General features: G+C 48.5%; 5 protein-coding genes and 1 long non-coding RNA gene across 9 annotated transcripts; 3 read left to right on the top strand and 3 right to left on the bottom strand.

Annotated features, from left to right (window-relative positions):
- Positions 1–9,271: 9,271 nt before the first annotated feature.
- On the top strand, positions 9,272–31,518 carry DPP7 (dipeptidyl peptidase 7). Its single transcript, XM_030506739.1, has 13 exons — positions 9,272–9,409; positions 9,601–9,714; positions 12,647–12,786; positions 13,508–13,671; positions 15,689–15,824; positions 18,690–18,771; positions 20,310–20,476; positions 21,557–21,617; positions 28,817–28,935; positions 29,025–29,181; positions 29,500–29,564; positions 29,932–30,002; positions 30,552–31,518. Exons 1-13 carry the CDS (start codon positions 9,349–9,351, stop codon positions 30,736–30,738), a joined length of 1,524 nt encoding a protein of 507 aa, XP_030362599.1. The 5' UTR covers positions 9,272–9,348; the 3' UTR covers positions 30,739–31,518.
- LOC115616923 (kelch-like protein 9) lies at positions 21,835–28,498 on the bottom strand. Its single transcript, XM_030506738.1, has 4 exons — positions 26,763–28,498; positions 25,213–25,465; positions 23,927–24,087; positions 21,835–22,818 (listed from the first exon to the last, which is right to left on the bottom strand). The coding sequence occupies exons 1-4, from the start codon at positions 27,852–27,854 to the stop codon at positions 22,423–22,425; spliced, it is 1,902 nt and encodes a 633-aa protein (XP_030362598.1). The 5' UTR covers positions 27,855–28,498; the 3' UTR covers positions 21,835–22,422.
- Positions 31,519–33,419: 1,901 nt separating the features above from the next.
- MAN1B1 (mannosidase alpha class 1B member 1) lies at positions 33,420–53,811 on the bottom strand. 4 transcript variants are annotated; one of them, XM_030506733.1, is made up of 13 exons: positions 53,576–53,811; positions 51,432–51,540; positions 50,319–50,455; positions 49,146–49,306; positions 47,085–47,194; positions 45,643–45,828; positions 43,298–43,446; positions 42,484–42,672; positions 41,219–41,409; positions 39,704–39,824; positions 37,048–37,245; positions 36,547–36,678; positions 33,420–35,647 (listed from the first exon to the last, which is right to left on the bottom strand). In XM_030506733.1, exons 1-13 carry the CDS (start codon positions 53,714–53,716, stop codon positions 35,444–35,446), a joined length of 2,028 nt encoding a protein of 675 aa, XP_030362593.1. In that variant the 5' UTR covers positions 53,717–53,811; the 3' UTR covers positions 33,420–35,443. The 4 variants fall into 4 exon arrangements, with proteins under 4 accessions (XP_030362593.1, XP_030362595.1, XP_030362596.1 ...); XM_030506735.1 differs by having other exon boundaries at positions 53,510–53,594; XM_030506736.1 differs by lacking the exon at positions 53,576–53,811 and adding an exon at positions 52,510–53,235.
- A 520-nt stretch (positions 53,812–54,331) lies between these two features.
- Positions 54,332–73,381, top strand: LOC115617100. Its single transcript, XR_003994495.1, has 3 exons — positions 54,332–54,343; positions 67,551–67,563; positions 73,324–73,381. It is a non-coding gene; the product is annotated as an uncharacterized LOC115617100 (long non-coding RNA).
- UAP1L1 (UDP-N-acetylglucosamine pyrophosphorylase 1 like 1) lies at positions 56,327–77,198 on the bottom strand. The gene is made up of 9 exons (XM_030507211.1): positions 76,861–77,198; positions 67,247–67,451; positions 65,525–65,700; positions 64,137–64,309; positions 63,155–63,348; positions 62,227–62,367; positions 60,539–60,724; positions 59,730–59,796; positions 56,327–58,727 (listed from the first exon to the last, which is right to left on the bottom strand). Exons 1-9 carry the CDS (start codon positions 77,135–77,137, stop codon positions 58,623–58,625), a joined length of 1,524 nt encoding a protein of 507 aa, XP_030363071.1. The 5' UTR covers positions 77,138–77,198; the 3' UTR covers positions 56,327–58,622.
- Positions 77,199–82,763: 5,565 nt separating this feature from the next.
- SAPCD2 (suppressor APC domain containing 2) lies at positions 82,764–95,275 on the top strand. Its single transcript, XM_030506918.1, has 6 exons — positions 82,764–83,184; positions 88,103–88,236; positions 91,987–92,133; positions 92,282–92,383; positions 92,931–93,044; positions 93,421–95,275. The coding sequence occupies exons 1-6, from the start codon at positions 82,779–82,781 to the stop codon at positions 93,547–93,549; spliced, it is 1,032 nt and encodes a 343-aa protein (XP_030362778.1). The 5' UTR covers positions 82,764–82,778; the 3' UTR covers positions 93,550–95,275.
- Positions 95,276–100,954: the final 5,679 nt, after the last annotated feature.

Below are 100,954 nucleotides of genomic sequence, written 5' to 3'. Positions count from 1 at the left end.
CTTTCTGGGCTGCAAGCGCACACTGCTGGCTCATGTTAAGCTTCTCGTCAACCAACACCCCCAAGTCCTTTTCAGCTAGAGATCAACCTCTAGCTGCTACAGATCACAGATTTGCCCGCATCTCCCCAAGGCCCCAGATGTGATGTCTTGAAGACCCTGGTACTTCTACATGACAACCACCAACAAGGGAAGCAACAGAAATCCTGTCTCTCCAGGATGTCCAGGGGTCATGTTCACCATGTGAAGGGACAGATCAGAACACAAGATGCAGTTTCAAAGACACCTTCTAGTACAGAAAGAGCATTTAGACAATACTAGCTGTTAAGGCTCTTAATAGCTTCTAGATACCCAACTTTAAGAATATTTGCTGCCCATTTACCACTGTGTTGTAAACACGGTTGCTAAGATGCAGCTGTACAATGAGAAACCATCTTCAGAAGTGTCCTTCACTGCAGCACAGGGTCTGAGAGCAGCTGCCGGGCAGTGACTATGTTGAGATTCTGGGCAGCAGCAACCTGCAGTGCTGCCCAGCCCTCATGTACTCACAAGTCTGGCTACAGCTTTGGGCTACAAACTCGTCCTTCGAACTGGTGGTCATTTCAGGCACATTTTCCTTTCGACCAACACCACAAATGCAGTGGGAACAAGTAGATCTGCACATGTGGCATATGGAGCTCGTCAGCAGACTGGCACCCCAAGGCTGTTGGTCAGGCTGTGCTCCAGGTCCCCATGGCTTTCTATGGCTCCATTTCATAGAACCACAGAATCAACAATAGTTGACTCTATCATTCTATTCGATGATTCAACCAGGTTGGAAAAGACCTTTTAAGCTCATGAAGTCCAACTGTTCCCAGCACTGCCAAGGCCACCACTAACCCATGGCACTGAGGGCCTTGTCTACATGGTGTGTGAACACTTCCAGGGACGGTGACTCCATCTCTGCCCTGGGCAGCCTGTTTCAGTGCCTGACCACCCTTTTGGGGAAGACATTGTTCCTAATCTCCAGCCTAAACCTCCCCTGGTGCAGCTTGAGGCTGTTTCCTCTTGTCCTATTGCTGGTTCCTTGGGAGAAGATATCAGCCACCTCCTGGCTCCATCCTCCTTTCAGGTAGTTGTAGAGAGCAATAAGGTCCCTCCTGAGCTTTCTCTTCACAGAATCACAGAATGGTTGGGGTTGGAAGGGACCTCTGCAACCTCTAGTCCACTCCCCTGCTATTTCATAAATGGACTTGTCTGGCTGACCACAGGGCGAAGCTCTCATGACCAGAAGCTCACATTAGGATGTGGATGTATCCCCAGTTAAATCGGTGGTCAGTCCCAGGCACATCTCTCCCCACTGCAGTGCAGTCTCTGCTTCAGGTATGGCTGGCCTGGCTTGCTGCCCAGTGAGCTATCCCGCTTTCCCTGCCCTCCCTCCTGCCTGTTCCTTCTACAATGTCCACCAAGAGCAACACATTCAGTGCTAAGGTAAGAAGAGAACCCCAGCTCCTTTCTCCTCCTTTGCTTTTCTCAGCACATAGGCACTTCTTCACAGGCTGCCCACCCATGTGATGACCCAGCCATCCTGGTGCCCAGCTACCCTCCACAGAGCACTCTGGAATGTCATCCTGCCTCACCCGCAAGCACAGACCATTTTCCCTGCAACAAGCAGCACGCAGAGCAGCCCCAGCTACCGCTCTCTGCTCCTACAGCTAGCAGGGTAGCTGCGAGCTATGGAGCGATCATCAGCAGGTGTCAAAGCAGAGAGGTTCTGTCCCTGCATTCAGGCCCAATCCAACACAGAAGCAACACCAGCAATACAAACTGGATGGCTCAGGGGCCACAGTGTCCACACCATTAAGGCAAACACCGGAGAGGCAACCCACCTGGAACAGCATTTTCATGCGAACACAGTGCCAGGAACAAACTTCAGTGTTGATGGAGAAGCACCTACATCACTCTAAAGAAAACCACAAAAAGACCCAGGTGTAAATGCCACTTATGTTTTCCCTTGCAAGAATTTCCTTCTCTTCTTCAGGTGCTTTTCTCTTCTTGCGAGACCTTATATGATGCCATCATCCCTCCCAGCCTCCTTGGTGCACCCAGCTCCCCCCAGGCCATCATGCCCATGGCCCCCAGACGGGAGCTCCAGCATGTCTGCGGGAGCACTATCAGGCAGCAACTCTGCTCTGATGGAGGCTTGCAACACCTTCCTCCATCCCTACTTTCAATAACTTCAGGATTATCACGGGCTGTGAGAGGTTCTCAAGAATGTTCTTTCCTATTTGCTTGCTGTCACTGAAGTAATTAAACAAAGGTCAAATGGTGTCCCTGGAGGAGCTGAGCAGCCAGCTGAACCTGTCATCTGAAGCCCAGCTGAGGATGCGAAGTGGTTCTGGGCATTTCTAAGCAGCCAGCAGCCATACTGCCCCATCTGGAACTTGTAGGGTGACGGCTGTCTGTCCCAAACACTGGATATCTCTGCAGGTAGAAAGATCACCAACAGAACCACAGGTATGACAGCCACAGCCCGGATTTGGTCTCAAAGCATCAGCCTGAAGAGGAACCTCTGGCAGGTGCAGAAGAGCCAAGCAGAAATGCAGAAATGCAAAGCAGCCATATGCAGCATATGGAAAATCCTTTTGCTGAGAAGGGATGGGAGCCAAGATGCATTTCAGTGAATACCCTGATCTTGAGAGAGCCACTCTGCCCCCGGGTAAAGGACCCCTGGGACCCCCAGCTTGGCCTGCAGACAAAAGCAACAAAGAGAGGAACAGAATCTGCCTTTTTCGAACACAAACTCATGGAAACGCCACGTCCTCCATAGCACAGCCTGACATCACTCTCTAGGTCATTCAATGCAGTGCAAGATATTTGTTCCCTTTGTGGTCCTTGGGAGATATCATCAAGAAAAGACTTGTGCAATCACACTGCCTCCTGTTTGTCCTGCCTTGGACAATTTTGGGACTTACTTGTCATTTCTGCCACATTTGACAGAAGGGCCAAAACTTCAGAAGTGCCTGGTTTTGTGAAAACAGGCAGCACATGGGGAAGTGAAATCCTGTTTGTACTCCCAGTGCAGGTGGTGCTGCAGCAGACATGAGAGACATGAGAGAATCCACATGCAGCAGACATGAGAGAATCCACACCCCAGAGCAACTACCTCAAGATCCAGCAGTGAGAGAGGCTCTGGTAGGAGCTTGCACCTTCCTAGGCACCAGGAACAGCATAGCAGCATACCCAACTGGAAGAAACCCCTGAAGAGAGTCCTAATCACACACGGACTGCCCAAATCTGCCAAAATACCATGGCCAGCATTGAACAACCAGAATATTGACTCTGGCTTGTTTTGGTCCTCTAAACAAGCCTGAGGTTGCTGCTGAGCCCCATCCCACACCAACACCTACCCCCACCAGACTGCTGCACAGATGTGCTGGCCATGCATACCCATTAGCAGCTGCCTCCAGGACCCTGTCTGTGAACATCCTGGAGGACTGATAACATCCCTGGTGCTAGCCTGAGCAGGGCAGATGTGTGGTCCCTTGGCATGCTCCCAAGCTGTGGGATCTGCTGCACCCCATACAGAAACAGGAGATACCTGGACTTAGGGAGAAGCAGCATGTACAAGGAGACCCCCAGCCTCACCCCTCCTGCCTGCAGGCAAGTTTCCATTTTCCGGCTTACAAAAATCACTCTTAGCTTTTGGCATCCCTGAACTTTACTTAGGAATGGAGTCCTGCAAAACACAACAGCCCAGTGGCACTGAATCTGTCACACACGGCCCAACCATGCCCCACTTCCAAGTGAATTTGACGGTATCACTTGCAGAGGACAAGCGGTGGTGTTCTTTCATCTGTCACAGGAACTGCTCAACTTAAGAGAAGCTAATGGTGAAAGTGCAGCTTCTGGGGGCAGAGCTCCCTCACCAGCACTCTCACTGACCCTCCACAGGCTGCACAGCAGCCAGGTGGTCCCTCTAGTTTGTGCCCACTCTTGCCTGCAGCATGGAGCTGCAGGTCCCAGCAGCAGCCTGCCACCACGTGCTACCGGCAGATTTGGTGTACCCCAGAGCACCCATCATGGCATCTCCTAAGGCTCTGGTGGCCAGACCATGGCTGGCCATCCCCGCACAGTGCTGGTGCAGGCAGCAGAGGTGGCCAACAACGTTCTGCAAGGCCCAGCCCCTGCTCTCCTGCAGCAGCTCATGCCAGTGCAGCAGCGCAGCCGCATCACTCCTCAGCTAACCACCTCATGAAGGTCACAGTGCCAGTAAACCGGACCTCCTGAAGAAGCTTATCAGGAGGCCAGTGCCATAACACCACTTTGCACAGTGCATGCATGTTCTGCTTTGGCAAGCCTGCACAGGGATTGATGTTAGCACTTGGTCACCCGGCAGCCACAAAGCACATGATGCCTCCTGCATCCAAGGCTCAGCGCTGCACCACTCCCAGCTCGCCGCACTCCTCAGGGACATGGATTCTTTGTACGTCCAATGCCACCATGCTGAGCTCTGGCTCAGAGCAGCAGCCAGCACAGCTCTGGGAACATCCATCCACCCAGTGTTTTACTTTCCTCTGACAACCAATAGGCCAAAAAAGATTAGCATAACCCACCCTCTGCAGGGAGGCCTTCTCCCAGGCAGACACTGCAGCCTTCCACATCGCATCCTACGTGAGCCCCGCAACAGTTTTCCTGGGCTGGACTGTTTCTGCAACCCAGAGGAAATCCAGCTGCCACTCAAAGGCATGGTTGCATCTTAACCCTGCTTCAGCTGCCCCTGCCCTCCCCCTGTGCTGTCACAGCAAGCAGCCGAGGAGCACAGGGAAGGGAAGCGTGTCAGCTCTGCCAGGAACCATGGCAGCAGGCAGAGGAGTCACAGAGGCTGCGTCTCATGTGGCCACCCCTCAGGACTTACGCAGGTGAACACTGGCAGACCCTGGTCCCAGTCATGGCTCACCAGGGACCCAAGTTTCCACCCACAAAGCCCCCAAGCTGAGCAGCAATGAAGGCCTGCTGAGGACACCTGTGAGCATGTCATAGGTATTGCTTGATCTCAAAGGTGTTCTAGAAATGTTTGTAAATGAAGACCAAGAACCCCAGGCTGGTTTGTGTTGGCAGGGAGCTTAAAGCTCATCCAGTTCCAGCCCCCTGCCACGGGCAGGGACACCTTCCACTAGAGCAGGTTGCTCCAAACCCCTGTGTCCAACCTGGCCTTGAACACTGCCAGGGATGGGGCAGCCACAGCTTCTCTGGGCAACCTGTGTGAGGGCCTCACCACTTTCACAGGGAAGAACTTCTGCCTAAGAGCTCATCTCAACCTCCCCTCTGGCAGGTTAAAGCCATTCTCCCTTGTCCTGTCCCTACAGGCCCTTGTCCAAAGCCCCTCCCCAGGTTTCTTGTTGGCTTCCTTTGGAGGGGGGAGGGCTAGATGCTTAGATCCTACTTCTTCCAAAGAGAGAAACTGAAGTTACACAATTACTATGCGCAAGGCTGTTTATAACTGATTGTATGCTTAACCCCTCTTCCTATTTTCAATACATTTGAATGCCCCATTTCCATCCTGACAGCTAGGACAAAGGAACCGTTACACCAGATGTACTTTAGCTGACGCAGACAACAAAAAATTATCTATGGAAAGGCAGCACAGTGCCACAGTTTATTAGGCAAGACATGCTGCCCTGTTCAGACAGGACAAGTGCCTGATCTCTCCACTTTCACAGAACAGGAACTTAGAAGCAGTTAACCTGGGCAGACATCAGAAAGATTTACATCATTTTAAATGTATGGACGTATTACATATGCCACCGTCTAGAAATACAGGACTGCACTGTTTGGGTCCAGAGGCCACTCCAAGCACCCCCTGCTCTTTTACCCCACCAAGGCCAAGGATCTGACCAAGGGAGATTGGAAGGAGCTTGTCCAGCTGGAGCTGCCCAGGGCTGACAGTCTTAAAGTACCACCAGAGGAGGACTTGCCTTCTCAGTTAGTATCTTTGGAGGAGTTTAGTATTATTGATAGAGGAGGAACATTTCTTTCTCTTTTCAGATCTTAGAAAGCCTTTGGCTCTTTGCCCCATTAAAGTATTTTCATTTCTGAAGATACTAAGAGCCTTTTTAAAGGCATTATATTATTAGGATTGGTTTACACAAAAGGCTTTGGTGAAGAACATTTTCCTCACCCCAGGCTGAATGTCTTTGCCCATGTCATCTCAAGGATTTCCCTAACCTCTTCATAAAGCTTGGCAATGAGTACAAATCCTTCCTTCTTCCCTTAAAGCCATGGATTGCACACCTCAGAGGCGTTTCTTGTAGCCTAACTCTGCAAAGCTTTTTGGGACAGAATTTAGACAAACAGTAGTCTAAAAATAAGATCTTAATCCTGCTGCATGTAGCACAGCCTTCACCCTGAGCCCAAGTAGGATCCACTCCAAGGACCAGTTCCAGCCTTTTCTCTCCACTGAAAAAGCAAATACTTGCCTGCTAATGTGTTTAATTTCTTTGTACCAGTTCTCATTTTAAACTAAGAGGTCTGAAGACCCAGTTAAGTAGGCACGACCTCTGTACCTCCTCAGGTGGGAACCTGAGAACAAACTCAGCCCTAGGGAAGCCCTGGCCAGAGCTCACTCATGGTTGGAGCCTGGTGCTGTTCTTTCATCAGGCCGAGACAGACTAGATCTGACTTCCACCTGCTTTTATCTTGCGACCACCTGAACCAGATTGATCTCTCATGTGGCTGTGGCCACTATGTGGTTGCAGATGGTAATAGTAGATATGAAAATGCTGCTTCTGCAGCTTCCCAGCCATGATGACATCTTTTAGATCTTCTTCCTACTACAACTCCTTTGGTCTTCAGTAAGCTAAAACCCTTCTTTCATAAATTTCTATGACATTCACAGACATCTCGTAAAGTGCCTGCAACATTTTGAATAAGCTGACAATATACTGACCATTTGGAGTAAAAAAAGGCCTTTTTTTTTTGCATGCTTATACAGCCTTGGCATAATAAGGTCAAGTTAGATCATAGGGAATGCTGAGTTTACTTAAAGCCATAGCAGCAGGTCTAGTCCCACCCAGTTTGTAATGCGACTTTTTCCATTGCCCTTTTCCTTCAGGGTGGCCTGCCCTTTGGGGTATCTGCTGAGGCCTCCCTCTGGAAGCAAAAACTTACAGAAATTACCCATTAAATGATTTCATGCTGCTCCCAACTTGCTCTCAAGAGCAGCGTAAGCTCCCTCTCTCTCCAGTATGCCCAACCACAGGGCCACTAGTGTATCACCACCATAGAAACATGCTCTACTTTTGTCACACACTTACATCCTCCTACTAAGAGTGAGGGGCATTTTCCTTTCCTCTGCTGCTACCTCATCCCCCACTCCTCACTGGAGATGTGGACACAAGCCAACAAACCCCACCATGGATCCTCACCCTGATTTCCTCCTGTGCTATATTCCCACTTCCCTCATCTCCACTGAGTACTGAGCCAAGCTGTCATGGCCTCTGCACACTGGCTGGGCTTTCACTCTTCCCAGCTCTTCCTTCTCATGTAAACACATAATGGAGACCACCAGAGATGCCACCATTTGTCCTTGCAATGAGAAGCACTGATTCAACACCAGGAGGCAAATGCTGCAGACATTCAAAGAGCCCAAGGGAGCAGTGAGACCAAGGTGGAGACACCCCATCTCCTGTCCAGCAGCTCCCCCCAGATTTGCTGGGATGGTGCAGTAGCATAGCACCAGCACTGAGCCTTGCTGGCTCCCACCCTCCTCATTGTCCTGAGAACAGGCTCCATTGCCTGGCGTGCAATGTCTGATTCACACTCAGAGCCAAGGTGTTTGTTTATTCCAAGTTTGCACAAAAAGTAGTACTAGTAGGTATCCAGTACTAGCTGGCACCCATGCCATACAGAACTGATGTATTTATACAAGTCAGTTCAGGTTAGTAACTCCCCAAAACCTTCCCACCATTTAATGACTGGTCAGTTAATTTATGTAAAATCACATTGTCACCAGAAGTCAGGAGAATAAGACTCCTTAAAACCAATGTAGCATTAAGAAGCAGGCATTATTACGGCACTGGATGCATGAGGGAATTGCTCCACCAAACCTGCATGCCGATTCCTACAGGTTTCTTGCTTATAAGCATTTGTCTCATACATATACATTATAATTACCAGGAATCTTATACATATTATAATTTCTTCCCAGAACTAACTGACATAGGTTACTACCCACTTAAGCATGCGTGGTAACTTTCTCTGGTGGTCCTGGGGGTCGTTACTTCATCTCTCTTCCTCAGGTTATTCACACACAGGAAGACGCGTCACTTCATCTTTTTCTCCACACCACAGTGCCAGATGTCCTTCTTGATTGCCTGTGCTAGCCCTGTTATCTGTGAACCACATGTATACATTGTAACATGTTTCCATGGTATGAGCGGGCTACTTTTAGCTGAGTTTGCAAGCCTCAAGGCACTTAAACAATTGAGCACTGTAGGAGCGTTTTTACAGGTATCAACATCACTGATTCCTTACTCCGCATGCTCAGGGAATGGTCTTTTGACCTGTAGGTGTGATTTTTAGTATTATAATGAGTATGGTTCATCTAAAGGACACCCTGATCATGTTGTGCTGACATATCGAAGTCCTATCTTGATGATGTCCATGTGTTTTCAGGATGTACTAGTCTCCAAGGACAATTTTTCCCAATTAAGACATTCATTAGCCCTGTTTCTTAATCTGCCTACGCAAGGCCAAAACCTTCTCCCACGCTATCAATTCTCTTAATTAGTCAGTGTTCTCAGGTCATCAGATCAGGACCTTTCAGGAGGCCTTATACTCTGGAAAAGGAGGCTTTTCTATAGCAGCACAAGTCCCAATTTTTCAACCATATGTCTACACAAGGTCCATTTTTTTTAACTATATGCCTACAACATCCTTGTCCCTCCCTGCAAGCTGGGTTCCCGACACCGAGCCCAGAGCCATGAGGGTCAGTCAGCACAGCAGCACACCGCTGCCTGCCACAGCCGGCACACCAGAGAACTGTGATAAAGCACTGCCTGGCCCCGCAGAGGGGGCACAAAGGCCCCTCACTGCCCTGCCCTGCCCTGCATTAGCATTCCCGGCCCCATGCTGAGGGTCCTGCCCCGCTCCCTACACCCAACCCGGGGCCCAGGAGGCGTCGCCCGGCCCGAACCCTCCAGCAGCACTGCCGTGCAGCACAGCCTCAGGCAACACGGCACTACCCCGCAAGGCACGGCCACGTGATGGGCCGGTGGGTCACCACGTGATGCCGAAAGAGCTGGGATCATGTGACCGGCTGCCAGGGTCGCCACGTGGGAGAGTTGCTGGGGGTGAGAGCGGGTGGTTGCCATGGAAATGCTGCTGCCTCTCCTGCTCCTCCTGCGTCCGCCGCCGGCCGCTGCCGCTCCCGGTAGGTGACCGGGCCGAGCCCCGCGGCCTCGAAGCAGTCTCCCTGGGCGGGACACCCCCGCCGGCCTGCGGAGAGCTGGAGCTGGGCCCCCGTTACCGGGGCTGGACTGGGCTGGGCAGTACAGCCTGTACGGTACCGGGCGGTGGCGCCGGTTGCCGGTTTCTCCGGCTCTGACGGTTCACCCCCTCCAGCTGCCCGGGCAGCGGGGCCCGGCCTGGAGGAGCGGCTCTTCCAGCAGGTGCGGGACCACTTCAGTTTCGAGAGCTGTGGCAACGAGACCTTTCCGCAGCGGTACCTGGTCACAGGTGGGTCCCGGGGGGGTGCTGTGGCCGAGCTGCTCCCAGCCCCTGCATGGCCCTGCATGGCCTTGCAATAGCTCAGGGCTGAATTTCTGTCTGCTTAAGCTCTAACCGCAGTTGCCCTGAGGCAGAGAGTCCTTGAGTTCAGTGCTCACAGAGCTGTGCTGAGCAGTCGGGAGTCAGTTTGAGCCCTTTCTGAGCCAGTCATTCCTCCAACCCACGCAGTTATCCATATCCTCCTCTCCTTCCCTTCAATTTGTCGTTATGGCCATGGGCTGTGGAGTGCAGGTTTGAGGTTGACCTCTCTGGAGCAAGAGCAGACCAGAAGCAGCTTTAGGCTTGTGCCAGGGCTGGCTCTGTGCATGTAAATCTTCAGCTGGTCACAGCATCTCTTGCAAGTGCAACTAAGTGCTCTGAATGAGGCCTACAAGAAAACTGGACAGGGGCTTTGGACAAGGGCCTGTAAGGACAGGACAAGAGGGAATGGCTTTAAACTGACAAAGAACTAGATGAGCTTTAAGATCCCTTCCAACCCTATGAGGGTGCTGAGGCGCTGGCACAGGGTGCCCAGAGAAGCTGTGGCTGCCCCATCCCTGGCAGTGTTCAAGGCCAGGTTGGACACAGGGGCTTGGAGCAACCTGCTCTAGTGGAAGGTGTCCCTGGCCGTGGCAGGGGGTTGGAACTGGATGAGCTTTAAGGTCCCTTCAACCCAAACCAGTCTGGGATTCTGTGGATGCAGCAGGAAAAAGAAATAGTGACTGAAACATTGCCTTGTTCTTACGAATGAAGATGACTCTGGGTCAGTGTTTTGCATTATTTAAAACCCTGCAACTTTATATAGCTTAAGCCATGCTGAACAGTGATGGCTTCCAGCAAGGAGCTGGCAGTGTCTTCCTTTCTAGCCAAATGCTGAGTTATCTTCTGTGCAACAGGCAGTAAGAGAGAGGAGGATTTTCTAAACAGCATGTAACTAAAAAGGCAGCAATTTCAATAACCAGTGTCATGTGTTTATCAATCCTGCCTGCTTGGAGGAATCAAGGAGAGATTTGCAGTGAGCAAAGGTGGAGCTGCGAATAGCATCAGCCCAGAGTGCTGCCCAGCTCGGTGCCTGCCTGCTGCTGCTTCACAAACTGCCCATGTCTGGGGCTTTGTATGCAGCATCTCACCTTCGTTACAGGATCTGTTACTCTGCAGCTTGCTCAGCACCTGCACCCAATCATGTGTTTCACCAAGTGTGAATTCATGGATTAGTTCGGTCCAAATATATGGGAATTGCCAGTGAATTTTGATAGCACACCCAAGGCTCAAATTTTACGAAGTGGCCCCTTTTGGACAGAACTTTGGGATCACCTGGTTTAAAACATTGCTTAACCTCTAGTTCTTTTGTTTTGGAAGTGTTACATTTTATATGCGTGTCCTGGGCAGAGCTGAATAATATTTGTGAGAAACAAAACATTAACATTGCAGTTCTGCTGGTTTACAAATAGTTTCTTACGCAAAATGCCTGTGAGGAGTTCCATTCCCCTCTACTGCTGCTTCTGCAATAGAAGACTTTGCAGATTATCAGTGAGAACTTGGGAGACTGGTATTTCACAACCAGGCATATGACACTCTTGAGGTTAGCTGGCAGATTCCCAGGATTTCAGTCTAAAACCAGACACCTTTTAAGCAACCCATCTGGTTTGGTTTTGGCTCCTGTGAATGGTTGTTTACTCCAGGAGCCAGGAAGCATATCAGAAGAAAAGCCAGAGTAAAGATAGCACTTTGTTCTCCTACCTGATACCCAAAGCAAATGCAACACAGAGAGACAATCAGCCTCTTTGTTAACAAAGAGCAGCAGTTTCCCTAATGAAAGGTTTCACACCCATTTCCAAGCCAAATCCTGCTTTGGCAAGTCTGTGTTGAGAATGCCAAGAATTAAATTCAGGGCTCCTGTGACATGCTGCAGTGGCATCTGTAGGACAACCACTGTTGGAAGATCCCTTTGATGATGAGGCTATGTGTTGAAATCAACACTTAATTGACAATCTGAGGTGTGTTGTTGAAGAAAGCTGTCTATTATCCCTCTTAATTCTTATGCAATTTAAGACTAAACTAAAATAAAATGCTTTCAAGCATTAAAGCAACTGTTAGATAAGCAAGTATTGGCATTATGGACCAGCTTGTCATCCCAGTCTCGATTTGCCTTCAGTTATAAACAAATTGGAGAATGAAGCACATCATCTTAACATAGCATTATAAATATATGTATATGATATGTCATATGAGAGAGAGATATATATGTCTGATACATATACGAAGATAGGCTAAGAGCACTGAGAAGAGAAGCCTCCAGGGAGACCTTAGAGCAGCTTCCAGTACCTGAAGGGGCCCACAAGAAACCTGGAGAGGGTCTTTGGATAAGGGCCTGTAGGGACAGGACAGGGGGGAATGGCTTTAAACTGACAGAGAAGTAGATGAGCTTTAAGGTCCCTTCCAAACCAAACCATTCTAAGTTATATGATTTACAGCTTGGCTCTACATTATATGTCACAGCAGAAAGATTTTCTAACGTCCATTTTGTGGGAAAAGTGATCCATGCAAGTGTTTTGGGATGAGTTGGGCTGAGGAGGGTATATAAATGTGAAATCATTCTTGAGGGTGGGGAGAGGCAGCTGTTTCTAAATGCCTTGCAGAACTTGAGTTTTTTAGGGATTTTCAGGCAGGATCATAGAAGTGGCAGTTCCAGCCCACATGATGATCTCATGGAAGCTCTTATTTACCCCTGCTCAAATGAGAGATTTCTATAGCCTGGGCTGTTAAGCTCTTGACCAAACTCACCAAAAGTAGAGTCATTTCATGCTCATGATGTTTGTTTGGGTTTATGGGGGTTTTTTTGTTTGGTTCATTTTTTGTGGTTTTTGTTTGTTAGTTTATTTGCATCTGTCAATTTTCTCAGCAAAGTTCTGGAAGAAAGGATTTGGACCCATCTTCTTCTATACTGGTAATGAAGGTGACATCTGGACTTTTGCTCAGAACTCTGACTTCATATTTGAATTAGCAGAGGAACAGCAAGCACTTGTGATTTTTGCTGAGCATGTGAGTATTTTAGTCATTATGACTACAAAAGAGTCTTGTTCTGTTCAGTATTGCCAAATTCTGTTCCGTATTACCAAATTCAGCTTTCTGCTGGTCTGGAAATAAAACCATCTCTTGCCATGAAGCTGAGGTGTACCTGCTGTAAGCTTTCTGCTTGTGGTAGCAGCTCTTCTTTACTTAACTATGGCTTCAGAATGTTTTTTACTGTGCCTACCAGCAATCCAGGATACAGAATTACTGTTTCAGTAAAGCCTGTGCTGCATGGTATTTGCCTTAGACTGGTGCTTTTGTAAGTAGTTTCCATGGGTCTTGAACTCCACACTTGTTTAGAAAGTTATTTTGTTTAGATAATATTTAATCTCCACACCATTTCCCACACAATTCTATTAAATCTACTATTCCGCAACTTATGCATAAAGACATTACGCTGTTCCCTTTTCTAGTTGGGGATTTCAGGAGAGAGACACGTGCTGAGGGCCCACTTGACACTCAGTGAAGTAGCTTGTCATGGACTGTCCACCCTCTACAGGATACGTCCTGAAGGTCTCTGTTTATCAGATGTAGGAGAAAAGGCAGTTCCTGAATTACCAACAAGTTAAAGGACACCACATGCTCTACTGTTGCTTGCTGTTAGTGCACACTTATCCCAGCTCTACAGTGCAAACAGGGAAGACCCAGACTTTCACACCAGCATTTCTGCAGCATATCTCTTTCCTTTCAGAGGTACTATGGGAAGTCTCTCCCATTTGGACTCGAGTCAACACAGCTGAAGAAGACTGGTCTGCTTACCATAGAACAAGCCCTCGCTGACTATGCAGTGCTAATTACTGAGATTAAGCAGCAGTATGGTGCTGCAGGCTGCCCTGTCATTGCTTTTGGAGGCAGGTAAAGGTTGTGTGTGCTCCTTCCCTTTTCAGCATCCTTTCTCAGCCACTGTTCTCATAGATCTGTTTGGCTCTCGGGCAAGTTCTAAAGGTAGAGCTTTAAGCTATCTGATAGAGAGCAGTTGTGCCTGTGCCTGAGCTCCTAAGATCTCATCACCAGGTCCCAGTCAGTTCTTCCGTCAAGAGTTAGTCTGTTTGTGATTGCTTTGGAGAAGCACCACTGACCAGGTGTTTCTAGGTAGCTTCAATGTGTGAGACAGCCAGAACTGCAGAAAATGGGAAATTCCTCCTGTAGGATCATAACATTTTACGCTGGAAATACAGAAAACTAATAATTCGGAAAATATTCTTTTTGGGAGCCACCCAGCTTTTTATTAAACACAGCCTCTTTAACAACATCCAGCTGTTTTCACTGTAGGCTCCTTTACAGTTCTGTTCTGCAATCTGCTGCTTGGTTGCTCCTTGCTTCCTAGCAGAAGTTCATTCCCAAAGCTCTGTTGCAGCTGTATTGATGCGAAGTCTTTTTCTCTTGAATGGCTCCCCATGCTTGTAGTAGAGATGCTTCCCTTTAGAAGGATTCCACCAAGTACAGGGCTTCTAATTCAGTTGCAGTGAGGTAAAAAGATCTGACAGTTACCATTACGCTTCCAACTCACGTGGTGGTGACTGGGCTGTTGATCTCAGGGGTGTTTATACTGTGACTATCAGGACAGTAGCTGGTGTAAAAAGGTCCAGGAGCCATCCTGGGGTGGAGAAGTGGGAGAGGAATTCAGCAAGACCTGCTAGGTGGGCTGCAATGTTAGACTACAGCTCCGTGTGTGTGAATCAGAGTTCAATCTGATTTGCAGTAGCCCAAAGAGCACTAAGCCTATGTGACAAAGGCCTACAGAGGGTGGAAGCAAGGACAGATAGCCTGGGAACAATATAGAGAAGTAGAGGAGCCAGGGATCAGGTTAAGAAAGTTAAAGCCCTGAAAGAACTAAATCTGCCCAAGGACATGAAGAGCAACAAGAAAAACTTCTACAGGTACATTGGGGATAAAAGGAAGACAAAGGAAAATGTGGGTCCTGTCTGGAAGGAAACTGGAGACCTGGTCACCCAGGACATGGAGAAGGCTGAGGTACATAGTGACTTTTTTTTGCCACAGTCTTCACCAGCAACAGCTCCAGCCACTCTGCCCAAGCCACAGAAGGCTCAAGGCTCACTTCCAACCCAACCACGCTATGATTCTACGAAAAATACTGAAATACAGCAGTGTTGGAGCAGCACAGCATGTTACATGGGAGAAAATAAAATAACTCTTCTGTTGCTTATAACTTTTCCAAACTTTAACCTGAAATTACTTGTGGCAGGTTTCAGCTATGCCTGTTTCCAAGAAATGCATATTGCTTTACATGTGGGTGATCTAGGAATGGTGTTTACTGCAACCACTTGAGGTGGTGAGGAGGAAGAGTTGAACACCTGTAAGCTTGTCTCCCCTTCCCTATATCTGTGCTGATCATCTATGCAGCTGTTATTTGGGGTGCCCAGAGGGAACACTCTCTACTTCCCAGCAGTAGAGAAGGCTGCATTTTCTGTAGGGTCCAGGGACACCCTTTGCTAAGACCCTGGCTAATTGCTGGGAGCCTGGCTAGTCTTTATAATCCTGTATGCAGAATATGTCTCCTTCCCCCACTGAACAGTGACAGCTTCACTTGACCACCCCTAATTTAGCAATGAAGCTGTCAGGACACATGCAGTATGGTGCAGATTTCAGTATGGAGGCAGGATTTATGTATGGCTGCAGAAGCTAACTGAGCTGCTACATTCCGACCTAGCTGGGGTGAGCTGGTGGGGAAAGGCCAGTAAGAACACAGGGTGTGCTGCTTATTTTAGATGAGGATGGCAACTACTAGATAGCCACAAGCTTCTTGTTTCCTTGTGTTAGGTGAGCCTGTGAATGCTGGCTTGAACTGTTGAGTTACTATGTTCTAAGCTGCCTATTAAAGGAAATGACTCTTTTGTCTCTCCTGTGGCAGCTATGGAGGAATGCTCAGCGCTTACATGAGGATGAAATACCCAAACATTGTGGCCGGAGCATTAGCTGCTAGTGCTCCTCTGCTGTCTGTGGCTGGGCTTGGAGACCCCACCCAGTTCTTCAGAGATGTAACAGCAGTAAGTAGCATCTCTTTTTAGGGGCATTATTTTCTTCTTTTAGGGCAGCTGGATTTTTTTCCTTTTCCATGTGTTTAAACAGACATCTGTCCTCACAGCATCAGTGCTGGGCAGGGAATGCAATTAAATGGGAACCCACAAGGAACAGCAGCAGCTGCAGATGTGATGGCTGAGCACTGCCTTAGCTGTTGGCATCTCAGGGCCCAAAAGTGCTGTTGTGGGCAGCACAATTTGGTTTAAGCACTTTTAGTATCTCTAAGGATTCACTTTCCCATTTCTAGTAACTTGACCATATTACAGCCTGAAAGTTTTCCTTTGTGCCTGGCTTAAATCCCTTTGGATAATCTATTCTTTAAATCCTCTCCCAAATGTTGTATTTTGCATTGATATCAATGATTCACAGCAGTTACTTAATCCCAAGATGGTTGCATTTCAATGAAGTTCTTGGAAATCTTCATTTCACTAACTAAAAATATTCAAGGTGTCCCGGGCATACTTAAAAGCAAAATTTAAATGTGGCTTTCACATTTTGAGAACATAGGACCCATAGAAAGGTGGTATTGCTTAGAACTGACTTACATTTAGTTTATAAGGAAAGACATGTCCTACCTGGCAGTACTGAAGTCTTGTATGTTTTCTGTTTTGCCTCTTTTCAACATGAATTTCTACATCTGGGTGACACATGGAGTTGCATGAACTACCTATGTGTGAAACTTGTGGTCTTTTTGCTCTTATTTACAGATATGAAAACCATATTTCAATGCAGAGACTTACAGGATAGATAGCATTACCACTAAGTGTAAAGAAAAGACTCTAACTGTTGAGTCAATAAAAGAATATTGTCTTTAAATTATACATTTTAAAACAAAAAATGTAATATCACTTAGTCATCTAACAGGCCCTGCAGTGGGAATTCTTCCCTGGTTGAAGCTAATTCCTTCTCAGAAGCTCTATTCAGCTGATATGTGTCTTACTTCAGTTGTGAATATGCTGTGAGTCATTACAGACCCTTGAAATGAGGGCTTTGACCTTTCCATGCCAAAAATTTTCCCATTATTTTTAAAATCTATTCTCTCTGAAGCAGTAAGCTGACCTCTGGGCTGCAATCCTAAGCAAGCATGTTTTGTTGCTTTCAAAGTAATTCCTTCCATCATCAGTGTGTTTGCATAAAACCAATTTGTGCATCTGGAATCTGAATTCAATTGCTGCACTTCGTGAGTGAACAGCCCTGAGAGCTGTTAATAGTAATGAAGGCACAAACCTTCCATGAATCACTGCAGGAGCGTTCTCTTCCTGTGAGTCAGTCTCAAATCAGGCTTCTCTGTGACTTTTGCTGAGCTTTCCCAGCTCACTTCATAAGCCTCTAGCTCACAGGGAAAGTGAGCAAAGGGCAAAAAGTTGATTTTAAGTGAAGGCATTTGCATAAGTTCTATATGCCAAATGCCCTGCCTACAGCCAGGCAGAACCCCCTGTGTGAATGTTACATACAGCCATATGCATGCTTCCGATAGGGATACTGCTGCAGGGGCTGTTCAGGCCATTAACTTAAATCAGTTTAGACATCTGAATTAGGTGATTCAAAAGAATAAAGCTAGCAGCCTGGAGGGGGGAACAGCTTTCCTTGGAATGGCTGTAATGCCTCCTGCCCCTGCTTCTTCGAGGTCTCAGCTGAACTATTCCTGAGTCCTAAGGGTCTGCAGGAGAGAACTGGAATGGGTGATAGTTCCCAGCATGCTGGGCAGCGTGCTGCTGCACTCCAGCATGGCTAGTGGGGAGCTCAGCGTCATGGCAGCCAGAGCAGACCTGCTCCTCTGTCCCAGGCTGATCCATCCCCACACTCCAATTAGACCCATTAGTAGATGAAGATCAATAAGCACACCCAGGAGAAGATTTGGAACTCCTAAAGGGTTGCCCAGGTAAACTGTGGAAAACCCCATGATGATTTATCTAGGTGTAACTATCAGACAAAGGCAGTTAGGAATGAAAGAAAGGTCCCAAATCTATTTTTAGTTGAGGCTGGGTCTTTGTAACAAAAATGATTTGAGTGATTTGAGGTAATTTAACCTTTGCTCTACCATGGTAAAGGGATCGTAAAAAAGCCCTAATAATTCTTACTATTACAAAGCACTGGCTGCCAGCAGATCTCAAACTGCCTTACAAGCTGACAGAAGAGAAACAGTTTGAGTTGCTAGAGCCTTCAGTGACAGAAACAACTTGTTACACCAGTGTAACGAGCCACACTCTTCAAACATACTTTAAAGTGCTTTTTCAAGATCAGTGATGTTTTTTCCAAGAAAAAGGATGTGGAATTCTTGGTCATCTGGCAGGTCACTGGTGGGTTTAAGAAGCAAAGCAGGTCTTGGTTCCCAAACCAGTGCGCTGCCCTCCATGCGTAACTGTCTTCTCCATGGCTCCTTCTTACAAAGTACAGTGTTGTGAGTTTGAAAACAAAACAAGACCACAAATAAAACCCCAAAAACTTCTGGGCCTAGCAGCCTGGCATCTTCTTCCCATGTCCTGGCCAAGGTAAGTGTCTCTTCTCGCTGCTTCATGTCCAGTTTAATGGCTCCACTAAGTGCAAAGTGTTTGCCTAAGAGCTTACCCCAGCAAGACCTGGTGAAACAGTTGCTGCTTGGTCTGAGCTATGCAGACTGGCAGACTGTTGGCTTCTGCTGGGATGTGCTGATTGTCTGGAGGACAAGGCAGAAGAACTGGTGTCACTACTCCTGGAGATGCAGATGAGATTCTGAACAGTGGGCCAGTAACCCCTGTTATCTCCTGGTACTTCTGGCAGTTCTTCCCAGTGCAATGTCCACAAGTATGTTGTCTGTGCAACCATAATTCCGTGTCTTTCTGTCCCTTCAGGATTTTCAGAAGTCAAGTCCAGGCTGCGTCCCTGCTGTCCGCAAAGCCTTCCAGCAGATTAAGGAACTGTTCCTGAGTGGAGGTAAGGAGATGACAGCCCTGCAGATGGCTTCCCAAGGGCTGGCAGCAGGCAGTTGCAGCCATGTTGGAAAAGAGCTGATACAGCTTTACTTCAGCTAAGTCTTCAATTAGTTCTGCTAAATCAATGCAAATGCCCACCTGGCTGCCTCTTCCTGCTTGATTTTTGATTTAATGAACAATTTCATTGAAATTGGTATTGAAATTGGTAACTGACACAAAAATAAAAACATCGATGTGGGGGCTTGCACAGTGTTAATGAAATTGTCTTTTCTGCACCAAAGTGCAAAAATACCTGCAGGTGCAAAACACCTGCATTTTATGCTGCTAAAGCCTCATGTTTCATTAGATACTTGACCTCAGCACTCACACTGTTGAGAACTGTTCAGGTGGGTATAACGACTGCGTGGCTCAGCTACTGGACAATCTGAGAAATATTTGGAAGGTAATCTACATCTTGAAGCAGCCATCACAGTCTCTTTCATCTCCGGTTGGATAGTTAGGTGAAGACAAGGACAGAGGCTGGTGAAGATCTCTGCAGTGTCTCCCAAGTAGGCCAGATGAGGTGTCACAGGCCAGTGCAGCATCATCTGGGGGCCATGCATGGTGTTGGAAGAGCTGTGGTGGGTTCCTGGCCTGTCTTAAGGCTTGGCTTGGTCTGTGGTGCTCGTGTCAGGGGCTGTGCCTCACTGCGGCAGCTGGTCCTGGAATTGTCCAGAGGAGCTGGGGTCCAAAACCCCATTTAGCTTTGGGTCACAGCAGGAAAAATGTTACTGTTAAATAGCCAAGCTCTTCAAGGTCTCCATGTGGCCATGCTTTCTGCAGCTGGGTGGATAAGGTGGTCATATTTAAGGCTTAGGCTCCCAAGTAAGTGTCCAGAGGTAAGTCCCAGGCTTCCAAGTAAAGATAGCCAAGCTCTGGTGGGCAGCTTGTAGAGTAGGATGGGGACTGCAACTCCAAAGTGTGAAGGGTGAAAATGAAGGGAGCAGCTTTCCCCAGCAGAAATGCAAACGTCTGTGAGTGCATCTTGAAGGAATGTCTTCAAAGACAGATTTCCTGGCTCCAGCTGACCTCCCTGCATTACACTGAAGTTTGAAGGCACATCTCAGGAATCCTTTATGACTGTGAGGACCATTCTCGCTTGGCAATTCTTACTGCAGTCCTGCATGGAAGCTTGCCTGGGGACACTGCCCTGCAGGACATAGCAGACCCCAGGTAGGGAGCCAGCAGGAGCAAGGAGGAGGCAGCCAGGCAGGGTATAGGCAAGGACAGGCTTGTACTAAGATGCTATTCTCACTGTGCCAGCTGGGATTGCCGCTGTCTCAATGGGTGCTGATTCCTTGGGCTCCTCCGGGAAGCTGCACAGGAAGAATATGCCTGAACAGCCACGTGTTGTAAATTGAGATATAATGTGTCCTTCCCACTAGAAACCTCATCTGTGCGTTACAGCATCCCCTTACTCCTGAGTGAAACAAGATGCCGAAGCCTGGTATTATATTCCTCTGTTAAAGTTTGTGTCTTTCATTTTCCTTTCTTCTGCAGCCTATGATGAAATTAGCAGTAAAATGGCCACATGCAATAAGATCTCTAACAAGGAGGATGTTTACCAGCTTTTTGGATTTGCTAGAAATGCCTTCACCATGATGGCCATGATGGACTACCCTTACAAAACCGATTTCATGGGTCACCTCCCGGCCAATCCAGTGAAGGTGAGTACCAGGACACAGGAGAGTGTTGGGGTTTGCGATGTGCATCTTGGTGACTGGAGTGCAGGGGGCTGCACAGCCTGAGACAGTCAGGCACACACCACTGGTGATGGTGACAGGGGGAGGTGGTGGTGGATGTTGCAGCCCTTCCACTCTGACAGTAAATCTACACTGTTTAAACTACTCTCTGATGGTGACTGCTGCGTTTGAAATGCACTGCATAAAGCTCATCAGGGAGCATTTTCTGAAGGCACTCCTACCCTGCTCTGCCTTTATCTTAGGCACAAAGTCCTGTGCAACCTTGTTGACTTCAGCTTTTAAACACTAAAGTTGCTTTGTTGTAGCCCACCCACTTTCATAGGTGTATTTTTCTTGGTGGGTAGAGATGGACATCTAAAAATCAGGCTCCTTTCTAAGTATCACCAATTGCTGTTGCAATTCTTGGTTTCTTCTGGTGTGCTGTCAGCCTCATGCTGCTGTTCTCTCCTGCACTCAGCACACCACACTGACAGGACTTTATTTGCCTCTGGCCTTGTGGCATTTATGGTTTGAGCCCTGCGTGGAGCAAAATACATTGCGTGAGAGGACATACAGGCTACACTGTATTGGGACTCAGGAGATGCTGTCTTTGGCTCCACTGGGCATCCAGTCCCCTTCTAGGGACTGTTTAACAACCTGTAAAATGGAAGTAATTATTCTACCTCCCCTTGAGAAGGACATTATTCTGATTGTAGGAGGAGCTGTTGCCTATCACTGTGGCCTCTGCACAGCTCCTTAACTTGGTAAAGGAACTGTTTGTCCTGGCCCTGTCTCCTTGTTTCTATGTATTTTGTTGCTAGAAGGAAGGAAAAAAACCCAAACCAACCAACCAACCAAAAAAAAAAAAACCCAACCCCAAAACCACCGCCACCAACAAAAAAAACCCCACAACCAAACCCCAACCTGTTGCATTAGACCCTTAGAAATCTGCTGAACCATAAAATGTGTAAACGATAATTTTAATGAATCTTCCAGCTTAGCTTTTCTGGAGAGCAGAGACTGTTAACTGTTCTGTCTGCAATTTGCCTGTAATGTCTCATCCAGGTCAGCTGTGAACAAATCCTTGCCCACACAGACCCAATTCAAGGCCTGGCTGCTCTTGTTGGTGAGTTAATATTATCATGATCTTTAACACCCTGTTCTCTAGAAGCACCTGTAAGTAGAACTGTTACATTGTTGTGCAGGATATGTGTTGTGGGAGCTTGCATGATTCCCAACTGGGATGTTTTGCCCCATATTGTCCATTGGGATATCCCATGCTGACCCATGGGTTCATCTTCTCACCTTTCCAGGCTTATTCTTGTCAGGTTTTTCAGCCATTGCAGCCCCTTAGCCTGTAACTGTCTGTAAGATGTGGACTTCTAAGGTACTCGATTCTTTTCTAAAAGTTTACCCATCTGCTCAAGCAGTCACAGGTTCAGTGCATGTTCACTGAAGGAAGGTTTCTGGTCTGCTTGTTGAGGACAAGGTTGTCCTCATAGTGACCTATGATCCAGTGGCAAGACAATCTTAAATTTATCATCATATATCTCTGTGAATACTTAATTTGTCAGCCAGCAGTGTTTGTAAGGGAATTATTAGAGAGAGAATTCAAGCTCTTTTGAAGACTTTCTCATAAAATCTCTCAAGCTGCTCATTAAAAATAAGTTCTACCTTGGTTGTTATTCAGAAAAACAGGTTCTGAATGACAAAAAAATTACTTAAGGAATTCTTATGGGTTTAATGCAGCTTAAGAGGATTGGCAACTAATTTTTTTAAATTATGCATGTCACCATGATAACACCGAGTTAGAAACCTACTGATTCCAAATCACTGCTAAAGATGCTTGGATGCTTGGCTGGCAGCTAGAAGAGTTGTTAAAATACTAATGTCTTAGCAAACACTGTTGATCTGCTTTACATATTCACATCCTACTTCTCTGAGGCAGAGTGGAACTCTGGTTCCTTTGTGATGAACAAGCTGAAAACAGATTTCTTCCTCCTGCATGCAGGGAAGCACTTGGTGCCTCTCCCTGTCCCACCGGCTGCATTCACTTGGGGCAGTTTAATCATGCAAGAGGCATGATCCACCAGAGCTTTAGGCAGGGGACTGGCTTTCTTCCACACACACCCCGCTGTGTTGTACAGGAAAACACTGTCTTCTTTCTGCATGTGCTGCAGGGCCCCACCTCCTGCAAGGTAGAGTGTAGCGTCGTGGGCTGCGATGCTGAATTGGCAGCAGTTGAATGGGGGCAGCTTCAGCGTTGTCCACTGGTTGCTTCCAGGACAGTAATACTCCATCTCATTGACATGAATCCATTCCTCCACCTGCAAAGAACCATACCAACACTCACGCAGTGTGTCGTGCCTGTCACGTCAGGCTTGCTTGGTTCATGATAAAGGAAATCAGTGTCTCACCATCGATTTAAATACCGTGGGGCTTAAGATGCCAGATTTTTGATCCACATTTAGCAATCAGAGCCTCAAAAGAAGCTGAATAAAATTCCAGGATGGCACAGCTTTGAAGAAGCTTTCTTCTTGGAAAATCGGAAGAGTGAGCTGAACAGGGGGCCACAGGGACCTGCTGGAACTGGCATAGCCCAAGTCCTGCCGGCTCTCCAGACTTTTCACACATGACAAAGGAAATCCTCTAAAGTGGCTATATTGCATTGAATTCTGGATAATAACTGAGTTTGTGTCATCTGGAGGAATTTGATGTCAGCCTTGATGTGCCTTGATTTCTATCTCTTCCTCAGTGAGTAATTAAGTGCTCTAAGACACCCTCATTCCTTCAGAAGAAACTGTACTCAGGCTATAGTGGGGCCAGGCCCTGAGTCTTTACACTCTCAAATGGGAATTGCTGAATAATTTTTGAAAACTCATTTCTCTTGGCTTCAGGGAATGGGATTCTCCTAGGGTGAGCCCTTCAGCCCCTGTCAGGTCTCTTCCCAGAACACAACGGGCAGCGCTTTCCGTCCTCTTTCAGAGGTGGGGAATCCAGGTTTTCAGGACTTGAGCCCATCTTTCCTAAAATCTAGCCTAGTGTCCTCACTGCAGCCCATTCCTCTTCTAGTCTGCCAGTGTTCCACTCCCTCCCAGCTCAAACAAGAAAAATCTGGTGGTCAGTGTGTTTGGGGCAGGGTACGTGACAGGTTTTCCTGCATTAGCAGCCTGCACCTCCACCTGTGTTTCCTCTATTTAAAGAAGATGCTTTTAACAGCCTTTGTACTCCAGCAAATAGAGTGTGATAAGAGGGGAGCTTCTGATGTGCACGACTGTAATGGCAGGCACATTTTCATAAGCTTATTGGCCTGACTTGCAACTGTACCAGTCCATTAAAGAGGCTGGTACCTATTGGAATAAAAAAGTCAAGGCCTATCAAGAGGGAGACCCCATTTTGGGTCAGATTTGAGACTATAAGAGCAAATAAACTTACTCCTTTCAGCGTCCTTCCTCCAATGCAAAAGATCTTGTCCCTGACTGTAGCCATCCCATGATCACAGCGGGTGAAAGCCATGGCACTATTGCAAATCCAGCGTCGGAGGCGAGGGAGGTAGCTGTAAGTGTCTCTTAAGGTTTTACCCCCAGAGAAACCCCCTAGAAGGAGAGCAGAAGTCTTGAAAATCTATCCATCATCCTACGTGATATCCAGCAAACCTTCTGCAAACATTAGTAGAGCCGATTTATTTTTTTTCTTGCAATACCCAAGAAGCTCAGGTTTAAAATTTCACACCATCCTACAGAGCTGATGTCATATGGAATTTAAAACTTGAGCTGCTCAGGTATTTTAAAGAGGAAAACAAAACAAAAAAAAAATCCAATCAAAACAGTTCCAGCTCTTTTGTAAATTGGGGGATTTCCAGCTCTTTGGGTATTTCAAATGTAACCAGGAGCAGCTTTCCTTAGGGAATCTGCTTCCCTTTCTGCCTTCCCTGCTCTTGAGGCCTCAGGTGTACAGTCCATCACAGAGAAGTGTCCTTCATTGCAACTGTGCAACTGAAGTTAATCTGGACTGGACTAGTGCAGTGATCCCAACTGGCTGTAACTGGTTTATGGAGCAAGGAGCCTGTAGCAATGGCAGACTAGCCCAGGACTTTTAATTCAGAGGCAGTAACACAAACAACACAGTGCTTTTCCTAGGACAAACCAAAGATTATCTTTCAAGTCCAGACTAGTAGCTGCAAAAGCTAAGTATCCTACAACACTTTCCTGAAGTGTTTAAACCCATGCTGCTTTACTGCCAAACATCCTGCACCACCTACCAGAAATCCCTGTAAAGACTGAGGATCCCTTGTATGGTAAGAGCCTGCATTATACTTCTTTTTGTACAGGTTAACAAAGCAGCACAACAGCGGTAGTCCTACATTTTCCATTGAGATTAATACCAGGGTTTAATCCATCCCCAGCACTATGGCAGCCTGCTCCTGGTTTACCTTTCAGACAGCAAAGGTCTCGGATTCAGCCAGGATTGCAGGGTCAAAGGTGAGCAGGGATGTGGATTGCAAGTAGATGGTATTACCTTTAATGTCTTGGGACAAAGACATTAAAGGTGACACGAGAAGAACACAGGAGGGCAGTGAGGCTGTGCTAAAACAGCAGGAAACTGACCCTGGAGCTGTGGGTGCTACCAGTGTGGGTGCAGGCTTAGACTGTGACATTAAGATGCTAGCAAAAATCAACAAAACTGTATGAAAATATGCTGCTTTCTGCCAGCTCTATCACCTGAAATGTAGAGGATTCCCTTGTGGGTCGTGCCTGCATGATCAGCAATAGGCATGGGGAAGGGAGCTGTGAACTCCCACTTGTTGTCAGCAGGCTGGTACAGTTCCACCGTGCGTGTGAGGGTCCCCAGCAGTGTCCCACCACCCACGGCGACAATGCGGTCAGACAGCACATCTGCGTGGAAGCGTGTCCGCCGCTGCAGCATGCTGGCGACCTGGAGCCAGGAGGTGTTGCGGGGATCGAATCGGAAAACCTAGGATCACAGCAGAGGGCTGAGAGTTAGAAGGTGGCGCATGGCTGGCTTGTGTCTTGTGCGGCTTCAAGAAGTGAGAAACAGTTCCCCAGGCTGAGGAAGGTTTTATATTCAGACCTGGACAGGCTTAACTTCCAGTGCCAGTCAGCTGCCTCAGCAGCACCTCCCAGCAGAGCTGGAGGCTCAGTTGAAGCCTTTCTGGAGGTCTAGGGGCATCTGGAAATAAGGTTGTTCCCTCAGCTCCAGCAAGCAGGAGGTGAAACACCTTGGCTTGGTGAAATACCTTTGTTTCAAACACAATCTAGCATACGTCAGGTTAAAACTGTTTCAGTGAGATTTAAACAAGCACATTTGCATCTCTGCTACTGTTTTGAGTGTGTATTAAAGAGAGCAGCTGAGCTTTGCCTGCTGCTCTTGTCCAAGAGAAGGCAGGAGTGGCTTCCCCTCCCCTTATCCCTGGTGACAATACTAGAGAGGCACAGCGCCCCTGCTAAGGCTGGGCTTCCACTCACATCTCATTCAGCGGTTTTTCAAAAGCTTGTTTTGCCCCTCCTGTTAGAAAGCCCAGGTCATTGAGCAAGGGCAGTGTCTGCAGAACCACACGGGGCAGGTGCTGAGCTTGGGCTGTTGCCGTGCTTCTGCAGCATCCTCTGCTCTGCCGCTGCTGAGCTGCCTCCTGCCTTCAAGGCAGTGGAAGTGAGTTGCTGTTTGCAGTGGCACTGTTGAGCTGTGCTGAAATAAGCCCACCTGGGAGCTTGAGAAAGGAAAACATGCTGGTTTTGCTATCAAGCTCACTGGAGCCATCTAGGAAAATATAAAATCCTGGACAAGTCTTTTTACTCCCCAGGCAGAAGGGGAAGGTCCTGGGACCTAAAGCAGATTTGCATTTCCAGGGCAAACCCGAAGAAAGAGCAGTTCTCAAGTGAAGTGGTGAAATTCAGCTATTCCTCCCAAGGATGAGTCCCATGACAGCAACAATGGGGATAGGGATAGCATTTAGGGGGTTGCTTGTTCGACTGATGTGGACCTGGCTGAACCTGCACCATGGAAGTTGTGTACAGATTAGGATAACAATTTACAGTAGAAGCAAGGTGAGACCAGGGCAGAAGATGATTCCTTCACAGGCTGTTTGGAAGCTGTATTCCCAAGGGCTTTCAGTACTGTCCAGAGTGCTAAGAAATATGTAGAGGTGTGAGAGCTGTGGTGGGCAAGAGGAATGACTCCCTCCCTCCCTCCCTCCCTCCCTTCCTCCCTCACCCAGCCATTTTTCCAAGGCTAAAGGTTTCTCGTGTCTTACCTCATTTGATGGTTGCTTTCCAGTGGGATCAAATTTGCTCTGTCCTCCAATGACAAAGAGAAAGTCATTGATGATGGCAACACAGTGGTTGTACACTGGCATGCAGAGGTCCCCGACCTTGTACCAGGAGCTGCAGCTCTGGTCCGCAGCCCACATCTCTCTGCACACGTGGTTGGTCGTGGTTCTGCCACCAGCTACAAGCAGCACAGTGGAACCAGCACGGAGGCTCGTGCTCTGGGTCTGCAGGACTGGCTGAGCATACAGCTGGGAGTGGTAGTTCAGAGCCTCCTGCACGTACCTGTGGCAGCCTGAATCCAGCCTCATAAGAGGCATTTCCTGGACACATCTCTGCAGATCCCATAAAGGAATGAGAGGGAATCTTATATGCCTTAAAATCTCTGCTGCATCTTTCAGCCGTGTGCAGTCATGCTGCAGCCAGCTCATGGCAGCTCTGAACAGCTCCAGCTCGCTGCATCCCTCTGCGTTGGTCCTGCCCAAAATTTCACAAAGGGTTCCTTGGTCCAGGTCTTTCAAGCGCTGCGGATCAGCCAGGATCTGTTTGCAATGCTGCCCTACGTAGCACATGGCTTTCTGTCTCAGGTCTGCTGGGCCGAGTTTGTTAACAATGTTAAGAACATCCATGCAGTTCTCATAGTTCAAGCAACCCTCCAGGAAGCAGAAGCACAGCTTGATCACCTCCCGAACAAGGAGGGTTTCTGCAGCTTTGAAGGTCTCCTCAATATTCTGCAATGAGAGGTCTAGTTTGTTGGAGTAAATGAAGTTGAGAACATTCCTCAGCCCAGCAGCACTGACAGCTTTCAGCCGGATTTTAGTGTCTGGGCTCCCCGCTCTGGTCAAGTTTCCAACAAACAGGATCTTGCAGTAATTACTTGCTGAAGCTAGAACAATCTTGTGGGCTGGAAAGCAAACCCCTTCTGCCTCCAGCGTCACATCGCACAGTGCACTCTGCGCGCGAAGGCTGCTGAGCCCGTCCAGGAGTTTAGCCAGGTAGGTGTCTGACGCCAGGCTCGCAGTGCTGGCCTGCGAGCGCAGCAGCATGGCTCTGGAAGCAGCCCTGGAACTCAGCTGCATGTGGTCACTGCATCTCCTGGGCACTCTTCTGCAGCCGGGACAGGGGTTTCCTGCTTCAGGGGAGCTGAGGCTCTGCTGCCCAAGCACACGGAGTGATCCAAACAGCAGCAGCTGCAGCAGTCCCCTCCCCAGCAGCCTCTGCCCAGTGCTTTGCAGGCGCAGTGTGCCCTGTGCCTTGCAGAGCTGCTTGGGACTGTTTGCAAGTGTAGCTGTTGTTGATGCTGGCTATCACAGAAACCCCAGAGTGTTTGTGGGTTTTGCCCATTGGCTGTGACACTGGCAGCAGTGGACAGCCACCAGCATAGCCACATTCTTCTTCCTCGCTATCTGGTAACTACCCATCTGCACAAAGAGCAGCTCATTTTTCAGCAGCTCCCCAGCAATGCTTTGTTGGGTGCCTGGTTAGGTGCTCTTTCATCTGGGCAAGTCTGCACATGCCGTCTTTCCTTCTTGAACAACAGTCAAACAAAATCCTGTCTGTGACAGGCCACCCTTGGCCCTCTGACTAGATTTTATCAATTCAGACAACAGCTACTTTCAAGGAGGGCGTGGGAAGGTCTCAGCACTTGTGTCCTCTTCAGCTTGAAGCAGTCAACTAACATCCTGTATACAGCCCGCTCTCGTTGGTGTTGGAGATTGGAGCCTAGGGTTCTCCCAGCACCTAGTGAACCAGTTGCTTGGCTTTTGGCACAAGCAGAGAGCACCTGTAGTCTCTTTTCTCCCTGTGGATACAGCAGAATCAAAGGGTATCCACGGCCAGGCTTGAGACCATATGAAAGCTTTGTCATTAAGTTGGGATTGTAGCCTAATGCTGGTCAGCCCCTGCCCCAGGCTGACGTACTTGTCCAGCTGGGACAGCCACCCCTCTGCTTGCCCTTGGCCATGTGGTTTGGGGGTGAGGCGATGGGTGAGACAACAGAGAAGGTGCTGACAGGTTGACTCTGTGCTCTGTTCCCTGTCAGGGGTGTTCTACAACTCCTCCGGCTTGGCACAGTGCTATGACATATACCAGCTGTACCAGTCCTGCGCTGACCCCACGGGCTGTGGCATCGGCCCAGATGCTGAGGCCTGGGACTACCAGGTAAAGTTTTGGAGACAGCAACAAGTTCCGGCTGCTGGTTATCCTGTTTCCCCCGCCCTGCCCTGTGACAGCTCTTCTACCTCTCTTAGGTTTGCACTGAGATCAACTTAACTTTCAACAGCAACAACGTGACTGATATGTTCCCCGAGATGCCCTTCACAGAGGCCATGCGGGAGCAGTACTGCTGGAACAAATGGCATGTGAAGCCACGAGCACACTGGCTGCAGATAAACTTTTGGGGAGGAGGTGAGTTGTGCTGGCTGCTCGTCCCTTGGCACTACCCTGCAGTTTTCTGCCTGTCCCACCTCTGCCCAGCTGAGCTCTGTTGGGACAGGTACAGTGCACTAACAGGTCCTGGAAGAAAGTCACAGCCTTGTGCTGACTTGAGCCAAACAGACCTTTCTGTACCTCCTCAAGGCAAAATTGGAATACCTAAAAACTGTCAAGTATTTGGTTTATTCTCCTGTGTTTTCTGTTCTTGGCCATGTTTGCTGCAGTAGCCAAATGCGTTTGGATAAATAGGCAGGAAGGAGACCTCTCACATGTCATCTCTCTGAATTTCAGACCTGAAAAGTGCAAGCAACATCATTTTTTCAAATGGAGACTTGGACCCGTGGGCTGGAGGTGGGGTAAGCATGTGCAGTCCTGCACCCCCCAGCACAGAGAGCAGCCTTTCCAGGTGATACACACCACCCCCCCTCCTTTCAGAGCAGCACTGGTGATTAATCTTTCCTACATTTGAGTTTCTGATGGCAGCTGTTTTATACGGAAGCATTGAGGAGCCTCAGGACATTAATGATCATAGAATCACTTCATTTGAGATGGGGCATTGGGCTCACTGGGACTGCCAGCCCTGCACACAGTGGCAGGCATACTGGGGGTCTCTTCCCATGCCTGTCCTCAGTCCTGACCAACTCACCTTGCAGTTTTTAGAACAGAAGCCCAGTTCCATCTGGTCACTTGGTGAGAGTTTCTCTCTGCTCCTTCTTCTTCCAGATAAATAGCAGCCTCAGCCCTTCCCTAATTGCATTGACTGTTAAAGGAGGCGCTCATCACCTAGACCTCCGGTAAGTACCAAGCTCTCCTTTGGCTGACGAAATCCTCCTGCCCTGGGTGTTAGATCTTAGCCACAGTCCAAAGATCCAGGAGATCCTTTAAAAGGGGTTGGATATAGACTGTCACAGCCTAATTGTGGAAGAGCAATCTTCTTCCCCAGTTCAGGGCTCTTCCAGCCTCCAGGGAAGCCAGGCAGTGCAGAACTCAGCACTAAGCTCACATACTCTCATTGGAACATGTTCTTGCACAGGGATTGGCACAAGTGTGTGATAGCCTGTAGCTATCAGTCATGTGAAATAGTCCAGTGTCTCTTGGCATTAGGCATCAGCCTTCAGCCCCAGAGCAGAGGGCAGCAGCCACCAATGCAAGGGAGAGCTTGGGGCTCTCCAGCCTGCCTCCCAACCTCCTTGTGGATGCCACGCTGTAAGTTTTTTCCAGGGCATAAATACCAAGTACAAAACAGATAAGCTCTGTCCTTCAGTTCCCTGGCTTGGCTTTCTCTGTGCAGGAGGCAAAGAACTGCCCCCACTGACCAGCTCACCCTGCTCTGCTTTCTCTAGAGGACACAATCCAGCTGACCCCCCATCGGTCACACAAGTGCGCAAGCTTGAAGCAAGCATCATCAACAGCTGGGTGAAAGCTGCAGGGATGGAAAGAGCACAAGAGAAGCACCCAGGGGCTTCAGCTGTGAGTACGTCCATCCCCATAGCCTCAGACCTGCGGGTGAGGCTGCCAAGCTGCCACTAGGATACAAGAAGACAGCTGAGCCTGCACCATTTGAGGAAGTGTTATCCATGCTGGTGGAAATTCACCCTTTTGAAGTGTCTTACCTGCCCCTCATCAAGCATCAAAAGAAAAGCAAAATGCCAAATCTATGACAGAAGCCCAAAGCACGTTGTGCAGCTCTCATGCTGACCTGCTCGCAGTGAGAAGGCATTACACATGGTGGACATGCTAAAAGCTTGCCTAGAAGGCCCCAGAACCACCACTAGCCTGAACAGTCTGGTTACATGAGGCACCTTAAGGTTAAAGCTAAATTATTTTAGACAAAAAGTAAAGATTAGATGACTAGAGGAGAAGCAGAGGTAGGGTCATTACTTACATAGGTTCACAGGACTCCACCAGAAACCAGTTACATACAAAAAGACTCCATTAGCCTCATCCAGTGCTGGGGGGTTGGGTGGGTTTTTGGTTTGTTTTTAACTTCCTCAAGAGATCTTCAGTCCTTGAGCTGGAGGTTTACACCTAGAAGTCATCCTGTTGTACTGCTGTCACTCGAGAGCTGCGCATTAGTGACCAGTAGAGCACAGTTTTGCTCCAGACATCTTCAGATCTTTTTAAAATAAATTACAAGTCTGATAAAACGTGTGATATGATTTCATGGCTTGGTAGTATAACCAGAGAAGATAAAACTTCAGGTGGAGCAAACTCATCTTTGCACATCAACAGATTGGTTCTCACCTACTGGAATTGCTATGCACTAATAAATACTAGCTTAAGTGTAGAAGTATTAAATCCTGTAATCAATTGGCTGCCTCAGTTGATCCATTTGCAATGATTTTATGACTTAGTGGAGGAGCCTCCTGGCTCCCCAAAGGTTTACATTACTTACACAGGCAGTCACGGCATTGCCTCAGCTTCTGTTCCACTGCTCAAACACAAGGCTTTGTGTGCAGTATTTGCACTGCTGGGTCCTCCTGGCCATCACAGGGCGACTGTTCCCAGAGCTACAGTGGCAGTCGCTGATGGTGTTTCACAATATTCGGGTGCTGACAAAAAGCCTTTTTGCATACAACCTGCTTATCTCTTCCCTCTTCTTACAACCAACCAAAGGTTCTGCTCCCCCCAGCACTGAGGAGTGCAGGGGGAGGGAAAAGCAGGAATGGATGAAGTCCATTTGTCAGATCTTTCAGGCATGTACAAATGAATGACAATGTAGGGAAGACTAGTTAGTCAAACTCCAGTCCCCAAAGAAAAACACTTTGTTAGTGGAACTACATCCTCAGTAATCAGAATCCCAGACTGGTTTGTGTTGAAGAGACCTTAAAGCTCATCCAGTTCCAACCCCCTGCCATGGGCAGGGACACCTTCCACTAGACTAGGGTTGCTCCAAGCCCCATCCAACCTGGCCTTGAACACTGCCAGGTTACTGTTAACATAAAGCCACGTGAAAAACAGAAGGGTTCACATCAGCCAGTACTATGGACCTTGCAAAACTGCCAGTTTCTAAAACCTGCAGTGAGACTTCAGTCCTCAGAAAGTGGAGAGATCAGATGCTAACTGTGGCCCCATCCATCTACTGGATTTTCTTTGAGCAAGGTCCGTATTGTTTCCTGAGCTGTGGCTTAAAGCCCAGAATATGAGTTCTCAGAGCCCCACAGCTGTGCAGCACAACGTGGCTGTGTCCCTACCCATTTGTGTTTCTCCGTGAAAGCATAAGTGAAAAGTATAGCTGGGTGGAGCTGGGTTATTGTGTATTGGTTTATTTTAATTAGGAAAGGCACTCAAGCTCTTGGAGAGAAACTAAGGCAGCTATTTGTGCAAAAGGACAGAATCACTGGCTGAAGTGATTTCCACAACATTCACCTTAAGCATCAGAAGCATACAAGCACATTGAAACACCAGCAGGGATTACTGAGCCAAAGCCTGAATTGCAAGGACTAAGAACCAGAGTCCTCAAAAGAAAACCTTTCAAAGATGTGCAAAGCTTCTGTAGTGCTGGGGGAGCACACAGTGGAATTGAGATGGGCTGTGAAGCTCAGCAACTAATCTGACACAGCATATTATGTTAAGGAAGTAAATAAGCAATTAAAATCACCTTTGCAAAAGAACAGGAAGAAGCATATGGACTTTTAACAGATTATTTAGGTTTCTGCCCTTTCACATGTGATACAGGAGCCCTGAACTATCTTAACTTCAGATTTAAAGGATTTAAAGGACAAGGACAGTAAAGCCACACTTTGCAAAGAGGTTCAGTATCCCATGAAGAAGTAGGTAGAAAGAAAGTAGTTGAACAAACAGGCTCAGCTAAAAGACAAGAAGTATGTTTGGGGAAGTGATGATTTATTCTTCTCTCCTTCAACTCATTCAGAAATGGATTATTACTCTCAAACCAATCAGAAGGCAAAAAATATAACACAAACTCGCACAGTCCCGTTTGTAGAGTTAATTCCATTAAGACTAATATAAGACTTCAACAACAGAAGGGGTTTTGTGAGCATTTGTATGGACTCCACTTTCTAAGACATCTCTCTGCTTCCTCAGTAGGGCTGCCCTTGAGGTGAAACCCCTCTGCAAGTTTTCCAATCCACAGCAAAGTCACTGAGTCCAAGTTCAATACTAGCTCCAGTGGAAGGCACAGGCCAAGCAGCACCAGCCAGCAGGGCCTGGGCAGTCTCACTGAGCAGGGGGTTTAACTTACCTTTTTTTTTTAAAATCTTCAGTTTTGAGCCTCCAGCCTTTAGCCAAAGCTCAGCTCCTCAGAACCACAAACCTGCTCCATAAACAGAAACACTGAAGGTGTTCCTCCCACCTTTCAACAGCATTTTCTTTCTTTGCTGTTATGTCAAAGGAAAACAAAAGTTTTAGGAGCAAATCAGTTGTGTGGACAAAGGCTACAGCTACTGGATTCCACTGCACATGTGAGAAATTGATTTCCAGGGTTACTGGTGGCATGTGAACTGGAGCAACATTAACATTCTGCACACGCTTGTCATGTCTTACAAATTCCAAGGTCCCTTTGACAACAGAAAAAGGTGCATTTAAATAATTTCTAATATTTCTTCATTTCCATAAGCCATCATTAGTACATGGAATGATAAATATTCTTTAAAAGACTTAAACAGTGGTCCCAAGGGTAACTTCCGACACCTGCAAATAGAATTGATCAGCATAAAACAAATAAAAATCCATCTTACTTCACAAATCAAAGGTTACAAATGCTACCAAATACACATACCCGCCTCGGTCACTGGAAAAAACAACTGTTACAGTCTCCTGTAGCAGCCCTAGATTTAGAGGGAATGTACCTCACCACCACAACCTGCATTCTTCATGCTGCTCCCATTAGTGTGAGGGGAAAGGACATTTTGATGAGAGCACCCTCGAAAAGAAATAAGCGTGTATCTGAGACCTTATCTGTGAATACAGGACTGCCCAAGTAGCTACAAAACCTACAGGAAAAACACTACAGAGAGCTGATTTCCGAATTCATGGTGTAAAATCTATTTGCACATATAAAAATGAAAGATCCCAAGACTCCCATAAAATTCTTAAAAAAAATGGATCTGCTTTGTCTTCAAGCAACTGAACAGATTTCACTGATTCTACTGGGACCAGGAATTGTTGTAATACACTTGGACTGTCTGCTTTTACTACTACTTAAGAAAATAACTTCTACCCCAAGTACTCCCAAGGAAAAAAAAAAAAAAGCCAACCAAAAAACCTTGAGAATTTCTCCACAGTCCAAAAATGATGAATAACATGACCTTTGCTGTACGCTTTTAAGCTTGTTTTGCGTCAAACGCCTTACAATGCAATATCTAAACAGGGACAGAAGGAAGCTGACTTAGAATTCTACCTAATGTGCTCACAAGCTTTCCCAGTGCCCAACCTCAGAAAGCAGCTTTCAGTCAGAATACCTGAGTCTAACTGACGCAAATAATATATAAAATGCACATGTAGTTTCACTTGTGTTTCACATTATCTCCTGCATTCCTGCAGATAAGTTAAAAAACTGCAATAGCTCTACAAAATTATATATCACTTTTGAGCCAAAGCAGCAGCAAATTCTCTTCCATCATTCATTTCAGCCAAAGTGCTCCATAAAACTAAGACACTGTCCAACAGACGCTTTGCTGCTGCTTCCTCCTTCTAACGTGACGCAGCATAGCTGGGGAGTTCGGAATGAGATCAGAGTATCAGTAGCAACACCGACAGCTTTGCTTCTACCTGGAACAATGTCACAGTTCTTGGTTTATCCCACTTAGCACCTGAAACACTGTGTGTTCTCATGAAGGAACAGTGCTGTAACCGAGTGTTTTGGTGAATCCAGAACAAACCAGACACCTGTAGGCTTATTCCTTCTCTCCAGGAACAAGCCTGTGCTGTAAGACAACTTGCTGCATTCCCAGTATTTAATGAGCATTTAGTAAGACTGACATAAGTGAGTTCTGGTTCACCAGAGCCCCGTGATTTCATGGTCCATTATTCTCTGAACCACATCATTAATACCAGGAAAACCAGCTTAGTATGGCACAGCTTGTCCATCCCAGAACCAGGGATTACATTTAAGACTCACATGACTTCTTCAAAAGAGAGATGCTTTCCCAAAGGTTTTGTTTGATTGATTTAAGCCAAAAAAGGTGCAATATAGCATCTCTCCTCAAACCCTGAATAGTAAAGTGACTTGAAGATAAAAATGCCACCACTGGAAGGTCTACTGACACCCAGTCTATGCTGGCACCCAGATAGGGAGTGGATGAGCTTCTGTGTTAAATACATATTTGTCAAGGTTGATTAAGTCTACGTCATCTGAAAACAGCAGAAACATGTATTTGAGCGTTTCCCCAAGGAAGAAGCTCTCCATCTTATCTCGTGGCTCTGGATTACTGGGATTCTGGACGTTGTTAATGGAAGTATAACCACCTGTAGGAACCTGAGCACCAAAAAAACAAAAAAAAAAAAGATCAGAAATGTATATTTTGACAATCTAAATTATTTTCACTTCTTAACATCCACATGCACTTAGGGAAGATAAGTGCTAAGAAACAGATGAGCATGTTTTTAATTTCATACTTGTTTTTCATTTGTGTGTAAAACTTCAGTTATGGAAAAAAATCTCTTTGCATTTTAAAAGAAACCACGAGGTTAACATGAAACAAAATGTCTATTTATGCTTCATTTGAAGAGGTATCAGAAAGAACATCCCCTTGAAGCTTCTGTACAAATTTACAGGAAGTAACTAGAGCAATTTCTGCATCAGAGTTGGCCAAAGTACCATGCCTATTTCTCTTATGAACACACCATGGATATTTAATGACCACTGGCATCTAGGCCACACTTTTACAGCATATAAGAGTGCTTGTATCTCCATGAGACTGTAACCAGAATGAATACTAAAATCCCTCTATTAAGGAATTAATGCCATTTTGTGGCAAACTTTTGGGGGGGGTTCGGGGGGGGCGGGGGAGTGGCATCTTCAACCAAAGGATTTTTTCAATCCAGCCAGGTTCTTCTCAGCTTCTGAATTCTAAAAAAGATCGCAGTAGAGATTCTAACAGCTTCCACGAGGATGCAGAGACGCTTTGGTAGCCTGCATGCAGCTTCTGCATTTTGCTTTTTAATCAATGTAATACAAGTTCTATCCCTGAATGTACTAAGTAGCGTATCTCAAACAGTAAGGCATTTCATGAACTGAATTTTTCTAAGTGTTGTTACTAATTTCCCCGCAGGTTTTTAATGACTATTTAAAGATAGTAGGCTGCCAAAGTTCTTGTTAGAGAGCAAGTGAGCAAACAGTGCTGACAGAACAAGGTCATTATAAGCTGACCTTACCCGTGTGTATTTATTGAAGTTCTGCAAGATTTCCCAGCCCCAGTCTTGGTATTTCTTATCACCAGTGAATCTGTACATATAAAAAAGGCTTTCCACAGTTTCTGGTCGCAGTAAGTTGTGCCTGTCTGCAGGCTGCAAGAGGAAAGAAAAAAGGCAAGAATAATTCAGACAGGGAATTTCCTCAAGGGGGGCTGAACTGGATGATCTCCAGAGGTCCATTCCAACCCTAACAATTCTGTGATTCTGTGACACATCCAGGAAGAAAAATAGTGATTCCCATCTCTATCTACTCCAAAGAGTATATTATGCATACCTCAGCTTCTAAATACACTACAGGGGTAATTAAAGACAAAGGCTAGGGTACATCCAGAAAGCAAGGCAGCAAAAGAACAAGCTGCTCTACACCAGAGCACATCCCCGATACCCAGGTGGGAGTTTCAACCACAGAATAGAGATACAGAAGAACCACTGAAGTACAGTTCAGGCCAGCTATCTGTTCACCTTGATTTCCACATCTTTGTGGCCCTTTTGTGCATGAAGATTGAAGTGTACAATCTCCGGACTGAGGCCTGTCTCCACTTGAGCATACATCTGGTAACAGGTTTCTATAAGGGCTTCAGCCAACTTCATATGATCTGCAGTCAACCCATTGTGAGCTCCCAGTGCCAAAGTACCAGGCAAAAAGCAAACCAAGTGATCCTGCAAGACAAGACAACCTTTACTGAGGAAAAAAAATACACAATGAACAGGTATTTGTGTGTGTCTTTTCTTTTACTCCCTTCATTCTCTTCTTCAAAACCCAACTTCAGGTACCAAGAACGTGAGAGTAACTTTTTAACACTCTGATGCAATGTAGCACAAGGCAGGCAGCACTATTCCACAGACATCATTAATTTGGAAAATGTACAAGACTGTGGTTTTATGTTTCTGGAAAAAAGGTCTCAGGTCAGGGTAAGGGGAAGAGAATGTCTTTTGGTTTACCAGAAGTACATATCTCGTATCAACTCATGAATGGGGGTAGGCAAAATCACCTAAAGGTTACTCAGTAGAGACACCTAAAGGGACATGATGAAGGACAGACTGACCATTTGCATTTAATTTTAAACTTAAAACAGAACAGAGATGGGAGCCAGAAAACACAGCTTTGGGGAAGGGCGAGAGGTCAGCTGAAGATTTTCGTCTTTCTGAAATAATCACCTTTGCATTACTGTAAGAGAGACAACACCTGCCAGAGATCATCAGTCAGATGCACTGATACAACTGGAAAACACTGATACGCTTTCGAGCATACTTCCATCTGAAAGCTTGCCCCCTTCTTTCAACTTTGTTATTTGGGGTAATGAAAAGCTATTACCTCTCACACCTTTAGAGCACCAAAGGTGCAAGAGCACCACTTTTCTAGAGAGCCTGGAATGCTGCTGGCTCCCATTCCCACAACCAGCTCTCCTAGACTCTTTTTTACAGCCAGTTGAATGTCACACATTCCAGGCACCTCAAACAAAACACCTTTGGCTCTTTGTGTACATAATGGAAGAGGGGCACCAGAGGCTGACTGCATAAAGAGCATTCCCGCTTGCTTTCCCAAGACAAAGCAGAAGCAATGAAAGGACTGAAGGGACATTTCTTGCTTAGTTTTTACTTGCTACAGCAAACAATTTGTTCAAAGGACAACAGAAGTATTACTCTAAGAACTGTACAACATTTGTAAACAATCAAAATTCACTTCATTTTTCAAGAAAGCTCAATCACCAAAGTCAACTGAAGAACATGTCAGAAACCAGATAGTATAAAATGCCCAAAACTCGGCTTCAGCAAAATTCAATTCGCAATACAAGACTGACTGTCCTCCTTCAGCAGCTAGGAGCATATTCCCAATATCCACCACTGATACTGGGAATGTGAGAACTGCAGATTAATGTCACATATGGAATTTCAAACGATTCGTATCATTCAGAATGAAAGCTCAGGTCTCATCAATCAAAACCATAGTAAAACCACTCTGGTGCAGAAGTGGCACCCGTACGGACCTTTAAAAGCTTTGTCCAATTGTCAAGGAAATGTATGAGGGTAGTGAAGGTCAGCATTAGACACAGGAGACAAACATCACCAACTTTTCCAGGGTAAGACACCTGTAAAGCCTTTCACCCAATGATCATTGATTAAATACCAAAACTCTGACTCGCTGGAACAGAAGCAAGTGTACCGACACATGCAGGAACCTAAGCCAACTCTGTGAGAATTCAATTCTGTCACACCTTGGGATGAGGGAGCTCCCCTCTACCCAAAACCCAGACTCGAGTCTTACTCACAGCAGGTTTGGAGAGCCCCTGTGAAATTCAGATGCAAGAAACACCAGCTGAAAACCAGAACTGAACATCTCAAAACCACAACATTAATAAACCAAATAGGTCACAGAATTCACTAAAGATCACTTCAGGTATTGAAAAAGTATGTGTAAGGCTATGCATACACTGATAATACACCACTCATCTTAAAAAAGTCATACATGATTTTACGTTTGCATGAGACCTTTAACAGAAAGGTCTTAAAATGCACTTTAAAGAGTACTGGATGCACAAATTAAGAACAGGAAGTTAAGATCAATCAATTCTTCCTACAGCAAACAGCGTAGTGTTTACCGAATAATCCTACATGTAAGAAAAGAAACAAGTGTCATGGACAGAACTCTCCACAATTATCAGTAACACAGTATTAAATCACATTGTTCTTTTTTGAAGGTGAATCCGACAAGCCCAGTGTGCAAGTGTCCACGTATACTTTTTAATTATGGAAAATAAATTATACATAAAATAGGCACTGCCTCAACAGTTTCAGACACTGGAATGTTATGACCAAAACAGAAAAAAAGAGAAAGAAAATTTGACTCCAGCACCAAAATTTTCAGTCTTACAGGAACATAAATTGACTTACTAGAGGAACTCAAAGAAAAGGCCCTTGGTTTGCACGGGTGACTAGTATCTACAAACTAGTTACTCAGCACTGCCATCACACTGGCTATATATGTATCTATATGTGGAGGAGGGAAGGGGGAAAGACAGCACAGAAGCTTTGTGTTTGCCTGTCCCCATGCTGATTTTTTTGGTGGTGGTTTTTCTGTTTTCTTCTCTTTTTTTTTAAATGCAGTTGTACTTCTTACCATCTTGGCACTGAAATGGCCATGAGCAAGTTCTCCTACAAAAGTAAGCTGCTTGGGTTGTGATCTCTGAAGAAGATGCTGTTTCACTCCTTCTATGGCTCTCATATAGTCTTCCAACAGCCTGTGAATTAAAATCATTCGCAGTTGGCTCACATACACGCAGTCAGAACACATTTAATCATAGATGATGTTCAACACAATCCTTTTGGAGACTCTTATTTCAGTCTAAATAACAATATCTAACCGAATGTGAAAACCGACCTAAAAGACCCTCAAAGTCACCACCAACTGGCTATTAATTAGATACGACTACCATCTAGCAATATTTGGTTTAAGTAAACCCTAAATTTAAATACCAAAGAAAACAGACCTCCAACTGTGTTTCTAGGCAATAACCAAACCTTATTTCAGGAATGCTTAGAAGTACAGTAATTGAAGTAAGAGAAAAATCTCAGCTGGTAAGGACCTTTTGGAGGTCTCTACTTCAACACTCTGCTCTGAAGCAGATCCAATTAGATCAGGTTGCCTGAGGTTTATCCAAGCAATTTGTTAGTTTCTCCATCCAGAGATGCAATAGTATCTCCATCCAAAGGTGGACATTCAACGATTTTGAGCAATCTTTTTCAATATTTGACTACTTTCATTGTGAAACACTGTTTCACAGTATTTCATTGGAATTTCAGAGTACTTTTATGTGGAAAAAAACACCTGCTGAATAATTCCATAATGAGATTCACAAAATGCCATCATTCATGGTCCCAAAAACAACGGTTCTCTGTTTACAGTGAGGTATGGCTTGGGAATAGCAGCGATCAAGCTTTCTTTGTAGAGATGCACCTGCCCAGATATAAAGAAATGCCTCAGAGAGGCACGGTGTCACTGCATGAAACCCCTCAATGTGAACAAGCCCAACATAATTAGCTTAGAAGCAGACAAAAACTGCGTGAGTTTTTTTATCTTGTTTGGAGGAAACCTCCTTTTCCAATACATCTAATTCCTCTGCTCCTTGCAACGATTTTCTTTCACTTATCCGGTGCAGATAAAAGAAACATAAGAGACCTAAAGCAAAGTTTTACACAAACATCAAACTTCAGTCTCCTCTTCTTCTGAAGGGAAGTTTTTCCTTATAGATTAAATCTCCCACCTCAACCATCTTTTAGGACTCACCTTTCTCTGACAGACCCAGGGAAAACACATGGCTGGAGAAATGAAGTACCATCAGTATTTCAGAAGTGTCTAATTATTCTCTGCAAAGACTTAATTCTCCTCTGTGTAACACTCCTCACATCTAATGTGAAGAAAAGATTTCCGAGAATGAGAAGTTTTGAGACTAAGCCTAACTCTCATCAAGCTACCACAGGTCCCTCTTACTTGCTTAGCTTGCTTTTAAAAACAGTGATATTTTCAGTTGACTGTTGGGCACATACATTATTTTTCTTTAAGTAGCAAACGACAACAGAAAGTTTTACAGCTCACACAATTCTCACACCAATATGAGAAGCAGAAAGAACTTACTCGTTTTCTTTTTTCCCACCCTGAATCCACTGCTTGAGCAAATACTCATAGTAGCTGTCAGCTCTGGCTCCCAGAGTATAGACACCCAAGTGAGTGAACTGCCCGCTGTTGGTGTTTATGAACATAGGCACTAGTCCATCATTTTTCCCTGAGAGGGTGTGAACATGCTTCATTACCTCATCTACAGCTTTCTAAAAGAAAGAAAATAGCGAATATGAATTACAGGTATATAAATGAGGCACAAAACTGTGGCTTGTAACTTCAGGCCAATAACAAACCTTTTAACTTTCCTCAAATTACCATCAGGGACCTCAGGTCCAGCTTATGCAATACATTAAATACAGGATTTCAAACTTTCTCACTTTCAAATCATGAAGTTCTGGGTACATTTAAGTACTCTGAGATAGTTAAACTATTTCCTTTCCATCAAGTAAGCCCACTTGAAAGCCAGTACTATGGCAATGGACTCTGATGTGGCTTACTCATATTTGCAAAGTAGAAGTCCAGCTAACAACTACATTAAACAAACAATAGCTAAAATTTCCTTAAATAACTGCACTCTTCAAAATTTGAGCTGTGGATAGAGTTTAAAACAATAAAACAATGTTGCCAAACAAAAGAAGAGTGGAAAATATCATTTTCTCTGGAATTATTTTTATTTCAACTAACTTTTCATTATGCTGTGACCTGCTGTCAGACCCTTACCTAGTGAGACACATTTGACTTCTTTGGATAGCAACACTAAACTATAAGATTTTGTTCTTTGCATTTAGCTAACGACATGAAGAAATGGCTCATAGGATTCTGACATCTTAAGCAAGGCAGTTTCACAGTCCCCTGCTCAGGGGAACCTATTTTCTCAAAATCTGACAACCTAGTGTCGAACAAAAATGTCAATGAGAAAAAACTGGGGGGCTGGGAGAGAGGAAGGGTGGCACCTGCTCTCATTTTGTTGTGGTTTGAGTTTGCTGTTTGTTTTGTTGTTGTTTTGGTTTTTGTTGGTGATTGGTTAGTGGGTTGGTTTTTTTTGTAAATCAAAATCTGTTTCTGAGGAAGAAGAATAATTATTCACCTCCACTACTCCTTTTTTAATATTTAAGACAATAATTGGAAATGCTTTGTTTCTTTTCCTTCCCTCATTTAGCATTTCACAACTCATTGAACATCACTTAGAGGCTACAGAGATCAAGTGTATTGACGAAGAATCAGTGGCGGAGCTGTAGAGAGGTGGAAAAGGAGAAAAACATCGACTGATTCTTCCATACCTGGAATTTCTGATCTCCAGTGAGACGAGAGAGCTCCCTAAACTCCAGCTGAATACTGGTCACCTCTGCCACAGTGCTGTCAGATGTCCAGCGAGGTGGATGTGCAGTGCCCCGGCCAATGTTGACGTCAGAATATGGTATCTTGGAGGGGGTCCTGAATGCTGGCATAAGCCTGTTCCCAATGTCTTTCTAAAGAAAACCAAGAAAACAGGACAAAACAACAAACAAACAAATACACATACACCCCCCTTTAGATTTGCTTTCACCAAGCAGAGCAAAAAGGAGAGAAGAGCAGCTTAGTTTTATATGGTGCAAGAAAGCCAAGAATTAAAAAGGGTCATGGATTTCTTCATAATAATGACTACAGACTTTCTACCTTGTTCCTAGTATTGCATGCCTCATCTGAGTCTGCAATCCCTATGTAATGTGATGTAATTTTGAAGTCACTGACTTCACGTAGGCAATCTAAAGAGGTGACTTATGCTCTTAAGACATGTAGAAAAGGTGACAAATGACAACTATTACTCTTTGCCAACCATTTATTTCGTTTTATGTTTCATGAACTTTATTATGCTCAGCTCTTCATCAGCAGAAGAACAGACATAGAAGAGTACCTGATACAGCATGGATCTGAAGTTATCCAAAGAGCAAAAAGCAGCTCAGGCTTAAAAAAATAATGGTAAATACTTTCCCCACCACTTTAAATATGAAACTGTCAAAAAAGAGCAACATTTAGCTTTCTGATGAATACTCCCTCAACTTTGTCCAATATGGAATACATAATCCAGTTCCATTTGTAAAACTAGTCACTCACAGCTTTTTCCAGGAAGAGGCTATCTCCGGAGAGATGGTAGGTGCTCAGCAAGCCCCCCAGGATACGAATGGTGCTCTCAAAAAGGTTCACATCCACGTTTTTATCAAATACTAAATTGTTTGCTACCCATTTTCTTGCTTCTTCAAACTCTGCAAAGTATAAAAGGTAGTTCAGTTATGAACCTCTGGCACGTGCCAGAAACTAGACTAGAGGTATTAGTACTCCATATATCCATGACAGTTACTTATATCTATCTACAGAGATCGTAATTTTAGGTGGAAAACTAAAATGAAGAGCACATGCTGGGAGGAGTTTGGCTACTACTGGCTTAATTCTTACTCAGTATACACAACAGATGCATACAGACAGAAATACCCAGCAAAATAAAAAGTTCCTAGTAGTCTAAAAAAAGAAGAAATTGAGGAATTCTTTATTAAAATAGTCCAGAAATTGACATCATCTAAGTCCATCCATTTGACTTGCCAGAGAATTTGTTATACTTCCACAAGAGCCTTATGAACTTTTTAATTAAATCTCTTTAAACAAAAGCTGTTACCTACCAAGGTGACAGATAACATTTTCAGTTAAGAGCCATTACTGCCTTTAGCCTAGCCATGTCCTGGGGAGCCTGCCTCCTGCTTCAGCACTTAACCCCTACAATCCCAACAGTCTGCAAGTTTTTCTCCAGAAACAGAAATAGTTGTTTACCACACTACAAATTCAAAAAGGAAGGGGGGGGGAAAGAAAAAAGCCACTTTAGACTCAACAGTCAGTTTAGCAGCAGCACCACTCAGTGATTATTGCACAGGGTCTAACTCCATGGTGCAGATGAGTTAGCTCGCGCCTCGTAACTGTGAAGACTAAACCATCTCAAACTCTCACACTTTCCAGGAACTCCTACTTGTGAGCAGCTGCAGAAGAATCACCAGCTTCCCAGAAATGGAAAGTATTCCACAGGAGCTTAACTCTAAAGCAAAAAGATGCCTCTGTGTCCCCATGAGAAAAAATGTCTTGGATGTTGGGTAAATACTGGATGTTGGTCCATTGAGAACCACAGCAGAATCTCCGCTGTCAGATATCAGCACTATCCAGCAGTAGAGTAGGAAATGTAAGTTCTTCTTTCACACAAGCATCAGCATTTATCAGCTTATAAGGTTGATTAACTTTCATCTATATAGCATTTGTTATTCAGAAGAATCCCAGGAGCTCTCTAAGGCAATCAGCAGAAGAACTGCTATAAAATATGAAGAAGTCTTCACCAAGAACTCATTTTCAACACAGCTGAATTACTAATAATTTATTTTAAAAGCTCTATGCAGTTCACCATTAGCTTTTTATGGGGAAAAACAAACAGCAGCACACTGTCAGAGTGGTGAAACTTTAAGATAGGCTGCTCAGGCCTAGAGCTGCAGACACACAATACAGAGTTTTCATTTGATTTAATGTTTTACACAAATTTCAAAGTTAGGAGAGACAGAACCATGAAAGTTTTGACAGTTTATTGCCCCCTTGTGAGCAGCTCTGTTCTTCCTATCCTGACACAAGAAATTGCATGATCGACACAAGCTGACAGAGGTGGCCGTCTACCAAGGTTAAATAATGCACCTCCAGAAAATTTTAAACTACCACTAAAAAAACCCCTGCACCACAATAAAACAACCACCAAAGAAAAAACCCCAACCAACCAATGACAAAAAAACCCCCTCTGAAATACTGATTAAGCAACTTTTTTGCAACAGAACTGCAGCACCTTTTACTAAGTTTTTAAAATAGGTTTGAAAGTCTCCTAATATAATCACTTCCAGAATAACTGTGAAAAAAACACAGAGCAGAACAGTTCAAGAACGAGTCACTGAACATTCCCCTTCTCCATCCTTTGATTCCTTACAGAAACAACTTTCTTAAATCCAGGTATGAAATACTGATATTAGTTGTGATAAAAGACAACCTAGGAGCTTACAGAGCTACCCAAGCCTGATGGACACAAAGACAGCACTAGGGTCTTAGTAGAGAAGCAAAAAATCAGGAGGCTTATTAATATGTTCCTCAGTTTCTAGCAGATACATCCACTGCTAAGATGCAACAGTGACATATTTTCTTTTCTGGCTCAAAATGCTATTCCAAGAAAAATGGCGTCCTATAATATAGTTGTGAGGGAAGGGAATTTATTTTTATACTGGTTTTATATATATATATATGTGTGCGTATTTACCCTCACAGGAAAACTAAATTCATTGGCCACACACAATAAATGCTCCCCTCAGAACTCAGAACTGTACTGCCTGAATAGAAAATATGGAATTCTTTTGGAGGGGAAAAAATAGACGAGGAAAAAAAAAAGTTACCTTCTTTTAAGCCTAAAATCCACATGGTATCCAAGGCGTCTATTAAGGTAAGCCCAAGCCCAAACCACTCGCTGTAGGACTTGGACAAAGGCTTCAGCTCGTCATGGCCCCAGGCAAATTCCTTGTATCCTTTCCATGCATGGCGGAATGCTTCTATCACAGCCATCTGACGGTCGTTTATAGGCACTGCAAAAGGAAAATGGCACCTTGCTCAAGACTTCTGCAGGGGAGTTATGCAGCTATACCGGACACAATTTTGCTGCATTCTACCCAAAATAAACTTTCTTCCAAACTCAATGATCAGTGTAATGGAAAAGCTATCCTCATATTATTCTTTCCAGTACAGTCTGTCTTCTGTGGAATAACCAGTCAGTGTTTCTGATCAGCAATTCAGCCAGGTGGAAACAGAGATCTCTCCCTGGCCAAAAAAAGTCACTTCTACAAATAAAACATTAAAATAATCACAAGCAGAGCTGTTAGATGAGTGCCATTAGAGCTCAAAGACTTGAAAGTCAGGAAATACTGGAATTAAGATTGCTTACATCACCTGTAATTCAGCTGCTAAATACATACGCCTAACAAAACAATCCTCAGCTAATTTACCACACAGCAATTTTGCTTCAGCTTCCCTGTCTTATTCATTGCTTTCTGCTAAATTTAAAATCATTTATACAAAATTCTCTTGAATTTTTCATTTAATACAAAAAAGGAGGAAAATTTACATTTTCCATCTTGGGCAAAGCCATGTCTTTTTTCTATGGTTCTATGGAAATTTTTGCTTGCAATGTGCCGTGAAGTTGAGCCCATGTTACACATCCACCATGAAAACTTCAAGCCCACTAGCTGAAATTTTCAAAAACAATGAAGTTTTCTAGAGTGGGAAACACCAAGCAGCATAACTAACCCCTTACATCTTCAGCTAGCAAGAGCCAGATATATAATAGGCTACATTTATCATATCAGAACTTCCATGTATGAACCCAGAAAGCAGAACAACAGGCTCTTTACTCCACAGGACTGCAAACCCAGCTTCTACAGCCTTCTGCTGAGCACTAAAAAAAGTTAAAGTTTGATTCAAGGAGGAAGTCACTTTCCCTGTATTTGCAGAACAAAAGGAAACCCCTGCTGAAAAAGGAAGCTGTCCCCTTCAAGTTCTCTCTCTGGATAAAAGATGGAAATGTCTGCCTCCTCCCAGAGGCTATGTTTCAAAGATTTGTCACTAAAATTTTTCACTAAAAACTTTCAAGTTCTGAAGGCGAGTGAGAGTGAAGGCTGTCATAGTGGAACAAGGACACTGAAAGGCTTGGCTGTTCTAGGTAAATCACCTCTCCTACACTTTTTGTTTCCTTTAATTCAAATAAATAAATACAATAGATTTGCATGGGGAGGAATTGCACAACTTCAACCATAAAAGTGAAGGTGTAATTAACTGTACTGTTTACCTGGTTCCTTCTGGTCTTCAGCTTCCACAGATGAAGGTTTTTCTGGTTCCTTTTTTTTACTAGATGGAGGTTCAGTGCTTTGGTCAGGTTCTATCACTGCTCCTCTCCAGCTGTAAATGCAAGAGATTGTAATTAAGATTTAATTTGATCACAGAAAAGTCATGCAAATGAATGAGACTTATTTCTGCATTTCCTTTTTCTCACAATACTTTGATAAAACAGGAGTTGGATTTTTATCATGAATCACAATAACTATGTTGTCCACTAGATAATTTTTCAGTTCAAAGAAAGAAATTTGCACCAGATAAATTTTACTGGATTAAGAAATGTCTTACAAGCTCTTGGAATTTCATTAAATATCTTGGCAATGGAACTTAATAAAGTACTTCTAAAAAGAATTAAAACACTTGAGAATGGTGCATTAAAAGCACTAACACTAAATGGTACCACACAAATGATGATCATCAAAAACTCATGAATAAGCACAAAGGACAAGCCACTTAAAGTACCTGCTTTACTACCAAGGGGTTCACAGCCTTCCCTACCACCACAGATGCACATATCAGTTCTTACAGGGTTATATTAAGAATCTCCTGAAGGAAGTGTCTTTCAAGTCAAGACAAGTTCATATCAAGATGAAACGATCTCGATGCTGTTTAATATATAGATGTGTTGCCCTTGAGTTCATAATATGCCTCCTAAGGGAGCCAGGCTTATAGGACCTTTAAAGTTTGTGTTGCTTACAGTCAGCACACCTTATGACTTACATAAATCACACCATTTCAATTCTTACTTTCATTCTTTGAATTTGTAACTAGTCTTCACTATGCTTTCATTGCTCTCTTTTCTTGTTGCCTATGATCTATAGCATAAGCAGAAGCACGGGAATAAAACAAAGTCATTCTGGGATGTTTCAGATACCAGCAGACAAAATGCTGATGCATGCACGATTCTGATGCTACGATCAGCTCAGCTGTGCCGGTGCTGAAAAGGTCACAAACATAATAAAAAACCAAGCCTAGTGTTCCAAATCTTAAGAAATTCTGCTGAACTTGTAATAATCTTTTCTATATCCAAGATACATCCCTTCAGTTATTCCCAAAACAAAAGATTTAAATCAATAATATCTTAGGGAATAATTTTGTATGACTATAATATAGCATCATAGACCCTCTGTAAAAGATATTACTGTATATGCATAAGGGGTCTTTGAACTTCATCTTTTGTGAAAAAGGAGTTAGCCTACATGTACAGCTACATGCATACAACTACATACACATGTACAGCTTCTTCCAGTTTCACTTGGGCTTAAAGTGTTTAGTGGCATCATACCCCTAACCAGCACTGACACTGGGGTAATTGTCCAAGTCTGGCCCAGGACACAGACACTTGTGAGTATTAATGGACTGATAATGCTACATTAATATTTACAACAAAACAAATGGCGGAAACCTACAGTCACTGAGAATTCTCCTGAGCATTAGGAGTGTCCAAGTGCATTAGAAATACAAACAGTCTTGTAGAGCTCCAAATCTTCTGCACCTCTGTGGTTCAAACAGTAAAACCAGAAAAGCTGCACATTCATCAAACTTAAACAAATCAGCCTAGAAATACCAACAGCTGTCAGGCCAGACCTGAGAATAAACGTATCACAGAATCACAGACTAACAGACTGGTTTGGGTAGGAAGGAACATTAAAGCTCATCCAGTTCTAATCCACTGCCACAGGCAGGGACACCTTCCACTAGACCAGGTTGCTCCAAGCCCTGGTCTTGAACACTGCCAGGGATGGGGCAGCCACAGTTTCTCTGGGCAACCTGTGCGAGGGCCTCACCACCCTCACAGGGAAGAACTACTTCCTGAGATCTTATCACAGTGTCCCCTCTCTCAGTCTAAAGCTATTCCCCCTTGTCCTGTCACTATCCTTGTAAAAGAATCCCTCTTCAGGAAAGAAATCAACTCCAGGCAACAAAAAGCTCCTACGATTTTCACTCCAATAGCCAATGGATCTTGGTGGGGGTGAGGAGGGAGAGCACTGTAACTTGCTGGAAACATTTCTACCTGATAACAGATTTCTCTGTTTTCTCTTCTTTATCAGCCTGAACCAGCTCTTCTGCAACCCTGCTGGTGTCATGTTGGTTCTTCAGCCTCATATCCTTCCGTGGTGCCTTGATCTGGAGATTGGAAGGACCACGCCTAACATGGGGAGGTTTTGGCGGCTTCTGACAAAATGAAGAAAGAAAAGATTTTGCTTGTTATGTTGCAGAGATGGTGAAGTTTCAAACCACAAATCAACAGCATTCCAGTGTTAAACATAACTTCAGATAAATCTGATTTTGATATAGTATCAGCATGCAAGTTCTGCCCTGAACGGAAGGTACATTAAAGACCTTGGGTTTTTTGTTTGTTTTAAACTTGTGGTAAAATTATCCAGCTGTTTACACTGATAATTTACTTTTAAACTACCTCTACTGCTACCAGATACCAATTTAACACACGGCACTGCCAAAGGATCATAAAGGTATTTGATTCCATTTTACCAGGCACAGTAAATTTTTATTAGAATTAGCAATAGCCATGTTAAAAAAAAAAAAGCAGCTTATGCAATGCCAGCGGTTAGCTAATACCAAGAATTACTATACAGTAACACAGGTGCATTTGCGCACCCTGAGGGAAAGATTTCATACAAAATTTCATAAACTGTAAATCCCAAAATTCATGAGAGGTAGGCAATACAGTAACCCTGAGCTCCTACTCCACTAATCCACAGTCAGTTCGTGTTTATTTCCCATCGCACCTCCCCAAAAATGTAACCTTCCAAAACCTATAACATCTGTTCTATTTGCTGCTATTTTTCAGGCTACCAGAAAAGCTGTTCCACTTCAGTGTGACACTGACTGTATCCTATGTCTCATATTCAGCCACAACTCTACTTAGGCTCCTCACTGACATCCAAGTACAAACAAATTAATCACAGCAGGAAAGAGACACCTCAAGTAGGAAGTTATTGTGACCTGAAGTCCTGGCTCTCCTGTGTATATCAGTGATTGAGAAACAGTATACTGAACACTTAAATAAAAAAGGGTAAAGCCAAGAAATACTATACCGAAGGCCTTCCTGAATGGAGAGCATTCCACTCAGAGCAGACTTTTATTGCAAGTTGTAACTCCTTTCTCCTCAACAACTGCACAAACTCTTTGGTAGCTTTATAAAACTCATTTCTTCTCATAGTACCTGTGGTGAAAGCTCTGGGTAGTTTCCAAGGTTGGCATCTGCTTTCCAGGGTGCTGGTAGAACAGCTGGATTTGCCAGCTTTAATCCAGGAATTTCTGATTCTGTTCTCTGATCATCCGACGATTTGCTTGTTAGAGCTAAACACACAAAACTGCTCAGTACAAAGAGTTGACAGTTTACACTCCAGCTAGAAATTCATAACAGCTTTCTGCATTCACATACTACCTGCACCTCCAAAAAATCTTTCCATTCACAAAACATTGATAAACACACACTAATTGTTAGATACAAAGTGTCTGCTGATATTAACACTCTCCCCAACATACAAGGGGGATGCTAAAGGCACTTGCATTTTATTAATTGCTGTTGGTTTAGCTTCTCAATACAGGCAGTAAGAGAGTATCAAAGGTAAACGCACCTTCGTATCGTAGAAGAGCTTGGAATTTCTAATCTGATGTACAATCAAAGCCAAGAGAGGATTATCTTGGACCTTCAAAGATGCTGGGGAGGGATTAATCATTAGGGACTGTAGTGATAGGACAAGGGGTAATGGGTTCAAACTGAAACAGGGGAAATTTAGGTTAGATACAACGAAGAAGTTCTTTACTGTGAGTGTGGTGAGGCACTGGAATGGGTTGCCCAAGGAAGTTGTGAATGCTCCATCCCTGGCAGTGTTCAAGGCCACGTTGGATGGCGTCTTGGCTGACATGGTTTAGTGTGAGGTGTCCATGGCAGGGGGTTGGAACTAGATGATCTTAAGGTCCTTTCCAACCCTAACTATTGTATGATTCTATGATCTTATTCTACTGTTTAGATTTGGGTTACCAATATCTGAACACAAACATCATTAAAAAAAACCCCACTCTCATCCTCCAAATCTTCATCAACTAAAACAAGATGTTACTCTAGTCAAGATAAACCATGAAAGTGCAGATGAAGAGTATTTCTGATTAAGCAGAAACCAGTCATCCAAACATAAAATCCTCTCACAACTGCACTTTAATGGATACAGCCAGCCATTGTCAATAAAAATAAAAACTGGTTATAAGAACTCCAACAATCTTTTAAATAGAGCACAGCATTCCATAATTCCAAGCTATACAGGACACCTACCTTTCCATGATTCCCCCATGCTTGTGTATGAAATTACTCCACAGACCGCCAGGAAGGCAAACAGGAAGAGGATTACGCTCCGTTGCAGTCGAGACAGCTGCTTCCATTTCTTTAGGACACAAAATAAGTAAGAGGAAGAATACTTAATATGGCATAAACATCCTACTCAGTCAAAAATAAACTCTTATTGGTTCATTCAGAGCAAGAAACACAAAACTGAGCAGGTTTAATTTTACCCTCTATTTCCAACTGCAGACACCCATTGCTTATTTTCTTTGATGATAAACAAAAATATAACATGCTAGCATACAGCACAGCAGGCTTAGAGAAACATGAGAGCCACTTGCTGCAAGAACCTCAGAGACTGCCAAGCGCTGGGACTCCCAGAGAGCATCACTCAGTACGCTGACTTCCACCGCAACCTCTGCTGCCTGACCTGTGCGTCTGCCCAGGTGTCACGGGAAACAAGCCAAAAGCCTCTTTCCTTCCTCTGGCTGCAGAACACACACGCAAAATAAGAAACAGAAGAAAGTGGTACAAAACCTAAAAACATTACTGCAGCAAAGAAGAAGGACTCACAACAAGCTAAGTACCAGTCGCAGGACAAGAACAGCCAGGCCTCCTGCCTCTGACAGACACAAACGGAACTGTCAAAGTCGCAACATGAATATGAAGTAAAGGTGAAAATTAAATAAAACCACAGAAAAACTGACAAAAATCACAAGGTTTTCAAGTTTAGTCCTAGGCAAAAATGTGTCTTCAGAACTGAAGTATATACAACAAAATCACTAAAAGTCAGACAGCAAATGCTACATTAGCTCAAGAGAAAAGTTTCCTTCATTTAGAAAGAGCAATCTGAATTAATGTTTAACTACTAACTTACCATTTTGTTAGTTTTCTAACAGTCCTATCAATATTCCCCAGAGAAGCATTTTGCCTGTAATTACTGGTTCTGGCATACAGAGAAGGTGATTCAGTCCAACACTACACTTGGAAACAACCTGCAGTTCCCTACAAACCACTCTACACCCCACAGCACTTCCCATAGTCCTCAGTGAAGAACTGTCAGTGTACTCACGTTGCCAAGCCCCACAGCTCACATTTCCTGATGTCCTCCCACAGTGCCAGCAGAACAGTAACCCTGTAAACACTGCCCTATGCACACTGCAAGATGCTGATCCCACTCCTTCACCTTCAGCTCCACCTGCATGGCAAACCATACCATCATCTCCCAATTGCAGAAGGATGCTTGAAACCCAGCAGCCCTGTTTCTTCAGGGCAGGATGTGAAAAGAGGCATTGACTGTGGTGTCTTGGGGTGGGTAGGAATGAGGCAACAATACATGAGGGCATTTACCACCATCTCACTTTTTTTTGCCAACAAGGAATAAGGATAAAAGGAAGGGTTATCTTGTCCTTTTGACTCACACTTTCCCACCCTGCCTCTCCAGCCCAAGACTCCCACTGTGGTAAAGCTGCCTGCCCAACTCCCACCCCCAAAGTGGCAAGAAGGTCACTTCCATACAGCTTTGCCACCTCCTTACACTCAAGCCTTCCTGCAGAAAGCAGAACCATTTCCTTTACTCTCCCAGGGCAGAGGACAGGGCTTTAAGCCCTAAATCAGGGGGCAAGGGCACCAAGACCACATCTCCCTGCTCCATCCCTGCCCGGAGAGTACAGTGTTGCCTCCAAAATGCCCACTACCAGAAGACAGGATTCCCCTCACACACCGTGTCCCCCCACCCAGCTCTGTTGCAAAAACTTAAGCTGTGACTCTGAGCACCCTCGCTCAGCCTGTGCCCCACAAACCCCTGCCAGGCAGGGAGCTGCCACCTAGCACTGCCGAGAGCAGAGCCCCCACCACAGGCCCGCCCTCCCCAAAGCCCAGGGCACCCCCACCGTCTAGCACTCACAGCCCCGGCCCCGTACCCAACTCGGAACAGGGGGGCCCAAGCCCGGACCCCCACACAGTCCAGCGGCAGAGACACCCCTCACCTTCCGCTCCCTCAGCCCGGCCCCCCCCAAGTCCAACACGGCTCTCCCATTGCTCCCCCCTGCATCCAGCCCGGGGGTACCCACCACCACCGTGCGGCCCCCCACCCGCTCCAGGCCAGGCCCCTCTCACGGCGCGGGTCCCGCCCTCACCCGCCAGCAGGAGCGCCGCCTCCAGGCCTTGCTGTTGTTGTAGCCGCCCGCCCCCACCGCCGCCTCCTCCGGGCTGAGGGTGACGGAGATGAAGTCCCGGCGAGGCGGCGAGGCGGCGGCGGCGGCAGCGGCCGAGTACATGGCGGCGCCTCAGGGCCCGCAGCCCGCCCGCCCACCGCCCCGCGCGCCGGCCGCCATCACCGCGGCGCCTCCCGGCCGCTTCCGGGCGCCGCTCTAGGCCGGGAGCACTTCCGGGATTCTATGGCAGCGGCGGCCGTGGGGAGGGGGAAGCGGGAGCCGGGCTGGTGCCAGTTCCGAGCGGAGCCACCGGCCACCCTGGCACGGGCACCGCTTTCGGGCGGAGGGCCGGTGCTGTTTGGGGCTGAATGTTTCTTGCTCTTTCCGCTCGCTGTCCCTCGCTTCACCTGTCTCACTGTGAGGGCCCTGCCCAGCGAGACTTCAGCTGCCTGGGTGGGAAACGAGATGTAAGGAGAGTCTGGGAGCCCCTCGCTTTTCCTCTGTGTTGTGAGACTATAATGTAGAGACCAGTCACAGAAATACTTGCATGAAAGAAATATAAATGGAAATGTGCGTGTGGAAGGTCTTCAGGGAAAACAACTTGATGACCAGAGAAGAGCCTGCATGCTCCCATCAGTCCCAGAATCCCAGAATGTTAGGGTTGGAAGGGCCGTCCGGAGATCATCCAATGCAACCCCCTGCCAGGGCGGGGCCACCCAGAGCAGGTCACACAGGAACGTGTCCAGGCAGGTTTGGGATGTCTCCAGAGAGACTCCACAACCCCCCTGGGCAGCCTGTGCCAGTGCTCTGACACCCTCAACGGAAAGAACTTCTTCCTCATGTTGAGGTGAAACTTGTCGTGTGTTAGTTTGTGACCACTGCTCCTCGTCCTGTCACTGGGCACCACTGAAAAGAGTTTGCCACCATCCTGCTGGCACCCCTCTTTGAGATACTGATCTGCATTGATGAGATCCCCTCTCAGGCTGCTCTTCTGTAGGCTAAACAGGCTCAGCTCCTGCAATCTCCCCTCATAAGAGAGATGCTCCAAACCCCTGATCATCCTTGTTGGTCTCTGCTGGACCCTCTCCAGGAGCATCTTAACTGGTCATGCTCAGGAAGGGGCAGCTCCCACCCACCTTGGGGAACCATGCTCCGGTAAGGCCACAGCACTGAACACTGCACCCTGGCAAGAGGATCACCTCCTTTCCACACCATTGCTCCTCCTGCCAGCCTGCTAGGGAAGTGAGCACAGCAAAGGAAAACCCCAAACAACTGTTGATTCTGAAAAGACAGAGAAGAGCTGTCTAACGTCATTATCACTCACCAGTGAGAACCCCAGAGACATGTTTTACAGCTGGCATCCCTCATCCACTGCATCACACACACAGAGTCCTGGGCAGACAATATAGGCCTGAGAGTAGACAGCTGAAATCTGTGAAAGGATGCGTGCGAGCGGGTGAAAATCAACTTAAGCAGTTGTGTAAACAACCCTTCCGTAAGATCTGGCACTGAATTTTGGTGCTCAGCACGGTCCTTTTGTCCACACAACTCCTTCCCCCACCTGCTTCCCCACAGACCCCCAGCCCTTTCTCAATCCCTGTGCAAACAGTTCTCTGCATCTTCACGAGAGAGGAGCAGGGACATTATCAGTGGGTGCAGAAGAATAGGGAGGAGCACTCTTTAGTGATGTACGCATTCAGAGCCACAACATGCCTGGTTTTGTAATAATGATTACTTCTAGATCGAGTTTGTAGTCCAACAGGAAAAGTAAAGAACTGAAGCAGTGGCTTTAAGTGCTGTCACTGAATTCACCTTCAGCTGTGTCTAACTATGTAGTTAACATGCATCATTTGAGCCTTTAGATTTGGAGTCCACCTCCACAACAGATTTCCAGAAAAAACGAAAATTTTGCGTTTTTCTGAGCATAAAATGCTCAGAAAAACCAAGCAAACAATTCTGATAGATGTGAACACTCTGCATAGACAAGCAGAGGAACAATTTAACAAAAGCCTGAAGCATGCATTTATTTTTAGTATTTGTTTTCCTATCACAGGAAACTACTGGTTCAAGTAGCTTAAAAACATATTAAAAACTCGTCAGCCTTCACAGGGGTGCCAAGAGAGAAACATGGAGCAAAATAGTAAGGAAGATAGAATATCTACTTCTGACCTTTGCTGGGTTCAGCACTAAACCCCCAAAAGAGGACAAAATCTGTCATTTGTGAAAAAATATCAACTTCCACCAAAGATTGTTCTATAAATAAAGCCCTGTTTAAAAAATGCTGCCACTGGGAAGCCAAGCAAAAGCTGTGTTACGGTGAGTGCTCATAACCTACAGAGCAGCTGTGAAAGCCTGACTCAGCTCCAGATCGCTCAATTCTACTTTAACGAAAGGAAAAGCACAAACCACTCGCAATGAAACTCCCTCCCCTCAGTAAACTGAGTTGAAAAGCTTGAAAAAACCCCCACCAAACAAACAGGAATGCAGGCAGGAACAATCTTCTCTTTCCTGATGAAAATAATACATCCACAATGTCAAACACCGTCAGGAATTACCCTCTGCTGAGTTCCACATCCCCCTGTACCTCTGCGACAGGGGCACTGCAGCCTCCAGCCAGGCCATCAGTGACACTCAGTGTCCTGCAGCCATGCTGACAACACCCATGACGTGTAGGGACAAAGACAACAAGTGTATTTTCCTCATGGACAAGAAACACAGACAGACACATAAAAATCACAGTAACAACTTTATTATAAAAATGCTTAGGTGTCCAAAAGTTTCTGGAGTACTAAGGGGCCTCCCTTTGTTTCAGGTACTTTTTTCATTTCATAATGCATATTAGAATTACTTTGCTACATACAGGACAGATACTATTTTTCTTTTTTTTTTTTTTTTTAAGTTCTCTCAGAATTCTTTCTATGTTCCAGTTTAAAATGTGAGGAGTTGTAGAAAAAAACCCCAACAGACAAGGCATTCTAATTCAGCTTCTCCTCAAATACAATCTCTAAAACCAGTCAACAGCTCAGTGTACACATGATTAAAGCCCATGGGAACTGAAGTCTCAAAAGAAAGCACTTTAGAAAGAGCAAAAGAAATATGCTTTCTTCATAGCACAGTGCAACTTGAAAGGAGCGTGTGCCTGAATCAACAAGCAATACTCACAAAGATGCAACACAATTTGTTGGCAGATTGTCCTGGTTTCAGCTGGCATAGAGTCTACTAGGAAGAAAATTAACTCTATTCCAGCCAAAAATAGGGCACAGATACAAAACTTGACTGACAGGAATGGAATGACCCATAGAAACACTGTGAGGAAAAAAATACAGAATTGAGCATCACAGACAAATGCTTAATTTATACTGAAAATGAGAATTATGGATGCACAGCAAACTGAGGTAATCAAAACTGTCATGAGCTGGTTTGCACATGCAAAAGGCTCATTACTTCTGTGCATATAGATACACCTTATACTGGAAAACTTTCTTTGGATAACATGAGCCTAATTACAAACTGTATTTACTCTCAAAGCCATTTTTATACTTCAACATTCTGAATACAGCTTCACATCAGGAATCACAGAAAGCCACATAAGTTATTTAAAAAATTTATGCTTAATAAAACAGCATCAGCAATTCCTCAGTAGAAGCAGATGTATGAAATAACAACATTCCAAATGAGGCGTCTTCCTCCCCACCTTCCTTTAAACCTGATTTAGGGAAGAAGTATAAAGTGCTCTTCAAGCAAAGGCCACCCAGAAGCACACCTGAAGCATTCTCAGGAGGGTGAAACCACTCTAGTGTGTTCTGTGCAGGTTCTGCAGCAGCCAAGTGCTTGCCTGGCACAAGCTTGCTGGGGCAGTGCCCGAAGGCTGAACAGGAACAATCATTTGTGGCTCATGGTCACCCTGGGATCCCTTGGCCAGGGCCGAGTTCACATGCTACATATGTTCTGACAATTAGTGTCCTTAATTAGATGACACTTATCTCTACATTATGGTTAGTAATGTATTTAAAAGGAAGGCATCTAAAGGATACCCAGAAACTGTAGAAGGAGAGCCCGGTGTTTTACCTTGTGCAGTGGTCATACAAGGATTGAGTCTTTTTCATTTGTTTGTTTTGGTTAAACATTAAATTCTACCATCAGGATTTGTGCCTCTTATTGCTTTCAGGTACTTTAAAAGAGTCCCTTTTGAGGGATATGGAACACATTAAACAGAAAAATGAAAAGTAAACCGTTTGTTATAGACAGGAAGAGCAGAGGATTGCTGTGGAAAAAAATAATCATCTTCTTTTCAATAAAGAAACAACAGCTGTAAAGAGCAATCAGCCAAAGCTGCATATTTCCATATGTTTTCTTGGAATGGCACCAGCAAACCTAGATATGCATACTACTCTGATCTGCTTTGGAGTCCAAACCTCAAGCAACACTTACGCACAGCAGCATCCCTACCTACTGCAGACTCTGTGTGATCTGGTTAGAAGATGCAATTGCTGAACTGGATCTTCTAACCAGCACAGCGTTAGAGGAAAGATGGATCTTTGGAAAGAAAGGCCCCAGTAAACAAAGTCATTCCATACTTTTCAGTATGGGGCCTCAAATTGATTCTTCACATGTGCACACAAATTAAGGAAATGAAACAATATCAGAAACCACCAACCTCACCAGTACAAACAAGATCCCTAACAAGGCACTGAAGTGATTTAATCTTCTTGAATGCAAAGCTGATTTATTAGACCCTGACTGTCTCTTTGACATATTTGTATGCACAGCAAATAAAAAATATAAAATGTGTTTGGTACCCAGAAGGTATTAATCTTCATTCACATCCAAGTCTACAAAACAGACTGAGGTAAAAGGCACAGACTTCAAAGTTACCAAACAGAACTGGTGAGCACACATGTGTGTGCAAACACAATTGCTGCAAGGATTTGGCATCGATCGATACTGCAAAGCAATGTTTCTTATAATGCACTTCATAGCTGATATTTTAGTAATGTCAGTTCTTACAATGGATCTGACAGACAGTATCTTATTTGAGAGAAAGGCCTCCCCCCTTTTCAAGAATTTCTGCTTTGTTTTCATCGAGTACAAAGGGAGATTGGAAGTCTTTGTTCTTCATGTACGCCTCCAGACCCTAAGAACGTGTGAAAACAACTGTTAGGTTGTAAATGCATCAGACTGGTTATCTGCACTATTTTTAAGTCTCTCTAATATCCTAAAAGAAAAACTGACTAGCCAAAGTGAAAAGGTCACTGGAAGGACAGACAACAGCAACAGTTTCCCCAGTGACAGGCAAAATGTTTTAGCCCCACGCCTGGGCTTCATAAAGGAGAGGCACCGATGAACCCTAAAACAATGTATCTCATAAACAAGCTTCCTGGGGAGGGACAGGCAAGGGAAGGTGTATCCTTAACTCACATTACAATAATATTAGCAAGGAAAAGTCAACTTAAATTGCCTTGTTTTAATTTTTTCTTACAATGCATCAATTGCGATGAGTTCACTACCTGCACACAGAAACCCAGCAAAGATGTAAAGTTTTATGAACTTCCTCACAGTGTCCACATATCCTCCTGCAATCCACTATTTCTCAACCTGTCTGTCCAACACAGGGAAGCTCCTCTTCTTGCTACTAAATGGAAGCAGCTTTCCCAGGACCAATTATTTGCAGAGAGACAACTTAGAAATCTAAGATGTGGTTTCTCTAAATCAAATGCACGTATCACACTTCTCACTCAGTGTTCACTCACTGTGAGAGATGGACACAGATCAGCACACACCAAATACAGTGACCCCATGGATTTTGTAATTTGGATATTCCATGATTTTCATTCAGAAGATCTCAAAGTACTCGTAAGTCTGGATGAAATTGTACAGTCTTGTTGCGAATCTCATTTTACAGATGGCTAAAACTGAGCATGAACAAATTGCTGAAGAGTAAATCACAGTGGAACCAGGAATGTAACACTGTCGTCATTTAAGCGCTGAATCCAAGACAAACACAAAGCCCAAAACCTAGTTCCCTTGATCTTACCATTTCTCAGCAAGCCCAGCCTAAAGAAATCCCCCATGTTTGGAAGGAAATCAGATGCATACCTGCATACTTAAAAATACCTCCATAGACAGTTATTCTCACCTCTCCAAAGTAAGACACTAACGGAGAAATCTCACACACAGCTGGAGCATCTTCAGTTCCTGAGAGACTAAAGAAGAGAACACAGGATTAACTTCTTGCTATGCTTAAAAAACAGTGCATCTTCTTAGAAAGCTCATCAAGAACAGGATATCTAGAAGGATAAGACATTTGTTATATTCACATGCACCAGACATTATCCAACCACAAACTGTGAAAATAAAAGGGAATTAGCAGGTCCCAAATATTTCTCACCAAAACAAGAACATCGCTTTTACTGGGGTGCTTTGTGGGTTTATTAAACTATGAGTTGATGAAATAATAGCCCCACAGAGTAAAAGCAGCTTCCCATTTAGAATGATGCAGGAAGTATCTGAATTGGTAATTGCTGTAATAGCTGATCGTTAAGGCCTCCTGAAAATCTTGCCGGGCCATATTCAGAAAATCTGGTGAGGACTACGGATTACAATTCCTTGGGCTGGCTAAACCAGAATGATGGGAAAGGTTGCCCCTGCCTAAGGAGCTGCTATAGGAGGAGCCAACTCATGACCCCAAGGGCAGGAATCTCTGCCAGACACAAAGCCCTGAGCACTGTGCATTACTGTCTGGAGCATTCAAAATCAGTAATGGAAGAGGAGCTGTAATGGACATTACTCTGCATGTTCAGAAACAACCAGCTGAACAAGAATCATGCCGAGTGACCCTTGAGTCAAACTAATGCCTGCCTTTGTAGAGCACAGTACATGTCATTAGCTAGCTGGCATGGCTTAGAAGACACAGGCAGGGAAGCAGCAGGTCACAGAGGTTCCTACCTGAGTTTCTCTGGTATCCTGCAACCATTTTCATCCAGAAACCTGGCCCCAGCCTTGAGAGCCCAGCGGTAATGCTGGGCCAGGAGAGCTTGCCGTGCAGTGGTGGGAGTGTCTTTGTCAGCTGTGTCTGCATTTTTTAGTGGTGAGAACTCTTCTTCTCTCAAAACTTCGAATGCCACAAAATTCCTACAAACAAAGGGGAGAAAACAATGATAATGAAAAAGCAAGCTAGCCATCAGCCCTGCTGATGCAAGAACAACTTTCATGGGGAAAGGCTCATATATATTTTAGGAAGCAGCAATGTATGCAGCCTGGGACAGTCAAGCTGAGAAAAGCCCACCTCCCATCTGAACAGCAAAGAAGCACCAGGGCTGTATGATGGAAAAACACAAGCAGCAGCTCAGTGTCTTTGGGAACATAAGAGCAGCCTCACAACAGCTTAGGCACAGGTAAGAGGAAAAACAACAGGTCTGCAGAGATCCCACAGAAATCTCTCCAGGCTCTGGGAGGCTCATGGACAAAAATTCTCAGCCAAGAGCACAAGGAGATGGAGAGAGAAACGATGCCTGAGGCTCAGACACAGCCCCGAGCACTTCAGAGCACCACACCCCTGCTGCAAGAAATGGCTACTCCACTTGAGATCTGCAGGCAAGGATTAACTCAGGACACCAGTTCCCAGGGATGAATGAGCAATATGGGAGGATTCACATTGAATGTTAAGTGCAGCCATTTACCAGAAATGGAAATGCAAATTAAAGCAATCCCACGACAGCACCCATGAGCATTTCACGTGTGAAGAGCAGCTGCCAAGCTGGTTTTGCAGTATTATGAAAAAAGCACAAGGAATCGCTGCTTGCAAATGAGTCCTTTCAATGCTCAGGACTTAGCACTGCTTCCATCACACCGGTTTTGGCTTTGGTGTGTGATACTTTATTGAACACATGTCAGGAAACAGAGACTGGTTCAACCCTTGAGCTCTCTATCCTAAAGTAAATCCTATGAAGAGAAAAATACTGTCCCCAAAGAAAGGTAATTCAGTTTGCATGAGGTCTTTTTCTGCCATTTGTTTAAGCCTAAAACAGAATCTTTACTGCTGAATTCCAGACCTCAGGAAACAGCTTTTGTAAAAAAACTTATGCTAAATTCCGAAATTATTAAAATCCCACATTGTTTAAACACAAAGTACCCCTGACTGCACCAACACCAGGCCACAGCACTCTCAGCGCTTGGCAAGTCAACACTGACAGTTCCACAGCAACAGTAACTTGGCCCCAGAGTGCTTAAACAATCCGTTTTCTTTCTGAGCACAAAGGGTGTGAGCACCAAACCCATAACCAGAGCTGCAGTTGCCATGGAAGCCAGAATCCTAAAAGACCCAATTTTTGGGGTCTGAACAGTCCAGCATGGACTTGTACTAAATGTTGGCTTTTTGTTCGATTTCCTTTTTTCTCTTTCTTTCACAGGGCTAGCAGAGGCCAGACCAGCCTCCGCATCCTCGGTGGAATGAACATGGCCCCTCTCGGAGCCGACAGCATGACTGTGGTGCTGGAGCTTGGTGTAGATCCAACAGCCTTTCTAAAGAGCCACTCACAAACCATACGCTCCCTGGCAAGGCCCGTTACAAACTACAGTCATTCAAACAAACATTGAGGAGAGGGAAAAAAAATTAAATCATGTCTGCCACTAACTTAGAGAACTGGAACACATCAAATACAAACTTCTCCAGCTTTATCCCGTTCGGTTTTAGTGGTTTTACCAGATTTCCCTCCTCGTCAATGTAGGGCACTTTCTTTATGGCTACATGATGCTTCAGCTGCGGCTCATATTTCCTGCAAAAGGAGAAGAAACCAGTTCATTTACTTCATGCCCACTTAGAAAAAAATAGTACATTTCTGGGAAGGAGATGCCTTATTACTGCTCTGGGTCATCTCAACTGCTGTGGGTGTTGCTCTCTCTAAACTGATCCAAGCCACACCCAGGAAACACTGAGCAGAGCAGCCCAGCCAGCAGGACTCCCTGTACCAGTGGGACACTACGGAGTAAAGCAAGAGGAGAGGGAGGATCTAGCGTGGAGCTGAAATTGTTATCTGACCAGGATGACAACAGAGCACAGCAGATCCCGCACACAAGGGCGGATCAAGTTCTTCAGGAAGATTGTACAGCTGCTCACTGAATGCCCAGCATCACATCTCCATCTCCCAACACCAAGGAGCACAGTCGCCCCCCACCTTCACCCTCTCCCCCAACCTCTTGTTGTCCCAAGGGAGGGCACGGGTGGCATTGCCATTGAAAATCCTCAGTGTGGGGCTGCATCACTGACCATGCTGCAGCCTACATGGCTGCTCAACCTTGCAGGCCCAGGAAGGTCATGCACTGGTATATCTCTGTTGATTGAGCTACAGCAAAGCATGCCACGTCTTCACTGGGTAAGGCCTGAAGAGCACACTGGGGCTGTTGGAAAGGGGACATAGCTGTTTTGAACTGTTTGGAGAAGAGAGGAGGTGAAGGGCAGAGCAGGAGGCACCCATAACTAAAGTTAGAGTGGGAAATGAGAACACCCACTCTTGGAGGCACTTCTGGGCTGCACAGCTGCCTAGCAGGTCTGCTGGAACTTACTGGGCCACTGTTTCCAGGAACTCAACTGTGAAGAAGTGGTTGCAGATATTACCAGTGTTGTACATCAGTCCCCCATCGGGGCTCTGCTGCTGTGCGGTCTCCAGGCTGATCTCACTGTACTCAACCACTTGGTAGACCCCATCCACACAGCACACCACCCCAACAGGCTCTGTGGGGTAGGCCTTCTCCACCACCTGTAGCCACAAGACAGAGGGCTGTGACAAGGAGGAAGAAAGTCCCAGCACTATTCCAACTCCAAACAACAAACAATCCTATAGGACTGTTTCCCACTGATCCTCTGGCACCTCAGGAACAGGGGCAGGGCAGTGCTGATATCCAGGGTAGCCTGGAGGCACATTTTGCCCAACGACTGGGCATAAAACCCAGTACTGCTCAGACGACAAGCTAGTTAAAAGAAATCGAGATACCATGGGACACTTTTCTTACCAAAGACTGGGACCTGGCATTAAATGGAAAATGTCTGCAGCTATTAGCCTTCGGTGTTAATGATTAATATATATCTTTCCTCAGGCACCTGCTGCTTTAGGGTGACAAAACCCAGGCTGGTTTGGCTTTCCTCATCTTCCACAGCAGGGCATAAGGAATGCCTTCATTAGTCTTAAAGGTGTATTTATAAACCACCACCCAGTACAATACAGCTTCTAGACAGGACAAGTGCCTTTGCAGAAAGGGCAGGGCATAAGCAGGAAATAATTCCAGTTTGTAGTTCCCTGTGCAATTACAGTCCCTGCTCTAATGGAAGTTTATTTCTCACTGTACTCTGGGAAGAGCAGAGAACACCAACAGGTAGGGATTCTGAATGCAACGCAGGCAGCGAGCAGCTCCTCTAACAGCTTGGAGCAAGCTGCTGTTAGAGGTGTGAACACCCCAGTTCACCTAAGCTCACCCAGCCAGCAGCTTCCAAGCATAGTCAGACTTTAATTCCCCATGGGACAATGGCCCAGCGTTAGCACCGCTTCACCTTTGCACCGCAATCTGCCCCTTTGGAAACACAGAAGCCTATGAAGACTGGATCTGCCATTTTCACGAGGATATTGTCCACACAGTATACATGGACATACTGGATTCCACGCTGCTTCATGTCATCTAAAATCTTATTGTCCACCAAAGCACGGTATAAGCCACCATTGCCATCTATAACACAAGAGAAAAGAGAAAGACCTGGTTAATTAGTGCTGTTGTGGGGGTTTTGGAGCTGAAAGAGCAAAAGCTCTGAACTTCTTTAACAGCAGAGCAGGGAATGCTCTCTGGCCAAGAATCTGTGCAACCAGAGCCAGTGCTACCAGGTTTTATCACCACCTCTGCCACACAGTTCAGGCAAATCTCCCCTGCACAACCCAGCTCGCTCACTGGCAGCGTGGGACCATGGGGATCAGCCTCACAGAGAAGCCTTACGACACTTTATGAAGTCTTATGAGATCCTCAGAGGGAAAACACTGAAGGGCAAAACATTATATGGAGGGTGGGAAAAGCCTGTTACATTATCTTCCAGTGCATATCATATTATATTTTTAATTATATTAAAAACTAAGCTTGGAGAAAGAGACCAGAATAAATCTTATTCTTTGTTTATCTTTCCCCTACAACTTCCCAATGCCTTTTTAAAAGGCTTGAACTGCAGCTGCACAAGACACCTGCACATTTGCTCCTCAGAGATCACCCTTTCAAAGTTCCTCCTTTGACACTCCTGTCAGGTCAAGAAAACCACTCTACAGCCACAAAACTGCATCACTGCAACCTGGCCCCAGCCAGGCTGCCTTCACTGAGTCTCTTACCATGTCCAGGTCAAAAGGAGAACTTTACTAAGTGAGACACTGCAGTTGTTTTGGCGAGTTAATCTTTTTTACCCGTTTCCAGCTATCAGCCTTGAACAGGAGCCTGGCTCCTGGCAGCTTCACCGCTGGGAGGCAGCACCTCAGGGACCTCACGCACAGCCCTGCCGCTGCAACTTGCTCTTGACCTGTAGCTGCATCACTCCTAATCCTGCCAATGCTCCCAGACTTTGATAAAAACTTGCTGTGGACGAATCTCTGGGAAGAACAGAACAGAGATTGCTGCACTCTTGATCACCAGCCTGAAACACTGAAGTGAACGCTCCCATGCTAATCAGAAGCATTAACACTGACCCGGCTGGAGAGAGATTTGAGCAACCTGCTCTAGTGGAAGGTGTCCCTGCTTGTGGCAGGGGGTTGGAACTGGACAAGCTTTAAGGTCCCTTCCAGCCCAAACCATTCTGTGATTCTATGATTCTATGACCTCCAAAGACTGCTCCATGTGCAAAGGATGGCTGGTAGCAATTATCAACACATATTACATTATTGCACCATGTAAGAGGAAACAGCGGGGTACCTGGAGCCATGGCAATTTTCCCCTTCTCCTCCAAGATGGCCTTCCCATCAAAGGTGACAGCGGGCAGCATTCTCTGTTCAAACATGACCACGTTGGATCTATCCAGGTTGAAGTAGTTGTGTTCTACAAAGAATTCCTCTGTCGGCCCCAGTGTGAACTCGCTTGTCATGATGTACCTGGGTAGAAATGGGTGCTGAGTAATGAGCAAGAAAAGCACAAGCAAAAGACAAAACTACAAATGGAACAGAAAAAGGAGGAAACCTAAGAGTGTTAAATGAGAGAAACTACAGTGTCCTGCGGTACGCAACTGAGCAGGAGAGCTCTCCTCCAGAACTCATCCCACAGGGACACTGCACAGGGTCTTGTGCATGATCCTACCCACAGGCTTAGCTCCAGCCAGGACAGAATGCTCCCTACATGTGAACAACATCTGGATGAGCTGGAAAACAAGGCAAAGGACAGTACAACAGCCTCATTCACCCCAGATTACAACTGATGTTAAGTGCCTAAAGAAGCATTGACCAGCATGAGGCGCTGAGAACGAGCTGCAAGTCCTCAGCAGCTCAGCCTGCTAGTGCCTCTTCTGTGCCAAGGCCAACAGCAGCATTTTCAAATGCTGGCTGCAAGATTTGTTTTTCTCTTAACTTCCTCTATTTCCTCCTCTCCTTCCAGCTCCATGTTGCTACTGGTTTTTCCTCCACTACCTTCCTTTTTCAACAGTAGCTAAAAGCCAGCTTCATCATCTTCCTGTCAAGCACTTCAACTATTGGCAGAGGTATACAGGGTCCTCTGCTAGCATGCCAGGGGAATCAGTCCCTTCCACAGGAGAGCGTAGACCTGATACACACCTCAATGTACATCTTTGCAGCACAGCATAGCCTAGCCTCTGGTGTACTGTAGTAGCCAATTGCCTCCTCAGCCCAAAGAGAGGAACCGTAAACATCAACAGATGTTGCATCTTGCAAATAACCCATCCTGGGTTCCACCAGCACCAGGGATGGTGCATTTGCAGCTCAGGTCATAAGGGTATCTCTCCAGAGCCTAACAAAGACCACTCTGCAGAGAACATTCCCAGAAGCCTGCTGCAGCACCTTCCTCTCTCTTGCCCACCACATCCTATATGGAATTCATATTTTGCACCATGCACAGAGCTGGTGTCTTTTGAAGCCTTTTGAAGGTTTTTGAAAGCAGCCAGAAGAGACAACAGCCAGCTGTAAACGACGAGAGCAGCAGGTGGCCTGGACATGGAGCATGACAAGCATTTACTACTGTGAGGGGAAGCCTTTTTAGCTGTGGCAGAAATTGCAGGCAGGAAGGTCTTGGAAGGTGAGCTCCAGGTAATCTCTCTCTCCATGCAGTAACCTGAGAAGGCACAGCACAAATGGATGACAACTCTTGTGAGGCATCTGAAATAGGCACTGAAAAGTGCTCTGCAGAGTGTTGTCAGGGACTGTGCTTAAAAAGACAGCATGGTACAGTGGTGAGGGTAGTGGTCAGTGGTTCAAGGGCAGTGCTTGGTCCCTCTGGCCTGCAGACACAGACCTGACACTTCTAATCTTTGTGCACCCTCCTCCAGCTCCTGGCATTAAAAATCTTGCCAACAAAACGCTTTCCCTTGATATGTCTCTCTACAGCCCCCAGTAAAGTGCTTCTAGAAAACCACACAGGCAGGACTGCAACACAGATGCCTGAAGAGTAGGTCTCTGGCTCCAGGTCACCTACCAGGGGATGGCACACTTGCAATGGTGTCTCTGGCCAGCGAGCTGCTCCACTTTGTGGATTCTTTCTGCTTGGATCTGATATAAGGTCTTGCCACTGGGCAATCCTACGTTGTACATGCCCTTGGGATAGCTCACTCCCAGGCGAGTTCCTTGTCCTCCAGCCAGGAGCAGCACTGCCACCTTGTTCTGCGAGATCTGATGCAAGCCTGAACAGGAGAAAAAATCCCAAGAGAACATAAGAATCACAAAAGCAATCAACACCCCATGCTCTTCTCCTGAGCCTTTCTGCAGAGATCAGGCAGGAGCCAGAAGCCGCCAGTTCAATGCCCACTGCTGGTGGTTCAGAGAGAAACAGGACGCTGCATGCAATGAAAACATCCATTTCACCTCTCCGAGGCAGCAGTTTCCTCACCTAAAGCAGAAAATTGTGTAACAACTGGAAACAGCCACGAGTTACAGCTTAGGAGGTTCAAACTGGAAATTGGGATACAAACTCTTTACTAGGAAGGTGATGCTTGATAAAGCCATAGCTGACCTGACTTAGGGCTGGGTATGGTCCTGTTCCAAATAGGGGCTGGACTAGCGACCTCTAGAGGTCCCTGATCACCAATATTTCTACATCCCAAAGAAGCAAAGTCTCATCACCTTCAATAAAGCATGGGCGTTTCTGGAATCTGCCTTGATCAACTCTCTCTACTTGTGCTCCAGCTCCGGTACAGCTGCAGTCAGGACCAGTAACACAGCCAAGCCTGCAGAAGCCACAACTCCCATGACCTAATTAAAAACTAGTATCACTTCTCCCAACAAACCAGGAAAGTCCAGAACTTGGGGAAGAATCAGAGCACATAATAAACCCCCAGTTCATCCACAGTCTTTGTTCCCTGCCTTCTCTCAAGCCAGCAGTCAGCAATGACTGACAACCATGAGAAAGATTTTTCCATAGGGAACACTTTGTGTTCCTCCAGGAATGCAATGAGCTCTGGGACTGCCCAGGTCAAAAGTCCCAAGTTCTGTTGCTGTACAGGAGCTATCAGAGCCTTCTGCAACCTAACACAAGTCCAGCGCATATCACTGGGCCTGCCACTGCTCTCTGCAGGCCCGGACAGCCCATGCTTCCCCCCCATCCTCTGAGGAGAGGACTAACACCCAGCTTTAACCACACCTGGGACAAAAAAAATCCTGACTTGGACTGAAGATACTGAATTTAAGAAAAACAGGATTGGTTTTACATTCATCTTCAAATAATTGGCTGTTTAAATGAGCAATAGAGGGGAAATAGCAACTGTTGTTCTAACAACCTGGCTGGGTTTTAATTCTGTTCAAAATCTAACTTTCAACAATAAAACCAGACGTAAGTCATCCATGACACTGCAGTAACATTAATGACCTCTACATGCTTACAAATTGCAGTCCCACCACAGCAGCAACACCATGTTCCTGCCTAAACAAACCTCTTCTGAAGAGGCTGGAGATGACAGCTTGGGCACACCGAGGAGGGTCCTGACAGCTCTTTGCTGCAGAGCGAGCCTTTGATTGCACAGGACCTCAGAAACGTTTGTTCAAAGCCACCTCTGGAGATCTGCATTCCACCCTCCCACTCCAAGTGGGATCAGGAGAGCTCTCTAGAGGGAAACCTGTATGAAGGTGGAAGTCTTGGGGTTTGAATGTTTCAGGAGGTCCTTGGGTAGGGGGTGAAGCTTGAATGGGTTTAAACTTAAGATTTACAAGGCACAAATGATGGCATTGGTGAGCTGTACAGCGATGCAAATAAAATAAGCCTAATTTTACGCAACAAATCACAAGCAATTAACAGCTCCTTTGCATCTTTATTGAACTTCCTATTACAAGGGCTTAAAGCACATAGCAGGTGGTCTAAGGCGTTAAGTTACACCACTACTACCTGCTCCAGTCTCCAGCACATGGTTTGCCATCATGTGCTCAGCAGGCTGTTTGCCAGCACACAGCATGATCGTGGGAGAAGGGAAGGATCCTGGTAAAAGACCACAGGATCAAGGATGGTGACTGTTCCTCCAGTGCAACCCAGCACAGAGGCAGCCAACTTGTGCAGGACACAAGCCTGGCTTGGTGCAGCTGTGGGGCACACAAACCTGGGTAAACCTTCCTTCCAGCCAGCCCGTTCTCCCTCCCGTCTTCTCTCCTCCCCATGCAGACACAGATTCAGCAAACCAGCAGCCAGCTCAGCACCAGACCAGCCAGGGGTGCTCAGCTCCCAGCTGGCCCTTGAGTCCACATCCCCGCCAGAACATCGCCTCGGCTTGTGCCCGTGCCTTGAAGCAACAGCCGTGGGATGGAGCAGGGAGGAATTACAGGCCAGTGGAGGGCTCAGCAGTGATAACAAAATTACCAATGGGAGAGGAAAGGAAAGTCACTGTGGTTAGAAACCAGAGCCAAACTCTCTGGTTCAGGTCACTCTATTGTGGCAGCCACCCCTGTCCTGGGACAAGGCAGGGAGAAGACAGTTGCAGCTATAGCTGAAAAAGTGTTACCACGAGTGAGGATGTGGTTACACAGATTCTGCCCATTCCCTTCCCCTGCTTTATCCTAGGAAAAGGAATAAAAACTGCCATGGTCCTGCTGAGCTCAACCAGCATGGGGAGCTGATTCGCCACTCCACAAGGCAATGCCTCTCGCTTGATGAACCTATCCCTGAGGAAGCTTAATATTGGCCTCTTCACAGTGATGATAAGCCTCTCATAAAGCAAGATAAATAGCAGTGAGCAAATAAAAGCCCTTAGCCATGAGCACTGGCAAGAGTGTACTTGCTGTCATTCGCACAGCCAAGGACAACACTGAAGTGAGTCACTCTCCAGTGATTCCCAACCACATTCCAGTTAGGAGGCTCACAGTGTCTGTTCTCAGACTTTTTCCACACAGTGATGAGAGGATGGAATCTGCCCAAGGGTGATTTGGCATCTCACACTCACCTCCCAGAGGAGCCTCTTACTGCAGGGACCAAAATCTCAACCTAAGCAGGATGAACCCAAGTCCAAAGCAATACCACTGATAGCATGAACTGTGTCATTCTCTTTTTCTCTTCCCAAAATCCAGCAGATTGACGGGGCCATATTCCTGGGAGATGCCAGCCCCAGCAAAGGGACTCTCCTTCCCGTAATTTATGGCATTCCCAGTATTTATAGTGCAACCCTACAACTACTGGCTAGTTTTTCCTGATTTTAGGCCACCATGAAGACGAATATCCCCCAAAATCTGAATAAGTAGGTCTGCTTTGACTTCCCAACTGTAGAACTACTAATATTCACATCTCAAGTTCATAGCAACTGACATGTCTTGCTGCACATCATTCCTGCAGTAAATGCAAATATTTATCCCTCTTCAAAACCTGTCCACCTTATTTTCTGCATTGCATGAAATACCAACAGCTCAACCAAACAAGAAAGGGAAGATGTGTTGGCTGTTGAGATACCCTCCAATGCTACAGTAAGTCTTACTCTGCATAGAAAGTAAAAAACAAAAATAGATTTTGCAGGAAGAACAGACTGAATTCTCCTGCTGAACAAGTGCATCAGCCTGGTTACAGGAGCAGTCAGCAAAAGAATAATAAAGCAAAAAACCACCAATCATTAATTCAGATAACCAGAACAGCTCCTCAACCCTCTGATGGAATGAGAGCTCCACTGCAGCCCTTGCCTGACTTAGATTCCATTAATAAAACATTTACAGAACATAAAAGGTCTGTGCTTGATTTATACCATCATCCCTAAGGCTGCCTAGAAAATGTGATTGCTTAATGTTTGTGTTTAAGGTATGAAAACAAATCTGACCACGCTGAGTTTTATTGTCTCAGAGACAAGAACAATGACATTTATTTTTTTTAACTATCAAAAAATATCTCTGGTGTTCCCAAGATCGTCACCACAGAAACGTGGTGGAATGATTCACATGATTGGAGTGCTGCAGTGGATGGCTACAGGCTCTTCAGAAGGGATAGGCAAGGAATAAGAGGTGGTGGGGTTGCGTTGTATGTCATGGAGTGCCTTGAACTCAATGTTGTGAGTGAGAAGGCTGAGTGTTTGGGGGTGAAGATCAGGGGGAAGGCCAACCAAGCTGATATCCTGGTAGGATGTTATGGACCTATATAACTGTATAGGTCTATAATACTTATAGACCACCTAGCCAGGATGAAGCTACAGATGAAGTGTTCTTCAAACAATTGGGAGAAGTTTCACGATTACTTGCCCCTGTTCTCATGGGGGACTTCAACCTACCAGATGTCTGCTGGAAGTAAAACACAGCAGAGAAGAAACATTCCTGGAGGTTCATGGAGGGTGTGGAAGATAACTCCCTAACCCAGCTGGTGAGTAAGCCAACTAGGGGAGATGCCTGGCTAGATCTGCTGTTGGCAAACAGAGGACTGGTAGGTGATATGATGGTTGGAGGCCGTCTTGGGCAAAGCAATCACAAAATGACTGAATTTTCAATCCTTGGAGAAGTCAGGAAGAAGGTCATCAAAACCTCCGCCTTAGACTTCTGGAGAGCTGCCTTTGGCCTGTTTAGGATGCTGGTTGGCAGAATTCCTTGGAAAACATTACTGACGGACAAAGGGCTCCAGGAAGGCTGAATACTCTTCAAGAATGAAATCCTTAAGGTGCAGGAGCAGGCAGTCTCTATGTGCCAAAAATCAAACTGGTGGAGAAGAGACCAACCTGGCTGAACAGGGAGATAGTGCTGGAATTCAGGAAAAGAAAGAGTTTATCACCCGTGGAAGAAGGAACAGTTACCCCACGAAAAGTACCAGGATGTTGTTGGGTTCTGTAGAGAGGAAGGTAGAAAGGCAAAGGAACAGATGGAACTAAATCTGGCCACTGCCATAAAAGATAATAAAAAATACTTTTACAAATATATTAGAATAAAAGGAGGACCTCCATCCTCTGCTGGATACTAGCAGAAACCTAGGGACTGAGGATGAGGGAAAGGCTGAGGTACTTAATGTTGCCTTTGCCTCAGTCGTCAATACTTACACCAGCCATCCCCAGGGTACTCAGTTCCCTGAGCTGGATGGCAGAAATGGGGAGCTAACTGAAGTCGCCATAATCCAAAAAGAAATGGTTAGAGACCTCCTGCTCCACTTAGATATACACAAGTCTATGGGGCCAGATGGGTTCCATCCAAGAGTGCTGAAGGAGCTGGTAGAGGAGCTCGCTAAGCCACTCTCCATCATCTATCAGCAGTCCTGGTGTAGTGGGCAGATCCCAGGGGATTGGAGGTTGGCCGCCGTGACACGTCTACAGAAAGGGCAGGAACGAAGACCCAGAAATTCCAGGCCTGTCAGCCTGAGCTCAGTGCCGGGGAAGGTCATGGAGTGGATGACCCTGAGTGAGATCACAAAGCACGTGCGGGAAAACAAGGGAATCAGGCCCAGTCAGCATGGGTTCATGAACAGCAGGTCCTGCTTGACCAACCTCATCTCCTTGCACAACAAGGTGACCGGCCTGGTTGATGAGGGAAAGGCTGTGGACATTATCTATTTGGATTTATGTAAAGCATTTGACACTGTCTCCCACAGTGTTCTCCTGGAGAAACTGGCTGCTCACGGCCTGGATAGGTGAGTTCTTTGCTGGGTTGGAAACTGGCTGGATGGCAGAGCCCAAAGAGTGGTGGTAAATGGCATCACATCTAGTTGGTGACCGGTCACTAGTGGTGTCCCTCAGGGTTCACTATTAGGGCCAGTGTTGTTTAATATCTTCACTGATGATCTGGATGAGGGGATCAACAGCACCCTCAGTAAATTTGTGGATGACACCAAGTTGGGTGGGAGTGTTGATCTGCTGGAGGGTAGGAGGGTCTGCAGAGGGACCTGGACAGGCTGGATCCATGGATCTGCTGGAGGGTAGGAAGCTCTGCAGAGGGATCTGGACAGGCTGGATCCATGGTATGAGGTTCAACAAGGCAAAGTGCCAGGGTGCTGCATTTGGGCCACAACAACCCCCTGCAACACTCCAGGCTTGGGGAAGAGTGGCTGGAAAACTGCTCATGGAAAAGGACCTGGGGGTGCTGATTGCTGGAGCTGAACATGAGCAGCTTGTGCCCAGGATACAGGTATCCTGGCCTGTATCACCACCAGTGCGGCAGCAGGGCCAGAGCAGTGATTGTTCCCCTGCACTGGGCACTGGTGAGGCCGCATCTTGTTCAGTTCTGGGCCCCCTCACAAGAGAGACATTGAGGTGCTGGAGCGGGGATAGAGAAGGGCAATGGAGCTGGGGAAGGGCCTGGAGCACAAGTGTGATGAGGAACGGCTGAGGGACCTGGGGGGGTTTAGTCTGGAGAAGAGAAGGCTCAGGGGGACCTTATCACTCTCTACAACTACTTGAAAGGAGGATGGAGCCAGGAGGGGGTTGGTCTCTGCTCCCAACGAACAAGGGATGGGACAAGAGGAAACGGCCTCAAGCTGCACCAGGGCAGGTTTAGATGGAGATGAGGAATAATTCCTTCTCCAAAGGGTGCTCAGGCATTGGAACAGGCTGCCCAGGGCAGTGCTGGAGTCACCGTCCCTGCAAGTGTTCACACACCGTATAGACGAGGCCCTCAGTGACATGGGTTAGTGGTGGCCTTGGCAGTGCTGGGGATTGGTTGGACTTGATGATCTCAAAGGTCTTTTCCAACCTAAATGAGTCTATGATTCTATGACTAAATTTTGGGTAGTCTGGTCCTTTTAACCACCACTTTCTATCACAAAAAAGAGGGAAGAGAAAAGTAGGAGACATCCTTTCAGCTGTTCAGTCTTTGCAGAGGACACACTGCAGGTGAGAGCTGCTGGGAACATGGACACCCATGCACAGAGTGGTGACCCCGACCTCACACCGAGGGCTGTGTCAAGCAGCAGGTCGGGGCTGCTCACCCTGCTCCCGTCCAGCTCCACACCACAGGCAGCTCACTGGGAAAAAAGAGCCTTTAGGGGCCTGCATCCCCACAGGGACCCCCAATCCCCACAAAGCCTATGCCAATGACGCCAGCTCCACTAGGAAATGCTACACCAGGGCACAGGGACACTCCAGGATGAGGCCACGTCCACGGGGACACATGGCACAAACTCTCTCTCCCAAGTGCCCTCCTCTTGGAAATAAAACCGAGGTCTGAATCCTATCGCCAGCATTAAACTGGATCATAAAAACACACCAAAGGGAAACAGAAGGACAGCATGTTCCCCTCCTGGTAGAGATTAAGAAACACTGCCTGCAGGACTGGTGTGGCTTGGGGCCACCAGACCTCAGGGCCAGGGCCAGGTGACTTGTGCACCTGGCGAAACATCCCAAACACACCAGACCTCCTGGACTCTTGCAAACATTGCAGTGCTGCAGTCCTGCATCCAGCTCTGGGGCCCCCAATATAAGAGGAATGCGGGGTTGTTGGAGCAAGTCCAGAGGAGGCCACGGAGATGCTGCAAGGGCTGGAGCAGTTCTGCTCTGAAGACAGGCTGAGAGAGCTGGGCTTGTTCAGCCTGGAGAAGAGGAGGCTTTGGAGAGAGCTTTCCTTTCCCTGCTGCAGACAGGCCCAGGGCAGATACGCCAGCTCCTCACTGGCCTGGCAGGGTAGAAGATCAAGGAACCAGGTTGTTAAAACTGTTAATTTAACTGTGCAGTCCTGACCTAGACCCCTGTGCCTCTGGGATTTAGGGGTCCTCTTCCTCCTCACTGCAATACCCTCAAGCGAGAGGCAGCAAGCACCACCCTAGCGCGTTCCCTGCCAAACCCTACTGGTTATATCTGGGCGGCTGCCATGGTACCAGCTGGGTGCTGACACCCTCCTCGGCTGGGCTGCAGATGTAAGCATGGCTGGTGGAAACCCTGGTTGGACCAAGCACAATGGGGCCCTTGAGTTTCCTATCACTGTCCATCACTGCTCAGCCCCATCGGTGGAGCCTGACGTGGCAGAGAAGCTCCCTGTGACCCTGCCACTTCTGTCTCTGCTTTTGCTTGGGGATTTCTACTCCCCTGCCCACACAACCAGACATCTTCGCTGGAAGTTTGAGGTTAAGGCTGTGCAGATGCTTGCCACAATTCAGCAAGTGTCTCTCTGACCACAGCTGTTTTCTTCAGGCTTCCTTTTTTTAATGATGATTATTTTATAACAGTACTGTTTTATTTCCTAAGGAGGGAGGGGAGACACATCTGAACCTTTGTAAATAAATACAACAGAACACACACAGGATGTCCATGTAAAACATACATACTGTGGAGGGGAACACAGCCCACATCAAGCCACCACCTCCCCCATCACGACCATCCTTCATATGCCAATGGGGTGACCAGAGAAAGCCACCAGCATCTACCAGGCTCCAAAAAACCTGGATGCTGGGCTTTCCGGGCTTCTTCCACACCACCCGTCTGCTCTGCTCTCACATTCCATCTCCCTCCTGCACCACATATGGCACAGTCTGGACAGGGCTCCAAACTAACACAACACCTGCCTCTGCATCCATCAGTGGTCTGGGAGACTGTGTGCAGCTCGCTATTCCAGCAGCAACACAGTCCCCATTGCACGGGCTTCACCTCTTCAGCTCTGGGGCCTCCAACACAAGAGGAATGTGGAGCTGTTGAAGCGAGTCCAGAGGAGGCCACGGAGATGCTGCGAGGGCTGGAGCAGCTCTGCTCTGGAGCCAGGCTGAGAGAGCTGAGCTGGTTCAGCCTGGAGGAGAGAAGGCTCCTTAAGGGGAGACCTTAGAGCAGCTCCAGTGCCTAAAGGGGCTCTGGACAAGGGCCTGTAGGGACAGCCAAGGGGAATGGCTTTAACCTGACAGAGGGGAGATTGAGATCAGCTCTTAGGCAGAAGCTCTTCCCTGTGAGGGTGCTGAGGCGCTGGCACAGGGTACCCAGAGAAGCTGTGGCTGCCCCATCCCTGGCAGTGTTCAAGGCCAGGTTGGACACAGGGGCTGGGAGCAACCTGCTCTAGTGGAAGGTGTCCCTGCCCATGGCAGGGGGTTGGAACTGGATGAGCTTTAAGGTCCCTTCCAACACAAGCCATTCCAGGATTTATTCTATGAATACATCCACCCGCGGGGCACAGCGTTATCCCCGGTCCTGCCAACCACGTGCTCTCCAGCCTCAGGCACCGCATTTAACAGCTAAGAGAGAAAATTCAATGTCACAGCCCCAAAGCGCCTCCTCGGCCCCTGCCGTGCACCGGGATGCGGCTGCCGGTGCTTGGGGCCCGGTGGTACTGCCATAACCCCGGATCTACCCCCACCGCCCGCTCCACTGCCACTCTCTGTCCCACTCGCCCCTCCCGCGCCTGACCGCGGCCCCAGCACGGCGCGGTGCTGAAGCCCCCGGTCTGCGCCCGCGCCAGGCTCTGCGGGACGCGCCCGCACAGAGCCCCCAGCCCCGCACCAGGGCCGGGTCCGGCCCGTTCCCGCGGGGCCAGGCCGCGCTCTGCCGGGATTTTAGGGCAAAACTCTGTATTTCTAGCACCGCATGGCGGACGCGCCGCGCTGGGGTACGCTCCGGAGCGGCGCTAGCACAGACGCCCTGTGCCCCCCGCCCCGGCCCCAGCTGAAGGGCTTGGGCCGGGGGGACGCTCCAAGGGCCCGGGCCCAGGCTTAGGCCCCTCGCCGGGACCACGGCCCCGCGCGCCGCTCACCTTCCGCTTCCCAGCGCTCCAGCGCAGCGGGGCCGCTGCGACGGGCGCTGCCCAGCAGCCGGGTAGGGAGCGGCTCCATCCGGCCGTCCAGCCGCTCCGGCGGCTCCCGCTGGCGGGCCCCAGCCGCCGCCGCCATCCGGCAGTGCTCGGCCAGTCCCGGCGGTACCGCGGCCAGCAGCGCCCCGCGTTGCGCCGGGCCCAGCTCGGCCCAAAACCGCAGCAGGTGGCTCTGTCCACACCGCGCCAGCCGGCATTGTACCTCCTCGGGCGGCCCCATGCAGCCAGTCCCTGCCCGCCGGACCGGGCGAGTTCCAGCGGGCACAGAGAGCGGCGGAACCGCCCCCCAGGGCCCCACCCTGCCGAGCAGCTCCCGCCCCCCCCGGGCCCTTAGGAGGACCGCGGCGTGCTCTGCCCGTTGCTGCCGTGGGCCGCGCTCCGCTCCGCGGGAACCCCTGCCTGCAGTCCTGCGTCCGGCTCTGGGGACATGGAGCTGTTGGACCGAGTCCAGAGGAGGCCACGGAGATGCTGAGAGGCCTGGAGCAGCTCTGCTCTGGGTGCAGAAAGATGAATTCGTAGAACTCCAGCCTGGTTTGTGTTGGAAGGGACCTTAAAGCTCATCCAGTTCCAACCCCCTGCCACGGGCAGGGACACCTTCCACTCGAGCAGGTTGCTCCAAGCCCTTGTGTCCAACCTGGCCTTGAACATTGCCAGGGATGGGGCAGCCACAGCTTCTCTGGGCACCCTGTGCCAGCGCCTCAGCACCCTCGCAGGGAAGAGCTTCTGCCCAAGAGCTGATCTCAATCTCCCCTCTGGCAGGTTAAAGCCGTTCCCCTTGTCCTATCACTACATGCCCTTGTAAAAATCCAGCCATCCACCAGAACAGGTTTGTCCTGCTGCAGCAGTCCCCTGGGCTGATTCCACAACCCACTGCACCCATGTGGGTAGAAATTTTCTTCTGTAAAGCAATGCAAATAGCAGCAGGTGGGATCAAATATATGAGGCAGGACAACCTGAGGGAGCAGGAAGGAGGTACAAAACTCAAACATGCGGGTGGAAGAGGAAAGAAATTCATCCTTAAAAAAGCTCCAGCACCTGCGCTATCAGGGCTAAGAAATTCCACCAGGAGAGAGGCAGAGCTGCCTGTGTTTAGGGCCCTCCATCAGGCTTCCATATATAAGGATTCATGGGTGCGTTCCCTGAAGAAATGCAGTTTTACAGTTGTTCCCTGGGTAAGATGAAGGACTGGGAAGGTTTTGGCTGTGGCAGGACTGTTCCTACATGGTGCCCCGAGCCGCTCCTGTGAGATGGCTTCAGCAGCAGCAGAGCGGGACTTACAATAGGACAGAGCAATTGCTGGTGGATTCTAACTGGAGGCCTTGCAGCATCTGTCACACTTTGATTTAAACCCCAGATGATTCTCTCTGCTTAAACACATCATATGAGACCCCATTAGCAGAGGGGCAGGAGGGTGACACTGGACACAAGTGACTAACGTTTCCTACCAACACAAGTCCTTGCTCTGCAGATCAGGCATGTCGCAGAGTGAGCAAACAGAACCCCCACCCTCTGGACAGCTGATTTCAGCTTCTCCCAGCCCTCATGACAGCCTGTGAGCCACCGAGCAGTCGCCACACTTCCTGCTTGCGGCCCTTTGTGGGGAAAAACAGTCTGGAGGAAAGAAAACTTTGTGAGAAGCGGCTGGCCCCCTCCAGAGCAAACAGAGCAGGTGCTCAGGAGGCCCCACAAGCAGCAAGATGGAAAGTGCGATGGCATTGCAGAGCTGGGAAGAGCAAACAAGATAGCCCCCCTCCAAAGGAAGATCTGCTGTGTCTCCCCAACCACACGGCCCTTGCCCCTTGCAGCCTCTGCCTGAAGGTTTCCTGGGTACAGATGTGTTTCTGGGTTAACACTTTGGTACCCTACTGGAAGTGATTCCCTGCGCCTCTCAGCTCTGGGGCTGAAAGAAGAGGTTAACAGCAATTATACTGAATGAATTGGACAGTGGTGCGGAGCACCAGAACTTGTCATCTGGGCTGCTGTGTGCACAGCTCCTGGTCTGGTCTTAACCAAGCCCTGACCAACTGTTCCTGGGTGTGGTCTGGTAACCTGCACTGCCTGGAGACCAACTCACTTTGGATGCAGAACTGTTGAAGCTGGCAGTACAATACACAGAGGAGGGCTGTGCTGTGCTGGCGGGTCCACATGCCAGGCAGCAGCAAGCACACAGTGAGCACACAGACATGCAGCTGGTTCCCACCAGACGTTCCTCTCCCCCAGAAGAATGCAGCAGCAGAGACTCACAAGATAGAATCCCAGCCTGGTTTTTGTTGGAAGGGACCTTAAAGCTCATCCAGTTCCAACCCCCTGCCACGGGCAGGGACACCTTCCACTAGAGCAGGTTGCTCCAAGCCCCTGTGTCCAACCTGGCCTTGAACGCTGCCAGGGATAGGGCAGCCACAGCTTCCCTGGGCACCCTGTGCCAGCACCTCAGCATCCTCACAGGGAAGAGCTTCTGCCTAAGAGCTGATCTCAATCTCCCCTCTGTCAGGTTAAAGACATTCATTCCCCCTTGTCCTGTCCTTACAGGCCCTTGTAAACATCTGCTTGAACATGGTCAGCCTCATGGCTGCAGTCACCATGTGTCTTGTGCAGAGTCAAGCTTCACATGCGAACCCCTACATGCTCCTGTGGTCAGCACGGGGCTTCATCTAATGCCACAGTCACCCAGCATCAGCTGTAGATGGCCGGTGTCGTTTAGGAAGGTGCCCCAGTCTCCACCACCAGCACCCTGTTCCTCCAGTGCTCTGCAGGGGTTTGGTGTGGCTCCTGTGACCTCCGCTCCCAGGGGTGGCAAGACTGGTTGGTGGACACACTGGCCTGCCACCAACTTTCCTGGGAACATCAGACACTCCATGCCCTTCCAGAGAGGGGCAGTGGTACACTGGGTGCCACCACACCAGAGCTGTGAGTGTGCCTGCAGGCCAGTAGGGAGAGAGGGTTGAGCCAGGTTAGAATGGCAGCTGGTGCTTCTCAGTAGCTTGGAGGAAGAACTGAATGACTATGTTGTTTAGATTAAAAACAAACCCAACACAAAGATGGCTCTTTGTGTCAAGCAGAAGAGTCTGGGCTGGCCCCAAAATAAACTATTCGGTGAGGGGGAAAATGCATTTTCCAAGAATTTTCAACATCTCCTAAACCTTGTTCACCTCTGCCCACACCAAGGATGAGAGCATCAGCCTGTTCCATGGCAGCCTCTCCAGGACACTTTGCTATGGAAAGCGGAGTAAGACAAGACCTGCACTGGGCAGTTGCGTCCCACCTCCCTGCTGCCAGAGCAGAAAGCTCCTCATGGAGGAGTGAGAGTATTTGGGCTGAAATATTTTGTCAATGCCAGGAATTGTTTCTGGTGTCTCAGGATTGCTTTCCTGGTGGGATAGACCTGCCAGGCAGGGAAATTGGACAAGAGATGTTAAGGTCATGTTGAATTTCACCTATTATTCCTGGCTGTTCCAGCAAGCCCAGATGTGTGAGGAACCTAAAGAAAAACTCATTTTCCTGCAGATTTATCTTTAGCTGAGCAGAACAGCCCATGTGCTGATGCTACCAGAGCTGAGCAGCATCACATTCACTGCCTTGTTTCTGGAGCAGAAAGGGGAGGGCTGATGCACCGGTTCCTTCTCCCTATATCCTGTGCAGGTGTGAACCTGTTCAGTCAGACACAGCTAAGCCAAGCAGAGATCTCAAAACAGGTAGGACAGGTCTGGGAAATTTATGGAAATAAATGGTTTGAAGACAAGCAGGCTGTGAACAGCCCAGCCATAGCACAGAGGAGACCAGCCAGAGCAGGTCCTTGATAGAGAAAAGCCCAGTGAGGGTCCCCAGAGTCTGCTGTGATTTGCCTGGGAACCTGGGTCTGACATGGCTGAGAAACTCCATGGAGGAGTGGCAAGAACAGGCTGAGATGCTGGGAGTAGGACCAAGGTGCTGAAGACACCTAGGATGGAGCCCAGCCCAGACAGGGAAGCTGATGGTGTGGGGAGCACAGAAGGGCCACATGGATGGGAGGGCTTTTGGGCTGAGCATCTTCCAGCCTCTCCCTTAGAAGCCAACTCAGATCTGAAGGAAATCACCCCTGGCACAGGAAGATGTCCATGGCACACGAAGGTGTCTGTGGCACAGGCAGCTTTGCAACCTGCTCACCTGGACAGTGGCTAATCACCCTTTCTGGCTGTCACCCTTCAACAGGCTTGCTCCCTGATACTCCTTGTCTCAGCGTCATGAGCAACAGACCAGGACGGAGGCTCTGGAGGTGCCAGCATGTGGCTTCCCAGGGCCCCTCAAATGAGTGGTGGTGCCTGTGTCATGGACATTGTGATACCACAGAGGAGAGCAGCAGTTTGCTCTAGGTTCAGATGTCCCTGCGTCTAGCATTTGCTGTTGGAGCAAATTTCAGTAGAGTGGAACCCATTCTCTTAACAGTGCCAGTCCTCTTAAGTGTATAAGAGATATGGTTCAAATCCTGTTTCTTTCACGTTTGTCAACACTGATATATTTTTTTCCTCCTTTCCACACATCCATGGTTCCTTTGGGTCTTTACCGCAGCTCCTGCTGGCTAATGGCCACTGGTGCTGACCAGCCTCAGCACTGGGATGCCTGGACTCAGTTCCTGCTCTGAGCACTAGCTTCTCCCATGGCAATGGGCAAGTCAAGCTCACCTGACATGCCCGTGCTGATGCAGAAGAGCTCCCGTGGGCATAGAAAGCTGTGAGAGGCTGATTTGACACTTCCTGGCAGTGGTTGCGCACACTACATTTGAGATTTTTTTGTTCCTGTTCGCTAATGCTGTTTGCTAGCAAACAGAGACAGGACAAGGGGGAATGGCTTTAATCTGGCAGAGGGGAGATTGAGATGAGATTTTAGGCAGAAGTTCTTCCCTGTGAGGGTGCTGAGGCGCTGGCACAGGGTGCCCAGAGAAGCTGTGGCTGCCCCATCCCTGGCAGCGTTCAAGGCCAGGTTGGACACAGGGGCTTGGAGCAAACTGCTCTAGTGGAAGGTGTCCCTGGCCGTGGCAGGGGGTTGGAACTGGATGAGCTTTAAGGTCCCTTCAACCCAAACCAGCCTGAGATTCTGTGATTCTATGTAAGGTGTTGAGGTATCTCTGCTTAAGAAGAGGGCTGCTTTCCTTTCTGCAAGGTTACAGTGTCTTTGAGGTGCAAAAATCCAGGAAGCTCAGGAGGGACCTTGTCACTTTCTACAACTATGTGAAAGGAGGATGGAGCCAGGAGGGAGCCGGTCTCTGCTCCCAAGGAACAAAGGATGAGACAAGAGGAAACGGCCTCAAGCTGCATCAAGGGAGGTTTAGACTGGAGATTAGGAACAATTCCTTTCCCAAATGGTGGTCAGGCATTGGAACAGGCTGCCCAGGGCAGGGGTGGAGTCCCTGAAAGTGTTCACACATCGTGTAGATGAGGCCCTCAGTGACATGGGTTAGTGGTGGCCTTGCAGTGCTGGGGAATGGTTGGACTTGATCTCAAAGGTCTTTTCCAACCTCGTTGATTCTGTGATTCTATTGCAGTACCCGCAGCTCTGCCGGTCAACGAGAGCGGCGGTGCGGTTCTGCGGGGCTAGGAAAAGTTTAATCTGGGCTGGGCACAGGTCAGAGGCTGCTCCAGGCGGGTCGAGGAGCCGGCACCGGGATGGGGGGGTGGGGCCTCCCCAAGCTCGACCCGCTCCCCGGTAGAGAGCGGGGCGGGTACCGCGCGGAACTCAAACCTTCGTCCTCTGCCTCAACCAATGGCCAGCACGACCGGCAGCCGCCAGCCAATGAGAGCGCGGGACCTCCGGCCACCAACCAATAGGAGCGCGGGGGCCGGAGCGGCGAGTAACGCTCGAGAGCAGCAGTGGCGGCGCTGGTGGTGATGGCCCCGGAGCGCGGCGACCGGCCGCTTCCCGCCGGCACTGAGGGTCTTCCCCGGGCATTCTTGCAGAGCTTGCGCACTCTCTTCGATATCCTGGATGACCGGCGGCGCGGCTACGTGCACCTACGGGAGATCGAGTCCCGCTGGCGGGGAGCGGAAGCCAGGGAGCTGCCCGCTGGGGTGATGGAGGGACTGCGGCGGGCGGCACCGGCCAGCGGGTACCTCACCTTCGAGCGGTTCGTCCTGGGGCTGCGCGCTGCCCTGCCCGCGGCTGACCCACCGGCGGAGAGCGGCGGCGGCGTCCGGCGGAGCGGGGAGAAGCCTCCGAGCCCGCGCTGTGCCGAGGAGCGGCGCAGGAAGAGCAGCGGGCAGCGGGAGCCAGGGCACGGCCAGCCCCGCGGCCGAGGTGAGCGGGGACCGGGCGGGGCGGCTGTGACACTGAGGCTCGCTACGGGGCCTGAGCATCGCCCCGGACCCGCGGGCCGGGTGCCGAACTCCTCAGAAGTTACCGATGATTCTGACCTGGGCTCCAGTGCCATTCCGCCTGCCTCGGGTTCGTGCTTCCCTTTACATCCCTCCTCACACGGGCCTGTCTGTTTATAGCAGTGACAGGACGAATTAAGGGCTTTACCGTAACGTGTCCGCGGTTGTCCCTGGCGCAGAGGCTGTTGGTGACCTTTTGGTGCTGCCGATGGTCACCTCAGAGTGTTGCTGCGCCCAGGGGTCTCATCAGCAAGAGCCCCAGTCCCGGAGCAGCTGTGAGCTTGGGTGGGTGCTGTGCTATGCCCTCAAACACTGGGTTCACCATTTCATCTGTGTTTTGGATCAAAAAAATACAAAAGCCTGGTCCAGCTTTTTTGTTTGGATAATTCTGCAGCACTAATTACAAGAATAAATAATTAAGCGATAATTACATGGGAAAGCAGCATCAGGGAGATCATAGAATCACAGAATGGTTTGGGTTGGAAGGGACCTTCAAAGGTCCTCTAGTCCAATGCCCCTGCAGTGAGCAGGGACATCTTCAACTACATCAGGTTGCTCAGAACCACATCCAGCCTGGCATGGAATGTCTCCAGGGATGGTGCATCCACCACCTCTCTGGGCAACATGTGCCAGTGTTTCACCACCCTCATTGTAAAGAATTTCTTCCTCACATCCAGCCTGAATCTCCCATTTTTAGTTTAAAACCATCACCCCTCGTCCTGTCGCAACAGGCCCTGCTAAAAAGTCCCCATCTTTCTTATAGGCCCCTTTGAAGTACTGAAGGGCCACAATAAGGTCTCCCCTTATTGTGCTTTGCTGTCTCCCATTGGTGTCTGGGTGGCTAGGCTCTGTCTGCCGAGCTCACCAGGAGGTCCCTGTGAACTCTTGGGGTCCCTGTGCTGGGTCTGCCACCCCCAGTGAGACCCTGACCCTGTCAAGGGGGAGGTGATTTCACTGGCATCTTGGTTTGTTGCTAGTCAGTAGGAGACATTATAAGGAAACCAGGCTTCTTGGTTTACCTGGTGTAGGTAATAATTCTTTATCTAGATAGAATCATAGAATCCCAGACTGGTTTGTGTTGGAAGGGACCTTAAAGCTCATTCCAGTTCTACCCCCTGCCACGGGCAGGGACACCTTCCACTAGAGCAGGTTGCTCCAAGCCCCTGTGTCCAACCTGGCCTTGAACACTGCCAGGGATGGGGCAGCCACAGCTTCTCTGGGCACCCTGTGCCAGCGCCTCAGCACCCTCACAGGGAAGATCTTCTGCCTAAGATCTCATCTCAATCTCCCCCTTGACAGATTAAAGCCATTTCCCCTTGTCCTGTCCCTACATGCCCATGATTTGTGAAGTGCTTTGTGATCTACAGACAGGAAGGTCTGTGTGAGGAGCTGGTGTTTGTTATTTCAACACTGGAGCACAATGACTGCCTCAACCTTGGGAAAGTTAGGCTGATTTGCCTTCACTTCTCACCTGCTCCATCCCAGTCCCTTCTGCTGGGTGGAGAAGGCACTTTTAACTGTGGCTGAGGTTCTCTGCTTTCCATTTTGCCTCCAGACTAATCACTGGAGCTTCATCTAGGGCAATATTATTAAGCAGGCTAGTTCTCCTGTTGTCAACAGATTAAATCTGGAAAAACCTGAACAAAAATCCTGCTTGGTAAATAAACAGCAAATGGAAAGCTCTGCCCTGGAAAGGAATGAGCAGATGATTACAGCAACTTCATGGTTGCTGAGGATCTTTACACTACAAGCTGATGTTATACTGATGTCTGGAGCCTGCAGGCAGGGTTTGTGCCGCAGCCCTTGCTGCCAGCTACCTGCAGCGCAGGGCCCTATGCTGGCAAAAGGCTGGAATCTCACTTTGATTCAGCAGCTTAGCAAACATCATATCTCTCAGTTATTCTGTTTCTTTTAGCTCCGGATCCTGCACAGCTGCCCACTGCTCCCTCCTACTGCGGAGGGTTTCCCAAGGTGTGGATGAATAGGTAGATGTTCTCCTCACCAGGCTGCGAGGTTGAGTGCTGCCGTGGCATGACACAGCTCTTCCTTGCTGCGGAGAAATGTGCTGGGTGCTGAGAGCTGCCTGTGGATCAAGGAATACCTGTCTCCATTAAGATGTGGGCTTTAGGCTGCTCTGAGGCTTCAGCTGCGTGAGGTAGTTTCTGTAAGAACCCAACCAAGGGCAGCGAGATGGTGGATCAGTGCTCATCAACTACAAAGAGTCTGAAGCAACTCTCGCTGTCTGTGTTTTGGAGGAAGGAGGTGCTCATAGGATGCCACCCCAGCTCTGCTTTGTGGTCCAGGGGTATCTGCCTGCACCAGAGGTGATTTGGGTGGAATCATGGCAAGATGGCAGAGGTTGGGGTTTTCATCAGCCCAGCAGTGCTGGGGCAGCCCATGAACCACTGCTGGCCACCAGCCATGGTCCCTGGGGAGCCAACAGCATCCGTCGGGATGGTGAGGCTGATACTGGAGAAGTCACTGGGCAGGAAAGTCACCATGATGGCTTCCCTACTACTGGTGGCCTCTCAGAGCAGCATCTAAGTGTCTTGGTGTTGGGGTCTTTACTGTTGTGGTTCCATTGTGAGCTGAGACCTGGGGAAGTTCAGATACAGATCAGGACATGCCTTGCCCAGGATGTCTGTGGTGGCCTGGGCACTGTCATGTCCTCCCTACACAGCATTCACCTTTGCTGCTGGGGTGGCCTGGCTCTGTCAGCTGCCTGGAGAGCTGGTGGCCCCAGCAGGCAGGAGGGGATGGTTTGTAGGGAGCAGTTACTGTCCATTGCCAAGGACAGGTATGTAAATGTGTAAATGAGGTGTCTGCTTGGTCCTGGCAACTTGCTCTGGCTGGGGAATACTGGGCATGTGCCCTGTGGGGGCAGAGAGGCCATATCTTGTGGCAGAATCTCATCCACCTCTGGTGAGCTGGAACTGCTCTCTGCTGAAGAAGAAATTATCTCAGCTTATTAGCAGGGGTCCTGTTTTAGCCACTACATTGTCAGCTCAGGTACACAGAGCTCAGTTGTTTGACCAGGGAGCACCTTCTTATCACAGGTTCAGCTCAGCTCAACCTGGCACTTCCAATTAACAGCCGTGAAAACCTTTTTAAAATGTTTCCCAAAGGTGTTCCTGGCTGTGCTTTGCAATTCTGCCTATCAAAGCTACCTGTAGTTTTGGGACTGTTCCTCGGCTTCCCAAACAGGATGTGCTACAGGTCTGCTAGGAGAACGTGTGTGGTTGCACTGGTCTTGCCGGGTAGATATGGGTGTATGAAACCAGAAAAACAGATGAATGGGTGATATCAAAGACTTTGTGTTTATTGGCATGCTGGAGACCTGTCTGTGTCGGAGCTCTTCCTGATAGGAGAAGCAGGATGCCATGGTGAAACAGAGGAGGATTTTTCCCATGCCACAGTAGCTTCTTTCCCCAGTGACACAACATGACAGGCTGAGCAGGGTGCTTGTGTAGCGTGGTCTGCTGTCCCCCAAGCCTGAGTCCAGCTCCTCTTGCTGAAACTGGCAGTACAGGCAGCCCCAGTATGGTGCAACTCTCCCAGATCTCGTTGCCTTCAAGGTGAAGGAGAGTGGTTCCTGCGGCCAATGCTGTCCTTTCCTGCTCCATATCCCTCTTCTGTTGTGTGCATGTGGTCGGCTGAGGAGCCTTGTGGAGCTGTGGGCTGTGGGTGCCAGCCTGGACAATGCTATGTGCCCTGTCCTGGCACTTGCAGCCCTTCGTGCTGGTGCAGCAAGGAACATGCTGGACCTGTGCCTGGCAGCACCGGTGCCGGGGAGCCGGCATATGTGAGAAGATGTGGTGATGGGTGAGGGTGCCTGGGAGATAGGTGCACAGCAGTGCTGAGGAGGAGACGTGTTCCCTGGCTGTCTTTGCCTGCTGTCGCTTGCCTGCCTCCCTGCTGCTCTTGTGCCATGGCCAGGCTGGGAAAGAGACTCTTGAGGAGAGGTGTCTGCAGCCACAAGGGAGCAGGGGAGCTGCAGCAGCAAGGGCTGGATACAGGACAGGCTCTGCCTGGAGGTGGCACAGAGGGAGGTGCAGCGCTCGCTGCCCAGGCATGTCAGGATGGTGCTGGCTGCTCTGTGGCTGCCCTGGCGCCACGGTTCAAGGCGGTGCTTGGCCAGAACCAGGCTCTGAGCTAGCCTGGCCATACCACAGGGCTTTGTTCCTGGTGAGTTCACCAGGCTGGGTGGTGTGGGGCTTGTACCGACTCTGCTGCAGGTGCCCAGCCAATAACCTGCTTGGGCAAATAGGCAGCATGGGCAGGAGGGGTCTGCTCTAGCCTGAAAGGTGCCAGTATGAACTTAACCTGCAGAAAGGTCATGCTTGGCTTTGCACCAGCATTATGCGTTTGTAAGAGATCAGTCTTTTGCAGGGTGGGATGCTGCAATTTGAATAACGTTTTGGAAAACCTACAGCCTGATTTACTCAATGGTTAGGCCACAGGCACGGGGTTTGGGGGGAGAATGTCTGCATGGCCAAGCCCATCACCAAGCAGGAGATGCCTTTGGGAGTCAGGTTCCTTGCAGAGCCTGTGCCACTGAGTGGGAGCCAGGGGTCTCATGAGGACAGGACAAGGGTAGCCAGTGTCACTAATGGTTTAATTGCCTGTGCTGGGACTGAAACAGCATTGCCTGGAAGCTGCTTGCTTTTTGCAGATGACCAAGGTGTGTTGCCAACCTGGCACAGCCAAGTAAGTTGCTGCTGAAGCCTGCCCTGCCTGCAAGCAGGTACCCAGGCTGGTGCTTTGCTCAGCTGCTCCTTGCCATGTCTGCAAGACCATGCTGCAGATAGCAGCTGGTGGCCTTATGCTTTCCTCTGTTACAGGTGGTGATGCTAAAGCTGCTGGGCAGTCCCAGGGAGACAGTGGCCATCCAGGTGCTGGGGATGCTCGGAGGCATCAGAGGGGACGTGCAGAACACCGGAGACACACCATCACCAACGGTGTGGACTTCAGCATGGTAAGGGGACAGTCCTGCCACGGGCTCCAGTGAAGGGGCCCTTGGTCGTATCATAGAATCCCAGACTGGTTTGGGTTGAAGGGACCTTAAAGCTTATCCAGTTCCAACCCCCTGCCATGGGCAGGGACACCTTCCACTAGAGCAGGTTGCTCCAAGTCCTGTCCAACCTGGCCTTGAACACTGCAGGGATGGGGCAACCACAGCTTCTCTGGGCACCCTGTGCCAGCGCCTCACCTCCCTCACAGACCTTGGCGAAGTCCTGGTCCCTGTGGAAAGGTGGATCACAGGGGTCTCTCACCACTGACACCAGCTCTGTTTGCGCTGTGGCTCACCACTGCCCGTCCTGCATGTGTGAACTGTGGTGTGTTGGGCAGATCCTGGTATTCTGCACACAAAGCTCTATTGATGTATATGGAGGTCTGGCTGTTACTTCTGAGGTGCTTTCCATCCTGAGTCGCGCCAGACAGGGCAGAGGCGTGTGTTCCCCTGCCTTCTCCTGGAGTGTGAGGTCAGCCCGTGGAGCCTGCATTTGACTGCACAGGTGCCTTCCAGTGGGCAAAATCCTGGGAAGGGAAAGGCAAACATGTAGGTGTGGGAGCAGGTGGGTCTCTGGGCCCCTGAAGCACTCAGTGGAGGTCAGGTATGCTCTGTGCTGGCAAGTGGTGGTGCCAGGCTGGGTCTCCCACCGCATGTGCTCTGAAGGTCAGGGCTCAACCATGCTGGTCCTCTTGGCTCCTGAGAGGCTTTTTGCCAGTAATGGAGAGAAACCAGCATTGTATTTAACTGGGCAGCCCAGGGTGGAGGGATCTGCCTTCCTCTCCATGTCTGTGTGGAGAGGCTTGGATCAGATTCCCTGGATGAAGGGATCAGCACTGCTCTGAAATGGGATGGAGGAGCTGCCTGGGCATGCTGCCCACAAGCTCAAGCTAATTTTTCCTGGGATGAGAGCCAGGACCCAGCCTGCAGGATGAGTGACTGGTGGGATGAGCTCTGGCTGGTGTCGGAGCTGCTGCTGACTGTCCCCTCTGCACTTCCACTCCTCGCACCCTGCTGTCACCCTGAGCCCAGTGGGGCTGACCAGTGGCTTGGGCAGCATTGATTACAGCCTGGCCTGGCCTTGGGGGACATAATGTGCTGTGGAGCCCGGCCTGGGGAGAAGGGGCTTGTGCACACACATGGTTTGCTGGGCCTGCAGCCATGCAAAGGGTTGGGGTGCTCTTGTCGTGAGAGGTTCTCTAATGAGAGGTCCTGGCAAGGAGTTATGTAGGGGTGTGTGTGTCTGGGATGGGAGTCTTTGGTTCTCAGGGTTTTGGTGGCTTGAAGTTGCTGGTTTGGATAGTGGAAGGTCCCTCCTTTCCCTGGCAAGGCTTTTCCCTGTGAGTGCCGCTCCAGGCTGGAGCCCATCACAAGCTCTGGCTTGCCTGTTTTCCCAGGCTGTTGGGGGAGCAGTGGGAGTGAGTCCCTCTGCCTTTCTTTCCTTCCTCCCTATGCTGGAGGATGTTGGGCCCCAGAAGACACAAGGCTCTCAGCTGTGGTTAGGCTGATTTGTCTAGTGCCTGATGGGGGGTGGGAATACTGGTGTCCATCCAGCATCCTGAGGTGCACCAGGGTTGGTTCATCCCAAGCAGCAGCAGAGGTGTGGGGCTGTGCTGCAGCCCAGGACCCTTTGCACCACCATGGCTGGTGTCTGCTCAGCTGGTGTTCTCAGCCAGTCCATCATTGATCGCCCTCATTTCCCCATGGCCACAGGGGTAGTTGGATGAGACCTTCTGTGCAAGGCTGAGTGCTTTCATTTGTCTGCAGCCCAGGGTACAGCACTGTCCCCTCTCCTCCTACCCTGGGCAGCACCAGCCAAGTGCAGCGCTCTGTCTTCCTCCTGCCCCAGAAGCTGCCACTGCCCCAGAGCTTCTGATCCTTAGAGAGATGCCCGCTCTCCCTGCTGATGTCCTACTGCTCTGTGGGATGCTGCCTCTTCCTCCGGTCTCTGAGCTGGCCAGCAAGCCGGGTGGGACTGGAGCAGACCAGGTGGTGGCTGCCTGCAGCCCAAGCTGGGTGGAAGTCCTTGCCACATACAGCACCTTCTTCATGCCCCTCAGCAACAGCCTGTGTAGCACCAAGGCTCTGCACTGCTTCCTCTGGGTATGTCCCCTTTGGTCCATCTGTCCATCCAGCTAGGGGGAAAGGCTGGTGTGGGGCAGTTGAGGGGCTTCAGGGCTGGCTTCAGGGCTTCAGTGGGGATGGGAAGTGCTAGCGGCCTGAAGAAGGTCTTGGTGTGGTCTCACTTGTCTCCAGAGTAGGGATCCTTTACAAGGGCCTGTAGGGACAGGACAAGGGGGAACGGCTTTAACCTGACAGAGGGGAGACTGAGATGAGCTCTGAGGCAGAAGCTCTTCCCTGTGAGGGTGCTGAGGCGCTGGCACAGGGTGCCCAGAGAAGCTGTGGCTGCCCCATCCCTGGCAGTGTTCAAGGCCAGGTTGGACACAGGGGCTTGGAGCAACCTGCTCTAGTGGAAGGTGTCCCTGCCCGTGGCAGAGGGTTGGAACTGGATGAGCTTTAAGGTCCCTTCCAGCTCTAACCATTTTATGTTTCTATGATCTGTTCAGGGCCACTTCTGAGCTGAATCACCCCTCTCAAGATGTTCTCCAAAGCAGCAGGAGAGGTTCCTGAGCATCCAGCAGCTTCTGGGTGATCAAAGTCCCACTGGTGCCTGGAGCAGGTTCTCCTGGAGCCCAGTCTGTGCCATGGGCAGTGGAAGCCAGGCTGTGTTGTGGCAGAGGACACAACAGAGGCAGCAAGGCAGGCAGCTCCCCATGCTTTTGGCATGGAGGCAGGGGTGCAGGGGCTGGTGGAGCAGGGTGACACTGCTTAGGAGAAGGGGAGTAGGAGCCCTGGGCTCACCGGGTGATGGCTAATGGAAGGGTTGCTGCACCAGTTGCTCTGTTTCCCAGGTTTTCCCTTCTTCTCCCACCACCTCTGCAGTTGCCGGTGGCAACGCAGTGCTGAGGGGCAGCAGAAGAAGGTGCAGTGGAGCAGAGTCCCCATGTCCCCTGGAGGACAGACCCCTGCTCCAGCTCTACTCTTGATGGAGGAGCTGGACTTCCTGTCCTGCAGCAGCCTTGGCTGTGCCACAGGCACAAGGTCCGGCTCTGCATGTCTATGGCGCTGGTCTGTGGACAGGAGACACCCAAGTAGCAGCTCTCTGGGTGTATAAAAGTCCCCGCAGCCCTCTCCAGGTGATGCTGGTGCTTGAACCTGAAAGACCAGCAGGGGCACTCAGCAGAAAGGCATGCTGTGCTCTGCTCAGAGGTGCCTGGGGCATACAGGGCAGCTTCCAGTCTGCACATCTAGCTTGGCTCTTTACTGCTCACCCAAAGCCGGGTGTGTTTGTGCTGCTGGCTGAGGTTCACAGTGTTGGGGGTGTTGGGAAGTGGCTGTAGGCCTTGCTCTTGTTGTGTCACTGGATAAATATGAGGTTGAGAAACCTGCTTCGGCAGTGGGGAGCAAGAGGGTAGAGATGGCCTAATTTTCCTTCGCCTGCCTCAGTTGTTCTCCCAAACCAGAGAACTCTTCCTCTGAAGAAGCATCAGGTAGCAGCCATCAGCCTGCTCCTCTTTGGCCTTTCATGGGGAAAGGAGCTGAGACTCCTGCCTGTATCCTCATCCCTCTGTGCCTCGTGAAGAAACTAGCTCCTGGGGTTTGACAAGGCCTTGGTGGGAAGGGGGTGACACATCTGCATGCTCTGTCCTGCAGCTGAAGCACATGAAGGAGCTGGAACAGGAGAAGGATTTCCTGCTGCAGGGTCTGGAGCTGGTTGAGCGTGCCCGGGAGTGGTACCACCTGCACATCCAGTTCATGCAGGAACACCAGAGGCTTCTGGGGAAGAACAAAACCAGTGCAGTGAGTCTGGGACTTGTTCTTGAGGTGCCTGCTTGCTTGGGAGGGTCTGGGGCTGCTCTGTGGGTTTGGAGAAGCGGGCTGGGACTTGGCTGGACCTGGAGCCAGCTCTGTAGTAACCCCCAGCCTCTTCTTCCTCCTCATCACCCAGGACTTCCCCCCTGAGGGCAGCCAAAGCCACCTGGGGCGCCTGGTCCCCAAGCTGCAGGAGGTGAACCGCTGCCTGGGTGACCTCCTGTCCACCACTGGCAAGGTGAGAGCAGCACATCAGCACCTTGTGGTTGTTTGCTTGAGCTTGGGGCCCATCCTGAGTGATGGGTCCCAAGCTCATGTCCTTGTTGTCCTTGTCGTCCCAAGATCCTTGTCATCCCCCATTGTGGTGGCTGGGCTGACATTGGGGATGCCAGAGTTCCCCTGGGCTCTGGAGAAGTGGCTTGGCTCTGTGGGCAAGAGAAGGGATGGGGGATGGCCCAGAGGACAGCACAGCTGGTCCCCAGCTGGGCTGGAGGATGTTCAAGGCATATGGGGGGGCTAAAGCAAATCCAAAAATAGATGTAGACATTGTCAAGCGAATAAGGAAACCATCCTGCTGAGCTGGCTGTCCCACTGGGCTCCTTGCAGGAATGTTTCCCACCTCTGGCTGCCTGCCTGAGACCCTGTGCTGGGATCTTAATCCTGTGCTGGGCTTCTCTCAGTTCCCCATGTACCACAGAAACAGGTTCTGGCTTTGGAGAAGGACTGGGATGGGCCTCTGGGAAGGAGATTCAATGTCTCATCCCTTCCCTTCATCTTTTCTGCAGCCAGCAAACCCCAACTCAGCTCTGAACAGGCTGGTCCCTGTGGCATCCCCAGCCTCAGCAGGCTCCCAGCAAGCCATCAACATGCTGAAGGAGCAAAACCGGCTTCTCACCAAGGTGAGGGGTGGGAAGGGGAAGGAGATCCCACGGAGGGGGGCTGGGAGAGGAGGGGGGATGAGGCGGGGTGAGGGAAGGAATATGAGGCAGTGGAAAGTGTTTCTTCAGCTTTGCCAGTTTTCATCATCTCAGAGAAGGGCACGTGGAGACCCTCTGTCATGCAGCTGTGTCCAGCTGTTTGCTGGGTGGTGGTCCATGGGCAGGGATGGGATAAATGGAGGTCAGAGAGTGCAGATGCTGCAGCTGGTGTCTGCAAGCAGGGCTGCTGGGGAAGCCGGGGCCATGCTCACTGCTGGGGTTTGCATCACAGCACCTGCAGCGCAGCAGATGATGGTGTTTTCCTCTTCTGAGCAGTATTTCCCTCTGTCCCACACAGGAGGTGACTGACAAGAGCGAGCGCATCACCCAGTTGGAGCAGGAGAAATCTGCCCTGATCAAGCAGCTCTTTGAGGCTCGTGCCCGCAATAACCATGAGACAAGCCAGCTGGACTCCACCTTCATCTAGTGCCCAGCTCTCTCCTCCCTGGCCTCAAGCTTCCCCGGGGTTTCATGAGACTTTTGCTCCAAACCCACTGTACCCATTGCTCCAGGTGTTGTGTCCTGAGGTCTGGAACTGCTGGTGGCATCTTTGCAGGAGGAAGCCAGGAATGCATTTCCTTGGCCCCACCCGGGAGCATCCCTGCACTGCTTTGCTGCTGGGCTTTCCAGCTGTGCTGCTCTCAAGCTGCTCCTTTCCTGTCTCTAAGGCGACTGCAGAGACCGTGCCCCAGCCGCGGGTCCCTGATGTGCTGGAGGAAGTGGCCACTGCCTGTGTGGGGGGAGCTGCTGGGCCCTAGGCCTCACTTGAGCTGAATTTTGGCTGCTGTCCTAAAAAGATCATGTATCTTCAACACTCCTGCTGGCACCTCCAGGCAAGCCTGGCTGTTGGAAGAGTTGGCCTGTGCCCTGCTTGTCCTGCTGCTGGAAGACAAGATTGAAAATCCAATGGGGCATACCTGTCCCCTCTGCTGCTTGAGTTCTGCCTGCCAGTGACACTATCCTGGGCCAGAGCAGTGCCTGAGCTGGTCTCCTCTGGTACAGTCCCTCTTTCCAGTTGCAGTAGTGATGCCATAGTCGCTGTTTACATGTCTGCAGGCTCCTGTAGTTCATGAGCCACAGACCCAAACGAGGTAGCCCATACCTCTGAGCTGCTGTTCCAGGCTGTTTGCAGGTTCAGGCAGACATTTCCACATCCTTTGATCTGCCTTGACCTGGCAAATGTATCCTTATGACTGCCAGACTTCTATTGTTTTTTTTTTCATGGTGACTTTGAAAGGAAAGGTGATGTCCTGCAGCAGGAGGATGCTAACACAAGCCTGACTTCTGAGGAGGCTTCTGGACGGGGTTTTGTATTTAACTGAACGATGGAGTGGAGGCTGATGGGCTCTTTCCTTTGCACATCTCCAAGTGGAGAAATGGCAGCTTTGCCTGTCCTGGTGGTGGATGCTGGGTTCCTGGGGTGACATCCTAAGTATGAACTGCACCTTTCTCCAGGTCTCTTGGGAGGGTGGTGGCGGTCTAAGCATGAGTCCTGTTAGACTGGTGCATCTCAGGATACCTCCTCTTCCCACCTAGCTCAGTCATGATGCTTGAGCTGAATGATGTCTTCCACTGTGTCTTGGTACTTGATATTTATGGTACTTTCATAGGAGATCCTTGTGAATCCCCATGTAGCACAAATCTGGCCCTTCGTAGCTCCAAGATCAAGACCTTTCTTTCCAGGACTGTTTCATGCTCAGACTCTTCTGGCACAATGCTGGAGCACAATGCGCTGAGCTGGGCAGAAGGTGCTGGACTTGCCCTACCCTGCTCTGGGCACCATGCAGACCAATTCCTTTCTCACTTGTGGTTTTTATCTGCCCGGTGATGTGTGTCCCATCCAGCTCTTCTCTTTAGGGTTGATCTTCACTTGAAGCTCACTGCAAAGCATGTGTCCCTGTTCTACCCTTGTGCCTGCTGCCCTGTGCTGGGTAGGGATCAGTGGAGTGCCAGGGTGAGGGAGGTGGAGCAATGCCAGGGCTAGTCGTGTCCTCTAGCTGCAGGAGTAGGACATCAGTTGTCCTCTGGGCAACTTTTTTGATGTCACCTCTGGTGTTCAGTGCTTGTTTTGCCTGAGATTTAATTAAATGTGACCTTCTTTATGAGGAGGGTCTCTTCTCCATAGGAGTAATAAAGTGGGGTGAACTATTTAATTTATCCTTCTGTCTTTGTGCCTGAATGAGCCCATCTGCTGCTGCGAGCCTTGATGTTTCCAAGTGTCCTGTCCCACAAGGTGTGGGGTGAGCTGAGGTTGCACAGTCGCAGCCTGAGGGTCCCAGCAGGGGATCCCTGCTCCAGGCCATGTTCCCATCCTCTTTTCCATTCCCTCTGGGCTTCCCCTGGGGCTGAGGACTCCCCAGCATCTCCTCACTGCTGTGGGCTGGAGTCACGAAGCCACCCACACCCCTTCCAGTGCTTGTAGCTTCAGCCGGCTGCTCCTCCAGAGGCTGTGCTGCAGGCTTGTGCTCCTCAGGTGGTGCTGGTGTAGTTCACAGCCCTCCATGGGAGCTGGCCCCTGTGGCTGTCCATGGTGCTCTGCAGTGAGTCCTTCCTGTAGGGCAGCTGGAGAGGACCTCGCTGACACTGTGTTCTGCAGCCATGTCCCTCTGACCTGTGCTGAGGGTGGCAAACCTCAGGCTCTGGGCACCAGAGGCACCTTCCCTTGTGCCTCGGGGGACCTCAGACCCCCTGTGCTGCAAAGCCCTCAGGGTTGAGCCTCCCAGAGCCAGAATGGGGATGCAGCCAAGTCCTCTGCAGCTGCAGCCTCTTTCAAGTGGTGCTGATGGCAGCCACAAGTCCCAGACAGGGCAAGGAGGAGGGGGACACGTGCCCTCAGTTCCCATTTCAAGCTTTTGCTTGGATGCAGAGCCTGTGAGAGCTTTCAAATGCAAGAGAAGATCATTGTCCCCACTCAATGGTGCTCTGTGCGGAGCCAGGGCAGCTCTTCCCCTGCCCCATGGCCCAGGGAAACATCCCGGCTGTGGTCTGGCAGTGCTGGCCCTGGGCCTGTTCCCTGTGGGATGGTGCTGAGGAGCTCAGGAAGCCGAGGGACTGGCTGGGGCTGGGCCGCAAGGCTGACCTCAACCTGTGCCTCTGGCCTGGCCATGCTCTTTCTGGGTCCCTGACGGGTCCAGCCTGTGCTTGACCCGCACCTCTGTGTCTGGGCTGTGTCCATTTCACTGCAGTGGTGCCAGCTTCACTGAACCATGGGGGCTGTCACCAGTGCAGTGCTTGTCTGGGAGCCACAAGACCTGGGTTTGTGGCCAGGTCTGTAAGCAATGCACTGGCTGACGTGGGTGACACCTTCCCTTCAGGCTCTGTACCCGCTAGAGCTTTAACAAAGGTCTGTGAAGGCACCTCCATGGCTCCAGTCACATCTGGTGCCTGCCATGTGGAGCTGTGGTGACACTGGGAGCAGTTGGGGCAGGTCTCTGCTGTCCCCAGCCAGGGCAGCTCTTGCCAACCCGCCTCAGTCCTGCCACACTCGAGGTTGTCAGACCCAGGTTCAACACCACGCAGACCATGCTCATGTCACTGCACATTCATCACAGATGCCGGGGTAAGGCCGCTCGAGGGGTCCCCACTGCCAGACCCTGGTGATGGGGGCTCTTACTGGGAGCAGGGTGCCCTTGGCCCTTGCCTGGACTCAACCTGTGAACATACCTGGCACCCAGGATCTTATCTTTGTCCTCAGCCATGCAGTTTGGGAAGGATCCAGTCCCCCAGGTCTATTTGTAGTTTTACTCTTCTCCTGCCCAGCTCCATGCCCTTCTCACGCCCTTTGAGGCTGGGCTGTGTGCCCAGCTACCCCCTTAGAGAAGGGCTGCTCTCCCAGCAGAGCAATTATCCCAACTGCCAACATGAACAGCCGCATCTTGAGCCCCCAGCCTGAACATTTTGTGCTTTTTGCTTTTCTTCCTTGCTGCATGGTCAGGAGCTGCTCTGCCCATTGTGGGTCCTCACTGCTCTGGGCAATTTGCAGCAGCTCCTGTGCTGCCAGCCCACATCCTGAGCACCCACTGTCCTGTTCTCACCTCTGCAAATCCCTGGGAGATGAACCGAGGATGTGATGACCTGGAGAAGGCCCTGGGTCCTGCAGCTGGTCCTCACCAGGACAGGGAGCCCTGGGTCATGCGGGGCTGTCTTGGCTAAAGGGGTGCCTGGTGCACCTCAGACCTGTGAGCTGGCACCTGATACCTCTTGCTCATCCCCTTGGTCCCTCATGTTCTCCTGGCCTGGACCATCCTTGTACCTTGTTGCCACAGCCCTGCTTGTATCCTGGACTCCAGCTTGCCAACGCCTTTCTCCTCTTGGCAGAGACAGAACTGCCTCCTACCTTAGCAGCATTACCTGGCTCCATGCTCCCCATTCCTTCTTCCTGGCTGCAGCCATGGAAAAGTTTTGTTTTCCACTGAGACTTGGTGGAACAAAGATCTAGGTGGCAATGGCCTGGGTCTGCCCCTTGCTCTGTGGGATATGGCAGGGGCAGAGGTGGGTGAGCCTCTGCTGCCCCATCCCAGCTCATTCCCAAGGGAAAACTGGAGCCAGGTGCCCTCAACATCTCCATCATGGGTGGCTTGAGCGCAGCATCCTGGCTGTGCTCCAGTGTCCAGCCAGCTCCCTGCAGGTCTGATGTCTCCCTGAGGCCATAGCCCCAGCTCAGCGTGTGCAGCCAGCACAGCCCCTCCCAAGCTACAGCTCATTGAAGGCAGATGCTCCTTCCTGGGAGACCCAGCGTGACAGGGCGGGGCTCCCAGAATTCCTGCTTGGGTTGCAGCTGTGTGCCGGAGACTGAGGCTGTGCTCCCATCGCATTAGGAGGCAGCTGCTGTCAGACTCCTGCCCTGTTCTCTCACCCTTGGAGAAGTGGCTGCTGGGTACCAGAGAAGGGGCTGGGGTCTTGGCCTGGTGGGACCACACTTGCCTTTAGACCCAAAGCATCCCCTTGTTGGATACTTAGTGTGGTGCAGACCCAGTGGAGGCAGCCCCCTAGTCCTGCCCTGCCATCAGCGTGCCTCTGCTCACTCTTCCTGAAAGATGGGACCATGCCAAGCGTGACCAGGCCAGCACAGCCCCGGACAGGGGCAGGCAGCTGAAAGGGCGGAAAAGGCTGTATGGATGGAGCCTGCTGGAAGCTGGGCTGCAGCCACGGCCCAGGAAGTGATCAAAACCCTCCACACGATGACACTGTTTAACTTCTCTGCCTCAGTTTCTCAGCTATAGACATGGGCACATGGCCCAGCAGGTCCCCATGGCAGCAGCCCGGGCTGCTCTGTGCCTGCACAGTTGCAGCAGCCAAGCACTTCTCCTTCATCTGTTCCCACACCTTCCAGGTCCAGGCAGGCAGGTTTGATTTCTGAAAGAGGTCTAGGGAGTCTCTACAAGCCCAAGGATGGGCAGGCAGGGATGTGGCAGCTGTAGGGATGTCTCCTGGCCCCTTTCCTTGGGGAGAAAAAAAGAAAATGTTATCAGATCTTCCCATCAGGAAGCTGGCAGCAGCAGGGCTGTCTGCTCTGATCTGCTCTGCCTGCACAGGGGCATCCTGCAGCCACTCCCAGGCAAGGCTCATGGCCAAGGCCACATCTTTGTGCCCTGTGGATGAGGCCCCACAGGGCAGCACTGAGGCACAGCAGTGACAGCCCAGTGCAAGCGGGACATCCTAGTCTGCTCTCCACGGACCCCTGTGCCCTGGGATGGCCTCCAGCCACCGAGCCACCAAGAAGGGACTGGTGCTGTTCAGGACCTGCCTGCGAGGAGGCTGTCACAAGTGGCCTCACTGTGGTCCCAGCAGACACCTGAAACAGGTGCCAGCATCATGGGGTGGGCAATTTGGGCAGGTCTGCAAAGGAGGTGGACAAGGGAAACAGAAACCTGGCCACGCCGTACTGAGAGCATGCCCCAGAGGTGTGGGGCAGCTTTCCCCTTCATGCTGCTGCACACACATGCATGGCAAAAGATTTATCTGCATTTACCGCTCAGGGTGCCCAGGAGGGATGTGACAGGTTCTGAGCAACCGGATTAAGTGGCAGATGTCCGTGCTCATTGCAGGGGGGTTGGAGTAGATGAACTCTGAACATCCCTTCCAACCCAAACTGGCCTGTGATGCTGTGTGGAGCTGGGGGGCAAAGGAACTCTCCAGGTGAGTTGTGCCACAGGCAGCACCGGGCTTGGAGGGGAAGGGCTGAGCATGGCATGTGCCAGAGTGCGGGCAACGACAGTCCTGTCTTCAGGGTCTTGTGTGGGGTTTTGCATTGCTTCACTTCCACAAAGGCACTGAGCAGCTCTCAAGCCACAATGGCTTTTCCATCCCTGCTGAAGATGAACAGTTCCCATGCAGCGCTCATCAGACAGAAAGAAACAGTCTTTTAGTTCCTATTGACTAAGAAAAGAAACCCAAAAGACATTGCCTCAGCCCCCTGGTTTTGTTTAGTCCAAAATGAAAATATTCTGTGTTGTTCTGAGTTCAGTTTGGGCTTTGTAAACACACTTTCCTTTTTCCTTCTGCTGTATTTAGGGCCAGTGGAAATGTAAAAGTCATTTCTAAGCAGCACAGAGCAAAATGGCCCGGACCTGGTACTTCTGGCATGAGCTCTGCCATGCAGATAGCTTCCGCTTCTTTGGTATGCTTCCAAAATCTTCATTAGATCTTAAAATCTTCCAATCATTCTATCTTCCTGGCCAGCTTGGAGAGAGCTCAGCTGGATGGGTCAGGTTTTCATCATTGAATATTTAATATTGATGGCTTAGGAAGAGAATAATTTGGGCTTGTAAGAGACATCCTGGTGCTGATGCTCCTGCTCAAACATCTTCTCACCAGTGGCCATGGGACTGGTCAGTGCCAGTGGCCTCTGCTCTGTGCTGGGCTGCCAGGCTTGTCCCACAGGGATGGATGAGCCCAGCACCCCGGTAACACCCTGGTAACATCCCTGCATCCAGGGCAGGCACAGGCACTCACCTGATTCTGGTAGGGTTCTTGGTGGGGTCTGCAGGGGCAACCTCATCCCCAGGGTTGCTGTGCTCTGCACCGCTCAGGGCACTCCAGCGTAGGGAGGAAGGAAAGAAAGGCACTGATGGCTCAGGTCTCATTTTGCTCCCCTGTCCAAACTCATGAGGGTCTTTTTTCCAGCCCAGCCATTTTTCTCATTTTCCTCTCATGAGCAGCCATTGTGCTGCTGCCAGTTCCCAGAGAGGAACAAATGTCTCCGGGCCTCCAGAATCTGAAATACAGGGGAAAAAATGAAAAAAAAAAAAAAAAAATAAAAAGGAAACAGAAGAAAGAAGAAAAAAAGAGAAAGAGAAAAAGAAAAAGAAAAAGAAAAAGAAAAAGAAAAAGAAAAAGAAAAAGAAAAAGAAAAAGAAAAAGAAAAAGAAAAAGAAAAAGAAAAAGAAAGAAAACCCAAACCAACTTCTGCAAACAATCCTTTTCTGAGAGGGTGTTTGTTCCTCTCCAGGGTCCGCAGCCTTCCTCCCTCCCACCATAAAGCTTTCCCCTGCGGCACCCACCCTTTGGTGGAGCTTGGTCTTACGAAACCAAAGGAGCTGTGAATCTTTAAATACTGCGAACCTTTATTTCACAAAGAAGAAAGGAGAAGCTGCTGGGGCCTTGGGCTGTGAGCAGGGGAGCAATCCACCTGGCAGGATCCGACCCCCACACAAACACCTCCATTGCTGCATGTCCTGCGGTGCCCAGCACACAACTGGGGGTTCTGCAGCTCCTACCCATGGCCTGGGGACAGTGGGAGCTCAAAGCCCACGCACCTGCACTGCCCCGGAACCCATCTCTGCTCCCTGTGGCTTTTGTAGGGATTTTTCCAGGGATTTTCTCCCAGTGGA

Source organism: Strigops habroptila, chromosome 15 (genome assembly GCF_004027225.2).
Source record: "Strigops habroptila isolate Jane chromosome 15, bStrHab1.2.pri, whole genome shotgun sequence".
Taxonomy (NCBI): domain Eukaryota; kingdom Metazoa; phylum Chordata; class Aves; order Psittaciformes; family Psittacidae; genus Strigops; species Strigops habroptila.
Note: the sequence above shows the minus strand (reverse complement) of the source record. Positions and strands in the feature narration are given on the sequence as shown.

Excerpts from the sequence above, each read along its gene's own strand:
- DPP7 (XM_030506739.1), top strand. The coding sequence starts at position 9,349 with ATGGAAATGCTGCTGCCTCTCCTGCTCCTCCTGCGTCCGCCGCCGGCC. Across the intron at positions 9,410-9,600 it reads GCCGGCCGCTGCCGCTCCCG|CTGCCCGGGCAGCGGGGCCC; the intron begins GTAGGTGACCGG and ends CACCCCCTCCAG. Across the intron at positions 29,182-29,499 it reads GATAAACTTTTGGGGAGGAG|ACCTGAAAAGTGCAAGCAAC; the intron begins GTGAGTTGTGCT and ends TCTGAATTTCAG.
- LOC115616923 (XM_030506738.1), bottom strand. The coding sequence starts at position 27,854 with ATGCAGCTGAGTTCCAGGGCTGCTTCCAGAGCCATGCTGCTGCGCTCG. Across the intron at positions 25,466-26,762 it reads GAAAGCAACCATCAAATGAG|GTTTTCCGATTCGATCCCCG; the intron begins GTAAGACACGAG and ends CTGTGATCCTAG. Across the intron at positions 22,819-23,926 it reads GAGGAAGGACGCTGAAAGGA|GTGGAGGAATGGATTCATGT; the intron begins GTAAGTTTATTT and ends GGTTCTTTGCAG.
- MAN1B1 (XM_030506733.1), bottom strand. The coding sequence starts at position 53,716 with ATGTACTCGGCCGCTGCCGCCGCCGCCGCCTCGCCGCCTCGCCGGGAC. Across the intron at positions 51,541-53,575 it reads GGCGGCGCTCCTGCTGGCGG|AAATGGAAGCAGCTGTCTCG; the intron begins GTGAGGGCGGGA and ends TGTGTCCTAAAG. Across the intron at positions 43,447-45,642 it reads GATTTTAGGCTTAAAAGAAG|AGTTTGAAGAAGCAAGAAAA; the intron begins GTAACTTTTTTT and ends TATACTTTGCAG.
- UAP1L1 (XM_030507211.1), bottom strand. The coding sequence starts at position 77,137 with ATGGGGCCGCCCGAGGAGGTACAATGCCGGCTGGCGCGGTGTGGACAG. Across the intron at positions 65,701-67,246 it reads TGCAAGTGTGCCATCCCCTG|GTACATCATGACAAGCGAGT; the intron begins GTAGGTGACCTG and ends ATTTCTACCCAG. Across the intron at positions 64,310-65,524 it reads GAAAATTGCCATGGCTCCAG|ATGGCAATGGTGGCTTATAC; the intron begins GTACCCCGCTGT and ends CTTGTGTTATAG.
- SAPCD2 (XM_030506918.1), top strand. The coding sequence starts at position 82,779 with ATGGCCCCGGAGCGCGGCGACCGGCCGCTTCCCGCCGGCACTGAGGGT. Across the intron at positions 88,237-91,986 it reads ACGGTGTGGACTTCAGCATG|CTGAAGCACATGAAGGAGCT; the intron begins GTAAGGGGACAG and ends TCTGTCCTGCAG. Across the intron at positions 92,384-92,930 it reads TCCTGTCCACCACTGGCAAG|CCAGCAAACCCCAACTCAGC; the intron begins GTGAGAGCAGCA and ends TCTTTTCTGCAG.